The 130,513-nt window shown below is 57.2% G+C and overlaps 6 protein-coding genes, 1 long non-coding RNA gene and 1 pseudogene across 14 annotated transcripts in view; 4 read left to right on the plus strand and 4 right to left on the minus strand.

The window, feature by feature from the left end:
* Nucleotides 1-15,231: 15,231 nt before the first annotated feature.
* Ap3d1 (adaptor related protein complex 3 subunit delta 1) lies at nucleotides 15,232-53,136 on the plus strand. 2 transcript variants are annotated; one of them, XM_052747134.1, is made up of 31 exons: nucleotides 15,232-15,557; nucleotides 23,997-24,092; nucleotides 25,946-26,026; nucleotides 29,305-29,385; nucleotides 31,276-31,383; nucleotides 32,064-32,193; nucleotides 34,462-34,601; nucleotides 34,688-34,761; nucleotides 35,453-35,502; nucleotides 37,498-37,547; nucleotides 37,994-38,042; nucleotides 39,932-40,077; nucleotides 40,330-40,709; nucleotides 41,640-41,871; nucleotides 42,990-43,135; nucleotides 43,507-43,648; nucleotides 44,115-44,186; nucleotides 45,013-45,088; nucleotides 45,174-45,361; nucleotides 45,582-45,655; nucleotides 46,236-46,404; nucleotides 47,367-47,438; nucleotides 47,803-47,904; nucleotides 49,394-49,570; nucleotides 49,743-49,790; nucleotides 50,253-50,442; nucleotides 50,757-50,845; nucleotides 50,987-51,072; nucleotides 51,375-51,496; nucleotides 51,676-51,755; nucleotides 52,057-53,136. In XM_052747134.1, the coding sequence occupies exons 1-31, from the start codon at nucleotides 15,462-15,464 to the stop codon at nucleotides 52,150-52,152; spliced, it is 3,642 nt and encodes a 1,213-aa protein (XP_052603094.1). In that variant the 5' UTR covers nucleotides 15,232-15,461; the 3' UTR covers nucleotides 52,153-53,136. The 2 variants fall into 2 exon arrangements, with proteins under 2 accessions (XP_052603094.1, XP_052603095.1); XM_052747135.1 differs by lacking the exons at nucleotides 15,232-15,557; nucleotides 23,997-24,092; nucleotides 25,946-26,026 and having other exon boundaries at nucleotides 29,303-29,385; nucleotides 31,346-31,383.
* A 1,010-nt stretch (nucleotides 53,137-54,146) lies between these two features.
* LOC128115955 (cleavage and polyadenylation specificity factor subunit 4-like) lies at nucleotides 54,147-56,615 on the minus strand (annotated as a pseudogene).
* Nucleotides 56,616-56,723: 108 nt separating this feature from the next.
* Nucleotides 56,724-59,430, minus strand: Izumo4 (IZUMO family member 4). Of its 3 annotated transcripts, XM_052747153.1 has the most exons (10): nucleotides 59,119-59,428; nucleotides 58,946-59,026; nucleotides 58,792-58,863; nucleotides 58,302-58,328; nucleotides 58,132-58,207; nucleotides 57,968-58,015; nucleotides 57,860-57,874; nucleotides 57,579-57,596; nucleotides 57,386-57,400; nucleotides 56,724-57,033 (listed from the first exon to the last, which is right to left on the minus strand). In XM_052747153.1, exons 1-10 carry the CDS (start codon nucleotides 59,360-59,362, stop codon nucleotides 56,946-56,948), a joined length of 684 nt encoding a protein of 227 aa, XP_052603113.1. In that variant the 5' UTR covers nucleotides 59,363-59,428; the 3' UTR covers nucleotides 56,724-56,945. The 3 variants fall into 3 exon arrangements, with proteins under 3 accessions (XP_052603113.1, XP_052603112.1, XP_052603111.1); XM_052747152.1 differs by having other exon boundaries at nucleotides 57,968-58,176; nucleotides 59,119-59,430; XM_052747151.1 differs by having other exon boundaries at nucleotides 57,579-57,874; nucleotides 57,968-58,176; nucleotides 59,119-59,430.
* A 572-nt stretch (nucleotides 59,431-60,002) lies between these two features.
* On the plus strand, nucleotides 60,003-76,660 carry Mob3a (MOB kinase activator 3A). Of its 2 annotated transcripts, none has more exons than XM_052747158.1 (5): nucleotides 60,003-60,145; nucleotides 66,059-66,160; nucleotides 70,036-70,528; nucleotides 73,017-73,219; nucleotides 74,812-76,660. In XM_052747158.1, exons 3-5 carry the CDS (start codon nucleotides 70,108-70,110, stop codon nucleotides 74,839-74,841), a joined length of 654 nt encoding a protein of 217 aa, XP_052603118.1. In that variant the 5' UTR covers nucleotides 60,003-60,145; nucleotides 66,059-66,160; nucleotides 70,036-70,107; the 3' UTR covers nucleotides 74,842-76,660. The 2 variants fall into 2 exon arrangements, with proteins under 2 accessions (XP_052603118.1, XP_052603117.1); XM_052747157.1 differs by having other exon boundaries at nucleotides 60,004-60,145; nucleotides 66,059-66,149.
* A 10,646-nt stretch (nucleotides 76,661-87,306) lies between these two features.
* Mknk2 (MAPK interacting serine/threonine kinase 2) lies at nucleotides 87,307-97,995 on the plus strand. 2 transcript variants are annotated; one of them, XM_052747141.1, is made up of 14 exons: nucleotides 87,307-87,419; nucleotides 87,560-87,676; nucleotides 91,395-91,482; nucleotides 91,572-91,673; nucleotides 91,753-91,850; nucleotides 93,322-93,401; nucleotides 93,583-93,656; nucleotides 93,807-93,911; nucleotides 93,999-94,054; nucleotides 94,167-94,262; nucleotides 94,487-94,681; nucleotides 95,083-95,247; nucleotides 95,668-95,711; nucleotides 95,987-97,995. In XM_052747141.1, the coding sequence occupies exons 2-14, from the start codon at nucleotides 87,626-87,628 to the stop codon at nucleotides 96,210-96,212; spliced, it is 1,380 nt and encodes a 459-aa protein (XP_052603101.1). In that variant the 5' UTR covers nucleotides 87,307-87,419; nucleotides 87,560-87,625; the 3' UTR covers nucleotides 96,213-97,995. The 2 variants fall into 2 exon arrangements, with proteins under 2 accessions (XP_052603101.1, XP_052603100.1); XM_052747140.1 differs by having other exon boundaries at nucleotides 93,807-94,054.
* A 7,398-nt stretch (nucleotides 97,996-105,393) lies between these two features.
* LOC128115957 (uncharacterized) lies at nucleotides 105,394-108,313 on the minus strand. Its single transcript, XR_008220325.1, has 3 exons — nucleotides 107,854-108,313; nucleotides 107,644-107,778; nucleotides 105,394-105,835 (listed from the first exon to the last, which is right to left on the minus strand). It is a non-coding gene; the product is annotated as an uncharacterized LOC128115957 (long non-coding RNA).
* A 1,145-nt stretch (nucleotides 108,314-109,458) lies between these two features.
* On the plus strand, nucleotides 109,459-124,927 carry Btbd2 (BTB domain containing 2). Its single transcript, XM_052747137.1, has 9 exons — nucleotides 109,459-109,829; nucleotides 120,085-120,204; nucleotides 120,967-121,123; nucleotides 121,596-121,701; nucleotides 122,446-122,643; nucleotides 122,974-123,166; nucleotides 123,309-123,396; nucleotides 123,570-123,716; nucleotides 123,819-124,927. The coding sequence occupies exons 1-9, from the start codon at nucleotides 109,474-109,476 to the stop codon at nucleotides 123,978-123,980; spliced, it is 1,527 nt and encodes a 508-aa protein (XP_052603097.1). The 5' UTR covers nucleotides 109,459-109,473; the 3' UTR covers nucleotides 123,981-124,927.
* A 978-nt stretch (nucleotides 124,928-125,905) lies between these two features.
* Csnk1g2 (casein kinase 1 gamma 2) overlaps nucleotides 125,906-130,513 on the minus strand; it is a 26,467-nt gene continuing 21,859 nt past the window's right edge. For 2 of the 3 annotated variants that reach the window (XM_052747142.1, XM_052747144.1), the window contains 3 exons: nucleotides 127,405-127,485; nucleotides 127,142-127,248; nucleotides 125,906-126,599 (listed from right to left, as the gene is read on the minus strand). In XM_052747142.1, the coding sequence (XP_052603102.1) occupies nucleotides 126,545-126,599; nucleotides 127,142-127,248; nucleotides 127,405-127,485 (243 nt within the window). In that variant the 3' untranslated portion in view covers nucleotides 125,906-126,544. Of the gene's footprint in view, nucleotides 126,600-127,141; nucleotides 127,249-127,404; nucleotides 127,529-130,513 lie in introns of those variants that run through there. The other variant, XR_008220324.1, reaches the window with a different exon arrangement.

A 130,513-nucleotide genomic window follows, 5' to 3' on the forward strand; every position in this document is an offset into this window, starting at 1 on the left:
GTCCTCGGCTGCCCTCGGACGCCCCCGCCAGCCGGAAGCGGGGACCCGGGGAAACCCTGCGGAGGGAAGCGAGAGGGCGATCCGGCGGGGCGCGAGTTCAAATCCCCTCACTTCACGGGCTCGCTTTTTCTTTTCTTTTCTTTTTTTTTTTAATTTGTCTTTTCTTTTTCTTTTTTCCTTTTCTTTTTATGGATTTCTCAAGACACGGTTTCCCTGTGGAGCCCTGTCTGCACTGGAACTCTGTAGACCAGGCTGCCCTCACAGAACTCACAGAAATCCTCCTGTCTCGGCCTCCCATTCTGGGATTAAAGGTGTGTGTCACCATGCCCAGCTTCTTTTTATTCCTTAAAAATATTTGTTCTTACTCTTAATGCAATCTCACACTAACAAAACTATTGAAGAGCCCAGGAATGTGAAAAATGGTGTGCCTATAGGTATGTGCTAGGAAAATCGGAGCTGACAGCTGCCGTGCGTGGACAAGGTTAACCTTCAACAGCTGATTCTGAGGGACCCTCTGCCCCACTTTCCCTTCAGCTCCAGGGGGAAAGCAGCTGTGTTGAGATACCCACAGGCTGTCACAAACATCTTGAACACCCTGTAATCAAAACTTGTGAATCTTGGGGGCTGGAGAGATGGCTCAGTGGTTAAGAACATCGACTGCTCTTCCAGAGGTCCTGAGTTCAATTCCCAGCAACCACATGGTGGCTCACAACCACTTGTAATGAGATCTGGTGCCCTCTTCTGGCCTGCAGGGACACATGCAGGCAGAATACTGTATACATAACAAATAAATAAATCTTAAAAAAAAAAACTTGTGAATCTTGGACTGCACAGTGACCCAAGGCCTAACCCCAAGATTGTAAAAGTTCCTTGGACTCACCACCTGGTGTATGGCTTTTCTTCTCAGTGTCTCCGGGTCAGAAAGCCCGAACTCTGCCTGTGGCCCTGGCCAGCTAGAAGGCCCTGCAGTGTCTGGAATAAAGTTCGCTTCTGGTTAATAGACTTCAGTCGTCTGGCCCCCATTATTCGCCCAACCTCAGGACCCAACACTATAATCCAAGCACTTCGGAGGCTGAGGCAGGGGGAATTACAATTCAGGGCCCACGGAGTAAAATCATTCTTCAAGAACAAAGGCTGGAGAGACGGCTCAGCAGCTAAGAGCACTGGCTGCTCTTCCAGAGGACCTGGGTTCAATTCCCAGCGCCCACCCTGTGGCTCACAACTGCCTGTAACTCCAATTCCAGGGGTTCCAACACCCCTTTCTGGCCTCCATAGGCACCAAGGAAACTTGTGGTGCATAAACATAAATGCGAGCAAAACGTTCTATACACAAAAAAGGAAAATTAGAATCCGCATAAACTAGCCAAGTGTGGGTAGCCCACACCATGAATCCCATCCTCGGTAGGCAGAGGCAGGTGGATCTCTGTGAGTGGAAGACCAGCCTTGGCTAGAGAGGGAGTGTCAGGCCAACCAGGGACGCACAAGAAGACCCTGCCCAAAAATAAATAAATGATTGATCAACTTGGAGCTCTCCAGCTCCTCATCATGCTGCAAAACAAAGCTCTTCCCAAACCTGCTCAGAACAATATGGAAAGAGCTAGAAGCCAAACTGATTTCCCTCACAGCCCAGTTTCAACCTTCCTAATATCAAAGTTCCCCCCTCCAAAACCCTTCTGGAACTAAGTGACCTGCAGGTGACCTGGTGACAGCGCAGCAGCTGTTTCTGGGAAGCTGCTTCTCTCTTCCTGCCTCACTGGGAGGGAATTGGACTAGGCAAGGTGGTTCACACTCCTCACTCTAGCACTTGCTAGTCCCAAAGAGGACGATGGTGAGTAACTAGAAGCCATCCTGAGCAACCAAGGGAATTCCAGGCCAGCCCGGGCAATTTCATGAGACCCCTTCTCAAAAATTTAAAATCATGATAAAAAGGCATGGTCCTGCGATGTGAGCACTTTGAGAAAGTACTCTTGCCAGGCTTGGTGACACAGGCACGCCTTACCCAGTACCCGGGAGGCAGAGGCAGGCGGATCTCTGTGAGTTCGAGGCCAGCCTGGGCTACAGAGCGAGATCCAGGACAGCCAGGGCTGCACAGAGAAACCCTGTCTGGAGGAAAAAAACAAACGACAACAAAATAAATCAGAAACATTCACTTAGATTCCCAAAGGCCGGGCCTGAGCAGAGCTCAGCCCACTTTACCAAACTCTTCCTGCCTGAGTTGATTGGTTATCTCTTGTCTTCTAGGCTTGACTTTGTTTTCTTTTCGTTCTTCTTCTTTTTTTTTTTTCAGAGAGAGAAAGAAGTGCTCACTGTTCACTGTGTAACCCTGGAACTTGCTCTGTGGACCAGGCTGGCTTTAAACTCACAGAGATCAGCCTGGCTCTGCCTCCCGAGTGCTGGGATTAAAGGTGTGCGCCACCACCGCCTGGCCATTTTTTTTTTTTCCGGCCATTCTTTTTATCTGCTCTAATTCCTCACCCCCTCCAGAGGGGAGGTTCAATCCTGTTACTCAGTTTTCTTATTCAACTTGATATTACTCCAGGGGATTCCTATCCAGGGCCCTTCTTCTCACTTCTTGGGTATCAATTTCTACTTTCCCTTGTATTTATTTTCCAGAGTGAAACTCCATCTCTCCCCTATAAGACAGTACCCCACCACTGTGATCCCTAAGCCAATTCAGTGGTTTTGAGAGAATTTCCCAGATCCCCCTTGCTTTGCCAGAGGGAAGGATGGAACCTGATGCCTGCTGGAAGCTAGGCAGGCACTCTATCACCAAACCACGCCCCCAAGCCCCTCACTGGGGATTCTAGGCGGGGCTCCACCCTGACCACGCCCCCAGCCCCTCACTGGGGATTCTAGGCGGGGCTGCACCCCTGACCACGCCCCCAGCCCCTCACTGGGGATTCTAGGCGGGGCTGCACCCTGACCACGCCCCCAGCCCCTCACTGGGGATTCTAGGCGGGGCTCCACCTCTAACCACGCCCCCAAGCCCCTCACTGGGGATTCTAGGCGGGGCTGCACCCCTGACCACGCCCCAACCTTGAATATTTGCGATATAATGTCCTTAAGTTGCCCAAGAACATTTGAATTTGTGATCTTCCTGCCTCAGCTCCCCAAGTGCTGGGATTTGAGGGGATATGTGCTGGAATGTGGGGGTAGAATGTGCTGGGATATGGGGTTATGTGCTAGCATGTGGGGAATGTGGGGGATTATGCACAGAACCTCAAAAGGACACTCCACTGTGTGCAGAGGCCTTTTTACTCTTTGTTATCAACCTCAACCATCTTCTGAAATAAGCAAAGTTCCCTCCGAATGTGGTTCCATAGAGGGAGGTGTCCCCCCCACACACACACATCGCTCCGACCCGACTGTGTGTCCAGAGAGGGAGGTCCCCCCCACTGTGTGTCCAGAGGAAGAGGGAGGTCCCCCCAACTGTGTGTCCAGAGGAAGAGGGAGGTCCCCCCAACTGTATGTCCAGAGGAAGAGGGAGGTCCCCCACAGTGTGTTCAGAGGAAGAGGGAGGTCCCCCCAACTGTGTGTCCAGAGGAAGAGGGAGGTCCCCCCAACTGTGTGTCCAGAGGAAGAGGGAGGTCCCCCCCACTGTGTGTCCAGAGGAAGAGGAAGGTTCCCCACTGTGTGTCCAGAGGAAGAGGAAGGTCCCCCACTGTGTGTCCAGATGGAGAGGGAGGTCCCCCCCACTGTGTGTCCAGAGGAAGAGGGAGGTCCCCCCCACTGTGTGTCCAGAGGAAGAGGGAGGTCCCCCCACTGTGTGTCCAGATGGAGAGGGAGGTCCCCCACTGTGTGTCCAGATGGAGAGGGAGGTCCCCCCCACTGTGTGTCCAGAGGAAGAGGGAGGCCCCCCCACTGTGTGTCCAGAGGAAGAGGGAGGTCCCCCCCACTGTGTGTTCAGATGGAGAGGGAGGTCCCCCCCACTGTGTGTTCAGAGGAAGAGGAAGGTCCCCCACTGTGTGTCCAGAGGAAGAGGGAGGTCCCCCCTACCGTGTGTCCAGATGGAGAGGGAGGTCCCCCCACTGTGTGTCCAGAGGAAGAGGGAGGTCCCCCCTACTGTGTATCCAGAGGAAGAGGGAGGTCCCCCCACTGTGTGTCCAGAAGAAGAGGGAGGTCCCCCCTACTGTGTGTCCAGATGGAGAGGGAGGTCCCCCCACTGTGTGTCCAGAGGAAGAGGGAGGTCCCCCCACTGTGTGTCCAGAAGAAGAGGGAGGTCCCCCCTCATATCCGAAGTTCCTCTGCATTTTCCCATGCTTCTTTGGTCTCAAGGCTGCTGGCTGGCCGTGCTAATTTTGGGCTTAGAGCCCACAGGATTGTGTGAGTCACATCTTAAAATAAACCTCTGTCTCTATATCTGTGCGCACTCGGCTCTATTTCTGGAAGTCTGAGTAATAGCCAAGGAAGACGTGGTTTGCGCCCAGCCAACCCCTCCCAGCCAGCACCTGCCTGTACTCCCCTCACTCCTGAAAGTTCCGGCAAACACCAAACATGGGGCTTAGCGGGTAGAGGGCTGACGTAGCGTGCGGGAAGCCCTGGGTTGCCTCACCAGCAACTGCTAAACTGGGTTTGGTGACGTAGCCTACCATCCCAGCACTGGGAGGTGAACCAAGAGCATTCAGCAGTCCAACGTTACCCTCAGCTACATAGTAAGCTGGAGGTCAGCCTGAGCTAAATGAGACCCTGTCTTTTAAAAAGAGGGGGAGATGGCTGGGTGGCTGTGGAGCACTCGGTAACGAATTCCCCCCAAGTGCCTCCCTTGAGGAGATTTCTACCAGGGTCCAGAACAGATGCTACAAGTGGCTAAGGATACTAATCTGAGGGATATCAAATGAATCTAAACATACTGTGTTCTTTAGTCTGTTCCCTTTATTCTTCTAAGTCAATTCTGTCTACAGAGTTTCAGCCCTGTCCTCACGTTCAGCTCCCCTCTGTGCCCAGCTTTCCTGTCCTCATAGTTTTAGTAAGCTCCCGTGCTTTTGACCTGATCTGCGTCCTCTATCCCTCCGCCCTCCATCTCGCCTTCCTGGCTCCTTACTCCTGGCTCTCAGAAAACTCTACCCAAGATCTGCTTTACCCTCAACAGAACCTCCGTCCTCCTCTGCTCTCTGGCCATGCGGTTCTGTCTCTCCTCTGGAATTCCGCTCCAGTCCTTACTGCACCTGGCTATGCAAAAAGCCCCATTGTCCTCAGTCAATCTCTCCGCCGTGCCCCTAGCCTGAGGGAAGCGGATGGTCTGAGCTTCATTTGCACAAGAAACAAAGCTGTGCATCTACTGCCTGCGTGTCTCCTCGGCTCAGCGGGGGAGTTAGTACCTAGTGGAACAGTGATGAGAAGCTTAGCTGTTGGCCAAATTGTTTGGAAGTATTTGAGCACATAAGAACTTCATAGCAGAAGACAGCCGAAATATTAAAAACTGGATAACACCAAATATTCCATAAGTGGCTTGCCTTTTGACAGACCCTTGGCTGGTCCAAGTAGAGCTTTAATACACAGCTGAATATATTCTTGTGGCCCACAAGAACTCAGGAGGCAGAGCAAGTGGATCTCTGTGAGTTCGAGGCCCGCCTGGTCTACAGCGCGAGATCCAGGACAGGCATCAAAACTACACCGAGAAGACCTGTCTCGAAAAACCAAAAAAAAAAAAAGAGGGGAGATGAGGTGGAGGCGCCATTGAAAAGTCCTTGCCACCGAGTTAGGACCCCAGTGCCCACGTCAGCGCCCCGTGGGCTCGGCAGCTAATCCTAGCACCTAGGGACAGACAGGGCATCGCAGAAGGAGCCGAGTGGCTAGATTCCCTGGAGCCCGGCCACAGCTTCCCCAGAGAGACCGCACTTCCACGTCTAAGGTGAAGGGGATGGGAGAGAGACACTGGACCTTGAGCTAGGGCCTCCACACATACACACCTGCTGTCATACCTCCACACACACACACCTGCTGTCACACTTCCACACACACACCTGCTGTCACACCTCCACACTCACACACCTGCTGTCACACCTACACACACACACCTGCTGTCACACCTCCACACACACACATGCTGTCACACCTCCACACACACACACCTGCTGTCACACCTACACACACACACTCACCTGCTGTCACACCTACACACACACACACACCTGCTGTCACACCTCCACACACACACACCTGCTGTCACACCTCCACATACACTCACCTGCTGTCACACCTCCACACACACACACACACCTGCTGTCACACCTCCACATTCACACACCTGCTGTCACACCTCCACACACACACACCTGCTGTCACACCTCCACACTCACACACCTGCTGTCACACCTACACACACACACTCACCTGCTGTCACACCTACACACACACACACACACCTGCTGTCACACCTCCACACACACACACCTGCTGTCACACCTACACACACACACACACCTGCTGTCACACCTCCACACTCACACACCTGCTGTCACACCTACACACACACACACACCTGCTGTCACACCGCCACACACACACAAACCTGCTGTCACACCTCCACACACACATACCTGCTGTCACACCTCTACACTCACATACACCTGCTGTCACACCTATACACACACACACACCTGCTGTCATACCTACACACACACACACACACACCTGCTGTCACACCTACACACACACACACACACACTCCCCATGCAAACATACACACAAAAAAGAAAAAGGGGGAAGGGAGCTTGGGGGAATGACTCAGTTGGTAAGGACTTCACCTTGCAAAGACCAGGATACAGGTTTGGTACACACACACACACACACACACACACACACACACACACACACACAGTGGTGCCTGCTGACACCTGGAATGCAGGACCTGAGAAAACAGACACAGGAGCTAGCCTGGCCTAATCAGTGAGTTCCAGGCTAGGAGACACTCTGGCTCAAAAGGAGTGGCCTGAGCCCAGCCTTGGTGGCGCACACCTTTGGTCCCAGCACTGGGAGGCAGAGGCAGGTGGATTTCTGTGAGTTTGAGGCCAGCGTGGTCTACAGAGTGAGTTCCAGGACATCCAGGACTACACAGAGAAATCTGTCTTGAAAACAAAACAAAAAAAAAAAAAAAAAAAGGGGGGGGGGGGCTGGAGCGATGGCTCAGAGGTTAAGAGCACTGCTTGTTCTTCCAGAGGTCCTGAGTTCAATTCCCAGCAACCACATGGTGGCTCACAGCCATCTGTAATGAGATCTGGTGCCCTCTTCTGGCCTGCAGTCATACATGCAGGCAGAACACTGTATACATAATAAATAAGTCTTGCAAGGTGGTGGTGGCACACTCCTTTACCGAGCCAGGTGGATCTCTGTGAGTTCAAGGCCAGCCCGGTCTACAGGCACCAAACTACACAGAGAAACCCTGTCTCGAAAAAACAAAAACAAAAAACAAAAAACAAAAAAAAAACCCACATAAAAAACAGCCCAGCAGTGGTGGCGCACGCCTTTAATCCCAGCACTCAGGAGGTAGAGGCAGGCGGATCTCTGAGTTCAAGGCCAGCCTGGTCTAGTTAGTAGTTTCAGGCCAGCCAGAGCTACGAAATGAGAGCCTGTTTGAAAAAAAAAATTTTTTTTGATTAATTTAATTAAATAAATAAATCTTTAAAGTGTTAAAAACTAAAACAAACAAACCAACTAACACAAAGATCTGTGGTGAAACACGTGACCAAAGGCAGCGTGGGGAGGAAAGGGTTTATTTCACTTTACAGCTGTAGTTCATCATCCAGGGAAGAAAGATCGGGAACCAGGAGGCAGGAGCTGGAGCAGAGGCCGTGAGGGGGCCACGGACTGGCTTGCTCTTCACGGTCTGCTCAGCCTACTGGACCTCCTACATCAGTCATCAATCAAGAAAATGTCCCATAGGGCCAATCTGGAGGCGGCATTTTCTCAATTGATGCTGTCTCTTCCCAAATGACTCCAGCTTGTGTCAAGTTGATGTAAAACTAGCCAGTACAAAATCAGCCCACAAGGTTGTGGGGACAGTTCGCAAGCCGGAGTTGGATCTCTGAGACCCACGTGATGGAAGGAGAGAACCGACTTCCTGAAGTGTCCTCTGAACTCCACGTATACACAAGCATACACACCATTAATAAATATATTTCATAAAAAGTTGCTTTTAAATTATTTATTTCTCTGTTTGTTTTGAGACAGGTTTTCACTGTGTAGCTCTGTCTGTCCTGGAACTCACTCTACAGACCAGGCTGGTCTCGAACTCACAGAGATCTGCCTGCCTCTGCCTCCCGAGTGCTGGGATTAAAGGCATGAAACACTCGGTATGCCTGGATTTAAAAAAAAAAAAATTCTTTTTAAAAGTGATCAAATACAGCCGGGGGGTGGTTGGCACACACCTTTAATCACCCCCACTCTCAAGGCAGAGGCAGGCGGATCTCTGTGAGTTTGAGGCCAGCCTGGTCTACAGAGTGAGTTCCAGGTGCAAAGCTACACAGAGAAACCCTGTCTGAAAAAACCAAAAAAAAAAAAAAAAAAAAAAAGTGATCAAAAAAAGGCCAGGGCAGTGGTGGCAGGCAGATCTCTGTGAATTTGATGACAGCCTGGTCTACAGAGCGAGATCCAGGACGGTCAAGGACAAGCTAAGGCTACAATGCAAAGAGAAAATCTGTCTCAAAAAACCAACCAACCAACAAAGTAATAAATAAAAATCAAATCCAGAGGCCTGGGGAGAGTTGGTAAAGCACCTGCCATGCAGACTTGAGGGCCTGAGTTTGGTCCCCAGAACCCACAATAGCCCAGCCATGGAGGTGCACACTTGTGATCCCAGCTCCAGGGTAGCAGAGACAGGAGGATCCCGGGGACTCGCTGGCCAAGTCTGACCTGTGAGACGCTGTCTCAAAAACAAGCTGGACGGACTCTGAGGGCCCACAGCCCGGGCTGGCCTCTGGCCTTCCTTCGTGGGTGCTAAAGCATGGGCACATATGCACAGCAGATCCTGTGTTGTCAATAAGAGTGCTTGGGGAACGGGAATTAGCAAGATGGATGTGGGGGGTGCAGACTCTGGATGCTCCAACCTTGCCATCAAGAGACCAGGGCAGAGGAAATTCAGCACCACGGAAAGCTCCTCAGCTGCCTGCAGAGGGCCAAGTCGTTCTCCTCAAGAGGCCTGAGGAAAGGAGGCATCAAGGGCTGCAAAGACTTTATTATGGGGAGAGTGCTGTGGCCCGACTTACAGTACAGTCAATCTGGTTTTTGTTTTCTTTTTTGTTATTTATTTATTTGTTTGTTTGTTTATTGGTTTTTCTTTTTTTTTTTAAGATTTATTTATTTATTATGTATACAGCATATATGACTGCAGGCCAGAAGAGGGTGCCAGATCTCATTACAGATGGTTGTGAGCCACCATGTGGGTGCTGGGAATTGAACTCAGGACCTCTGGAAGAGCAGTCAGTGCTCTTAACCTCTGAGCCATCTCTCCAGCCCTGTTTATTGGTTTTTCGAGACAGGGTTTCTCTGTGTATATTTGGTGCCTGTCCTGGATTTCGCTCTGTAGACCAGGCTGGCCTCGAACTCACAAAGATCCACCTGGCTCTGCCTCCTGAGTGCTGGGATTAAAGGCGTGCGCCACCACTGCCCGGCTTCTTTTTTTTAATTTTTAAAAATTGTTTTATGTGCAGGTGTTTTGCCTGCATGTATGTCTGTGTGAGGGTATTGGGTCCCCTGGAACTGGAGTTACAGACAGCCTTGAGTGGCCATGTGGGTGTTAGAAATCAAACCTGGGTCCTCTGGAAGAGCAGTCTGCTGTGGAATAATCCTCTTGTACACTGTTAAGATTTGTCACTCAAAATGCTGATTGGCCAGTAGCTGGGCAGTAAGTACAGGTGGGGTGACCAAACTGAGGATGATGGGAAGGAAAAGGGAGGAGTCAGGAGAGATGCAAGCTAGCCGATGGACAAGCAGGACATGTAGAAAATGAGAAAACAAGTCATGAACCATGTGGCAAAGCATAAATAGAATTATGGGTTAATTTAAATCTAAGTGTTAGCTAGTAACAAGACTGAGCTATTGACCAAGCATTTATAATTCATGTTTAGCCTCTGAGTCAGTTATTTGGGACTGGGCAGTCGGGACAGGAAATGTTCATTTACAGTAATCAGTGCTCTTACCTGATGAGTCATCTCTCCAGCCCTCCTCCCTTTTTTTTTAGATTTATTTATTTTATGTGTATGTGTGTTTTGACTGCATGAATGTCTCCTGATGCCCAGGGATCCACAGAGGTCAGAGGATTAGAGATTTCCTGGAACTGGAGTTATAGAAGGTTGTGAACCACCATGTGGGTTCTGGGAATTGAACTGGGATCCTCTGGAAGAGCAGCAAGTGTTTATTCATTCATTTATTTATTTATTTATTACATATACAGTGTTCTGCCTGCATGTATGCCTGCAGGCCAGAAGAGGGCACCAGATCTCATTACAGATGGTTGTGAGCCACCATGTGGGTGCTAGGAATTGAACTCAGGACTTCTGAAACAGCAGCCACTGCTCTTAACCTCTGAGCCATCTCTCCAGCCCCCCACCTATGTCAATTCCATTGTTGTTGTTGTGGCTTTGAGACAGGATTTCTGTGTAGCCCTGGCTGACCAGGAGTATGCTCTGTAGACCATGGAGGCAAAAGCAACTCCATTCCGAGGGCCAGGTGACAGATATACACCAACTGGCCCTGGAGCAAGCCAACGCTTGGGTCCAAAGAGCTAAGTTGAGATTAGACCCATCCATTTCTGGAGGAACTGCAGTATGTGTTTTGGCTACACAGCTTGAGAAGGTGTTTGTTACATAGCATTATTTCAACTCTTGATGACTGGTACACCAGGCATCCAGATCATTACACTGCACGGCAAAAGGGCCTGTGAGCGAATATGCTGGGATGGTGGGTTTGGGGTCAGAGTGGGAGAGCCTGAGTTGTGGGGACGCTGGAGGCTGGGCTAATGGGCTGCTGCTGCTTCCTCCTCCTCTTGTTTTGGTTTTGGTTTTTGGAGACAGGGTTTCTCTGTGTAGCCCCAGCTGTCCTGGATCTCACTCTGTAGACCAGGCTGGCCTTGAACTCACAGAGATTCTCCTGTCTCTGCCTCCTGAGTGCTGGGGTTAAAGGCGTGCGCCACCACCGCTTGGCATCTCTGCTTCTTCTTAAAAATACTTATTTTATTTTCTATGTGTGTGTGTGTGTGTGTGTGTGTGTGTGTGTGTGTGTGTGTGTGTGTGTGTGTGTGTGTGTATCAGTGTGTGTGTGGAAACCACACATGCAGGAGCCCTCAGAGGTCAAAGGACGGCTCATATTCTCTCTGCTTTGGAGAATAAAGTGGACATGGCCCTTCAAGTTGCTTTGCTGTTGCTATGAGAAAACACTGCCCCAAAGCCACACAGGGAACAAAATGGTCCCCTCGGCTTTCTCTCCCAGAGAAAGTCCTTTGCTGAGGGAAAGCAGGGCAGGAGCTTGAAGCCAGCCTGCTGGCCATCCCACACCATGGACCAGGCCTCACTTACCAATTAGTTGTCAAGACAGTCTCTCACAAAGGTGCCCACCGGCCAGGCCAGTCTGGGGTAAGGCGTTCCTCAATTAAGGCAATCCTCTCAGGAGGTCCCTGGGTTATGTCAAGTGGATGGTCAGTGCTAACCAGGACAATGTCCCTCACTTACCATCACAGTATTGACAAGTAGGGCTCACACAGGTACATGTGGTCACTCAGTTAATGCTCATGTAAACCACTGGCTCATCGGGCCCCTACCAGCCCAGGCAGCTCCTCAACACTCCTCCACACAGGCAGGGCTGCTTTTGTTTGTTCATTTTCTGCTTGAGTTTGAACCGAGGGCCTTGTCCATCATGGACAAGCTCCAGGATGAGCTCACGGGTCACAGGCTCCTGAGCCTCTGCTGACCTTCCCTTTGTTCTCACATCAGCCTGCTCTTCCCAGAACTTCCTTCTTACTCTGAGTGTCTCCTCGACTCTGTTCATTGCTAAAGTTGGAATAAAGCAGATTCCAACTATGGTGCTCAGTGATGTGTGTGTGTGTGTGTGTGTGTGTATGGATGGAGGGGTGAATAGGTGGATGGAAGGATGGATGGGTGGATGCAAGGATGAATGGGTGGGTGAATAGATGGATAGAAGGGTGAATGGATGGGTAGATTGATGATTGGGTGGGTGGATTGATGGATGAACAGGTGGATGGATGAATGGATGAATGAATGGATGGATGAATGGATGGATGGATGGATGGATGGATGGATGGATGGATAGGTGGATGGATGGGTGGATGGATGGATGAACAGGTGGATGGATGGATGGATGGGTGGATGGTTGGTGGGTGGATGGAGGGTGGATGGATGGATGAATTTGTGGATGGGTGGATTAGATTGGTGGGTTGGTGAGTGAATGGATAAATGGATGGATGGGTGGATGGATGAGTGGGTGCGTGTGTGGATGGATGGATGGATGAGTGGATGGGTGGATGGATGAGTGGGTGGGTGGATCTGTGGATCACTGGATTGGTGGATGTGTTGATGGATTGATGGTAGATGCATAGGTGGATGGGTGGGTGGATGGATGGTTTGATGGATGGATGGATAGGTGGGTGAGTTGGTGGATGGGTGTGTGGGTGGGTGAATGTGTGGATGGGTGCATGGGTGGATGGATGGATGGGGTGGGTGGGTTGTTGATGGTAGGTAGACAGATTCATAGCTGAAGTGTGATTGATAATAGAGCCCTGAATGTCTTGCCAAGTCCACCTGCTTAGACTACCACCTCTGGGCCTGGCCAGCAGTGCCCCCTGCTGGCCACAGAGGGCTGTGGATCATGTCTAAGCTCCCAGTGATGTGAGATCAGTCTGTCAAGTGGTCTTTCGTGATCATTAACTCAAATTGTTTTCTTTGTGTATTTTGATGTGTCAAAACTGAGTCTCACGGATGCCAGGCTGATCTTCAACTCCTGACCCCCTCCTCCCGTAGAGTGCCGGAGTACCAGGCCCGTGTCTGTGGCGCTTGTGTGGAACCCAGTAATTCCTGCCTGCTGGGCAAACACTTGCGGGGAGCCGCAGCTCCAGACCCCTAGAATTCACTACGTAGACCAGGCTGGGCCAGAACTTACAGAGATCCTCTTTCCTCTGCCTCCCAGGGTTGAGATTAAAGACATTGGTCATCCTGACTGCCTCAATTTTTTTTTTTTTTTTTTTGGTTTTTCGAGACAGGGTTTCTCTGTGTAGCTTTGCGCCTTTCCTGGAACTCGCTTTGGAGACCAGGCTGGCCTCGAACTTACAGAGATCCGCCTGGCTCTGCCTCCCGAGTGCTGGGATTAAAGGCGTGCACCACCACCGCCCGGCAATTTTTTTTTTTTTTTTTTTTTTGAGATAAGGTCTCATGAGCCTTTAATTCAAAAGACACCTGAACTGCTGCCCGCCCTGTGGGATCTCTTGAGTGACGGGATGCCAGGCCTGCAGCATCACACCAGGCTTTCTCTCTGTCTTTGTTTACTCATCTTGTATAATTGCGGAGTCTCTCATCCTGTTGCCTCAGCCTCCTGGGGGTGAGCCACCATGACTGGCTATATTACCTGATTGAGAAGGTGTCTCTCTGTATGACGCTGTGCCCTGAAATTCAATATGTAGTTCAGACTGTCTTGACACTCCTAGTGGTCCTATTGCCTGGCTCAAGGTAAAATACTATTTAAGCCAGGTGGTGGTGGCCTTTCTGAGTTCAAGGCCAGCCTGGTCTACAGAGTGAGATTCAGGACAGCCAGGGCTGCACAGAGAAACCTCAAAAAAAAAAAAAAAAAAAAAAAAACCTTTACAAGTTGCTTTGGTCATAGTGTTTTTCACAGCAACAGAAAAGTGACTAAGTCAAGTGTCTGTGTGTCACTTTTGTGCCTGGTGCCTGCGGAGGCGAGAAGACAACCAATCCCCTGGAAGTTGAGTTACAGAAGATTTTGAATCACCATATGGGTGCTGGGAATTGAACCCAGGTTCTCTGGAAGAGCAGCCAATGCTTTTAACCACCGAGCCATCTCTCCAGTCCCACTTTTATTTATTGTCATTTATTTTTCAGTGTTGGTGATTTAATCTAGGGCTTCATGCATGGGAGACTGAATATTGAGCCATTCACCCTCAGCCCCCAACTGGGGATTCTGGGCGGGGCTCCACCCTGACCACGCCCCAACCCCTCACTGGGGGATTCTGGGCGGGGCTCCACCCTGACCACGCCCCCAGCCCCTCCCTGGGGATTCTAGGCGGGGCTCCACCCTGACCACGCCCCCAGACCCTCACTGGGGGATTCTAGGCGGGGCTCCACCCTGACCACGCCCCCAGCCCCTCCCTGGGTACTAAAGGCAGGGGCATTACTCCTGTGTCAGTCGCCCACCCTTAATGTTTATGTTTGTGTATAGCCACTACAGTATTCAAGGCTGGCACTGAACTGCAGATTCTCCTGCCCCTACCTCCGAGTGCTGGGATGACAGGGAGGTTGATGGGGTGCAGGGACTAGAACCCACTGCTCTACCTCCGGAGCCAGCCCCAAGCCGTGTGTTGGTGCTTTCAGACAGGGTTTCATATAGCCCAGGCTGGCCGGCAACCCCTGATGCTCCATTCTCAGCCTCTGGACTGCCGTTATGACGGCCTCTTGAGACACGGATTCCCGCCGCGTCATCTCTAAGATTTAGAAAAGGCGGAGCTGAGCCAGGCGGTGGCACACGCCTTTAATCCCAGCACTCGAGAGGCAGCGCCAGGCAGATCTCTGCAAGTTCAAGGCCAACCTGGGCTACAGGGCGAGATCCAGGACAGGCACCAAAGCTACACAAAAACCCTGTCTCGAAAAACCAAACAAAAAGAAAAGGCGGAGCTGCGTACTTCACAAGGAACTTGAAGAGTAAGTTCCACGTGGGAGCTCCGCCCTCAATCACCACGCCCACACCAGACCACGCCCCCTGCTGTCATTCAGTGGGGTGGGGAGCCGCTGCCGCCCGCTTTGCCTTAGGGGGCGTGGTTAGAACGTCTGTGGCGTTCCTGCTCACCAATGAGACGGCAGGGCGCTGCACAGGAAGGGGTGGGCCTCCCAGGTATCAAAGGGCGGTGTCCGCTTTTCTATTGGGTGGCGTGCGGTTGTCAAGGAAACCGCAGTGCGGGGGTGGGGCTTTCAGGTGGGGCGGGGCTTCGGGACGCCGAGGCTCTCCGTCAGCTGACCCACCGCCATCTTGGTCGCCATTTGCGAGCGGCCCTAAGCTGGGAAGCGGGGCGTCTGTGGAAGCGGGCCTCACTCGCCGCCCCTCTCCTCGGACTGGTCTCCGGCCGCAGCCGTCGCTCTGGCCTCCACGTCGCCCCTCCCGCGGCGACCGGAAGCTCAGCGCGTCGCGCGCCTGAGGCGCGGTCTCCGGGTCCCCGCGCCTCCCGGGGCCGCGGCGGCGGCGGCGGCGGCGGCGTTCCCCTCGGAGGCCGCAGCCCGCGGGCCGCCGCGATGGCCCTCAAGATGGTCAAGGGCAGCATCGACCGCATGTTCGACAAGAACCTGCAGGACCTGGTCCGCGGCATCCGCAACCACAAGGAGGACGAGGTGAGCGGGCGCCGAGCGGGGCCGCCGGGCTCCCCTGCGCAGCCTGGGGCCTCCGGCCCGCCCTGGAGTCGCCTGCCCGACCCCGTCGCCATTCCCGTCCTGCCAGCTCGAGAGCTGCGGCGGCCCCGCGCGGCGTCCCTTGGCCTCCGTTGAGCCCCGCCGCCCCCGTCGTCCTGAGCAGACCCTGCCCGGACCGGCCCCGGTGTCTCCGCTGTCGTACCCGGGGGCCGCTCCCTGAGTCTGGTGCAGCGAGCCCTGCCCCAGAGGTTCAGGTGTTTGAGGTCTTGCAGTTGAGTGCCACTCCTCGAGCCTCAGTTTACCTGCTTGGAGGGGATCTGGCCTTCCCACGGGCTGGCGCAGACACGTGCTTAGGCAGAGGTTCTTCCGCCAGAGCTTGTTTCTGGTTTATCACATGTTGAGGGGTCGGGACCCTCCCGGGGTCTGCAGGTCTCCCATGGAGGAACCCCCTTGTCAGTCGGGAAAACACAGGTCCAGGGTGCTGTCCGGGGCTTACTTGGGAACCCTGCCAGGTCTCAGTTCCTGTCCCCACATCCCCAGAACTAACAGTGTTTGCAGCCTGAGTCCCCGTAAGCCAGTGAGTGACCCAGGGGTGTCCTGGACTGGGGAAGCCTGGCTTCAAAGCTGGAAGCTCAAAGAAGGCAAAAGTCAGGGTGTAGAAGCGATTTTTCCAGAAGTTAAGCTGTGACCGCGAGCGGCGCTTCCTTTCCTCCCCCCAGCCTGTGACCTAGATTAAGGAAGAAGTGAGATAGTGGCCGCCTGATGCCTGGCTCTGTGGAAGGACACAGGCCTCCACAGGCCTCCTCCTGGGCAGGAAGGCCATCCTGCAAGAGGGCGTCCATGACAGGTACCTGCTGGCCCCGGCTGCTGTTTGGCAGAGCAGGAGGCAGGCCCCTGCCTGGGGCAGTCGTCTGTAGCCCCTTCCCTGCTCCCCCGCCTTGGTCTGGTTTGGACCTTCCCTGCTCCCCTGGCTACTCTTGCCGTGGAAATAGCTGGTTGGCTTGCACTTTGCTGAGAAGCTTGAAATTTCCTCCGTACTCTCTTGTGGCCCTCTCCGCTCTGAGAGAAAGGGATTCCACATTCCTCATGCCTCCTCATTCAGTGAGTGGCCTCTGGGAAGCCTGTTGCATGACCCCGAGGAGAGGTCACACTCTAGTTTTTGTACCTTGAACAGGCTCTAGCTAGGGACATAATCCAGGCTGGCTTGAAGCTCACAATTTTCCTGCCTCAGCCTTCCCAGTGCTGGGGTGACTGATTTTGGGGGAAGTGTGCCCTGTCCTCAGGGAGCCTATGTTGTGTTTTGCTCTTCACGTCCTCCCCCACCGCCAAGGCGCATATCTTCATTGAGAATTGGTGTGGATGGGCTGTGCCTGCCCCGCGGGTGTCCATGGAGGCACTTTTTTTGAATTGGTGCATGTTATATGTAAAACGTCAGGTTTTATTACACTCTCACGCGTGTATACAGTGTGGGAAGTGCTTTCAGTAGTGCAGAGCTAGGCAGGTCGAGAAAGCCCTTCAAGTTTTCACATGGCCTCCGCCGCTGCCTGGCTGGCTGGCTGGCTGGCCATTCTGAGATTTTGGTTGTGAGCCCATCTTTAACTGCTGAGCCATCTCTCCCACCCTGGCTGGTCAGTCACTCCTGCTCGGGGACCATTGTCAAGGCTCTGAGTGTGTTGTCGGGGGCTCACTTCCGACTGCAAGCACTCTCTCCTTTGGGGGTGCTGATGCAGTGCAGTGCCAGCTGGCCAGCTTTGCTGCAGAAGCCATGCAGTCGGTGACCATCACTTGCCCAGCTTTATTTTTGGTTTTCCGAGACAGGGTTTCTCTGTGGAGCCCTGGCTGTCCTGGAACTTGCTCTGTAGACCAGGCTGTCCTTGGAGATCAACTGCCTTTGCCTCCTGAGTGCTGGGATTAGAGGTGTGTGTCACCACTGCCTGGCTCTCTTTTAAAGATTACTTTCCTTTATGTTACATGTGTGTGTCTGTGTGGGTTCCTACAGAGCCAGGTGAGGGCATTGGATCTGCTGGAGCTATAGTTACAAGTGGTAGTGAGCCTCCAATGTGGGTGCTGGGAACCAAACTCAGGTCCTCTGCAAGACCAGCCCTCTTAACTGGTGAGTCACCTCTCTCTTGTCACCTCCCTCCGGGGGAGACTACGGGTACTTGGTAGTGCTCTATGGGTAAGCTACATCCTATGTAACCCTGGCTGGCCTCTAGCTCACTCTGATTTGCCTGCCTCTGCTTCCTGAGTGCTGGCATTAAAGGTGTGCTGCACTTATCCTCGCTTAAAACTTTTTTTTTTTTTTTGGTTTTTCGAGACAGGGTTTCTCTGTGCAGCTTTGCGCCTTTCCTGGGACTCACTTGGTAGCCCAGGCTGGTCTCAAACTCACAGAGATCCGCCTGGCTCTGCCTCCCGAGTGCTGGGATTAAAGGCGTGCGCCACCACCGCCCGACAAAACTTTTATTTTTTTAAAAACACACATTTGGTGTTATTAAATAAAAACAGAAAGCATCCTTCCCAGTCACCTTCTCCGACTCCTTCAGAGCAGCCACTCCATCTTAGGCATGAGGCCCTGGCCTCTATCCCAGGTACCTGCCGAAAGTTAAAAATGAAAGCAAAACAAAAAATCCCTAGAGAGCTTACACTGCAGAGTCCCCCTCCCTGCCAGCTACCCTCTGCACTGCCCCTGGAGTGCGTTTCTCTGCAGTCAGCCAGGTCTCCAAACCCCCAGCTGCGGTTAGCTCAGCTCCTTCTCCTGTAGGTTTCTCTGGGCACTGGCCGGTCTGTGCGGTGCAGTCAGGCCAGCCCGGCTGTTTCTGAGATGCTGATGTAGCTGTCTCATGGGGTTTTAGCTGTTCCCCTCTGATGGGAAGCTCCACAGGTCAGGTGGAGATGTGTCTTTCCTCTGGCAATGTCTGTCAAGCCAGGAGTTACAGATTTCCAGAAGATATTCCTTGCCTGTATTGGTACTGCTCTATTGTCTGCCTCTTGGAAGTTTCTAGGACCTTCCAGAACCGGAAGTGCTACCTGGTGCTTGTGGCACCCCATTAGTGACTGATGGTGGCATCCCAGATGAGTCTCTCAGACCTCCACCCTTGCTCAGGAAGGAGGTGGATTGACTCCACTCATCTGTGCTCTGTGTGCCAAGGCCACTACCATTCTGCTCTAGCTAGTGACCAGGCTTCATTCACCACCATAGCCTGGCCATGTTGGACTTGGCTACCACCATGGCATGTTTCTGTCTAGCCACTCACAGGACTGTGCCACTTAAAACCCAGGTGTGTGCAGTCCTGTCCTTGGTCAGCGGCTGCTCCAGGTCCTGCATTGGACTTTTGCTTGTCATAAATACTAGCGAGGCTCTTTGACAGACTAGGATCTCATGGTTGTTTCTGAGACTTGAGCCCTGAGGTGACCTGTGCCTGAGGCTGTCGGTGTCCTTTGCTCTGCCTTGGCCATTCTTTTCCTGCTCATTCTGTGCCCAGCACAAATGGCTGATGCGCGTGTGTTCTCTCTCTCTCTCTCTCTCTCTCTCTTTTAGACAGTGTTGCTGCGTTGCCCAGGTTGGTGTTTTTGTGGCACTGGCAGTTCGGGGCCAATTCTAGGCTTGTTCTTTACCCCTGAGCCACATTCTTCTAGCCCCTCACTAGGGGATTTTAGGCAGGTGCTCCACCCCTGACCACGCCCCCAGTCCCTCACTGGGGGATTCTAGGCGGGGCTCCACCCTGACCACGCCCCCAGCTCCTCACTGGGGATTCTAGGCGGGGCTCCACCCTGACCACGCCCCCAGCCCCTCACTGGGGGATTCTAGGTGGGGCTCCACCCTGACCACGCCCCCAAGCCCTCACTGGGGGATTCTAGGCGGGGCTCCACCCTGACCACGCCCCCAGCTCCTCACTGGGGATTCTAGGCGGGGCTCCACCCTGACCACGCCCCCAGCCCCTCACTGGGGGATTCCAGGCGGGGCTCCACCCTGACCACGCCCCCAGCCCCTCACTGGGGATTCTAGGCGGGCTCCACCCTGACCACGCCCCCAGCCCCTCACTGAGGGATCCTAGGCGGGGCTCCACCCTGACCACGCCCCCAGTCCCTCACTGGGGGATTCTAGGCGGGGCTCCACCCTGACCACGCCCCCAGACCCTCTGGGGATTGTGGGGGGAGCTCTACCTGAGCCACACTCCCAACCCTCTCTTTACTTTTCACTTTGAGATGGGGTTATGCAGAGTTGCCCAGGCTGGACTTGACCTCAAGATCCTTCTGCCTTAACTTCCTGATTAGCTGAGAGGACAGATACTGGACCCTCTTTGGATTCTGTTCCCTTTGCTCAATTTACTTGTTTGTGCAGAGGCTTGAGCTCCCCCTAGGGCTTCTCTTTGTAAGTTAGACTTCCTATCTGGGTCCCTGTCTGGGTCGCCAGGGCTGGGACTGGCACCATTTAGTCTCCACTTCCCCTTACTTCCCAGGCTCCCCATGCATCTGCATTCCCTTGTCTGTGTTGCAGGTGGAGCTGCTTCTCCATCTCTTGGTTTCTCCACTGTAACCATGGGAGCCACAGCTCCTGGCTCAGTCTTGCTCTGACTTTGGGTGACTTGGGTGCCCTCAGGTGACTTTTGTCCACCAGAGATGCCCATGTACTAATTGTGAGACCTGTGGACATGTGCCCTCCAGTGGCAGAAGGGACTCTGCAGATGGGATCAAACTGAGGACCCTGATCTGGGCATCGTCTTGGATCATCTGGACCCAGTTTCACCGTTGGGTCCTCTGAGGGAGGCAGGAAGGCAGGGGAGAGGGGCAGAGCCTGGGAGACTGCTGCCGGTTCTGGGGGAAGGAAGGAGCCTTGAGCTAAGGATGTGGAACCGCTGAATGCTGGAGCAAGCAGGATGTGGGTGCTCCCTAGAGCCACAGGAGAGCGACAGCCCTGCCACGTCTAGACAGTGTAGCCCAGGGAGGCTCCTATGGCCTATGAGGATATGCCCACATGGACCAATTCCTAGCCTAAAGTATGCCTGGCTCCCAGAACGTGAGCTACATTTCTTACCAGCCCCTCCAGCCAGCTTATGAGCAGGCTGGTACAGTCCTTATTGGACACTTGAGTTTTTCTGTGTTTCTTATGACGGGCGCCCTTGCCAGGCTTACCTAGGGACCCCGGATTTCAGCACTCAACCAGGAAGTACAAGCTGGGCCATTGGTTACTGCCTGGCTTCTCTGGGTTTGGCAGCCCCCTCTTTCACAAAGCCAGCTGGCATGGAGCAGACACCTGGAAGAAGGCCCAGGCAGGCTGTTCCACCTTTAAGGCCAGCCTGGGCTACACAGTGATGAGCAAGCCTTGGGCTTCTTCCCCAGCACCACAAAAAAATCTGGAGAAAGTGTGTCTGCCCTGGTTTTGTTTTGTTTTTCCTTTTATTTTTCTTTCTCTACTTCTACTATGTTGTTTCAAGGGGTCAAACTCAGCGGGTCAAGCTTGGTTTTCATTTCTTTTAGAGACAGGATCTCACACTGTAGCCCAGGCTGGCCTCAAACTTAGAGATCCTCCTGCCTCCATCCACCTTTTAAGTACTGGGATGACAGGATGCACCTGGAGCTGCAGGAGAGACCAGTCCAGGCCACAGTTTCCATGTAGAGGTCGAAGGACAGCTTGCAGAGATGGTTTTCAGGAGCATATCCTTGTTGCTGTTGTTTTTATTTTGTTTTGCTTTGTATTTTAGGATAGGGTATCACTTTGTAGCTCTGGCTGTCCTGGAACTTGTGGACCAAGCTGGCCTTAAACTCACAGAGATCCACCTGCCTCTGAGTGCTGAGGTTAAAAGCGTGTGCCATCCTGCCTAGCAGGAAGGAACATGTCTAAATCTGGCTTCTTTGGGCACATGCAGTGGGGAGACTTGCATAGGCAGGAACTGGCAGAGGCACGGGTATCTCATGATGGTTGGGATAAGGGGGTGCATGTTTGTACGCCATGGGCACATAGTGCCTGCAGAGGCTGGAAGAGGGTATTGGATCCCCTGGAACTGGGATTAGAGACATTGTGAACTACCATGTGAGTGCTGGGATCAGACCCTGGTCCTATGGAAGAGCCCCAGTGCCCTTCACTGCTGAGCACCTCTAGCCCCGTGCTGCTGCTTGAATTGGAAGTTTCTTTTCTTCTTTCCTTTTTTTTCCCCTTATTTTTGTTAGTTTGGTTTTTCGAGACAGGGTCTCATTATGTAGCCCTGGCTGTTCTAGAACTCCCTTTGTAGACTAGGATGGCCTCAAACTCACAGAGATCCTCCTGCCTCTGCCTTCTGAAGTGCTGGGATTAAAGGACTGAAGTGTGAGTTTCTTGTCCCTCACCAGATGCTTGGGGGGAGGGGCTGAGTCGCTGTTTTGAAAACTATTTTCCTTCTTGTGTTCTCTGTTTCTTCTGGATTCATACCCAACAGCCTCAGCTCTAGCTGTAAAAATGCACTCGGTGAATTACTTTACATCAGTCCTCACACTCGTGTCTGAGGCAGTTTCTGTTGTTGCTGTGTGCACAGGTGTGCTCCTGAAGTTTCCGTCTCCACCTCCATCTTGATGTCAGAGCACTGGGACTGCACATGCACTGTTGTGATTGAACTCAGCATGAGCAGGGCTTTACCCACCTAGCTATCCCCCACCTACCCTTTTCTTTTTTTCTTTTTTAAGATTTTTTTTTTTTTAGTGTCTGGGTGCTCTATCTGCATGTACACTTTATGCCAGAAGAGGGCATCAGATCCCACTGTAGATGGTTGTGAGCTACCATGTGGTTGCTGGGAATTGAACTCAGGACCTCTGGAAGAGCAGTCAGGGCTCATAACTGCTGAGCCATCTCTCCAGCCCCTCTTGGTTTCTTTTTTAATTTGGGTTTTTGAGTCAGGGACTTTGCTATGTAGTCCAGCCTAGCCTGGAACTGGAGGTAATCAAGCTCCTGCCTTGGCCTCCCAGGTGCTGTGATTCAGGCTTGCCCCACCAGACCTGGGTTGTGGGGTCACTTTAGGTTGTGTTAGCAGTGGCCTTCCCTCCTGAAAACCAGGAGATTATTACAGGGACTGAGAACATCCAGCTTCTGAGTCCTGCTGGAAGGCTGCTCTTGAGTATTTGGGCAGGCATCCCTTGCCAGCCTGAACTCTGGCACTCGTGGAGTTCCTACTTGGTTTCCTCTTCAAGGCCCACCCTACCTCCAGCTGAGGGTCCATCCCTTCCACAGAGGGCTGGCCTTGAGTTCTTTCTTCCCCTTTTCAGTCAGGCTTTGGAGGGAGAGACAAGGTCATTCCTGCAGCAGGGTGGTCCGAGGATCCCTGAGTGGCATTTAGTTACTTGAGGCGGGCTGTGGTGACACTTGTTCCATTGGACTCAGTCTAGATCATAAAATATTCAGGGAAGTACTCGGATTAGCCAGGCATGGTAGCCCATGCCTGCCATTCCATGGGGATCAGGAGTTCAGTGCCAGCCTCAACTGCATTTCATGTAACTGGGTTACAGGAAACCCTGTCTTGAAACATACAAACCCAAGAGAACAAAATAAATAAATCTTGTTGAGAGGGTGCTGAACACCTATGGTTCTTCCTGTGGCCCATGCTAGGGACAGGATGCCCTGGGCAGTGGTGGTCTCACAGCAGTCTGTTAGGTTCGCTTCACAGGGCGTTGGGATGGAACCTGCTACCCACACATGCCCACGGGGGTGAGGTGGGGGTTCTGGGGTTTGACAGCTCTGGAGTGTGTCAGCGGGGGCGGGGGGGGGGGGGCAGCCCTGGTGGCGGCTGCTGGTTCCACTGTCAGGTGACAGCCAGGTTCCTGGGCAGATGTGGTGGTCCTCCATACCCTGCTATGGCCACACCTCAGCACTTCCCCCAGCTCCTGCTGTCCCGGGGACTCCATTTGTGCTTGTCTCGGAGTGGGGTAGGAGGCACTCCCAGGGCCCACATCTGACCGTCTCTGGACTTCGTGCCTCAGTTCTCTTGGGTTGAACCGTCTGGCCCAAGAAGTTGTTTTAGATTTGCTGAGCTTGTGCCGGGCGAGTGGGGAGGCCAAGGGCGAATGCCAGTGAGTGGGGCTGTGCAGAGCAGCCCGTAGGAGGGAAAGGGGTTCAGTGGGCCCTGTAGCAAGGGTGGGTCAGAGAGGTGGTCCAGAATAGTCTACCTTCCCCAGTTGAAACCCTGTCTCCTAGAGCAGTCCCAAGCCTCTCCCAGTTCCATTGTCTACTTCCTACCTCTAGGTTCTCCTGTTGTGGATAAACAGTGCCCAGTTGGCCTTTGACACACAGCTCAGGACTGTGCGCTTGCCTGAGGAACAGCAGCCCTGGTTCAGGGCTCTGCAACCAGGCTGGCTCCACCTCTCCCTCCGTCCCCTGCCCACCTCCCTGAGCACCTGTGACAACCTCTCACTGGCCACACTCAGTGTCCCACCATCACATTACTGTCTCCCACCCAGGCCAAGTACATCTCTCAGTGCATCGACGAGATCAAGCAGGAGCTGAAGCAGGACAACATCGCTGTGAAGGCCAACGCTGTATGCAAGCTCACCTACGTGAGTGCCTCCCCCGTGGTCCTGCCTGCCTGTCCATCTGTCCACCACACATTGCTGCTGTGTGCAGTACAAGGTTCATGCAGAGTCCTGCCTGGTGTTCCTGTGGCTGGTGCAGGCTGAGTGCGTGGCAAGTGCTGAGGAGCCTGGCTTCTCTGGGTTTGGCAGGTGTAGGTGGATATGGCTGCCCTCTGCCCCTTTCCACCTCAGGTTGGGAGGCGAGGTACCATGCTGATTGTCAGTACTGGAGTGTGCCACAAGGCTGTCAAAAGGTAGTTCACCAGCCATTGTAGGAGAGCGTGCCCTTTTCTGTTGTACTTATTTTCTGAGACAGGGTTTTTCTGTATTGTAGCCCTCCCTGGCTGTCCTGGATCTCACTCTGTACTTGGCCTCGAACTCACAGAGGTCCACCTGCCTCTGCCTCCTGCGTCCTGAGATTAATGGCATGGGCCATCATTCTAGCTCTTTTTTAATTTTTAGAATTACACATTCCTTTCCTTTCTTTTCTTTGTGTGTGCAAGTGTGGCATGGTGCTTGTATAAGGGTCGACTTGCAGGGCCTGGCTTTCAGTTATTTGAATGGCGGGACTCAAACTCAGGACATGGGGCTTGGCAGCAGGAGTTTTTACCTGCTGAGCCTTCTTGTTAGTCCTCTTGCTTTTAGAACAGTGTTTGGATTGAATTCAGGGTCTGATAACCTTGAGGCAAGTGCTCTAGTAGGCAGCTACAACTTACTTTGTTGTTGTTGTTTTGTTTTTTGTTTTGTTTTCTGAGACAGGGTTTCTCTGTGTAGCCCTGGCTGTCCTGGAACTCACTCTGTAGACCAGGCTGGCCTCGAACTCACAGAGATCCTCCTGCCTCTGCCTCCCAAATCCTGGGATTAGCAGTGTGAATTACTATGCCTGGTTATTTATTTATTTAATTATTTTTGTTTTGTTTTGTTTCGAGACAGGGTTTCTCTTAAGTTTTGGTGCCTGTCCTGGAACTTACTCTGTAGACCAGGCTGGCCTCGAACTCAGAGATCTGCCTGCCTCTGCCTCCTGAGTGCTGGGATTACTGGGATTAAAGGCATGCGCCACTGCCACCCGGCTACTTATTTACTTTTTTTTTTTTTTTTTTTTTTTTTTTTTTTGGTTTTTCGAGACAGGGTTTCTCTGTGTAGCTTTGCGCCTTTCCTGGAACTCACTTGGTAGCCCAGGCTGGCCTCGAACTCACAGAGATCCACCGGCCTCTGCCTCCCGAGTGCTGGGATTAAAGGCGTGCGCCACCACCGCCCGGCACTTATTTACTTTTTAAAAGGATTTGTTTTAATGTTTATTGCTCTATAGCTTGTGTATTTTTACACTGTGTGTCTGGAGTTGGCTTGACTCTCCAATCCTTCTACCTCAGCTTTCCAAGTGCTGGGTCACAGATGACCGTAGCTGCATGTGCCCTGCTGTGGGGACTTCACTCAGTAACACCATGTTCTCTGCTGTGAGTGGTCATGCTCTTCAGTGCTGTATGAACTTGTTTCCTTAGACTTTGATATGCCATCTTTCTCCTTGTTAATTGTTTAAAGTGCTGGGTTGGAAACCCAGTCTCTCATGTTCCAGGCAGGGACTCTTCTGCTGAGCCACCCCTAACCCCTCACTGGGGGATTCTAGGCAGCCCCCCCCCCCCCCCAAGCACGTCCAGCCTTGTCAGAGTCATTTGTTAGAAAGAGAATATAAAATCCACAAGGGTGTGCGATGGATGCCGTTTTCATGTTCACACTGAATGCGCTTGTTCTTCCACCTGTGCTGTGCGTGCTCCGATTGTGGCTGAGACCGTTGCCCGGTGTCCCCTGAGTACAAACCACTGTGGTTGCCCTCTTAACAGTTACAGATGCTCGGGTACGACATCAGCTGGGCTGCCTTCAACATCATCGAAGTCATGAGTGCCTCCAAGTTCACATTCAAGGTGAGGACCCAGAGCACCTGGCAGGCAGGTGTGCTGTGTGTGGAATTCCTGAGGGAGGAGGGCTCCTCCAGCAGGGGTGTCCTTGAGGGGGTGTCCTGTGGCCAGTGCTTCTGCTGTTGAAGGGAGACAGCCTTCCTTCTGCCAGTGGGGAGGGTCTGAGAGAGATGGGTGTCCGTGGCTTCCGCCTGGAGGACAGGTGGGGTGCCAACTGCCCTGCACGCTGCCCTCTGTGCCTGCCGTCCTTCCAGCTGGCCGCCGCACGGTACGGCCGGCGCAGTGCCGAAGGGCTGCCTAGTTACAGTGGCTCCTGCTGTCCTCGTCCTTGCAGACACCAGCCCCTCCATCAACACTTCCATAAGCAAGGGAGCTGCTGTTGCAGAAGACAAAAAAAAGCAAAATGCTGGGTGTGGCAGCATGCTCCTGTAATTCTAGCACATGGAGGGCTGAGACGGGAGGATTACTGTGAGTTCTACCCAGTTTGTTACCGTATCTTAAACAACAGCAGCAGAAGAGAACACCAGCATGACAAGCCTGCTGAAGGGTCACCCTGTTCTCTCAAGCATTTGTCGGCCATATCGAGCCCCAGGATGCCCAGCTGTAATCCCAGCGCTGGGGAGACTGAGGCAGGAGGATTGCATATTGCAGGCCAGCCTGGGCTACAGAACATAAAGCAGGCACTTCCGTGGGTTTCGATGTACCAGCCTCTGGGCAGCTCAGGGCTCAGAGCGAGTCCATGGCACTAGCGAAGCTTAGACTTTTTCTGTCTGAGGGGGTTAGGAAAAGACAGTGACACTGACTGATCGTTTCCTTCTGTATTTATCAGCCTCTTCTGATGGACTGACTGGGCTGCACTCAGCTGGCTCCAAGCCTGTGCGAACAGCCGTGCAAAGGCATAGTTATAGATTGTTACATAAACATAAAGTAGTTCCTCATACCAAGGTCCCTAACCTTAACTTATTTACATGTCACAGGCCTCCATGGCCCTAGCCCTTCGCTATGCATTGTGTGCAATACACAAGAATACAAGACCCAGGTGTGCCTGAGCTGTCCTGTGACCAAAGTCATGGGATGACCACAAGGCCCCCTCAGTGAAACATCATTGTTCTCCATAAGGATTCTTTAAGGTCAAAGTACTTTTAAAAAACCATCCGTTCATTCAACTCTGTATATCCCATACAGTCACTTTGGTAAATTCCTACGGAGTGCAGTTAACATGTTGTTCATCTCCCTTACATGATTAAAAATAAAGTCATCCCAATACCCCATATAGATTTACAGCTAGGAAACTTACTGCAGATCCACAGAGCATGAGCAGACAAGAAGTATATTTTCACAGACAACTCCCTTGCAGCAGGGCATATACCAGGCTACCAAACAAGCATTCCTACTGTCTGTCTGGAAAGTTAATCTTACCAGGGATCCTAAAGGAATCACAAACCTAAACTATGTACATAAAAGATAGATCCTTAGGGTGTGTACCCACTTATCCCTGCTTCCCTTTTTTGTTGTTTTTTTAAGATTTATTTATCACATATACAGTGTTCTGCCTGCATGTGTCCCTGCAGGCCAGAAGAGGGCGCCAGATCTCATTACAGATGGTTGAGAGCCACCATGTGGGTGCTGAGAATTGAACTCAGGACCTCTGGAAGAGCAGGCAGTGCTCTTAACCTCTGAGCCATCTCTCCAGCCCCTCATCACTGGTTTCTTGTATCTGGAATGGAGGGCTGGAATGGGTACAAGGACACAGACCTGTGCCTGTCTTTTAAGCATTAATGAGTTAGGGCCAGCCTGGCTGCCGCAGAATTCAGTTGGTCTTTAATCGTTAAACTGAGCTCTCATCTAAAGCAGCTTCTAAGGTGGAGCTCAGAGGTCTTAGCTGAAAAACGTGTCTTTGTACGGACTTTTATTCATCAAGGCTCTGTATAAGATAACGTTACTGTTATCAATTAGAAGGTAAAACTATCCAGTAGTAGGGGATGTTTCCAGTGAGAGAAACACATTACCTTACCTGCGGTGGGGAATTTCCCCACACCCAATTCACCACACAAAGCCACGTCAGGAGCCCACGGGTGGTTGCCTCCTGGTGGGCTAACACCAGAACCTCAGTTGTCACCTGCTGCCCCCCCCCCCCCCCCCCCAGCTACCGGCAATTCACACTTTGTGGGTTTTTTGTTGTTGTTGTTGTTTTGTTTTTCAAGACAGGGTTTCTCTGTATGGCCCTGGCTGTCTTGGAACTTGTTCTGTGGACTCAGATCCTCCTGCCTCTGCCTCCCCAGTGCTGAGGTTAAAGGTGTGCGCCACCACTGCCAGGCTTGACTCTGGTTAGTAGGGATGGCTGTGGCTTTTTATACTGTGGACTGGCTTCTTCGAACCCCCTGTAGCTAAGATTGTTCTTGAACAATAGTCTTCTGCCTCTGCCTCCTGAGTGTTGCCATGACAGAGTGTGCCACCCTGTGCCACAGTAGCTGACCAGCACTGCTGTCCCAGGGGCTGCGATACCTAGTTGTGGGGTCACTGTCATGGCGAGTCATTTCCTGCCTAGCCTCTGCTGGACACAGTTGGGCTAGACACTGGTCCCTTTTGACTTTTTCCCGTTACCTGTTTAATTTCATGCATGAATGCGCACCCAGCCTCCAAGCAAGTCCCTAAAGAGGGACAAAGTGGTACATCATCAGAGTGAGAGCCAGGGGTCTGCCTGCGTGTGCAGCAGTGTGTGTGGACCTGTCTGTACGTGCTGGAAGGGGCATTAGGGAGGATGCCTTGGAGCTCTGTCCCAATGCCTGTCCCCCTCAGTAGGAGCTCCTGGAGATCCAGGTGCCCCCCTGCTGGCACCCTGTGTCTACACGGTTTGCTGGGTGCTCCTGGTGGGGCTGCAGTGGCCCCACGGGCTCCTGGTGGGGCTGCAGTGGCGCCGTGGGCTCCGGGTGGGGCTGCAGTGGCCCCGTGGGCTCCGGGTGGGGCTGCAGGGGCCCCGTGGGCTCCGGGTGGTGGGTCTGCAGTGGCCCCGTGGGCTCCGGGTGGGGCTGCAGGGGCCCCGTGGGCTCCGGGTGGTGGGGCTGCAGGGGCCCCGTGGGCTCCGGGTGGTGGGGCTGCAGGGGCCCCGTGGGCTCCGGGGGGTGGGGCTGCAGGGGCCCCGTGGGCTCCGGGTGGTGGGGCTGCAGGGGCCCCGTGGGCTCCGGGGGGTGGGGCTGCAGTGGCCCCGTGGGCTCCGGGTGGTGGGGCTGCAGTGGCCCCGTGGGCTCCGGGTGGCTCTGACTCTGTGGCTCTTGATTCTGCAGCGTGTTGGCTACCTTGCCGCCTCCCAGTGCTTCCATGAAGGCACCGATGTCATTATGCTGACCACCAACCAGATCCGAAAGGTAGGCCCTGATGCTTTCCTGCCACTCAAGTGAGCCACAGAAGGCAACCGCTGAGGGCTGTGTCAGTGGTGCCTCCTCTGCCTAGGGCAGCTTTTCAAGGCCGTGTTACTGCTCATACCCTGTGTCTCAGCAGGCATGAGCTATCACACTCGGGCAGGCTTGAGGCTGGAGCTTTGCACATGCCGCTTCCCCACTCCCTGCTTAGTGCTGCTTAGTACTGCAGGGCAGCCTCCTGTACCTCCACCTCCACATTGGGTTCCTCCAGGCTGACCTGGCTCTTAGGAGGCTCCCAGTGCCTGTGGATGTCCTTGACCACGCCCCACCCCTTCCTGCAGGGTGATGCTGCCCCCTCAGTGTGTGGCCAGCCCATTTATAATATCTGTCATAGGGCACACCCCTGTGTTCACAAATGCTGGAGTAAGGACAGGACCCCTGCAGCGTGAGCTGGGGGCTGGGACTGGGGTTTTAGGAGTGTTTGTGGGCAGGTGTCAGGTGGGGTGAATAGGTGGGAGCCACAGCAGCATAGGCGGGTTCATGGTGCTAATGAGGAGGCAGCCTGGCTGAGGGTGGGGCTGGAGGTGCAGGGCTTTGTGGTGCCATGGCTGCAGCCACGGGGGTAGTGTGTCTGGGTTATGGAGTCCAGCAGGAGGCCTGGGTGAGCCAGAGTACTTGGAGGAGCAGATCCTGGGCTGGCCAGACATTTTGAGAGGAGCAAGGGTCTATGTGACTAGGTTCTCTTGGGAGCAGCAGGGGCCCAAGTGGGTGGGGCCTTCTAAAGGAACAAGGTCCTGGATGGGTGGGCCTTGTGGGAAGAAGCCGAATCTGAGAGGGCTCTGAGAGGGAACTGGGCTCTAGGAGGAAGGGAAGTGGGCTGCATAGGTGATTGGGGTTGGCTTGGGGCTGACACCGGCTCTGGCTACATCAGCATCTAGCTGTCTGTGCGCCTCCAGTGTGTGAGGCCTGGGGCTAGGCCTCTCTCTTGAAGAGAAGGTTGGAGTTACTGCTGTCCTCAGCATTTGCTGATGTCCTGGCAGGGACCCGGTGTCTCTGCAGCAGGGACTTGTGTGCCGACTGAACACAGGCACAGATCCCAGGCCTCCGCAGTCCCTGTGCGGCTTTAAAACAGCCTGGATCCTGGGGCTAGGACTCTCAAGGCCGAGCTCCAGGCCCTTCCGGCTCCTCTCCCTGTCTTCCTGATGCCTTTCCTATTAGGAGGAGGGCGGTACTCTTGCTGCTCACTGCTGCTCCCCTGTCCCTGTGGGAGTGACACTGAAGTCTGGCCTCTGAGGACAGGGCTGAGCCTAGCTTCTGAAGCTGTTTGAGCCCACTGCACAGGGAAAGGCCTTAAAGGTTACAGTGTTGTGTTAATATCACTCAGTGTGCCCGGTGTATCCTCGACATACACAGCTGGGAGCCCTTAGAAAGTGGGTGTGGCCCCCACAGGATGAGCCCTAGTGTCAGGTGCCCTGCTTTAGTGAGAGCGGGGGTCAGGGCACCAGAAGTTGAGGGGTGGGGACAGCTACCGCCTGGGTCTTCTGCCTCAGGTCCCCTGCTCATTAGAAGGATGAACTCAGCATCGGTCCAGAATGTCCCTAGTATCTTCAGGGAGTGGCTGAGTAGAAGCAGGTCCCTACAGCGTTGCTGGGAGCTGGGCAGTCCTTGCCTAGGAGTTGAGACTTACAAAGTAGCCTCTGTCCCCAAGGAGCCCAGAGACCTGTTGGCTTCCATGCAGAGCTTTCTGGTCCTCTGCCTCCGACCTGTGTCCCAGTTCCTGTTGATGACAGCAGAGGAGCTGTGAAATGCCCCCTCATGCTGGGATGCAGGTGGCTGGGATGCAGACATCAGATAGTCCCAAGGGACTGCACTGACACTCTTGCCGTCCCCTTGCAGGACCTGAGCAGCCCCAGCCAGTACGACACTGGAGTGGCACTGACTGGTCTGTCCTGTTTTGTCACCCCAGATCTTGCCAGAGACCTGGCAAATGACATCATGACCCTGGTGAGTTTGTGTGTGCCCGCACCACCCCTTACCTTCATCTGGTGATACCCAGAGTTGAGCCCTCGCTCTGAGGAGACAGAAACAGGCCCTTGAAGTGGCTGTGTGTAGCTGGGGTGGATGGGACCGAGCAAAAGTCAGCCTTGGGTTTGTCCCCTGAATCCTGCCTGGTGGTCTCAAAGTCCATCAGTAAGGAGGGGGGAGCCCGCTGTCCCATCCAAATCTCGCAGATACCTGTTGCAAACAGTAAACAGCTCCCCTGGGACCCACCATGCCCATCTGCCCCTTTCTGTGGTGACTGCAGAAGTGTGGCTTGTGAGGCTTTTCAGATAGTTGCCAGCCCTGTGGACTAGAGAGCATGCAGGGCCTGCCTGGAGCCTGATGAGATAAGGGTACCCCTGCCAGTTCAAGTTCCGAGACTGACCTGGAGGAGGCTGGAGTGAGGGCAGCCTGGAGACAGGGCCACACGTTATAACCAGACCGGCTTACAAGAGCCTTGCATCCCTCCGTGGGTCCAGGACATCTAATGTAGGAGGGAGGCCGGCCTGAGCCAGGCTAACATGGAAGCTGGGGGCAGCAGGACCTGCTTTAGGTTGGTTGGAGGGAGTGAGGTGTGAAAGAGTCAGAGGTGCTGGGTGACTCCCCGGGCAGGTGAGTTGCCGACCACCCCAGTGTACCCACAGATGTCTCACACGAAGCCGTACATCAGGAAGAAGGCGGTGCTGATCATGTACAAGGTGTTCCTCAAGTACCCCGAGTCCCTGCGTCCTGCCTTCCCCCGGCTCAAGGAGAAGCTGGAGGACCCAGACCCAGGTTGGTGATGGGAAGTTCTGCCTAGCCAGCTCCTGGGAGGATGGGAGGGTGGGGGAGGATGGGAGCCATGTGGGTCCCCACTGCAAATCTCCTTTGATCCACAAGCCACAGTACACTGAGTGAGTTGAGACTCCCATGGCTCCCAGGGCCCGAGTGGATTGTCAGGTGCAGGGCAGCAGCTTGCTATGAGACCAGTAGAGCCCAGGGCCCTGGGAGCTATGCAGCTGTGGCGAGTGAGCGAGCGAGTCAGTCCTGCCATCCTCCACCTCTGCAGAGATGACTGAGAAATACACGGTGCTATAGACCTTAGAGCTATCCCAGGAGCCTTGAGGGCCTGGTGAGCATGTGGAGGCTTTAAATGCCATTTGATTAAAGTTGTGGTCATTTAGGATTTGAGCCCAGGAACATCGCTCACGATGACACACACAGGTGAGTGGCCACTGTGTCCCTCACAGGCTTGTCCTGGGAAACCAGAACACATGGAGGCCTCCTAAGAGGAGCACACTTGGCAGTGGAGCAGGTCCTATGGCCCGGGACCACGTTTTGCAGTGACCACACAGGCCCTTGGAGCAAAGTGTGCCAGGAGATCCCTAAGACTGGCATACAAGGGACTCACTTGGCATTTTGTACATGGGGCAGATGAGTGTGCAGGTTCTGGGTGTGTTCACAGCAGGGGCTCAGCCTCCCAGCTTGTGGCTGCTGGCTGGCAGCCTGTGGAGCCAGGTCCCTCCCCGCCTCGAACGGAAGAGAGAAGGCCAGAGCACCACTCAGCTCTGCAGTGAGCTTGCCCACATGAACCAGGCGCTCGGGTCATTTCCGTCGTGGTGGCTCCTGGTTACCTAAGGAACTTACTTGGCAGGCCAAGGCAGGAGAATTCTAATGGCAGCCTGGGCTGTAGGCTGAGACCAGAGGCTGGGGCTCCCTCAGCACATGCTAAAGCCTGGATCCCATCCCCAGCTCCACATAGAGCAGGTATGGTGGCACATGCCTGGCAGTGGAGGCAGAGGGTCAAGAGTTCAAGGCCAGCCTGCCTCCGTGAGACCCTGTGTCAGAAAAAGTGAGCTGCTGAGCTGCCAAGCACTCCTTCCGTCTCAGGGACGCGGCTCTTGCTGCGACTCCACTAGACAGGACAGATTCTCCACTCCTGTGTGTGCACGTGGGTATCCGTGTGTGCGTCTGTGAGCGTGCGTGACTGTTCGAAGGCAGGGTGTTGTTTAGCCCAGGGCTGTGTGAACCTTTCCCGCCATCCTACCCCAGCCCTGCCGCCAGACTGGGCAGCAGTGACAATCCAAAGAAGCAGTCCCACAGGTCTGCTCGCGTCAGCACGGGCAGCTTGTGGGTGTAGACCACTGTGGAGTCGCCCTCCCACATCAGTACCCAATCTCAAGAGAGCAAAGGGCCAGGCGGTGGTGGCGCACACCTTTAGTCCCAGCACTCAGGAGGCAGAGGCAGGAGGATCTCTGTGAGTCCGAGGCCAGCCTGGTCTACAGAGTGAGTTCCAGGACAGCCGGGGATACACAGAGAAACCCTGTCTCAAAAACAAAACAAGGGACTGGCAAGGTGGTTCAGCAGTTAAGAGCACTGGCTGCTCTTCCAAAGATCCTGAGTTCAGTTCTCGTGGTGACTCACAACCATCTCTATAATGGGATCTGAAGCTCTCTCTGGCATGCATGCAGACAGACCACTCAGCACTCATACCTAAAACAAAACAAACAAAACTCAGAAAGCAAGAGGATGATGTACAGTTGGAGAGAGGGCTTGGCTGTCAAGGGCACTGTCCCCTCCTGCAGATGACCCAGGTTCAGTCCTCAGCACCCACACTGCAGCTCACAGCCTCCTGGAACTCTGCATCCTTCTGGTGTGCACCCCTGTATACCTGTGGTGCACAGGCTTACATGCAGCGAACACTCATAACAAATAAGTGTTACTTAAAGGGGTGGGAGTGTAGATAAACCATTTCTGTCCTGAGCAGAAGCAGTGTGTCCTTAGAGCAGTGCAGGAGCCATTCACTGTACCACATGCTGTGTGCATGGTGACAGTCACCAGTGTGTCCCCAGGCTTTCCAGTGAGCCCTGTACCACAGGTTCTTATTGTTCAGGGTATCCCTGTAGCTGGGGAATCCTCCTTTGCTATGGTGGGGATGTCCGGCTCTTTGGTTACTGATGGGGACATTCCCTGTAAACAGGGATGCCCTTGTTGACAGAGATATCACCTTGGTAGCAGAACATCCCACTCCTTGCTGATGTGGACCCATCTCCCGGTCCTTAGGGGTGCAGTCTGCGGCTGTGAATGTCATCTGCGAGCTAGCACGTCGCAACCCTAAGAACTACCTGTCCCTGGCCCCGCTGTTTTTCAAGCTCATGACATCCTCTACCAACAACTGGGTCCTCATCAAAATCATCAAGCTGGTAAGTGCAGAAGGGTGGGGTGTGTGCTGGGCCTAGATCCGCAGTCTGTGGGTATCCCAGTGACCACAGCACCCCTGTCCCTGTAGTTTGGCGCCCTGACTCCTCTGGAGCCCAGGCTGGGCAAGAAGCTGATTGAGCCGCTCACCAACCTTATTCACAGGTAGGTACTCCTTGACCACCATCCCTGGGCACCCTCTACCGAGGCAGTCTATTTAGTCTGTTTTTTTTTGTTGTTTTGTTTTTTGTTTTTTGTGACAGGGTTTCTCTGTGTAGTTTTGTGCCTGTCCTGGAACTCACTCTGTAGACCAGGCTGGCCTCGAACTCACAGAGATCCGCCTGCCTCTGCCTCCCGAGTGCTGGGATTAAAGGTGTGTGCCACCATTGCCAACAGGCCTGTTTGGGTTTTTTTGAGGCACATTTCCCTCTATAGCCCAGTCTTGCCTGAAATTCACAACAGTTCTCCTGCCTCCTGCTGGTTGTACGTGCACACCTCTACACTTAGCTCAGTCACCTTTCACTTGTACTCCACACACCCAGCAGTGCGTTCGTGTCGCCCTTTGCTCTCCTGGGGCCCCAGCGCCATGTCATGTCCCCCTGGACTGACCCTCTGGAAGGGTGGCCTAGGAGGAGCTGCAGGCCATCATTACATGCAGGGCAGGGGTGGGGTGGGCTGGGGCTCAGGAAAAGTTAAAAGTCTTGGGCTGCATTCCCTGCCTGAGAGGACCATAGTAATCACCATGATGTCCCAGGGCTTTAAAGGGACAGCAGTAGTGCTGTTCCCATGGAGCCCAGCAGTGACCTTGTGTGTGTGACACTGTCTGGGCTGGTCCTCACACTCTCCTCTCTCTCAGCACCTCTGCCATGTCCCTGCTCTACGAGTGTGTGAATACCGTGATTGCAGGTGAGTGCTGACCGTAGCCTGCCAGGAGGGTGCTGGTATGGGGGCGGGGATCAGCCGTCCTCTTGAGCTGCTATCAGGCTAGGAGAGGATGCAGGCCCTCTTGCTGGAAGGAGCTGAGAGGCCTGAGCTGCCTAGGACCCAGAGCATCTGGATGAGGTGGCTGCCTCCTGCCCAGGTCCTCTTCCCTGGTGCTGGTGCAAACTCAGGTCTCTGCATGGCTCATCTCCCAGCTCTTCCTCAGGCCTCTTTGCAAATCTGAGAGGTTAGTCTCCCCGGTGGGGACAGAGCCCAAAACCAGCACATGTCTACCTGGGAGGCAGCGTCCCACTTTTCCAGGCTTCCTCCAGGCCCCTGCAGCAGAACTGAGCTGAGATAGTCCTGTCACCCAGAGATCACGTAGGAGCAGGGCTTTACAGGCACAGGGGATGGAGCGCAGTCCGCAGCACTGGAAGGCTTTACAGGCACAGGGGATTGAGCGCAGTCCACGGCACTGCAAGGCAGAGACAGGCAGACCCCTGGAGCGCAGTCCGCGGCACTGGAAGGCAGAGACAGACAGAGCCCTGGAGCGCAGTCCGCGGCACTGGAAGGCAGAGACAGGCAGAGCCCTGGAGCGCAGTCCGCGGCACTGGAAGGCAGAGACAGACAGGCAGAGCCCTGGAGCGCAGTCCGCGGCACTGGAAGGCAGACAGACAGGCAGAGCCCTGGAGCGCAGTCCGCGGCACTGGAAGGCAGAGACAGGCAGAGCCCTGGAGCGCAGTCCGCGGCACTGGAAGGCAGACAGGCAGAGCCCTGGAGCGCAGTCCGCAGCACTGGAAGGCAGAGACAGGCAGAGCCCTGGAGCGCAGTCCGCGGCACTGGAAGGCAGAGACAGGCAGAGCCCTGGAGCGCAGTCCGCGGCACTGGAAGGCAGAGACAGGCAGAGCCCTGGAGCGCAGTCCGCGGCACTGGAAGGCAGAGACAGGCAGACAGAGCCCTGGAGCGTAGTCCGCGGCACTGGAAGGCAGACAGGCAGAGCCCTGGAGCGCAGTCCACGGCACTGGAAGGCAGAGACAGGCAGAGCCCTGGAGCGCAGTCCGCGGCACTGGAAGGCAGAGACAGACAGGCAGAGCCCTGGAGCGCAGTCCGCGGCACTGGAAGGCAGACAGACAGGCAGAGCCCTGGAGCGCAGTCCGCGACACTGGAGGGCAGAGACAGGCAGAGCCCTGGAGCGCAGTCCGCGGCACTGGAAGGCAGAGACAGACAGAGCCCTGGAGCTTGCTGGCAGGCACTTGAGTCAGTCAGCGCACTCCAGGGCCAGTGAGAGACCCTGTCCCCAAAAACCGGGTAGGAAGGATTTCAGAAGATGCCTGCCGTCCACCTTTGTCTGCACACACTGCACACAACATACCAGAAATTGAGACTTAGGACTTGGGCCCAGCGCCCTTGGGCTTGTGATTGAGCATGGCTATCCTGCGTGGGTGGAGGGAGCAGAGGAGGAAAGGTGACATGAAGGTGTGAGCCCCCAGGTGAGGTCTCAAGGCCACAGTGATCACAGGAGAGTCCTCAGGACTCACACAGCCACCTTTTCGTGACAGGACCTAGCTGTCAGCCACAGGAAGAGCAGGCAGGGCTTCTAGAACTCTCCCTGGGAGTCAGGTCATGCTGTGTCTTCAGCCACAGGCTGGTGATGTGTGGATTGTCATCATCCAAGAGCTCCCCAAATCCATGAGGTCTTGGGGGCTGCTCTGCAGCATAGGTCTGCACTCCAGAAGTCCGAGAGGAACAGGGACTGTGTGTGAGCCTGTCTTCGGTACCAGTGTTTCAGGCCCAAAAGTTGCTCCTGTTTGGGAGGGTGGGGGACCCAGGCTGGCTCCCCAAGGCCCAGGCGGTACAGCTGCCTTCTGAACACACGGGCCTCCTGTGAGCCAGCCAGCCAGGCCCCTGTTGGTGGGGATGGGTCAGTAGGGTGGCAGTGTCTGACCCAAGGGCACTAACCTCATCCTCCATGTGCCCCAGTGCTCATCTCGCTGTCTTCCGGCATGCCCAACCACAGCGCCAGCATCCAGGTGCGTCTCTGCAAAGAAGGGGCCATGCAGATCAGTAGAACTAGGTCTTAGGGGTGGCCAGGCCCCAAGGCTCCTCAGCCAGTCGGTTAACGGTTGTGGTGATCACCTCCAAGTTAGTTTTTCTCCGTTGAGGTATAAAGGAAGTCCTTTACACAGGCACCTCCTTTCCCACCGCACCTCCACCTGCCCTGTTGGAACCAAATTCAGTCTGCCAGGGCAGCTGCTGCGGACACGGGACGCCCCCACTTGCCCTCACTGGCACCTGCAGATCCACTCTGTCATACTGAGCAGGGTCTCCAGTGAGAAGGCTGCAGTCACCTCCCCTTTCTGTACCCAAATGCATGCCATCAGTCAGGACTGGGAGCAGGCCCCAGGCCACGGTGTGGGGTAGAGACCAGCTGGAGCCCTGCCTGGGAAAGCCTGACCAGTGTGACGTTCCTCCTCAGCTCTGCGTTCAGAAGTTGAGGATACTGATAGAAGACTCAGACCAGAACTGTAAGTGACCGCCCCCTGCCAGGGACTAGGCCTGAATGCCATGCCTGGGGTTCAGAACCCACCTGGGCCCTGCCCTCGGCTGTCCTCGTGCGCTCCAGCACGCTGACTGTGGGTTGAGCAGTGGAGTCACCATGGGGGACACTGGGTTGCAGCACAGCAGCACCCTGAGAGGTGGAGGCCGTCCTGAGTGTAGTGTAGACAGCAGACACGAGGACGGTCGGGGCTGGACTCAAGCCTAGTGGTTCGAGCTCACGAGTGAGTGTGTCAGATCTTAGGATCCAGACCTACCTGTGCCTCAGAAACCAGGTCTGGGCCACAGGCTTCAAGGTCATGTTTGGCTACCTAACGAGTTCAAGGCTAGCCTGGGCTGCGTAAACCTTGTCTCAGAAATAAATACTGTAAGGTCTGCGGAGCCGGAGGCTGCTGCAGGAGAGTTGGGAGTTTAGGGCCAGCATGGTTCCACACTAGACGGCCTGTCTCAAAGCAGAACAAGGGGCTGGTGAGACGGCTCCGTAGACAAAGTGGCTTGCCACCGCACCTATGCCCTGATTCCTTTCCCGGACCCCTGTGGTGGGAAGAGAAATGACTTTTACAAATGGTCCTCTGACCTTGGTGTACACCCCCACACAAATAAAACTGGGATTGTTTTTCATTTGAAGGAGAGGGAGGCTGGTGTGCAGGTACACACCTGTTAGGGTAGCACTTGGGAGGTGGAGGCAGAGCCAGGGTTCAGGTGCAGAGGCCTCAGGCCAGCATCTGCCTGGTCCTCCGGAAGTATATGGTGACCTGCTATTGCCTTCCTTGTGTCTCACACTGCTCCAGAATGGGGTCGTCTACTGACCCAGACCAAGTGGCAGGCTGAGCCACCGTAGGGTCCCAGCAGCTCTCGTGTCCATGCATTCAGGAAGCATCTCTGGGCCATCTGTTGATGAGCGGCCACCTCAGAACCTGTCACAGATTGAGGCTTCTGGGTACAGAGCTGTCGTCTGTGGCCCTGCTTAGTCTCCCTCCCTTTTCCATGAGGCCCATACTGGGTTAGCAGTGACCTTTAGAGCGTGTGGGTGTGGTCCTTAGACCACCATCACGGCTGTTCTCTGTTTGGGTTTTTGTTTTGTTTTATTTTTTTGAGACAGGGTCTCTCTATGAAGCCCAGGCTGTCCTAGAACTTGCTCTGTAGAGCCGCCTGCCTCTGCCTCCAGAGTGCTGGGATTAAAGGCGTGCACTACCACCATCACCCGGCTGGTTCTTTTTTTTTTTTGGTTTTTTGTTTTGTTTTGTTTTTTGAGACAGAGTTTCTCTGTGTAGCTTTGTGCCTTTCCTGGATCTCGCTCTGTAGACCAGGCTGGCCTCGAACTCACAAAGATCCACCTGCCTCTGCCTCCCGAGTGCTGGGATTAAAGGCGTGCGCCACCACCGCCCGGCTCTTTTTTTTTAATACACGTATTTTTAAGTTCTTTGTAAGTTTTTGCCATTTGTAATTAGGTGTTCATGTGTGGGTCTGTGCTCGGAAATCCCAGTGCCTATGGAGACTGGAGGCACCTAATGCCCTGGAGCTGGAGTTACAGTCAGAGCTCCCGATGTGTGCTGGGAACCAGACTCGGGTCTTCTGGAGGAGCAGCACACACTCTGCTGCTCAGGCAACGCATAGTACACATGGGGTTCTTACCCTGACGGGTCCTGATACCTGCTGCCCCAGTGTCCAGAAGGCCGTGCCTGTGGACCAGGCTGTGATAGGTTGGGGAGGGGGCATCACAAAAGTGCCCATCACCTTCAGGCAGCACCAGCTGGGGCCACAGTGGCCAGAAGTGGTGACACACTCCTCCATTGCACCCATTGGCCATGGTATTCCGCTCGGTGTCTGTAAACTAATGGCCACTTGGTCTCCACAGTAAAGTACCTGGGGCTGCTGGCCATGTCTAAAATCCTGAAGACGCACCCCAAGTCCGTGCAGTCCCACAAGGACCTGATCCTGCAGTGCCTGGATGACAAGGATGAGTCCATCCGCCTGCGCGCACTCGACCTGCTCTATGGAATGGTGTGTGTCCCTGTGCCCAGGACGGGGAGCCCCTGCAGCTTCAGCACCTGGGTCAGCGGGTGGCACCTGTCCAGGCTGTAGGGAACGGGGCCTCAGTCAGCCTCCCTTAGTCAGACACATGCTGACTCCTGCCCAGAGTGACTGCTGTCTGGGGAAGAAGCCAGCCCTCCTGGGTTCATGAACTCAGTCTCAGCTGTCACCTCACAGCTGGTCACGTCCACCTGTGCTGACCAGCAGGCTCTTCTCCCGCAGGTGTCCAAGAAGAACCTGATGGAGATCGTGAAGAAGCTAATGACCCACGTGGACAAGGCCGAGGGCACCACCTATCGCGATGAGCTGCTCACCAAGATCATTGACATCTGCAGCCAGTCCAACTACCAGCACATCACCAACTTCGAGTGGTACATCAGCATCCTCGTGGAGCTGACGCGGCTGGAGGGCACCCGCCACGGCCACCTCATCGCCGCCCAGATGCTAGATGTGGCCATCCGAGTCAAGGCCATTCGCAAGTTCGCTGTGTCTCAGATGTCTGCACTGCTTGACAGCGCCCACCTTGTGACCAGTAGCACCCAGCGCAATGGCATCTGTGAGGTGCTCTACGCGGCTGCCTGGATCTGCGGGGAGTTCTCGGAGTGAGTTGGTGTGGCCCTCGGTGGCCCAGTGTGGCCTGGTGGAGGGACATATGGGTAGACCCTCTGCCTGAAAGATGGTCACTCCTGGACTGCCCTGCCCAAATCACTGTTTGTCTCCCTCCATAGAGTGGCTTGGCCACGTGGGTCACACTGGCTGTGGAGAGCGTGCCCTCTAGTTCATAGACATCCAAAGATCTGTTCTGTTTCAAGGGTCTTCCTAGCTGGGCAAGCTGCCACCCTCAGAGCCAGGCCTCACCGTACAGTGGTGATAGGCCTGTCCCACCAACCCTGAGATTGCCCTGCTAGAGCTCCACACGGCAGCTGCTGTGCCCTCTTGCCATACTCCAAGAGCATGTGGGTGGGTAGGCCAGGGTGACTAGTACTACATGCCACCTCAGATACCTGGCTCAAAGGACACATGACAGCTGTGACCCAGAGCAGGTGTAGATTTGTTGTTAAATATCTGACTTGTCCCAGAAGTCTACTGGAGAGCACATTTCTCCGGAAGAGTCACAGAATTTACTTAGCACCTCCCAGTGCCCCAGGACTCAGCCCATGGCAGCCACATATCAGTGCCCCTTTGAGGACCCAGTGGGGGTCTCCTCTCTGAACCCACAGGGCAGCCACAGAGTGCACGTGGATGTCAGAAGTGCGTTGAGGAGTGTTTGGGTTTGTGGTGCTGAGAACTGAAGCCAGGCATATTTGTCCTCTGTGCCTGCTGGTGATAGTCTCATCTGTGCCATAGTTTTTCAAACCGTGTCCCTTTTTGTGGAGTTCATGGTTCTTAGTTTCCCACTTGTGCTTAGTGAAAGCGAGTGCCCCAAGTTTGCACTTTAGCTGAGACGTCAGACCCCACATCCCTGGCCTGGCTTCCTTGTGACATGGGCCTGTGAGTGTGCTCAGTAGCCTCATGCAGCCCCTGTCCCCCAGGCACCTACAGGCGCCCCAGCAAACCCTGGAGGCCATGCTGCGGCCCAAGGTCACCACACTGCCCGGCCACATCCAGGCTGTGTATGTGCAGAACGTGGTGAAGCTGTACGCGTCGATCCTGCAGCAGAAAGAGCAGGCCGCCGACACCGAGGCTGCGCAGGAGGTCACCCAGCTGCTGGGGGAGCGGCTGCCACAGTTTGTGCAGAGTGCCGACCTGGAGGTGCAGGAGCGGGTAAGGCCTGCAAGCTGGGGACTCTGCTGCCCGTGGTTGAGACTAACCCTGACAGGGGCAGCTTCAGAGGGGACGGCTGGCCACAGCTCCAGCCCTGTGAGCACATCCAGGGCTGGCGTGGTGTCAGTCAGGAGTGGGGGCTGTCTGCTCACACCTCACCTATCGGGTAGCAGAGCCTCCAGCAGGGCTGCCTCCTAAAGATCCCACAGTTCCTGCCCCCCAACACACCTCTAGCTGGGATGCTGTGTGAACATGTGTACCCACATAGCTAGGTCTGGACTCACAGGGCGGGTAGCGTTACCAGGGACCCCCATGTCTAGAGACGCTCTTGGTCTCCTTCTAGGTCCTTGTCCTGGACAGAGCCAGTAGATGGAAGGGATTTTCTCCCATTTCTAAAGTGAATTGTTGAAGTCTCTCCTAGCTCTGCCCATCTGAGGCTTGGGGTCCGTGAGCAGGGACTGTGGTGTGGATGGGCCTGAGAACCAGCCTAGGAGGTGGGCAGGCCCTGCTGCTGTTGTGGGAGCTGGTTTGGGATCCTCTCTGTTTGTTTGTTGTGGGACAGGGCTTGAACCTGGAGTCTGTGTGTCTCAGGCATGTGCAGTGTCTTCATGCCCAGCCTGGGACAGCCTGGCCAAGGTCGCGGGCTGACACGGGCATTGGGGCCCAGTGGCCAAGGCTGCTCCCGGCACCTCATGGTAACGTAGGTTCCCACTGAACCAGGTGCCATGAGGCTTCTGCTTGGTCTCTGGGGACCCGTTGAAGAGGTCAGGTGTGGGTGCTGACCCATCCGTGGTTGAGGAGCTCCCCCAGGCTGAGCCCTGTGGGTGTGGGAGGAGGAGCCCACACCGAGCCACACCTTGACTTGGTTGGGGTTGGTTGTGCAGCATGGTAGCAAGGGCTGCCGAGTACAGCTGTGTCTTGAGAATTTGAGCCAGCACAGGACTGAGGGGCTCCAGGGGCCCCCAGAGATGACATTAGCTGAGCTCCCTCCTGTTCTGACCCTGGTGGGGCTTGTCTCCCTGTCTGAGACATGACGAGATCTGGGGCTGAGCGAATGGGGAGCACAGGCCCCAGCACCATATCCTCAGGCACCCCACTCTTGACCTCTGCTCCCCTAGGCGTCCTGCATCCTGCAGCTGGTCAAGCACGTGCAGAAGCTACAGGCAAAAGGTGTGCCGGTGGCCGAGGAAGTGAGCGCCTTGTTCGCTGGTGAACTGAACCCCGTGGCCCCCAAGGCCCAGAAGAAGGTCCCAGTTCCTGAAGGGTGAGGATTGGGGATGTGGGGAGTGATGGGGCTGCAGCCACTCAAGTGGTCCCTGATTAGGAAATTAGGTAGGGGCTCCCATGCCCCAGGACCCGCCACCAGCCAAGGGAACAAGAGGCGACCACTCTGTCCTGGTGCTGCTGCACCCTGTTCTCTGACCTTCTGGGAGTATCCTTGCCTGTCATGGTCCTCCCAGATTCCATGGTCCCTGTCCTGGTCTGCTGTTTCCTCCCAGGCTTCCTGCCTTCCCATCTCTGTGTCTTCTCTCCGGGTCTATGGCATCCTGCCTTGCCTGGTCCCTGTGATGCTGATGTTGAGAGATGTCACAGGCGCATGGTGGGCCACCATGTGACCTCCTCTGTACATCCCAGCCTAGACCTGGATGCCTGGATCAATGAGCCACCTTCGGACAGTGAGTCTGAGGATGAGAAACCCAAGGCCATCTTCCACGAAGAGGAGCCCAGGCATGCACGGCGCCGGCAGGCTGAGGAGGACGAGGAGGAGTTAGCCCGGGTGAGCACGCCATTTCAGGAGCACCCAGCACAGGGCGGCAACCAAGTTTGGGGTCTACCTACAAAGAGTAGCTGATGGTCAGGCCTAGGGGCACCTGAGGCTCTGCCATACAACCAGACACGGCCTGTGACCCAGGCCAGAGGACCCTTAGGTTCCACCTGGCCCTCCTGGTGGAGCAGCCCCTCCCATGAGCCCCCTTTCCTGGACCCTCAGCAGGAACACCAGAGTGGGCTTCTGAGTCTGCAGGAGTAAGAAAGGCAGGCAGAAGCTGTGGCTCAGGGTGGGCAGACCCAGGCCAGTTCTGCTCCCGGAGGCCAGACCTCAGGTGGTCTGCCCATTCATGAGATCTGCCCCTGGAGGTGGTCCTCATGTTTCCTACTGTGACCCCTCCCTGCCCACCTGGGTCTTGGGAGATGGACAGGCACTTTTCTGACACACATCCTCACATAGAGTCCTGTCCCCACAGCGGCGAGAGGCCCGGAAGCAGGAGCAAGCCAACAACCCTTTCTACATCAAGAGCTCCCCGTCCCCACAGAAGGCAAGTGGTGTCCTTGAGAGTCCTCCCACCAGCTGCCATACTGAACCCTCCAAGAGGGTAACATACTTAGGGCCCTGCCTTGGGGGAGGGAGCTGTGCATGTGTAGTCCCAGCTACAGCTGAGCAGAGCTGGGCTGCGTCCAGTTCTTGGTAGAGAGCCTGGCTGTTCTAGATGGAGCCCATCTATTCTGCCTTGAGGTGCATGCTCTGCCCAGCTGGCCCATTGGACCTACAAGAAGTGCTGGCATCTCAGCTCTTAGCAGTTCCTCAGGGCCCTAAGGGGTTTCAGGCAGATCCTGCAGTGGTATCAGAGTCACTGGTGAACACTGTGGCCAAGGAGGAGAGTTCACAGCACCCCAGGGTGCAAAGGACACCTGCTCTGGGGTTAAATGTGTCCTGCTGTCTCATTTTGGACAAAGCAGGGATTATTGGTACTAGCACCAGGGTTCTGTGGGCAGAGCCCTTGCCCAGCATGTGTGAGCTTTGGGTTTCATCCCCAGCACCACACAAACCAGGTGTGGTCACCTAGGATTCAGGAGACAGACAGGAGAAGCAGAAATCTAAGGTCACCCCTTGGCTACATAGTGAGGTTGAGGCCAGCCTCTAGTCCCTGATTCCAAAAAAGTGACAATCATGTTTAGATTTAGGTGTAAATAGCCTATGACACACTTTCCAGGGCTGTGGTCCCAGGTCCCCACCTGTCTATGGAACCTGAAGCATATGAGTAATGCTCCCATGCTGCAATGGGGGCCACCAGTCTCTGGCACACTGGGTTCCCCTCTCCTGAGTCCCTGAGGCACATTGACACCCTGTGGTCCCTCTTTCAGCGATACCAGGATGCACCAGGTGTGGAGCACATTCCTGTGGTGCAGATCGACCTCTCAGTGCCTCTGAAAGTTCCAGGCAAGTGTCTCCTCTTCAGTTCACGTGTGGGACGTGACAGAGTTCCGGGCGTCCGTGAGCTCTGGCCATCCTCATGTCCCCACAGGCATGCCCATGTCGGACCAGTATGTAAAGCTGGAGGAGCAGCGGCGGCACCGGCAGCGGCTGGAGAAGGACAAGAAAAGGAAGAAGAAGGAGAAGGGCAAGCGTCGCCACAGCTCCCTGCCCACAGAGAGCGACGAGGACATCGCCCCTGCCCAGCGCGTGGACATAGTCACCGAGGAGATGCCCGAGGTCAGTCCCTGCCCAGCCCTGTCACACAGGCCCTCCATGATGGACATGGTTTTACTCCAGTCTGTGAGCTGGCAGCCATAGCCCGTTACCTTGGGCATCTGGCACATGGGTGGTGTGGGTATGACTGTCCAGGCAGTCCTGTGATTTGGGGCAGAAGTGAGCCTCCACCAGGACAACATGGTTGCTAGTTGACTGAGCCCTGACCTCTCCATCCCCTCAGAATGCTCTGCCTAGTGATGAGGATGACAAAGACCCCAATGACCCCTACAGGGCGCTGGACATTGACCTGGATAAGTAAGTGATGGATGAGAAACAGACCGAAGACTGGGTGGGGTTGCTCTTCGGGTGGTGAGATCCCCATTCCCGGGGTGCTGAGAAAATCCTTGGCCGTGGTGGGGCTCTGTGTTGGTGGCTCGGCATAGTGCCTGTGGTGTGAGCGTGAAGGCCCGAGCTCCTCCTCCAGCACTCATTAAAAGCCAGGCCTAGCCCCCAAGGCACAGAGACAGCAGAACCCAGGAGCCCACTGGCAGCCAGCCTGGCTGAGTGAGGGAGCTCCAGGTTCAGTAAGAGACAGACCCTGCCTAAAGGTACAGTGGAGAGTAACAGGAAAACGAGGGGCACTGACCTCTGCCCTCCACGTGACTGGACACGTGTGCACCTGGACACAGACATCCACGTCCCATATGGGCATGGGCATGCACTGTTCACATCCAAAAAGGTGGGAGGAAAGACTGGATGCTTAGTTGTGCAGGGAATGGGGTCAGTGTTCCCAGAACTGTAGCTGTCTGGGGAGCCTCAGGATTTGTAGGGCCAGCGGCCCCGAGGGGTGGGCCACAGCTCAGCCTGGTGATCCCACCTCCCCTCCTCCCCCAAGGCCCTTGGCTGACAGCGAGAAGCTGCCTGTCCAGAAACACAGGAATGCTGAGACTGTGAAGTCCCCCGAGAAGGAGGGCGTCCCCACGGTAGAGAAGAAGAGCAAGAAGCCCAGAAAGAAGGAGAAGAAGCCCAAAGAGAGAGAGAGGGAGAAGAAGAAGGACAAGAAGGTGTGTGAGCCCCAGGGCTCCGGCCGAGTGCAGAGCTAGGGCTGCAGAGAGTGGAACCGTGCAAGCCCAGCCAGGGCCATGCCCAGGGAGCCGCTGTTGTAGGCTAGGCTTCTACAACCGAACTGAGGGCTGGGGCCCAGGGCTGTGCACATGCTAGGGGGTGCTCACCCTGCCGCATCCCCAGGCTGCTTCGGTTTGGTTTGGTTTTCAGTTTTTGGTTTTTTTGAGACAGTCTCACTTTGTAGCTCTGGTCATCCTGGAACTCACTCTGTAGATCAGGCTAGACTCGAACCCACAGAGATCCATCTGCCTCTTTCGCCCAAGTGCTGAAATTAAAGATGTGCGCCACAATACTCGACTCACAGGATACTTTTTACATTGCATTTTGAACTAGATCTCACTGAGTTGTCCAGGCTGGCCTTGAATTTGCAATCCTCCTGCCTCAGCCTCTTGAGTAGCTGAGATAACAGGCCTGGCTAAAAATAGATGTTATTTGTTGAGGGCTGGGATCAAGCCCAGGGTCCCACCGATCGATGCAGGGCAGCCTCTGAGGTGTGGCTTGGTGTGGTGGCATTTTGGAGACTGCCTATCAGTCTCCTGCCCAGGTTGCACCACCAGCCAGCTCACAGACAGGATGGATCCCAGCACTCAGGAGACTGGGGGAAAAGGATTGCCATGACTTCTAGGCCAGCCTGAGCCACAGTGTGAGAACCTGCTGCTTGGCTGTAACACCGCTCCAGTCACCACTTAGCCCAGCTGTCTTCCCGAATGACTGGTGGCTGTTGCTGCCATCTTGGCTGAGCACCTGTGGGGTCCAGTCAGAGCACAACCAGGCCTTGCGCTACACAGCAGTCAGGCTGGTCTGGGGCAGGGAGGCAAGAATGGCCAGCTGCTGGAGACCAGCCCTTGCCCTTGGCACTCACTCCCTGCCTTTGTCACAAGTGTTCTTCCTGTGGCTTCAGGGTGAGGACTTAGACTTCTGGCTGTCCACCACCCCGCCACCTGCTGTTGTCCCTGCTCCTGCCCCATCCGCAGTAAGTACCTGCCCCGTGTGTCCCCAGAGGTATCGCCTGTACATTTCCACAGCAGCCAGCGGGTGCCAGGCTTCTCCCTGCAGGCCAGCCCGCCGGGATGGCCTGGTCAGGCCTGTGTCTGCTGTCCTGTGGGACTCTGCTTAGCAAGGCTCAGGGAGGCAGAGGGGTGGTGGCCAGCAGGACCTTTGTCCACAGGTGTCCTTTGGAGACTATCCTCAGCCCTCAGGTGGGGACGGCACTGGTTCGGTGGGACTCAGAGTTCCCTATTGCTTCTCAAGCTGGAACCCTCTGAGCAGTCAGGGGAAGAGCACCCCATCCTCCACCCCACCCCTGAAAAAGCACCCCGACCTTCCCGGCTTTGCAGGAAGAGCTTGCTGTGAGCACTGTCACCCCAGCTAAGGACGAGGGTGAGGAGCTCAAGAGAGAGGAGCCAGAGGACGAGGGTGTGGACGATGATCAGGAAAGGGTGAGGCACACAGCACCAACCACTTCCCTGAAGTGCCTGCAGCCCTCATGCTTCCCCACCATCTCATTCCAGAACCTTCCATCACCCCAGTAGGAAGCCTCACTCATGAGCAGTCTGCCACACTGCTTCCTGAACCCTGTCACCCTTGAATCCCCTTGCTGTCTCTGGATTCGCCTGCTCTGCATATCGGCTGTCATCGAGTCCCACACTAGGTGGCCTCTCTTGTCTGGCTCTCTCATGAGACACACACCCCCCCCTTTTTTTTTTTCAAAGATTATTTTAACACTGGGTGGCAGTGTCGCACGCCTTTAATCCTAGCACTTGAGAGGCAGAGGCAGGCAGATCTCTGTGAGTTTGAGGCCAGCCTGGGCTACAGAGTGAGTTCCAGGGAAGGCTCCAAAGCTACACAGAGAAACCCTGTCTCAAAAACCAAAAAAAAGAAAAAACAACAAAAAGATTATTTTAAGCCTGGTGTGGTGGCTCATGACTAAGAAACCCTGTCTCACCCCCCATAAAAAAGATGATTTTAGTTGTGTGTGTGAATGTTACTCCATGGGTCCTGGGATCTGAACTGAGCTTCTTCATGATTGAGCAGCAAGCACTCTTAACCACCACGCCATCAACCCAGCCCCAAGCCCCATGGTTTGGTTTTGGGTGTTTTGGTTTGGTTTGGTTTTGGGTGTGTTGTGTGTGTGTGTGGTGGGGGGTCTTTTTATTTTATTTGCATTGGTGTTTTGCTACATGTATGATTGTGTAAGGATGTCAGATCTTGAGTAACAGACAGTTGTGAGCTGTCGTGTGGGTGCTGGACTTGAACCTGGTCCTCTGGAAGAGCAGTCAGTGCTCTTAACCACTGAGCCATCTCTCCCATGTGTGGCTGAGCCTCATGTGTGGTTTTTCAAGACAGGGTTTCTCTGTGTAGCCCTGACTGTCCTGGAAATCACTCTGTAGCCCAGGCTGGCCTCCAACTCAGAGATTCTCTTACCTCTGCCTCCCAAGTGCTGAGATTATAGACGTGCGCCACCACCTCCTGGCCACTCCATGTTCTTGAAGTCCCTCCATGCTGCGGTGTCTGGGAGCCTTGCTCCTGTCAGTGGCTCTGTGGTGCTCCAGTGTGTGACTGGTCTTCATGTCTGTCATCCATCCATAGACACTGGGCCGTTTGCCCCCGTGGATGGAGCATAGGCTTACCTCTGTGAGCGCTCCTCCTCGGTGATGTGGCCAGGAGAGCTGTGGTCCCATGCAGTGACAGTCTCACTGATCTGTGCTCTTAACCCCTGCCTCCGAGCGGCTCCTGCCCTGCCCTGTCAGCCCCCCCCAAGGTTCTAGTGTCGCAGTCCTGGCCTCCAGCCCCAGGGACCTGTGGGGTCCTGGCTCTGCTGTCCCCCCTGTCCCTTCCCTGTGGCCCCCACCATGTGACGTGTGAGGGGAGGATGTTGACCAGGGCCTCTTGCTGGAACAAGGGGCCTGAGCCCAGACTCTGCTTCAGAAATCTTCCCGGCCCAAGAAGAAGAAGCACAGGAAGGAGAAGGAGGAGCGGCCACGGGACAAAAAGAAAGCCAAGAGGAAGCAGGTGGCGGCGCTGGAGAATGGGGCGACGGCGGCGGCGGCGGCGGCGGCGGCGGCCGCGGAGGAGGAGGAGGAGGAGGAGGAGGAGCCCATCCCGGTGAGCACGCTCGCCACCCTGCCAACTCAACCTTGAAACACGGCTTCCGTTCAGAGAGAACCCAGAGCCTCGTGGTGGCTCTCGCTCCTTGTGAGCCTGTCCCTGTCCCATGAGATATCTGTGAACAGCCAAGGCCCTGTCACCCACGCTGACGCTGTCTCTCCTTCCCCAGCCCATGTCCAGCTACTGCCTTCTGGCTGAGAACTCCTACATTAAAGTGGTAAGTGGCACTGGGCTGCCGCAGGGAGGGCTGGTGCTGGGGGGCAAACCACCACGAGAAGCCTTGCAGGGCTGGCGGCAGTGGCCAAGCCCAAACCCGGCCGAGACATTGCCACCAGTGTGGGACCACTGTGGCCAGCAGCCCAGCCACAGCTGTAGAGCCCAGTGTGGCCAGGCCACGTGAGGACAGCATTGTTAACGGGACAAAGCGGCCATGGCAGCATGCACATTGGGGCAGAGGCGGGAGGATTCCAAGTTCAAGACCAACCAGGACTATATTGCAAGACTTTGTCTCAAAGAATCAAAAAGACAAGGACTGGTGTAGCTTCGTGAAGAGTGTGGAGGGCGAGGTCCTGAGGGCCCACAGGCAGCTCTCACAGAGGAGCCACTATCCTTGATCTTGGCCGGGAGCTCACTCCCCTCAGCTGGTCCCTGGTTCTTGACCCTGCCCTTACTCATGCAGACTTACGACATCCAAGCCAGCCTACAGAAGGACAGCCAAGTGACAGTGTCGGTCATCCTGGAGAACCAGAGCAGCAGCTTCCTGAAGAACATGGAGCTCAACGTGCTGGACTCGCTCAACACCAAGATGGCCCGGCCGGAGGGCTCATCGGTGCATGACGGTGTGCCCGTGCCTTTCCAGCTGCCCCCTGGTGAGCTCACCCCTTGGCCCTAGCATTCCCAAGGCCAGCTCTGCTCCTTACTCCTTTGTTACCTGGGCTCCTGCACAAGGAACTTAGCTAGAGCTTCCGGGGACAGCTGAAGCCCCAGGCCCCAGGCCCCAGGCCACTCACTCATGTGGTGAAGCCCCATATGCTGGGCTTTCCCCGGGACAAGGCTGGGGTCTAGGGCCAGCAGAAGGAACTCACTGTTTCTGTGACTCTCCAGCATCCCAGCCAGCTGTGACGCCCTAGAGTCAGTGCTGGCTTAGACCCCGGGCCCGGCTGAGTGCCGTGTCTCCCACCAGGTGTCTCCAATGAGGCCCAGTTTGTGTTCACCATTCAGAGCATCGTCATGGCTCAGAAGCTCAAAGGCACGCTGTCCTTCATTGCCAAGGTATGCACTGGGGCCAGCGGCCATGGCCAGTGCTGAGAGCCCACTCTCCACTGGGCTCCAGCCCCTTTGCCCTGCCCCAGGGGATGTCGGGCACCCCAGGAGAGGGAAGCCACCCCACAGCTGCAGCTTCCCTTCTCACAGGACGACGAAGGGGCCACCCACGAGAAGTTGGACTTCCGGCTGCATTTCAGCTGTAGTTCCTACCTGATCACCACGCCCTGCTACAGGTGTGTGTGCCTCCACCCCAGAGACCCTCCCAGGGTGGGGGCGCGGGCAGCAGCTTGGTGAGGTGGGGTGTGAGGTGAGGTGGAGGTAATGCAAGACTCCTTGAGATGTCATCCCAGGCGCCTTCAGCTCCTGACAGTCTGCTGCTTTCTCCTGAGGCCACCTCTTCCCCTGCTCTGTCCCCAGGACCGCCCTGGGTGCCTTGGAACCCGAAGTAGTCCTCTGGCCTCAGCATTCCGGGGCAGGGCTGGGGTGACAGGCCTGCACCCAGGCCCCGCCATCACCCCCGTTCTCTCCTCCACAGCGATGCCTTTGCCAAGTTGCTGGAGTCAGGAGACCTAAGCATGAACTCTATCAAAGTCGATGGCATTAGTATGTCTTTCCAGAACCTCCTGGCAAAGATCTGTTTCCACCACCATTTTTCCGGTGAGCAATGTCGCAGTGATAGCGGTTTCATCTCACAAGTGTCACAGAAGCCACCCCTGCTCCCCAGTCAGTCCCTTCCTACCCAGGGCCTTGGCCCTCAGCCCCCAAGTGCCATCTCCCATGGGCCCCAGCCCTTGGCAGCCCGGGAAGTGTGGGCCTGACCCCCCCATCTGTTGCAGTTGTGGAGCGTGTAGACTCTTGTGCCTCCATGTACAGCCGCTCCATCCAGGGCCACCATGTCTGCCTGCTGGTGAAGAAGGTGAGCTCACAGCACGCCCGTCCCCCGTCCCCCGTCCCCGTTAGCTGTACCAGGCCCCCACTGGGGGAGCCAGGGCCTGAGGAGGGCAGGGGCGGCCTCAGCGTGTCTCAGGCCCGTGGCTGGGCGCGGTGCGCACGGCTGCCTGCCGAGCCCTCCAGAGACTGAAGCAGAATTACTGAGTTCCAGGCCAGTTGGGGCATTTGGGTTCAGAAACTAAAGTGAGGCCTAGGCCCCAGATGAGGGGAGGAGGGTGGCCCTCCCACCACAGGCCTGGGCAGTATGTGCGTGTGGCTGTCCCCAGGGTGAGAGCTCCGTGTCGGTCGATGGGAAGTGCAGTGACGCCATGCTGCTCAGCAGCCTGCTGGAGGAGATGAAGACCACGCTGGCCCAGTGCTGAAGGACGGAGTGCAGGTGCAGCAGACCACAGACAGACATGACAGGCCTTGCCTCTCCTCTCCTCGTCCTGTGTACTGTGCCCACACCCAGCATTAATTTAACGCCCCGGCCTCCACTGTGTGACTCCGAGGCCCTGTGGGGCATCAACTTTTTTGTTACCCTTCTTTGTTCTGCCCTTGCACTCCCTTGGCAAGGAAGGCCGTTCCAACCCTAGCCAGCACGGGGCTCCTAGCTCCGCTCCCCGTTCTTGGAGGCAGCTGTGGGGACTCCAGGCGGTGGGGCCTCCAGGTTTCCAGCAAACAGTGGGGCTAGTGTGGCCCCACTCTTCTGCCCCCATGCCGCCTCTGGAGGAACTCTTCCAGCTGCTGCTGTCCCCAGACTTCCTGACTGGTGGTGTCTGTGGAGAGGTGACCAGGCCAGCTGTTACCACACTTCTCCCCAGAGTCTGCGCGGCCAGATGGATGGAGTGTACTTGTGGGTCAGCTTGGCTGCTGACAGCAGGGACAGCCCTTTGATTTTCTTGTGTTCAACAGAATTCTGGTGGGGTTCTGTTTGGGGGGTCTGTGGAGGGGCGCAGTCCATGCCCCTCAGTTTGTCACTACACATCATGGGTTGTCCCTGCACTGTGCCACAGCTGTGGAGGGCTGAGTGCCTTGCAGTGGAGACCCTGCATCCTGAGAGCATTCAGTGCTCACCCAGCCATTCCGGGGCAAGGTGAGTGGAGCCCAGCCTGGACTCTCCCTTTAGCTGGGTAGCTGGCCACAAGCTGAGCCTTCCTCAGAGGCGATGGTGGTCTACAGACATCTGGCTGTCCTTGAGGACTGCTGTCACTTTAGCATGTAGAGAACTCTGTTACCGACCCCACGTGACCTCCAGCTCTATGATGTTCCATGATTGATTTGCTGTCGACATTCCCATGTGAAGAGAGATATATCACGCTGCTGACGATCGGTGTCACAATGACCCAATAAAGAGTCGCAAAACATGTTTGCCTGTTGTGTCCTCACAGAACTGCAGAGCAGTCCTCAATGTGCCCATCAGGCTCCTAGGGCCCAGGTGGGACAGCGAGTTTCCCCAGCTTTAAATGCTGTCACCCTCATTGAAGGACTTCTGTGTGAGCATGAGTGCAGCTCCAGAGGCCAGGCTGCGCTGCGCCATCGCTTTCCACGCACACAATGCTGCATTGAAACCTGGTCCTTAGGCATGGGCAGCAGACGCTAGTGCTCACTCAACTATCTTGCCATTTCTCCTTTTTAAAAAAAGATTTAAAATTATATCATGTCGCCAGGCAGTGGTGGTACACACCCTTAATATCAGCACTCAGGAGGCAGAGGCAGGGGACAGCCAGGGCTACACAGAAAACCCTGTCTCAAAACAAATACACAAAGATTACCAACATGTCTGTCTACCATGTGTGCATCTTGTGCCAGGAGAGGGCGCTAGCTTCCCTGGAACCGCAGCTCCCGGTGGTGGTGGATGATCCCTCAGCACTGAAAACCTGGAGGCGTGCTGCAAGAGCCCAGACTGCTGAGCCACTTCAACCCCAAGCCCCTTTCCTTTTCCTTTCCCTTTTTTTTTCCCTTCGTCTTTCAAAAGACAGGGTTTCTCTGTGCAGCCCTGGCTGTCCTGGATCTCGCTCTGTAGACCAGGCTAGTCTCGAACTCACAAAGATCCGCCTGCCTCTGCCTCCCGAGTGCTGGGATTAAAGGCGTGCGCCACCATCGCCCGGCTCTTTTTCCTTTTTTTTTTTTTCCCTTTGTCTTTGAAAAGACAGGGTTTCTCTGTGTTGTTTTCGTACCTGTCCTGGATCTTGCTCTGTAGACCAGGCTGGTCTTGAACTCACAGAGATCTGCCTGGTTCTGCTTCCAGAGTGCTGGGATTAAAGGTGTGCACCACTGCTACCCAGCCTTCTTTTTTTTTTCTTTTTTTTGGTTGAGACAGGGTTTCTCCATGTAGCCTTGGCTGTCCTAGAACCCCTTTAAAAGAGTAAAAAATAAAATAAGCTTTTTAATCAACTTCATAAAAAGTATTCTTGTAACTGAACTTAGATAGGCCCACTTGCCCAGCAGGTTGCAGGTGATGTATTCACATTTTCTTGGCTCAAGGATGGGTGGCCTCTGCATGCCACAGGGTCTGAGTGACAGCACAGAGCTCGCTTGGCAGGAGGTAGGCGCAGATCAGGTGGGTCAGCTATTTAAGGTGGTCTGCAGCACTGGCTGAAGGTGTACCCGAAGCACGGTCAGGTAGGGACTCCCCGAGAAAGCAAGCCCAGAAAAGCAGCTCCGCCTGGGAGCCTGACACCTCAATGCGCCGGGGCCAGCCAGGCAGTGGATGCTCCAGGTCTGTCAGGAAGGGCTCCCTGTTCAAGTCACAGGCACAGCTTGAGGCTTCAGCTGGACATGGAGCAAGCAGGCTGACCTGGCCACAGCCCCACGTGATTCGCCCATCCTCTCCAGGTGCTGGTGTTTAATGAGGCCCTGAGGGGACTGCTGGCCATCTTCCACACACAGGGCAGTGTGCAGGGAGTCAAAACAAAAAAAAAGAGGCACTGACGTCCAAGCAGACTGGCTCGGGGGACCCAACTGAAGCACACGTTCCTTCTTAAAAGATTACAGCAAAATGATAGGACAGATATGGCCCCTCGAATGTGCCCTGGCAAGTGTGCCTGCAGCTCTAGATAAAGTCCTGCCAGCACTCCATTCAGCAGCCAAGTGCTTGTTCCCAACGGCAGGGCTCTCGGGCTGCTACAGATTCCAGCTGCTGTCACTGTCCACTGAGAAGGGCCAGATGTCCTTTGGTGCATCTGCTGGCGTGTCCTTTTTCACCACACTTGTAGCGAGTGACCTGCTCCAAGGCCGGCGTCCACGGCTGCCTGCACTGCTGCGTTGACTCTGCATGACCCCAGTGACCTGCGGGCCTCTTTGTTGGAGGCTGTGTCGGCTGGGGTAGTGGGGCTGCTCGGTAGTTCCCATGGGCAGTTCAAACCGAGGGTGCATGAATTTACACGAGGGGCCCTCAGGGCAGAATCCCACGAGGTAATTCACACAAACGACTGAGTGTGCCGGTGCCTGCACAGGGGACCATGCTTACAGAAGCCGCGGTCATACCAAGGGCAGTCCTTGATCTTGGACTCAGTCGATATTCAGGAAGGGGCACTCCTTGTTGCTGCATCCCCCGAACTCACGCATCTTGGTCTTGTCGTCTCATGCAAGAACTCACACTGGTCCCCTTTCTTGCACAGTCCTCTCAGCCAGTGTTTGCACACAACTGTCTTCTCACCACTAATGTGGCGGAATGGACGCATGCCCCCTTTGCCACAGGCAGCTTTCAAGAAGAATTCACAGACAGCAGCCCCCGACTTATCCATGCCAGGGAAGGGCAGCGGCCGCGCCCCGAGCTGCTGCTCCATGGCGATCTCCAAGTTGAACTTGATGTGGTCCATGCTGGCGATGATTTCCTGCATGGCAAGGGATGCCAGGCCTAGGACCCCCTTTCTTACTAACTGCTCTTGAGGCTGTGAGGGGAAACAGGGTCTTGGGTTGGAAAAGGCACTTGCTCCATGTCGGCTGCTCACTGCCACCGTGTGGGGACAAGGGAAGGAGTCACTTGTCAGTCAGCAGACACTGAGCCCTGTCAACTGCAACTTCCAAAATGCTGCTGTGCCCCAGGCCCCAGCCAGTGCTCCTGGGGCCATGCCTCTGAAGTGCAGTCAGCACCCTGTCCCACTGCTCTGCCCTGGCCGGGACCTGGAGAAGGCATCCTGTCAGCAGTCGGTGCAGAGCGATCCTTGCTGTGGTTTGTGACTGGCCGCTGACTGCAGCTTGAGCTCCCGACACCCCCCGCTGGCCCTGCTCTACACCCCAGTCCCTTTGGAGGAAAGGGACTTTAGACGCTACCACTCTTCCTAACCTGCAGCTGCGCTTATGAGCAGTAACTGTAGGGACATCCACGGAGGCATGCACCCGTCAGTGGGGCCAGGGACACCAGGTGGAGGCAGAAGTCCCTGGGTCTCCTGCATCAGCCACCTCCCAACCCAGACAGCCAGCCCGGCTCTGGTCACTGGCTGCCAGGTGCTCTGTGTGGTGTGGCCCACCTGTCTCTTCTGACCAGGAAACCCCAAACACACTAACCTGGCCCACCTTTCACCCCACTGCAGCGTCCACCCTGAGGCAGAGGTAAGAGGTCAAGGCCAGTCTAGGCTATAGAGCTGAGAACTTTACCTCAGAGGTGGGGAGGGGCGGGACGGGGCTCCATTGTTAACACCAAAGCCAGGTGGTACACCTGTTATCCCAGCACTAAGGAAATGAGGCGGACAGAGTTCAAGAGCTTCTGCTACCTGGCATGCCCCAGGCCATGTTGAAATACAAGAGATCCCGCCTCAACAAGAACAAACCTTCTCATAGGCACTCAGGAGTACTGGGATAAAGTGATAGCCCGGCTGTTTGGTCCCTCCCTCTGTGGGTAGGAGATGGGGACTCCTCCACACCCACACATGTTCAGTAAAAGCCCATACCTCCAGCTACGGCAAATACCCAGCCGGATCTCCTGGCAGAAAAGAATTGTTCTTCCTGAGAAATGTGAGAGCACTTTAATCAAATTATCTCTGGGGGCCCTGCCTGGGGGCCCTGCTATCTATACACAAGCCCATCTCCCTGCCCTCCCCTGCCCCGGCCCAGCCTGGGCTCCGTAGGGGTGACCCCAGGCAGGCAGCGGCTAGCCTCTTCCAGAGGAACAGGCTACGACAGTGCAGTTGAGTCCTTGGCCCCCGTCCAGGCTGGGGGCCAGCAGCCACGGTCAGTGCTGGGTCAAACACTCAGAGGCGTTTTCCAAGGTCAGGTTAGCCAGGTGCGGTGGTTCCAGACACTTTATGGTCGGTGAAAGGCTTTGGGGGGAGGGGAGGGGGTGCCTTGAGCCTGTTGTCTGCTCACGAGCTCCCGCCTCCCTTCCCAGGCTGCCTTCGTGACCTATTACTATAGCCCAGGCTGGTCCTCTAACTGAGATCTTCCTGCCTCAGAGGCCTCCTTGACGGCTGGGATTATATGTATGCATTACTAAACCCAGTCCCTGCATGTTCTTAAGTCCTAAAGAGTGCTAGGGGTCATCCACCCTCCCCAACACCCACAATGACAGGCTTTAATAGGGTACGGCAGGGTCTATAGCAAAGAGGTCACTTGACTTTGGAGTTCTGTGCTCCCCCCAGGCCACCCGAGAGCGTTATTCCCCAGGTCACTCACAAGGCGGGGATGGTTCTGCACATCCAAGGCAAGGCCATAGAGGAGGAAGCACGGTTCATGCGGTGGCCACACAGGGGGATGTGATTACAGACGTCCAGTGTGCCCGCAGGCACAGCCCTGCCCGGCATGCCCTCCCCAAGACCTCACCCCCATCCCTCAACTCCCCCACCCCCCCATGGAAGGCCCGTCTTACCTCCTGCCTACATCCTGACTGAAATAGAATGGGGCCCCAGTCAGACCCTCCAGGTCTGCCACCAACTCAGGGTAGCCCTGGGCTTTAAGAAGACCCTTCAGCCAGAATGGTCTGCCCCCTTCCTCCAGCTGAGCTTGGAGACCCTTGACGGGGCAGGGAGCAAGGTCCTCCTGGGCCTCTGTAAGCTTCGAAACCTCACCGTAAGGTGCGCGCGCGCACGCACACACACACACACACACTGTCTCCGATAAAACTGGAGATGGATTCGAGCAGGAACTTACTGGTGCCAGGCATGTCTACAACGACAATTTGTTTGGAGTCAGGGGACCAAGTGGCCTCTCTTTGTGTCCCCCTCTCTGAGTCCTGGTGCCCAATAAACCCCGGCTCACATGTAACTCAGAAGACCCTGTACAGCTGACTGCCACTGTGCCGATGACCTGGGGGAACACAGGGCTTGCTTGCCGGTGGGGTATCGCCGAGGCCCAGAACCCCTTGCTGCCCGGGTGACGATCCCAGGACCCCAGGGGCAGTGGGCTAGGTGGCTCAGCCATACTTGCAGTAATAGCCAAAGCAGATGACGTGTGAGTCTGTGCAGTTGCTGCAGGAGATGGTCTCATATTGGAAGATGCCTGCAACACACGAGAGGCAGCCACAGACTTCCCTGGGCCCCCCAGCCTGGGCCCCTGCCACTGTGGCCCTCAGCCTGGACCATGGTTCACTTACCACAGTGACGCTGACAGTCGATGCGGCCTGGGGGGGAGGGGGGGACACAACAGGACAGTGTCTTCTGACAAGGCCCGGAGCTCAAGACCTGTCCCTCAGCCCCACTTCTGTTTCTGTAGCCCAGGCTAGCCCGGCATGGAGAAGGTAGGCCAAGCTGACTTGGAACTTGTGGCAATCAATCCTCTTGCCTCATTCCCTCATTCCGGAGTGCTACGATTACAGGCATGTGCCACATGTGTTTCATGAAAGTGAGAAGGGGGCCTCGGCCCCCAGTGCAAGATAGAGCTAACCTAGGGGAAGGATGGTTACAATGCTCACGGTGTTACCGGGAGACTAGTATGATAGATGTGAGGGGTGATGGGTGTGCTGGTGACCACTCATGCAAAAGGGCCTCCTGCAGAGTCACTCCCTGAACCCTGTTTCCAGCGCCCCCAGCCCTTCAGTGCCTGCGGTTCTGGGCACTGTGCCCCCTCTGGAGCCCACTGCTCACTCTCTATGATGGCGTTCTGGATGAGGCGCACTTGCTCCCGGAAGATGGCCCGCAGCTCATTGGGGAAATACCCTGATGTGGGAGTCACAGCAGAATGGTCAAGCTCAGGTGCCTGGTGGCCCCCACCGGCCCTGCCTCAGTTTCCCTTCTTTACCTGGGAAGTACATCTTCCCCTGGTACAGCTGGTCCATCCTCTGGTACACGGCTCCTGCCACTTGCTCCAGCTTCTCTCGGGCTGAGGGCGGGAGGGAGAGGAAGCAGATGAGCTGCACAGCCCGGGGTCCCTGTTGCTCGTCTCCTGACCCTGGGATGGGCTCCGCCGCTCACTGATCTCGGCGGGGATGGCCAGGTGTAGCTCCTTCATCGTGTTCTGGCTCCACTCGGTGAGCAGCACTCCCGACACGGGGATGTCACCCACCCACCAGGACTTAAGGTTCACGTGGTGGCGGTAGAAGGAGAACTTCTCCGAGAATTTGGGGTCACAGTGCAGGCAGCCCCGGGCCAGCGCCGCTGTCATGCCCAGGCACAGCAGCAAGGCCATGGCCTGGCCCGGCCCGCAGTGCCCATCCATCGGCGCCGCCAGCGCCGCGCCCTCCAGCCGCGCACCAACCAACGGCGCCGCCCGCGCCACCGCCCCGTCACGCCGCACCAACCAACGGCGCGCGCTCTGGACCCGGGCCGCGCCATCCCCGCCCCCGGCCAGGCCTTGCCTCCAGCTCTGGCCCCGCCCCACCCCAGATATGGCTCCGCCCACGATCCTGGGTGTGTCCGATGGATGGCTCCGCCCCCGCCTGGCCCCGTCCCTATTAGACGTCGGTCCCAGGCCTGGTCCCGCCCACAGGCCTGGTCCCGCCCTACGGATGGCTCCGCCTCCTGCCTGCGCTGTGCCAATTAGACTCAGGCCCCAGGGCTGGCTCCGCCCCCGGGTCTGTGGCTCCTCCCTAGTTCCGTCCCCGCCCCTGTTACAATTGGCAATTGGTAATGCCAGTCTGCCGCCAGGCTCCTCGCCCGTATTGGCTCCGCCTCACCGACAGCACCTAACGCATGCGCCGAGGACGGGCGCCAGTTCCTGAGCCGGAGCCCGCGGGCTCGACCCCGCCCCTCAACCGCCGGGCTCCAGCCAATGAGCAGCGCCTGTCCTAGTCTCCGGGGGACCTGAGTGCCCGCCTTCCATACGGGACCTCGGGAGCCGCGCCTCCATCCGGGCCCTGTCCCTTTAAGGGAAGTGAATCCGGACCGCGGGCGCGGCCGGCGTGCGGCGTGTCCCTCCGCGGGCGTGTCCCTCTGCGGGCGCGGCTCGAGGCTCGGCGAGGCGGGAGGCGGCTGCAGCCCGTGGCGGTCCTGAGGCGGCCAGGTGGGTCCTCGGAGCGCGAAGGCGGGCGGCGGGACCCCGTCCCTCGGGATGACAGTGGCCAGGGTCGGCCCCCTGACCCAGGGGCCAAGGCGGAGGTGGGGACCTGCCTGTCAAAAGGCGCACCCGCGGGTCGCCAGGACCCTGCCGTCAGCACGGGGGACGTGAGCGCCGTGGGTCGCAGCCCCACTTTCAATATCTGAGGTCTCAGGTAGCACAGGCTGGCCGTCAGCCGCTGGGTCGGGTCCTCCCTGTCACCTCCCGCCTGACCCGTTTCTTTGAAACGGTCACGTTTCTGACTGCAATTCATGGGAGGTCTGGGGCTCTTTGCTCGGGGATGAAGCGTTTGCCTTGTGTCTGTAAAGCCCTGGTTCCATCCCCACTACCATCCCCTTACCACTCCCCCGCCAAAAAAAGGATGGGCAGGGGAGATTCAAAAACAGATCACAGGAAGTTAACTTCGGTGGCAGTTTCCTCTTTTTTTTATTTTTTTGAGACAGGGTCTCACTATTCAGCCCAGGCTGTCCTGGAACTCACAGAGATCGGCTTGCCTCTGCCTCCTGAATACCGGGATTAAGGCGTACGCCAATACCTTTTCCTTTCCGCTACCTTTCTCCCCTCCTCCCCCTCCCCCCTTCCCTAGACCTACATTCAAAGCAAAGGGTTGATGTAGTGTGAGGCGTGGCAAAGGCCCTTTCTACATATTCCAGAGCCCACCTGGATCCTTGTATTTTTTTGGTTTCTGATTTAGGATCAGGGCACTGGACAGTGGCTTGCCCAGTCTCAGGTTCCTTCCACACCTTTTCCAGTCTTTCCTGGAGATCATAAAATCGTAGAGGCTCCTAGTAGCCCTGTTCCTAGGCATCCTGAGGGCTGGAGCCTCCCCTCCCCCATGCAGCCCGGGGACAGTAAGAACTCTCCTCTCAAGTCCACGCTTCCTTCAGCATGGAGGCACCCATGAGTAGTTTTGGAAGTGAGAGAGTTCAGAGAGGTGACAGCTGGGGACAGCAGGATGTAAAAGAGACCATAGACTGAACTATTGACAAGGGCAGGAGCAGAGAAGCCGAGAGACACCACTCTGAGGACTTCCCAGGTCCTTTCCGGGGCACCTTATTAGAACTCATTGACCAACCTCCTGATTATAGAGCAGTGACGAGGCCTGAGACTTCCGCCCCAGGCTCCTTGACGTCTGTCGTTTTTTCCACCTTGATGCACAACAGTTTCATTTAAGATCAAGGACAGCCTGGTCAACTTAGTAAAACCTCATTTCAAAAAGAGCAAAAAGAGCCAGGGTGGGGGTGCACGGTTTAATCCCAGCACTAGGAAGGCAGAGGCAGGTGGATCTCTGAGTTGGAGGCCAGCCTGGGCTACAACAGCCAGGGCTACACAAAGAAACCATCTCAAAAAACTGGGGCGGGGTTAGGCCTAGAATCCCCCAGTGAGGGCTGGGGGCGTGGTCAGGGTGGAGCCCCGCCTAGAATCCCCCAGTGAGGGCTGGGGGCGTGGTCAGGGTGGAGCCCCGCCTAGAATCCCCCAGTGAGAGGCTGGGGGCGTGGTCAGGATGGAGCCCCGCCTAGAATCCCCCAGTGAGGGGCTGGGGGCGTGGTCAGGGTGGAGCCCCGCCTAGAATCCCCCAGTGAGGGGCTGGGGGCGTGGTCAGGGTGCAGCCCCGCCTAGAATCCCCAGTGAGGGGCTGGGGGCATGGTCAGGGTGGAGCCCCGCCTAGAATCCCCATGAGGGGCTGGGGGCGTGGTCAGGGTGCAGCCCCGCCTAGAATCCCCAGTGAGGGGCTGGGGGCGTGGTCAGGGTGGAGCCCCGCCTAGAATCCCCATGAGGGGCTGGGGGCGTGGTCAGGGTGCAGCCCCGCCTAGAATCCCCATGAGGGGCTGGGGGCATGGTCAGGGTGGAGCCCCGCCTAGAATCCCCGTGAGGGGCTGGGGGCGTGGTCAGGGTGGAGCCCCGCCTAGAATCCCCATGAGGGGCTGGGGGCATGGTCAGGGTGGAGCCCCGCCTAGAATCCCCGTGAGGGGCTGGGGGCGTGGTCAGGGTGGAGCCCCGCACAGAATCCCCATGAGGGGCTGGGGGCATGGTCAGGGTGGAGCCCCGCCTAGAATCCCCGTGAGGGGCTGGGGGCTAGGCTCAGCAGCAGAACATTAATTTAGGGTATCCAAGGGCCTGGCTTCATCCCCAGTATTGGATGGAAAAAAAGATGAGCCCAGCCCCAAGGTAGAATTAATTTTTCAATGTTAGGATGGTGTGAAAGTGATACAAACATGATTTGAACCTCATCTGTCCGGGACCGGTGACATGTGGAATAGGTAGATGCCACCAGTCAGATCTCATGTCAGACTGAAACCAGGATGACACTGTAGGGCACCATGTGGCTGTTGGGATGTTCTTTGGGTTCTGTGGGTGACACGCCTTTTGACATAGGAGATATACATATGTATATGGTGTAGTGTGTGTGTGTGTGTGTGTGTGTGTGTGCACCACCTACCGACAAGAGCCCCAGGAAGTCAGAAGGGGCGTCGGGTGCCCTGGAACTTGAGTCCCAGCAGTTGTGAGCTGCCATGTGAGTGCAGGGAACCGAACCCCAGCCCTCTGCAAGATCAGTAAGTGCTCTTCAGTGGGGCGCCATCGCTTCAGCTTTTTTATCTTTTAATTTCATTTATGTTGAGTAGGACTTGTGTACACACTCCAGCTGGCTTGCTGTTCCCTTGGTTGCCCAGGCCAGTGTCAAACTCAGCAGTTCCCCTGCCTCAGTCTCCCAAGAGTTAGAACCGCAGTGTGGGTGGATATCTCCAGTCTTAGTGGGTTTATTGGGGCAGAATCACACTGTAAATCAGAACATCTGAGTGTTATTGTACATTCCATCCCTCTTGCTTTTTCTCTCTCTTTTATAAGACAACCAGAAAGTTTGAAACTACGTATTTGGCTCTCATGGAGTTCTAGAGGTCTCCGTGACATTTATTCCACCAGCAAAGGTGTGATGAATAGCTTCTTTTGGGGGGTGGGTTGTGACAGGGTCTCCCTGTGTAGTCCAGGCTGGCCTTGAACTCACAGATCTGCCTGCCTCTGCCTCCCAGTGCTGGCCTGGGCATGTAATCATGGTTTTTAAAGCGACGGCGTATTGCTGTGTGGCCTGGCTTGGCCCAGAGCTCTGATTCAAGCAGTCCTCCCTCCTGCCTCAACCTCCTGAGTAGCTGGGAACAAAAGCTGCGCACTAGAACGCAGGCATGATGGAGTTCACTGACTGGAGCAGGGCCTCTCGCCAAGTGACTGTGAGTGGCCAGGAGCTCACTCTGTGGCCCGGGCTGACCTGAGCTCCCAATCCTCCTGCCTCAGCTTTGCTGCCGTCAAAGCAGCATTTTAGGTTCATGGTGTAACTGACTTGAGTGTGAGGGGCTTGCTTGGTTCCACAGTGAGCTCTGTGTGTCTGTGGCCTCACTGGGGAGGGCCCCCCAGCGCTGGGGTCTGTGGCTTGAGGAGTTTAATCATGCCTCTCCCCCAGTGCAGCAATGGGGAGGGCCTTGTCTGAACCGTAACGAAATTTGCATTTCTCCATCGATTTATTTATTTAATTTGGTGGGAAGAGGTTAGAGGAGGGAGGAGTCTGGCCTCTCCTTCCACCGTGTGTGTTCCTGTGGACTGACTCAGTTTCTCAGGCTGTGGTGGCGTCTTCACCCACAGAGCCAGCTCACTGGCCCTGCTTGAGTTTTCTCCCCTGCTCCATGTTGCAACCCAGACACGCTGTTACATCTCTCAGGAAGCTGGCAAACTGCCCTTCAGAGGCCAGGCCTGGTGGGACAAGCCTGTCAGCCTAGCACGGGAGGTCGAGGCACGAAGGTCAGGTTCACGGCCAGCCTGGGCTACAACCCAGGAGTGCCAGGTCTTTACCAGGTGGGATGGCCCAGCTCACTGCAGACTTTCTGCGTGACCCCCATGCCCCGAAAGTCCCTGTGGTCATCTCTCCAGTCAGCGTCCCCTGCTCTGGAAATCCCCTCCACTCAGAAAGCGGGGTTTCAGCGACGGAAGTTCCCAGAAATCCCCGCAGTTGGGAATAGATCTGGCTTTCCCAGAATGCCGGACTTGAAGTTTCTTAACCAGAAAGGGCAAAACCTGTCACAACAGGAGGATTCTATGCAGCGTATCCGCCGAGGGTGTGCTGCCCGTTGCTGAGGATCGTCCTCCAGCCGGCTCCTCCTCCTTTTCCCTTTTACCCCAGTGGAACTGGGGTGAGGAACCCATGAACACTTGCCAGCCAAACACTTACCCCTGACCACTCCCGCCCCTCCCTGGGGATTCTGGGCGGGGCTCCACCTGACCACGCCCCCAGCCCCTCACTGGGGGGATTCTAGGCGGGGCTCCACCCTGACCACGCCCCCAGCTCCTCACTGGGGGATTCTAGGCGGGGCTCCACCCTGACCACGCCCCCAGCCCCTCCCTGGGGATTCTAGGCGGGGCTCCACTCTGACCACGCCCCCAGCCCCTCACTGGGGATTATAGGCGGGGCTCCACCCTGACCACGCCCCCAGCCCCTCACTGGGGGTTCTGGGCGGGGCTCCACCCTGACCACGCCCCCATGCCCCTCACTGGGGGATTCTGGGCGGGGCTCCACCCTAACCACGCCCCCAGCCCCTCACTGGGGGATTCTAGGCGGGGCTCCACCCTGACCACGCCCCCAGCCCCTCACTGGGGATTCTGGGCGGGGCTCCACCCTGACCACGCCCCCAGCCCCTCACTGGGGGATTCTGGGCGGGGCTCCACCCCTGAACCGAGTCCCCAGCCCTGGTTTACCTTTTGATTATTTGAAGATACATTTTTTTTCTTTCTGTGTTTAGATCAGAAAACCGAAGTGTACACAATTATAAACAATCCTAAATAAACACTAGGAAAAATAATAAATTCTGGCCTAGCCTGGGCTACACTTTGAGATCTCATCTCAAAAACAAAAGAGAGTTGACCCTAGTTTCTCCATCTGCGAAATCGTCCTGCGCCTGCTGCCCTGCTGGAAGTGGTCATTTTGATAGAGGTCTCCTCTAGGGCCAGCATGTGTCAGGTGCAGCACCCAAAACCTGAAAATTAAGAGTTCTGAATCAGGGTGTTGAGGCAGGGGCATCAAAGCAACTTGTGCTTTATAGAGCAAGACTCTGAAGGAAGGGAGATGTGGACTGGCCTGGTGGAGAGCACGGCCTCCCTCCATGGACTCCACCCCAGCCCCCCATTACCCAGCACTCAGAAGTGGGGGTAGGAGGGTCAGGAGTTTCACGTCACCTTTGGTTAAACAGTGAGCTCGAGGCCAGCCTGGGCTACGTGAGACCTTGTGTTAAAAAAAAAAAGGAAGAAAAAGGAAAAAAGGAATTGTTTGGAGACTGGGGGGATGGCCGGCAGTTATGGGGTGCGTGCTCTGCCGCCAGCGTGCTGGCTCTGTGGTCCCCTCACAGTGAGGTTTGGAAAGGTGTCATAGTGAGTAGAATCAAAACACAAGGTGGAGGGCAGAGGCCTCACTTCCGGTTTGTTTTGTCTGTTGGGGTGCTGGGTATGAACCCTGAGACTCAGGCACTGCCCACCAAGCTGCATGCCTAACCCTGAAGTGACCCTTTCTGGGTGGAGGCGGCCTTGAGACCCTGCCAGAGGCCAGCGCTGCACACTGAGCAAGCACATGCAACCAGCTCAGGCCCTGTCCCCAAGGCGATGGCAGGATGTGGAAACCTCCGGAAGGAAGTGGGTGACCCAGGGCTCCTGAGCCCTGCGCCCTGCCCTGGGAGGGGTCAGAGCCTTGGTGCCTAGTGCTCTGTTTTCTTGTTTTCAGAAAGGGAGGAAGAGGAGCCTGTGGGTGCTGGGGTAGGAGAGCAGCCTTATCTACCTCGCGTCCTTCTAGAAGGTTCTGACTGTCTGTCATGTCTTGTTCATCAGTGGGACGGACGACCTGGAGAAGAAGACCCTGAGGTGCTGGTGTCCAGTTCTGAGCAGCTGTTGGAAGTCCACTAAGAGGACCAGAGAGGAGGTGCCCAGACGGTGACTGGAACTGTGTGGGGAGGAGGGTGATGGCCAGCTTAGGTCTCTGTGCCAGAGAAAGTCTGTTTATGACAGAAAGGACTCTATTCATCCCCAGATTTTCTAGAAAACATTTGCTTCTCCCTTAAAAAACAAACAAACAAACAAAAAAAAAACGCTTTTTAAGAGGACGCAGACATGTGACGGGGGACTATGAAAGGCCTCTGCCACTTCAGTTTCTAGAACAACCTTGTGGGAGTGCGGTAGACACACAGAAAATGTAGAAAAGGACCACAGCAGACTGGCATGATAGTATCAGCCCAGCCAGTGGGAGGCTGGAGAGAGGGTGGAGATTTCAGGGTCACCCTGAGCTACTCCATGAGTTCAAAGCCAGCCCAGGCAACTTAATGACCATGTTTCAGAATAAAATCTAAGAACCAGACAAGTGGGAGAAGCTTTCAGAGCCTTGTTGGTCTAGGCCTCCGGAAGGATCGTCCCCTTCGAGGTGGAGAGACCTTCCTGAGAGGGTTGTCCCTTCCCAAAGTCCCTTTAGGCCAAGCCCAGAGCTGGTGTCACTCAGAGGCAGGCAGAGTGGGGAGGCCCCAGAGGACCCTTCATGCCTCCCCACGGTGGCCCCTGCTCCTGCTTGCCCCAGCTTGGTGACAGCATTGGAGGGAAGCCCCAGAATTGTCCCAAGGAAAACCCTGAGGCAGACAGACAGACAGCCACCGGCAGGTGGTAGCCGGCCCAGCTCCCCTCAGCACAACCAGAGGCAAGGTATGACCTAGGGGCCTGCTCGGTCAGGGGAGCCAGCCCGGTCCCAGGTGCAGCCACTGTACCTGCCACGTCTGGTAAACTGAGGCTTGTCCAGTGAGCATGTGCAATGAGTTTAGACGGCAGACTGTCCGGATGTGGGCAGGCAGCCTGAGGGGGTTGCTGAGCAGGTAACAGTCACCGTGGAGGGATGTGGGCACCCCTGCCTTCCTCACTGCAGTGGGAATGGGCCCTATGTGTCAGGGAGGCAGGTGGAGGCAGATGACCAGGAACTCAAGGCCAGCCTGGGCTGCGCAATGCCCTGACTCAAACAGAAAACAAAGAGCTGGCAGCTTCTCTTAATTGCCGGCCTTCTGGGGAGGCCCCAGGCTGGTCTGCCTAAGAGAGAGGGGGCCTGAGCTAGGAGTGGGGAGAAACCCAGCCCTGGAGGCCAGTAGATTCCTTAAGTGTGTGCATGCTCAAGGCTTCTGACACCTCAGCCTGGCCCACAGTCAGGACAAATCTCTCTCACCCGCCAGTCCCACAGCTGCTCAGACCCGACCAAGTAAACACAGAGACTTATATTGGTTACAAACTGTATGGCTGTGGCAGGCTTCTTGTTAACTGTTCTTATAACTTAAATTAATCCATTTCTATTAATCTATACCTTGCCACATGGCTCGTGGCTTACCGGCATCTTCACATGTGGCTTGTCATCATGGCGGCTGGCAGTGTCTCTCTGACTCAGCCTTCCACTTCCCAGCTTTATTCTCCTCCTTGTCCCGCCTACACTTCCTGCCTGGCCACTGACCAATCAGTGATTTATTTATTGACCAATCAGCAACACACTTGACATACAGACCATCCCACAGCCCCCTCAGTCCACTGTCACTGTCCCCCAGGGCTCCTCCCACAGACTGTGTGGTGCTGAACAAGCCAGCTTCCCACCTCCCCCAGGGTCGGGGGCAGGGGGTTGCTGCCTCCAGGGGGATGGGGGGGGGAGACGGGGGACGGGGACGGACAGATGAGTGGTTTTCCCCAGCTGGGTAGCACCCAGGGTACAGTGGGGGAGGTACCAAGGACACTTCCTCTGCCTCTGCCATGATGCCCCACAGAGAAGCACGGCCCAGTGGCCACTGTGCCATGAGAGCCTCAGGGGAACTGTGCAGTGGAGGTGGCATTTCCTCAGAAGGCTGTGAGTGCACAGTGCCTAGTCAGGTGTGAACCAGCAAGTTCCCACACAGAGGTGGGGGTGGGGACACGGGGAACAGGTGCTTTGGGGGAGTTGGGACCTATCCAGCATCCACAGACTCCTGCCTCCGGGGTACCACAGCCTCCGGGGTACCACAGCCTCCAAGGTACCACATTCTCCGGGGTGCCACAGCCTCTGGGTGTCCCTGGTGACTCCCACATGGGCTCACCATGGGATAAATCATCAACCTCTACTTGGTTTTTATTTATTTATTTTGAGTGGTCTCACTATGTAGACCAGGCTGGCCTGTAGCTGAGGATGACCTTGAATTCCTGATTCTCCTGCCTCCACCTCCTATGTGCTGGGATCATGGCCATGAACCACCACGCTCGGCTTATAACCTCTTAATCTCTTATTTTCTAGATTTTTCCATAGCCATGTTGCCTATAAAGTCCTGTTCTGAATGGTGCAGTTGCCCCAGCTGAGCCCCAGGGAACTAATCTTGGCTTCTTCCTTTCTGGTGTCTAGAGCACTGAGTGGTGGGTGCGGTTTTGTTGACGTCCTAATTCGTGTGTCCTGTGACTCAGTCACCGGTTTAAGGCACAGAAAGCAGGGTTAAGTACAAGCTTAGTTGTACAGTCACCACCTCTAATTCCAGAACATTCCATCACCCTCTGAACTATGATGTCCCTTTCCCTGTCCTCACACATCCACTGCTGTCTGTAAATTGGCCTAACGAGGACATTTCCCCTCATGGAGTCCCACACTGTGGCCCTTTTGTCTGGTCCCACCACACTTAGGTATGTGTCAGCATCATCTTCCTGTGCATGGGTCCGCAGTGCTCCAGTGTGCATCCACCAGCTCTGTGTCTGTCGCCCACCTGTGGGCCCCGGGCTGTTTGGGCTCCTGAAGGTCGTGCTGTGTAGCCATGAGTGTCATAGCTCTGCACAGTGTAGGCGTGACTTCAGTTCTGTGCGCTCTCCTTGAGGAGGGGCCCTGCGGGTCCACATGCTGGTTACAGGCCGTGAAAAGGAAGGACTGAGGACTGATTATTGCTGAGTGTTGAATTACTCAGTCTGGCACCTGGCGCCCAGCTCTCAGGAAGTGGAGGCAGAAGGACCAGTGACTCGAGGTCAGCCTCGGCTACATAGTGAGTTGGTGGCCAGCCTGGGCTACATGAGACCCTGTCTCCAAAAAAAACCACACAAGTTATTTAACTGTGAATGAGGTGGGGCTGCCTGTCTGGGGTGGGGCCAGCCCACACCCCACGCCACTCCCCCACCCCACAACTTCCCCTTTTGTCTGTAGATGTTTCTCCAGTTCCCAAGCACCCTTGTTTCATTTCATGACCGCACCCCAAAGTCCAGGTTATCGTTCCCGAACAGCCTCACCTATCTCAGACAGTGGGGTGCAGTGGGTCGTCCTTGGCACAGGCTGAGAACAAGGCTCCAGACTTGTGGGAAGAAAAGATTTGATCGTTGGCTGCCCAGCCATTCCTCACATCTATACAGAACCTTCACAAGTCACATCCCAAGGTCCTGGGGACCCGATGTCTCCACCTGGAGGCCGCACCACCTGTCTCTGTCACTTCCACAGGGTCCCAAGCCAGGGAAGAGCACATGTGCCTCTGAGGAACCCGCCCCTTTGGTGAACCTGTTTCCTGCTGAATGTCCGCAAGCCCCACCTTCTAGAGCAGACATTTCAGAAAAGTCTCTTTGATTACACGGGTCCTAGGTCCTCGCCCTGCAGCCCAGGCTGGTCTGGAACTTGGGGCAATCCTCCTGCCTCAGCCTCCTGGGCCCTTGGATTATAAGTGTGTGCTACTCCTGGCCATTTTTATTCTGTGTGGCCCAGACTGGTGTAAAGCTGTGATGCTCCCGCCAACCTCCTGAGTGCTGGGATGGCAGGCCGGTCTGGGACCCAGCCCTAATAGTGTCCGCTCCTGTTCCAGGCCTCTGGGTGACCACACCATCCCGCTGTGGTCTCTGCTGCGCGTTCTGAGGCAGACACAGGTGCCACCAAGATGTCAAACCCATTCCTCAAGCAAGTGTTCAACAAGGACAAAACTTTCCGGCCCAAGCGCAAGTTCGAGCCCGGCACGCAGCGCTTCGAGCTCCACAAGCGCGCGCAGGCGTCCCTGAACGCGGGGCTGGACCTGCGGCTGGCCGTGCAGCTGCCACCGGGCGAGGACCTCAACGACTGGGTGGCCGTGCACGTGGTGGACTTCTTCAACCGTGTCAACCTCATCTACGGCACCATCAGCGACGGCTGCACCGAGCAGTCGTGCCCGGTCATGTCCGGGGGCCCCAGGTACGAGTACCGCTGGCAGGACGAGCAGCGCTTCCGGAAGCCCACGGCGCTCTCCGCGCCCCGCTACATGGACCTGCTCATGGACTGGATCGAGGTGCAGATTAACAACGAGGATATCTTCCCCACCAACGTCGGTGAGTCAGGGCCAGGGCCGCGTGTCTGCTCACACCGGGGAGGGGCCCAGCCACGCCAGGGCCCCCGTGTCTGCTCACACCCGGGAGGGGCCCAGCCACGCCAGGGCCCCCGTGTCTGCTCACACCCGGGAGGGGCCCAGCCACGCCAGGGCCCCCGTGTCTGCTCACACCCGGGAGGGACCCAGCCACGCCAGGGCCCCCGTGTCTGCTCACACCGGGGAAGGGCCCAGCCACACCAGGGCAGCTGTGTCTGCTCACACCCGGGAGGGGCCCAGCCACGCCAGGGCCGCTGTGTCTGCTGGGTCCACAATACTGGTGTGTGTGAATGAACACTTATTATCTTGTGTGCATGCGGATGGGTCCCACATACTTGGCAAGAGCCTGTGGGGGTTAGCAAAGGCATTTGATCTCCTGCAACTGGAGTTAGAGGTGGTTCTGAGTGGCCATTGTGGTGCTGAGAACTGGGCCTGGCCCTCTGCGTGTGCTTTTAACCACTGGGCCTCTCTCTACGCTAGCATGATGAGTTAGTTATTTTTGAGTTTTTGAGACAGGCTTTCTCTGTGTAGCCCAGGCTTCCTGGAACCCTCTCTGTAGCCCAGGCTGGCCTGGGCTACAGAGATCCTCCTGCCTCCCGAGTGTTGGGACTAAAGGCGTGCGCCACCACCACCTGACCACACCTGGCTTTTTATTCACGTTTTATCAATCCTTTGGGGTTTTACTTTTTTTTATTATTATTTATTTATTTTATAAGGTATGGTCTCCCTGGTTGGCTCCAAACTCCCAGAGATCACTGTGCCCCTCGTTCACCCAGAGTGCTGTGGTTAAAGGCGTGTGCCACCACACTGGCTTTTATTCACACTTTAAAGGGTATAGTTTAGACTGGGTCTGGGCTGACAGCATGGCAGCGGGTTCTCTGGAGGGACGGAACTGATGGAGAGTCTCTGTCGATTTAGAAAGGGGTTTACTCAGATGGCTCACAGGCTGTGTCCGGCTAGTCCACCAGTGACTGTCTCCTGGAAGAAAAGCCAAGAATCTAGTAGTTGTTCAGCTGGTCTCAGTCTGCACTGGGATCCGGGGAAGTGGGCTCTCACACCAGTGAAGGAAGCCTCAGCCGCAGGGCGGAGGAGCCTGCCAGCCAGAGCGGGCAAGCAGGCGGAGAGCAAACGCGGCCTCCTCATGTGGGCTGCCGCCGGAAGGTGTGGCCTGCCGCCGGAAGGTGTGGCCGGGTAAGGGTCCCGTCAGGAGAGCCCCCACAGAGCCAGGTGTGGTGGCGCACACCTTCAATGCCAGCACTTGGGAGGCAGAGGCAGGAGGATCTCTGTGAGTTCCAGGCCAGCCTGGTCTACAGAGAGGGTTTTAGGACAGCCTGGTCTACAGAGAGGGTTCTAGGCCAGCCTGGTCTACAGAGAGAAACCCTGTCTTAAAGCAGAGGGCTGGCGTGGTGGCCCCGAGCACCAGGCTTCTCACCTGCTCAGTGTGTCTCCCAGTGCTGTGACTGTGGCTCTAACCACGTGCTGGCCACAAGTGAAGTGCTGACCTGTGGTCCCCACAGGGGCAGGAGGATCAGGAGTAACCCTTGAACTCCTGTGCCTCCAGTTCGAGGCAGCCCAGGCCCAGGCTCCCGAGAAAACAACAGTAGCAGAAAAATGATAGACGTAGTAAAGGAAAGGTGCACATGTCCCTTCGGGTCCTCACTCAGCTCCTGGGCCAGCAGTAGTCCAGGTGTGTCGGGGTGCGTCCCTGCTCTGTCCTGGGAGCACACACCCCGCCTGTCCCAGCGTGGAAAGGCCTTATGTCCTTCGGCTCCAGGTCCCTCCTCCGTCCTCAGAGCTGGCAGCATCTCTCAATCCTCCCACCTCGCTCTGAGGACACTAAGCCCCAGATGACCCAAGACGACCCCAGCCTAAGGTCCTCAGCTTAAGCCTCACCTAAGGACTCCCTTCTGCCGCTTGTGGGGACCTCTCCGAACTTTGTGGACCAGGACATAGTCCTCTGTGGAGCCTCGTTCAGTGACCCCGGGCCGGGGCAAGTGCTGCCCTCTGCTCATGTTCTCACTTCTTAGGGCGCTGGCCCTGGGACACTGGGGACACTGGCTGGCTTGACTGGCCCTGCGTCCTGGGACACCCATAACGTCATACATTCACATGCTGTGCGGCTGGTGTTCTCAGGACGGCATAGAGCCCGTGGAGTGAGGTGGTCAGAAGGGACCAGGCCCCATCATAGGGAAGGCTCCCTAGGCATAGACCAGGCAGTTCCCCATGGAAGCTGACACTTGGCTCGGCGGGAAACTGGTCCCTGGGATGGGGATGTTGGCTGTGTGACCTCAGGCACACACCTTGACTTCTCTGAGCCTCATCCATCCTCACCTCTGCGGCTCAAGGTGGAGCTCACCTCAGGCTAGGCTGCCTGGACTGAGGTCCGTCGGGGTGGGGTCCCAGGCTAGCTGGTCCTGAGTGGTCTCCTTCCTGGTCCCTCTGCCCACCTCCAGGCACACCGTTCCCCAAGAACTTCCTGCAGGCGGTGCGCAAGATCCTGTCGCGGCTGTTCCGCGTGTTTGTGCACGTGTACATCCATCACTTCGACCGCATAGCGCAGATGGGCTCCGAGGCGCACGTGAATACCTGCTACAAGCATTTCTACTACTTCGTCACCGAGTTCGGCCTCATCGACCCCAAGGAGCTGGAGCCCCTGGTGAGCCCTGGGGGCGGGCACCCATGCTTCCCGCCTGGGAGGGGTCAGGCCACCTCCTGGCCTCTGCTGCACTTTGTTCTGGGGTGCCAGCCAGAGGGCGTTGTGAGTGTTGGGGTCACACACCAGGCAAGGAGACAGTGTCATGGCTTTACTTGATGGCCGTACTTGTGTGGGGACCTCAGGGCCTAGTACCCACAGGACCTCTGCTGCCCACGCTGGCAGAGCTCTTACACTGGATGCCCTCAGCAGAGGTCTCCCTGGTAGCCTGCCCCATGTGCCTGCCCCCAGAACAGAAAGCCCCAGATTTTCTAGCTCACCACACCACGGAGGGTGTCATGGTCATCCCACCCCACATGGCTCACAGTGGGGTCTAGAACAGACCTTGGTGGGGAGGCTCCTGCCCACAGCTCCCAGAGCATCCCTGGAATTTTCAAGCAGCAGCTCCCCAGGACGATCGGCCTGTGCTCCCACCTGTTAAGAGTCCAAGGCATGGTTATTTATTTATTTATTTATTTATTTATTTTTCGAGACAGGGTTTCTCTGTGTAGCTTTGCGCCTTTCCTGGAACTCACTTTGTAGTCCAGGCTGGCCTCGAACTCACAGAGATCCGCCTGCCTCTGCCTCCCAAGTGCTGGGATTAAAGGCGTGCGCCACCACCGCCCGGCCCTGGCATGGTTATTTATTGATCGACTGATTTTATTTTGGTTTGCTTTTTGGTGTTTTGGTTTTTCTGTGTAGCCCCGGCTGTCCTGGAACTCACTCTGTAGACCAGGCTGGCCTAGAACTCACAGAGATCCGCTGCTCTGCTTCCTGAGTGCTGGGATTAAAGGCGTGTGCCACCACCGCCCGGCCGATTTTGCTTTTTATATTTGTCTTTTTTTATTACTTATTTTTTTATTTTAAGTGCATTAATGTTTTGCCTGCACATATGTGTATGTGAGGGTGTCAGAGCTTCAAGTTACAGATAGCTGTGAGCCGCCATGTTGGTGCTGGGAACTGAACTGGGTCCTCTGAAGAAGCAGCCGGTGCTCCTGACTGTTAAGCCATCTCTCCCGCCCCACGCTTTTTTTTTAATTGTATTTCATTTTGTTTATCTGGGTTGTGTATGTTTGTGTGTTCACGTGGCTGCCGTGACATGCACGTGAAGGTCACGGGACAGGCTGTGGCGTCTGTTCTCGCCCTCCGCCATGTGGGGCCCGGGCTCAATCCCAGGTCGTCCAGCTGGACCTCAGCGCTGCTGTCGCCTGAACCATCTTTTGTAGTTGTTTGTTTTGAGAATATCACGTAGCCTAGGCTAGCCTGATCCTTCGATCCTCCTGCCTCCACCTCCCGAGTGCTGGGGTGACAGACGGTCCCTTCCCACTGCCGACCTTTCTATTAAGTTGTAGTGGCCCGTGGCCTCTTGCCAGGTTTCAGGTGGACTTGGATCACAGCCCGTGTCCACGTGGCCCCAAATCAGAGGCACAAGCTCTCTGTCTGCCACAGGGGCCGCCCCCACCCCGCATGCTGTCCAGGCCTTGCACCCTGTTCCCATGTTCCCCGATGTGTACCCCACGTGCCTCTGTCTTTTGACATCTGCCTGGTCTCCACAGAAGGAGATGACCTCACGGATGTGTCACTGAGGGCCAGCTGGGAAGTCCACGTCAGCTTTGTACAGCCTGTGTCTCCGGAGCGTCGCCCCAGATGCCATCAGAAGAGCAGAGGGACCCTGGTTCCCCGTCCGTGGTGACTGTGAACCCTCCAGCTGACCTGTCCCCTTGCAGGGGCCTGAACTTGAATTCTGTGACACAGTGTGCTCTCAGCCCCCGGGTTCACACTGTGTTTGTGCCAGAGCCTCCGGCAGGAGGCACGATCTGGAGCCAGTGCCAACCACCCCTGACCCTCTCCATGTCTGTCCAGCCTTGCAGCCATGGCCTTGGTATGTGTGGCCTCAACTCTGTCCCCCTCTTTCCACATGGGCAGCTGTCGTACTCTGAAGATGTACTAACGTGCCATGCCCTCCTCTACCCAGACCTGCCTTCTGGGTGCACTCTGGTCATCAGGCATCGCCAGAACTTTCCACTCACTCTGCCTAGCACTTGTGAATGCGCCTCTCCACACCCCCAGGCAGGACGCCCAGGATTGAGTATGTCTGAGGTGTCTGCAGGGTCAGGGTACAGATGCATCATGCCTGTGATCCTAGAGCTCTGGAGGCAGGTGCAGAGGGATTGCTGCAAGTTCAAGGCCACTCTGGCCCTGCACTGAGAGTCGGGCCAGCCAGGGTCTCCTAACGAGACTGTCTTTTAAAAAAAAATGTAAAAGAAGCTGGACAGTGGTGATGCACACCTTTAATCCCAGCACTCGGGAGGCAGAGGCAGGCGGATCTCTGAGTTGGAGGCTAGCCTGGTCTACAGAGCGAGATCCAGGACAGCCAGGGCTGCACAGAGAAACCCTGTCTCGGAAAACAAAAGCAAACCAAACATCATAAGGGATGGCTGAGGTGGTGAAGTGCTGCTGCAGAAGCGTGAGGACGCAGGGTGATGCTGGCACCCAGGGGAAGCCAGGTGTGGGGGCGTTGGTCACCCCAGCCTCAGAGACCCTCTGTCTGAAGTACTCAGATTAAAGATGTAAGGCACAACACCCACTCCATTCAGAAATAGTTTTGTTTTATTTTCTGAGACAGGGTCTCACTCTATCCCTGGCTGACCTAGGACTTGTTCTGTAGACCAGGCTGGCCTCGAACTCACAGAGATCCTCCTGCCTCTGCCTTCCGGGTGCTGGGATTAAAGGTGTGCGCCACCATGCCCAGCCCTTCTGGAGATTTTAGAGAAAAAATTGAACCAGTTTCTAGTGGCTGCCCTCTTGGGCACAGTGTCCAGACCAACCCAGGATCCAGGAAGGGATTCTCACATGGTTTCCAACACCCGCTGGGATCTGCGGTTCCCTAGGGGGTGGCACGAGGACCCTCCCTTCCTTCAGTGGCAGCTGCTGCGTAGCCAGACTTTTTGTGTGTGGCCCCTAGGCCACAAGACCGAACTCCCACGGACCCCTCTCTACCATGCATGGTGGGCGTCACAGGGTGTGACTGTCCCCAGCTCCTGTCTTTGACCCTCTTGGACCTTCCCTTGAGACCTGCGCACTGTGAAGACCCCAGGGAATTCTGGTTGTTTTCCCAGATCTGGGAGTCTGCCACTGAACTAAAGTAGTACAGTTGACAGGATCTCCATGCCTGAGCCCGAAGCCTGCGAGCCTCCTGGGTCCTTCCAGAAGCCACCATGCCTTGCGCCCCAGCCCTGGAAGGACCCAGGGACCAGCCCTCAAGGCTTGACTGAATGTATCTCCACCTGCAAGACTTGGCACTGTGCCCAATCGGAGCAGCCCCCACACCAGCCCAGGGAGGGATCCACACCGCCTCATCCATCCCACCTCAATACAAGCCTAAGAATAAAGCGGTTGTCTTGATGCTGGGAGTGGGATGTCGTCATTTGTGTGGCTCCTACCCTGCGGGGGTGGGTGACAGCTTTGGTAACGGCCTGTTTGACCCTAAAGGGACCCCGGGGTAATGTGAAGCCGCATTTTATTTTTTTCTTTTGAGATGGGGTTTTCCTGTTGTGTGAATGTGAGTGTGTGTGTGTGTGTGTGTGTGTGTGTGTGTGTGTGTGTGTGTGTTATGTGCCGCTGTGCATGTGGAGTCAGGACAACTGGAGTCTGTTCTGTCCTGCCCCATCACACCCCCAACCATCACTGGGGGGTTCTAGGCAGGACTCCACCCCTTTAGGTTTTTTTGCTGGGAGAGGGTTGTTGGTTTTTCGAGACAGGGTTTCTCTGTATAGCCCAGGCTGTCCTGGAACTCACTCTGTAGACCAGGCTGGCCTCGAACTCACAGATCTGCCTGGCTCTGCCTCCCGAGTACCACTGCCAGGCCTCCCTCCCTCTTTTTTATGTGAAAAGTATGCAGTTTTGATAACCATCTGAGAATGTTTCTGTGTGTGTATTGTGGTTGTAAATGCCATAGAGCAGTTTTGTTGAGAGAAGTCTCCCTGTGTAGCCCCTCCGGGTGGTCTGAAACAAGATTCCTAACTTCCAGTTCATGACGCTCCTCCTGCTTCCATCCTCCCAAGCAGTGGGATGACAGGCTTGCACTGTGCCGGAGCCACACTTCTGAAGTCCCTCCAGGTCTGTGTCTTCCTGGTGTGGTTGGTTGCCCTGGCGCCCCAGGCGTTGGTGCAATGCCGCTTCTCGTCCATAGAGGGCACTGTGGGCTAAGGCAGGAGAGCGGCCACCGGGTCCAGTGAGGCCGCTGGGATGTTCCTCCGCTTTCTCCTGCCTTTCTCGGTCACGCTTCCTGAGGCGTGCTGCTTCTGCCGAGGTCCCAGGTTCTGTAGACCTTCATCTGCAGAGCTGGAGTCGGCACGTGTTCCGCCAGCGAGGTTCCATGCCAGAAGACACAGGTGACCTGGGCAAGGGGCGTGGCCACCACAGAGTGTCCCCCCAGTGGATGGCCCCTCGAGTCTGGATTTGCCTGGGCATTCCCCCTGTGGACTCCTGCGCTGTGTGACCTTTTCACTGTCCCTCTGTGCTCTGGAGTAATACCCAGACCCGGCCAGGGCACGGCTGGAATGCTGGCCTTGGCACACACTTTGTGTCCTGTGCAGATGTTTTAGGTGGCCCTTCTGGTGGCCCAGTGGCCACCGTGGGTACATGGCCCATGTTCCTAGATATTTCTTTGGCCACTACCCCTTTCACACCTTCACGTAGACACTGTCCCCAGCAAGTCTCCAGAGAAGACAAGATCATTGGAACACCAACTTCCAGCCTTCCCCAGCACCCCACTGCCTACCTGAGGACACAGCATCTGGGTCACCTTCACACCACACATACACACACACACGCACACACACAGTCCCCACACTCTAGTGTCCTCTAACTACCAGTGCCTGAGTAGTCTTGGTCCCAGTATGTGACACTGGCTAGGTCACTCAGGCAGCTGACCTAGATCCCCAGAGATGTCCTGCTATGCTTGGCTCTCTGTACCTCCCGAGCCACAGCTGGTGTGAGGCTTGCTCGGCAGGTCACTGTAATCCTGGGAGGCCGGGGACCGTGTCCAGGGCTAGCCAGGTCACTGTAATCCTGGGAGGCTAAGGACTGTGTCCAGGGCTAGCCAGGTCACTGTAATCCTGGGAGGCTGGGGACAGTGTCCAAGGCTAGCCAGGTCACTGTAATCTGGGAGGCTGGGGACGGTGTCCAGGGCTAGCCAGGTCACTGTAATCACTGTTTCGGTGAATGTTGCTTTGTCCTGTTGCCTTGGGACACCAAGACACCAGCCACAATGGCTGCCTGCTAAAGCAAGTAAGGTAGACAAGGACCAATCCCCTGGGCCTCTAAGGGGACACATTGGTGCCTTCCACCACGTCACCTGTCGCCTGTGGAGACAGCCGCCTCCGAAGGGCTGCAGGTGCAACAGGTCACTGAAGGTTACAATGGAGGGGCTGCAGCTCCTCCACCCGCCTCCAGAACTTTCCGTCTCCTCTCACTGAAACTGTGCTCATCTGTGCTCATCTGACAGTCCCTCCGTCCCTCCGGTGCTGTGTGTCCTTCTGTGTCTGGGGCGTGCCAATGAGCATTGCCTTCTGGAGGTCCCTCCACGTCTGCGGAGGGGTCAGCTGACCTTAAGTTTTTTGGTTTTTGTTTTCATACTCAGTGGGTCTACTTTTTGTATTGATTACTTGGGAATTTCACAACATGCACCTCAGTCCTCACCCCTCATCTGTGACCCCCCCACCTACAAGAAAAAAGGAAGAATAGCAAGAGAATGAAAAAAACGTTCATTTTGTGTTGTCCATATACACACTGGAGCAGAGTCCAACTCTTGGTGACCAGCCCCCCAAGGAAAGGTGGGACTTCTCCTCTTGTACCCACCCACAACCCCTAGAAGCCATCAAATGTGGAGACCCCCACAGGGACAGCCCTTCCCTACGCCCATGCCCTGCCGTTGAGGGCCAGGGCCAGCTCAGGAGGGCCCATGGACGTCAGCACGGCTTTAGTCGAAGCCTAGACCACAAACATCCAAATGGCCTTCTGGGGTGACACCGGCCATAGACCCCAACACAGCCCCTGACCATATCAGGATGCACTCATGGTCCTCAGGGCTGCAAAGGCCACTGTCACATCAACATGACCTGGGGTGGCTACACATGCCACTCATGCCCAGAAGGCCACCTTGAGCCCAGTGGTGGTGGCCCACATCTTTGATACCAGCACTCAGGAGGCAGAAGCAGGCAGATCTCTGTGAGTTCGAGGCCAGCCTGGTCTACAGAGTGAGTTCAGGACAGGCAGGGCTACAGAGAGAAACCTTGTCTTGCAAAACCAAAAGTAAAAACACAAACAACAAACAAAATAAAACAAACAAGAAACAGAATGCCCCCGAGGCTACAAAGCCGGAGGACACCACCAAGGTCTCAGTCAGTGGCACAGCCACATGTCCGCCGGGGGCTCAGTCTTCATCTCTTCATCGTGGTCAGGGGCAACAGCATGGACCATGGACACCAACATGACCTCCTGTGGTAGCACTGACCACACTGGTCCTTCAAAGAGGTCCAGTCCAGAACATGACTCTTTCCTCCTCCGGGCCTTTGTAGTTCCCCGGAGTCAGGCAGCACATGCAGAGGCTGAGTCTGTCTGCATGATCCCCAGGCTGCTGCAAACCTGCCCCTGACGACATTGTTCTCTACTTTTCCCTTTTCCTCTCTCTCCATCATGTATCTGTTCATCGTAGTGGAGGGGAAGTGGCCTCTACTTTAAATTTCTAAAAAAGATTTATTTATTATGCTGGGAGTTGGTGGCACATGCTTTTAATCCCAGCACTCAGGAGGCAAAAAAAAAATTATATGTGTTTTGCGTACATGATGTCTGTGTAGCACGTGAGTGCCTGGTGCCTTTGGAGGCCATAAGACAGTGTTGATCTAGGACCAGAGTTACAGGCGGTTGGTTGGGAGTCACCTTGTGGGTCTAGGAGTCAAACCCAGGTCCTCTGCGGGAGTAACCAGTGCTCTTAACAGTTGAACCAACTCTTGAGCTCCAGAGCTCATGCCTTGAAATCTATCATTTTGTATGCTAATTTAAAATTTTAACTGAAGGGTTGGAGAAGGGACTCGTTGGTTAAGGTCACTGGTTTGACTCTCAGTATAACAGGGCTCCAGACCACAGCACAGCCGACTCCATTCAGGTCATAAAATCCAGCATGTAGACAGCACCGCCTGCCAGAATGGAGAGACCTATCCGCCAAAGCCCACGGTTCTGGGAAGTCCCTAACGCACGAGCCTTGCTTTTTGGCGTGCTGGCTTCTGTAGTTCCGCTTCCGGCTAACTGTTCTCGCTAACTGAAGCATGTCAATCCAGGATGTGGTTTGTGCTGAAGAACTCACCCTGAGAACAGCTCAGGACTACGCTGTGTAGACACAGACTGGGACTAGTGTGGTTACCTGCTGGCTAATAAAGACTTCCTATTGGCTAAAACCCGCATTTGACCCTACATCACCAGAACCCATATGGTAGCTCACAACCACCTGTAACCCTGATGCCCTCTCCTGCTTCTGTGGACACCAGGTAAACTTGGGTTGCACAGATATACATTCAGGAAAACACAGATACACTTTTTTTTAAATGTTACTGAAAAGAAAATGCATACTTGGGGGGTGGGGCCGTTTGGTTCACAGTTCCTGCATGCTAAGCTCCAGCCACACATGGCCTGGCCCAGAGGATCCGCTGCCACTGTCCCCCACAATCATCTGCACTCACACACGATTTAAAAATAGATCTACGCCAGGTGGTGACAGTGCACGCCTTTAATCCCAGCACTCGGGAGGCAGAGGCAGGCGGATCTCAGTGAGTTCGAGGCCAGCCTGGTCTACAGAGCGAGATCCAGGGCAGCCAGGGCTGCACAGAGAGAACCCTGTCTCACCACCATCCCCCGCCACATAATAATAATTAAATAAATGAAAAGGACAGAAAAAAATCTAAGACAAATTTTTAAAATTTAAGTGCTCAGTGGTTAAGAGCACTTGCTGATCTTGCAGAGGACCTGAATTTGGTTTTCAGCACGCATATCTGCCAGTGCACAGTCACTTGTAACTCCAGCTCCAGGGGCTCTGACCCCCTCTTCTATTTTCTACACACATGTGGGATACACTCACACACGCACACACACACACTCACACACACACACAGCCATAAATAAAAATAAAAAATTAACTAATAGCTGGGTGTTGTGATGTACCCCTACAGTCCCAGTACTAGGGAGGTGGAGGCAGGCTGATCTCTGTGCATTCAAGGCCAGCCTGGGCTACAGAGCGAGTTCCAGGACAGCCAGGGATTCAACCAAAAACAAACAAAAATCCAAAAAGAAGAGAAATTGAGCCGGGCAGTGGTGGCACATGCATTTAATCCCAGCGCTCGGGAGGCAGAGGCAGGCGGATCTCTGTGAGTTCGAGGCCAGCCTGGGCTACAGAGTGAGTTCCAGGAAAGGCTCCAAAGCTACACAGAGAAACCCTGTCTCAAAAAAACAAAGACAAAAAAAAAGAAAAAAAAAGAAAAAGAAAGAAAGAAAAGAGAAATTGAGGCATGGGAGACCCAGGCTTAGGCCAGGCAGAGGACGACGTGGGTTTAACCTGCCCTGCTGGCCCCCAAGCTCACACCCTGGTCCTCAGGCAGGCCTGGGGCCCTCAGCCTAGAGTCCGTCCGCGACTCCTGCGGTCCCTTTAAGAGCGACTCGCCACGCTCAATAACAACAACCTCATTGGCTAAAGTTGGCTCTGGTCACGCCCCCCTCTCTAAGCCTCTAGAATCCTATTGGTCCGACGGCTGGGGCCAGCCTTGGCACCTGGGGGGGGGGTTGGCTGACGCTCACCTGTTGCCTGGCAACCGCTGGCTTCTTGGCGCTGCCGGGGCTGCGGACGGGCTGTGGACCCGCGTGGCAGGACACACGTCCGCGCCTCCCGAGGGCCTGTTACAGTCGGGGGACGCGGACCTGAGCCCGAGCCACCTCCTGCTGCTGCCGGGGCCTGCCTCAGTTTCCCGCACAGCCGGGCCCGGTGTGGCCAGGCTGACTGCGAGTTTGGGAGCCCAAAGGTCCCGCCCGGGCCGGAGCGACGCTCGGCCGCTGAGGCTCGCGTTGTCATCCCACGCGGGCCGGGATCGCGAGAGGCCCGGCTGTCTCTCCTGCGGCTCTGGCGCTTGTCCCGGTGTGTGGCGGCCACCAATCCCTCGGCCGCCGCCCTTTCCTCCCCCTGCCAATCGCCACACACAGCCTCCTGGCCTCCCTATGAGGAGGACCTCACAGTGGCCCTGGACATTCAGTAATCGATGGTGGCCGGGCGGGGGGGGGGGGGGCGCTCAGAGGCAGAGGCAGGAGGATCTCTGTGAGTTCGAGGCCAGCCTGGACTACAGAGCGAGATCCAGGACCCTGTCTCCAAAAAAAAAAACAAACTATGATGGTCCCCAGCTCTAGCTTTTATCTTGTGTGTTTTGCTTAGCTTCCGATTCCCCTGTGCCCCAGGAGGTGACGAGACACACCCCTCCCCTGCATTCTGAACATTAAAGTCCCCACGCAAACTCCAGGTTCTAGTACGTGACACCCTAGGTCCCTGTCACCAGCAAATGCCAGGTGACAGGATCTAGACTTCCCTCAGAGGATTCTCCCAGGGGAGGAGCAGAGCGGCCCGGCCAGCGGTTGCTTCACCGGCCACTGTCAGAGTGTGGCTTTGATCCAGCTGCTGAGCCAGCGCTTCCCAGCCACTCTGCACAGCCCCTGTCACTCCCTTAGGGACCCCAAGCGGGGTGGGACTTGTGTGGCGTGACCTGGTCAGGAGGACAGCCGGGGCCCAAGCTGCCAGGGCACTCGCAGCCTGGTCAGACCTGGCAGACACAGCTGCCCGGCCACACCCACGGCTGGCAGGATGCTCCCTGCTCCCGGCGTGGGACACCCCCGGGCCCTGGCTCCGTCCTGCTCAGCCGCCTACGGGAAGGGCTGCTTACAGCCAATTGCATCAGACCAGCTCAGCGGCCAGTTTACTTGCATGGGTGCCTGTCTCTCCACTGGGGTACCTGCACTGAGCTGTCTGAGGGCAGAGTGGGGTGAGCGCCACGCCTGGAGACTCGGAATACCCTTCACCAAATCCAGCTACCTCAGCCCTAGGTGCTCGTTCTGACCCTGGAGCGCTAAGGCCCTTTCAGACCCCGCTCGGTGTTGAGGGCCCTGTATGGAGTCCCCTGAGCCTGGAGTGCCAGCTTTGAGCGGGTTAGGAAGGATCTCCCCTCCCCAAAGGTCCCAGCACAGGCTGCACGGTCCCGGGCCACAAGCCCTGCACTTGCTCACACTTATGTGTGTGGACAGAATGTCTGCTGAAACCAGGGGAAGAGAAAATGGGTACACATGGAGGTCGCTGAGGGGACGGAAGCAGAGGACAGTGGCAGATATCTGAGGCTGGGAGAACGGGATGACCCACTGTTACCCCCAAAAGGCATGGCTGAGGCTACAGAAAGCTTGGAACTAGCCTGAGCTACAGAGGGAGTCTCTGTATCAAAACAAACAGGGGCTGGGGACGTGGTCAGGGCGGAGCCCCGCCCAGAATCCCCCAGTGAGGGGCTGGGGGCGTGGTCAGGGTGGAGCCCCGCTTAGAATCCCCCAGTGAGGGGCTGGGGGCGTGGTCAGGGCGGAGCCCCGCCCAGAATCCCCAGTGAGGGCTGGGGGCGTGGTCAGGGTGGAGCCCCGCCTAGAATCCCCCAGTGAGGGCTGGGGGCGTGGTCAGGGTGGAGCCCCGCCCAGAATCCCCCAGTGAGGGGCTGGGGGCGTGGTCAGTGTGGAGCCCCGCCCAGAATCCCCAGTGAGGGGCTGGGGGCGTGGTCAGTGTGGAGCCCCGCCCAGAATCCCCAGTGAGGGCTGGGGGCGTGGTCAGGGTGGAGCCCCGCCCAGAATCCCCAGAGAGGGGGCTGGGGGCGTGGTCAGGGCGGAGCCCCGCCCAGAATCCCCAGTGAGGGGCTGGGGGCGTGGTCAGGGTGGAGCCCCGCCTAGAATCCACAGTGAGGGTCTGGGGGCGTGGTCAGGGTGGAGCCCCGCCCAGAACCCCCCGTGAGGGGCTGGGGGCGGGGTTCAGCAGTGAGTGCTCTCCTAGCAGGTGGAAAGGTCTGGGTCCCTTTCCTAACCTGGTGGCAAGGAAGGAAAGGAAGCCAAGAAGCCAGGCTGTTGGGAATCGTGCCAGCTGATGCAGGAAGCTGAGGCCGGCCGTGTGCCCGGGGCCCCACCTCATTTCCTGTTTGTCCTCCCTTTGTACCTCAGAGTCTGCTCAGACCTAGTGCTCAGGAGGCCCCTTCAAGGCCAGCCACCTCCGTTGGAACCCTGGGCAGGGGGGAGTAAGCCTAGGACCTTCCTCACCCTTCTGGTCTGTCTTTCCTTGCTCAGGCTAGACCCAGCCATCACCTGGCCAGCCACCCCCTGTCCGGAAGGACAGAGGGAACAGGGTCTCTGGCAGGCTTCCTGCAGGCATTCTTTCGCTGGGGTGATATCTCCCTGGGGCAGAAGCTGAGCCAGTAGGGGAAGTCAGGCCCTCCAGTCACCCCAGCTCCCAAGCCGGAGGCCTCTGAGTGTCCCAACCACTGGAAGCCTCCCTCGTAAACAGGAGGCTGGAGGTAGACTTGACAGCAAGCTGGAGGCTTGCCCGGGCAGGGCAGGGCAGGGCAGAGTGAACAGCTCCCAGGCCCTGCCTGGTGCCTACAGGGTGGTACACCCCTTCCTGTTTCTACTGGCGGCCATTTCCAGAGAAAAGCATGAAGGGTGGTCCTTGTCCGTAACCCTGTGGACCCCAGGTCTGAAGATATACTTGGCTGTCATACCCTGCAAGGTCCACAAACCCCTCCTACTGAGGTTTACCCTAGTGCCCCCAGGACTCCGGAAAGAACCCAGCCTCAAGGCCCGGCTTCTCATCTCCAAGCGTCCTCAGTTTCCCCATTTACAACATGGGGCTCCTGGAGGGCATCTCAGGACCAGGCTGGGGTAGGGAAGGCATCGGCTCTGGATCAGAAAACAGAATTACCACCTCAAGCCGGGCTCTGCAATTTGGCTTTTCTCCCCAGCGTCTAAAGTGCATGGAACAAAAACCCCGGTTTAGGGTTATTTCCTGTGTGGTCAGTGTGAGCAGCTGGCCAGGTGAGCCACACTTGAGTGTGGACGCCAACCTCCTGTCCCAGGAGGGCATCTGGGGCCGCACGCCAGGAGTTTTCCTATCATCTCTTTTAGCGGCTTAGTTTGGGATAGGGACTGGCTCAGTAGCTCCAAGCCACGGAGACAGGCTGGCCTCGAACCTGAAGCAGTCCTCCTCTGCCTCCTGAGGGCTAGCTGTGTGTGTGTGTGCGCGCGCGCGCGCGCGCGCGTCTACAGGAGCCACGGCACACACCGGGAGGTGAGTCGTGGCCACTCGTACGTGGGTCCCAGGAATGAACTCAGGTTGTCCCACTTGTTGGCAAGCTCCTGTAAGGGCTGACTGAGGCTGTTTATGTCTGCCAGGAAATTATTCCTCCGACTGCCCCGGCTGAGTTCTGTCCTCTACCCAAGTCTATCCAGGTAATGACCTTCGTGCGGGCCTGAGGATTTGATCTGGAGATAAAAACCTCTGCAGATGCAGTTACAAGTCGAAGCTTGGGAGCTAGACAGATGGCTCGGAGGTTAAGCGCGTTACTCTTGCGGAGGACCCAGGGTTCAGTGGCAGCACCCACACAGGCGGTTCACACGGCCTGTGACTCCACCCCTGACCGGGCCCTTCAGGCACCTGCATGCCCGCGGTACACGTTACTCACGCAGCACGCGTGTGCATGCACACACACAAATAAATAACTCATGATAGCGTCAGGGGGCTCCTCTCCTTGTGTCTTCCCAATTCCCTAGGCATGGCCAAGTCCTCGTTCAGCAACTAGACATGCTCCAGCCTCAGGAGGGGAAGGTGTTGGGGTGGGAGCTCCACCCCAGCCCCTGGCACCCTGGCATCCCTATACCCGGAGTCGGGAATGTTTGGAGGGAGTCTGATCCTCCTCGGCTCCCTTCCCCGTCTCTTTCCCTAAACCCGCCCCTTCAAACAAACATTCCGGACTCTTTGGGTATAGAGATGCCAGGGTGCCAGGGCTTGGGGTGGAGCTGCCACCCCAACAGAAGGTGGTGAAAACTTCCAAACTAAGGGGGGGTGGGTGAACCTCATTGTGCACACAAGCAGCAGAGGTCCCGGCTGCTCCTTTCCCAGCTACCCCACCGAGGGACCCGAGGAGCCAGGAGGTCCAAAGGGAGCCACGGCTGGCTGAAGAGCAGGGCCCAGGCCAAGGGCATCCGTACTCCGGTTTCCAGGGCAACAGACGGCGGCCCCAGGCTCAAGATCGGGGCTCAGAACCTCCAGCAGCGCAAGTCAGGGCAACGACCGTCCGGGACGAGGCCGAGGCCGCCCCGCCAACCAGACTGAAGCCTCGCGTGCCTTCTGCGCAGGCGCGCGCGCGCCCGGGAGGCCCTCCACAGACCTCTCCACTCGGGGTGGGGGACCCACGGGGGGACCCGCCCGGCCCCGCCCCCCCCCCCCGTATCGCGCAGCCGCACTCGGCGCCGCCGGCGATGCCTTTTCCACGCTCGGCGCCACACGGGGAACGCGCAGCCGCACTCGGCGCCTCCTCGATGCTCCGCGGGCCACTTCCCTCGGAGTCCACCCCCCCCCAAAGAACGAGTGCGCAGCCGCGCTCGGCGTCCCCCACGCGCTCTTTGCGCAGCTGCGCCGGGCGCCCCGCTAAGCCCCGCCCCTCACGCTGGAGGCGTGCCGCCGCAGTCTGCATCCCCGGCGTGCGGCCCTCGCGCCCCTGGAAGCCCCGCCTCCTCTCTTCTCTGAGGAGGGCGGGGCCTGTGCGAGGGGGCGGGTCCACTCCGGGACCGCGCCTATAAAAGCGGCCGCCGCGGCCGCGCGCGCGGCTCCTCTCGGCGGCGGCGGCCCAGCGGAGGGGTCCGTGGTGGCGGTGGCGGCGGTGGCGGCGGCGGCGGCGGCGGCGGTGGCGGTGGTGGTGGCGGCGGTGGTGGCGGTGGAGGAGGAGGCGGCGGCGGCGGCGGTGGCGGCGGCGCTGTTCCCCGCGCAGTCCTCGGAGCGGGGTCCGGGCTGTGCGAGGTCGGGTGACGGCGCTGCGACCCCGGCCGGTGTCCGACCCCGGTGAGCGCGGCGCCAAGGGCGATATTCCCCGAGGGCGGAGGGAAGCCCGAGCCAAGCGCGGGAGCTCCGCCGAGCCCCGGCCGCCCCCGCCCGGCCGAGCACCCCGCTCAGCGCCGGCCCTTTGTCTCTTCTGCCCGCAGGGTCGCCTCCCAGGCCGCCCCCCGGGCCCCGCGTCCCCTCCCCCGCTGGCGGGGCCCGGACTAAAGATGGTGCAGAAGAGAACAGCCGAACTTCAGGGCTTCCACCGTTCGTTCAAGGTGAGGGGTCCTGTCCGGGGGGGTCCCACTGCGGTAGCGGGTGCGACGGAGGGGCGAAGCTCACCCGGGAGGCCGGTGCAGGGCCTGGGAGGGGTTCTTGCTCTGGACTTCAGCGCTGGAGGCAGCGGGGGTCAGCAGCAGGCCGCAGCCCTGTCCCCTGCCGCCTAGGAGCTCTCTCTGCCAGGACTCCCCCGTCTCCCCACGCCGCAGGCTTGTGGCTCCATGTCCCTTGCGGTACAGCTTGGTCGCAGTTCGATCTTCTGCTGTGTGTGTGATCCTAAGCAAACCTAGCGTTCCTGTTCCTGCAACTTCCAAGCCTGCCTTGTGCCGGTTGGGAGAGTCTGCACGCTGCAGCCCCGGCTCCCGGGCTCCAGCTGTGTGCTCATTCTCCCTTCACGAACTGCCCCCCCCCCCCCCCCAGGCTCCCGTGATCCCGCAGCCCGGTCTGTCTCTTACTTCTGTGTGTGGTCCCAGGTGAGCCCCACATCTGTCCCTTGCGATGTGTGTGCTTGTTGCGGGCCACAGCCATGTCCCCAGCTGCCTAGGAGCTGCTCTTCTAAGACCCACTGCCTGGCATGTGACTGGTGGCTCCATGCCCCTTGCAAACAGCCGGGTCTCAGTCCTGGGCCCCCCACCCCACTTTCTGGGTGTGATCCCACTTGCTCTTGCTGGGAGGGCGTCAGCTGCTGTTATCTCTTTCGTGGACTCCTCCAGGTTGGCTTGTGATCGGTGGCTCCCTTGCAATCTCTCAGCCTGGCCTCTCCCTCCTCCCGTGTCTAGTCCCAGGGGAACCCTGTGTCTGTCCCCTGCAGTCTCCAAGCTGGCTGCAGTCTGGTGGGGAAACCCTTGGGCCCATGGTGTGCTTTGCCCGACTGCAAACCCCCCCACACACACACACACACCTGGCAGTGGCCTGTGGACTGCCTTCCCTCAAGACACCCCAGAGTGTTATTTCCTGTCCGAACAGGAAGTTTCTGGAGTGTTGTTAATGGTGGCTGGCTGAATCTTCATCTTAGATGAGTGAATCTGGGGGTGACCAAGGTGGGCAGGTGCTGGGCAGAGCCCCCCACGGGGCCTGGCCTAAAGGACACAGTGATGTCACCCTGCCCACCGCACCCGGAAGGCTGGATTATGTAATGGCTTCCTGGGGCAGGGACCTGTTGCCCTGTAGAGAAGGCGGGGTGTGTGTACATGCCTGCACTCCTGTGGGAGGAGCATGCAGATGGGGAAGAATTCCCAGGCCTGTCTAGCCGGTGCCCCTGGCCAGCAGCCCCACCCCTGCCCCAATGCCTGTTCTCCCTGGTCAGCTGCTGTGGGGATGAGGAGGAGAGATGGATCTGAGAATGTCACCCACGGTGCCTCTTGGCCCTCCTGGGGCTTTGTCTGAGCCTAGATGGGGTCAGCACATGGGGCCAACAAGGCCGCCAAAGCAAACCCCAGCTTTCTGGATGGTTCTAGCCACCTCCTGCCAGGCCTGCTGACTCAAGGCCCTTGGCCAGACCCAGGGGAGGCTGGCTGGACCAGGCTGGACCGCCCACACCGCACTGAGGACTGCAGGCTGCTCTCTGCACGGCCTCTGTGCGGCTCTGCGCAGAGCCGGGACTTTGGGGAGGCCTGGCTGGTAGGTGGTCCTTCAGGTAGCCGGAGACTGGTCTGGTCCCTTGAGGACTCGCCTTCTGGAACCTTCCCCACGTAGCTGCTCCCTTGGAGCCAGGCCAGTGTTCCTCAAGTGTCCTCAGTCTGCAGCTGGCCAGAGAGGCACAGCTGCCGGTCCTACCGGGTTTACTTGTCTGTGTTCTGTTGTTTTTCTTTCTGGGGTTTAAGAGGCGCTGGGGATGGAGCCTGGGGCCTCATGCTTGCTAGACAAGTGTTCTACAAACGAACCTACAGCCCCAGCCCTGTTTTCCTCTCCTGCGTGTCCACATTGGGAGGCTCTAAGGTAGCCAGCCCCTGGGGGTCTCCCTGAGGGAGTGTGCCTTAGCCAGCTGATCCTCCCTGTGCGGGGGTTCTGGTATTTCCCAGTCTTTTCGGTTGAAGGCTGGGACAAGTGAGTGGAGACAGTGACCAGATAATGTCAGAGACTCATACTGGGCCCCTTTCACCCTTGTAAGGTCCCCAGAGCTGGGGACAGCTGGCCGCCTCCTGTCTCACCATGACAGCCTGCCCAGAGGAAGGTCACCAGGCTGAGGTCATGCAGCAGGTGCCCTGCTTAGCCTTCGGTCTTACACCTGGTGCGTCCTCCCTGCCAGCTGCTCGCCAGCCCCCACCTCGTGTGGTGCAGGTGGCTGCCATGGGTCTTGCGGGTACCCAGGCTTATCAGAGCACGGTGTGTGTGCCCTCTTCCCCGTGGCCTGCTAGGGTGCCCCTTTTCTGCCAGGCTCCTAGTGACTGCTGGGGCAGGTCAGCTTGCAAGGCTTCTCCATTGCTGTCCGTCTGCCTCTGATCTCCAGGTGTCTGTCTGGCTCCTGCCGTAGCCCTTTGGTCTCCCTCTTGTCAGTCCTTCCTACTGAGGACATCCAGAGAGGGCCGGTGACTTAGCCCAGGCTCCCCACACCCATTCACATCTGTGCCTTGATCTCTGAGGGGGTCGTTCACTCTGAAACTGGGGTTTGCCTCAGTGTCTCGGCTTGCAGACCACCACGCAGGTGACAGCAGCACCATCGTGAAGAAGCATTTTACGTAAGCATGCTTCTGTTCAGACCAGGAGTTGGCTGTGACCTGCAGCTCTCACATTCTCTGGTCAATCTCAAGACCTTCCACCCAGCTAGCAGCTGGGTCCTCTGGTGTCCTCTTTGAACCCTAGCCACACTAAGAAGGCTTCTTGGACATTGCAGGCTGTGGACTGGGCAGAGCCCTGGACACTCATACCACCGGGCACCTTGCCTGTGGCCCCCGTCACTGACTGTATGAAACTGGTGACCCATGGGGTTGGCAGTCCTCGGGTCGTAGACGGCTTTGGATGTATGTAGCAAATTGAGAGGGTGTTATGGCACACAGAAGTGCCTCTACCTGTGACCTCCAGAGCCCCCCCGGAAGTCAGGCATTCACATTCACGGGAGAGAGAGCACACAGTGTAGGGAGGAGAGGCGCTGCTGTGCCGAGCCACAAGGAAACTGAGGCCTAAAAGCCGAAGGTGTAGCCCTGAGAAAACCTGGGAGGCCGTGGGAAAACAGATTGTCAGTCCCGCCCAAGGCCTCCCGCTCCTGCCCCTACCTCTGATCCCACGCCTGTCCCTGAGGTCAGCCCTCAGTCAGCTGGCTGGACAGGCGTCCCCATTCTACCCATGAGCAGGCAAGGCAGGCCATGTGGCTTAGACTTCCTGTCGCTCAGCCCCAGGCTGGGAGAGGAAGGTCACGTTCCCCACAGTCAGGCAACAGGGAGGGTCCCTCAGTGTGGTGGACATGGGGCTGGGCCATTCTCTGGCCCAGCCTCCCGCCCCATACCAGGAACAGGAGCAGGTGACAACCACGTGGTAAAACCCCCGAGTTGAGAGCCTGTGGACCCCAAGGGATTCTGCCTCGCACAGTTCTCTGCCACTGAGACCCTGAGACACTTCTCATGTGAAAGCCCGTGTGCTGAGTAAGGAGCACAGAGAATCGGCCACAGAAGTGTCCTACCCTGCATGCTCATTGGGCGTCAGAGGGCTCAGCACTCTGATGGAGAGATCGTTGGGGCGTCCTGGGAGAACCACCCTGAACATGCTCCCTCCCCCCAACAGGGGCAGAATCCTTTTGAGCTGGCCTTCTCCTTGGACCCTGCCCAGCACGGGGACGCTGACTTCACCCCACAGTGTGAGGTCCGACCTGGTGAGTACCCACGGAGTGGGTGGGGGTGGGGGGCTCTGTGGGAGCCAGGCCACACCAGGCCACACACGGTCTGTGTCTGTCCTCTGCAGACATGCCCTCCAGCCAGCCCATCGACATCCCGGATGCCAAGAAGAGAGGCCGGAAAAAGAAGCGCTGTCGGGCTACTGACAGCTTCTCAGGCAGGTTCGAAGGTGAGTGGGCAGTGGGCTCAGGGTCTGCCAAGGAGGGGACACTGGGCTACTGCCCCTCACCTGCCCATTTGCATCCCAGATGTCTACCAGCTGCAGGAGGATGTGCTGGGGGAAGGGGCCCATGCCCGTGTGCAGACCTGTGTCAATCTGATCACCAACCAGGAGTATGCTGTCAAGGTAAGCTGGGGCTTGCCCCAGGGGCCCGTGGCGTTTAAACCCCCAGATCACAGCCATGGAAAACCAGTATCTAAAAATGGCCCCAGGGCTTGTGACTCGGCCACCCTAGCAATCCAGGTCAGCCCTAGTCACACAGGCACGGTGACAGCTGGCCTTTGCTCACTCCATGTTCCGAAGGCAGCGAGCCCTAGTGTGGTTACTGAGAACGGGAAACTTCTGTCGGAGGCCGTGCTGGCCTGCCCATCCCTAAGGCTGGTCCTCCGCCTCAGACGATGACTGGCCTGGAGGAGGATAATGCATTGAAAAGCTGTGCTGTAGCCCTGGAGTAGGGAGGGCTCTGTGTTTGGAAAAGTCAGTACAGGTCCTCAGGAGAGTCCAGTGTGCCCTTCCCTCCCGTGTGTACCTGGAGCTCTGACAGGCCTGGTATAGCCTTATGACCTTGTAGGGCCAGCCAGTCAGCTTCATGTCCAGAGAGGTCCTGTGACCTGACTAGGTGGGGCTGCTGGCCTGGCCAGTGGCTCCTGTGTCAGAGGGTAGCAGGAGAAGGAAAAGGAAGAGTCGTATTTTGGAAGTTGGGGTATCAGAGCTGTGGTCCCTGGGAGTTCCCAGGCAGGTACTTAGCTGACCGCTCTCCTGCTGGTGACCCTGCAGGGCAGCCTTGTCACTTTCCATGGACAGATAAGGAAGCCGAGGCCCACGGGGGCGGGGAGCTCGAACTGAATTAGCTACATGGTGGCTTGTCACTGCTGTGAACCAGAGTGACGGGTGCTGGGACCTGAGTGAGGGGGTCAGGGTACCAGCCTGCGGAGAACTGGGGTCCTAGGAACCCCTCTTGTCCAAGACCAAAGATTATATAGTGCCTTCTAGGCCTTCCATTACTGGGTGCAGAGGTGCTGGCTTCCTGAAGTTTGGGTCCACTGCTGGCCTAAGCCAGACGAGGCCCTTGGGGCCAGTTGCCCAGTCTGGACTAGAGTGGAGGAGGCTGGACTTGGTGCGGCACTGGCTGGACTGGACTTGGTGTGGCACTGGCTGGGCTGGAGTTGGTGTGGCACTGGCTGGGCTGGACTTGGTGCGGCACTGGCTGGGCTGGCAGCCAGGTGACTTGTTGCCTTGTTGCATGGGTCACGTGGGAGCTTCTGGGGCAGGGGTGGCAGCCACCTAGTGAAGGGGCTCCTGTAGGCCCAGCCTCAGGCAATCCTGTGAGGCCATTGGGTCAGGGTGGAGACTGCTGGTCCCTCCCTCCTTGCCTGAACTTCCCTGAGCAATGGGGTGCCCTGCCTGGGCTGACACTACAGTCAGTCTGAGTTCTAGTAAGTTCTGGGCCCTCAGGCCAACCGTGTTCTCCAGAGCTGAGGACCCGGCTCTGGCCGCCAAGTTTAGACAGGGTCCAGGCGGGCCTGCTGGAGACTAGCCGACTCCTCAGGCTGCGTCTGGGCACCTTCTCCACGTGCCGTGTCTCCCTGCACTGCAGATCATCGAGAAGCAGCTGGGCCACATCCGCAGCAGGGTGTTCCGGGAGGTGGAGATGCTGTACCAGTGCCAGGGACATAGGTAAGGTGGCCGGCCTGGGCCATCTCTCCAGAGCCCAGCACCTCAGCAGGGCATGGGCTGGGCTCAGCCGGAAAAACAGGCTTTCCATGGAGCACGTGGCACCATGAGGGCGTCGCCTCCCAGGCTGGGCTGCAGGTGCTGAGGGCCTCAGTTTCTTTTCTGCCTCTTCCTCCCAACTCAGGAATGTCCTAGAGCTGATCGAGTTCTTTGAGGAAGAGGACCGCTTCTACCTGGTGTTTGAGAAGATGCGTGGAGGTGGGTGCTGGTGGAGGTGGGTGCTGGTGGAGGACTTGGAATGGGGCCTGGGCCCAGAGAAGCCCTGGGGTATCCGTGATGGAGTGGAGGCGGGACTGGGAGCTGGCTGGTCTATGGAGGTGACCAAGCTGTCCCTGGCCTGCACCGCAGGGTCCATCCTGAGCCACATCCACAGAAGGCGCCACTTTAACGAGCTGGAGGCCAGCGTGGTGGTGCAGGACGTGGCCAGTGCCCTGGACTTCCTGCATAACAAAGGTGTGGCGGGGGGTTGTGGAGTCCGCCCCCAGGTCCTGGTCGCTTTAGAGGCATCCCCCCCCCCAACTCCCTGCTCTATCTCCCTAGGCATCGCCCACAGGGACCTAAAGCCAGAGAACATTCTGTGTGAGCACCCCAACCAGGTGAGGCGCCTGACTAGCCCTACCTGGGCTCTGGCACTGCCCTTCCCCTGGGAGGCTAGAGCGGTGGGGAGCTTGCAGGCCAGGGTTCCCACCGTGCTCGTCACACCCCCAGGTCTCGCCGGTGAAGATCTGCGACTTTGACCTGGGCAGTGGCATCAAACTCAACGGCGACTGCTCTCCCATCTCCACGCCTGAGCTGCTCACCCCGGTGAGGGCGGGCGGGAGGGCGGGGCGGGCGCTGGCCTCAGGTGCCAGGCTGGCTCTGCAGCTTTCCCCTGCCAGCGTGGCCCTCTGCTTAGCAACAGCCGCTGGTTAGTTGGCGGGTTGGGGGTGGAGTCGGCCGCATCACCTGCCCGTGTGGGGATACATTTGCGGCCTTTGATTGGCCGGACCTCAGGTATCCCTCCTGACGCATGCCTGCCCCACCCGCAGTGTGGGTCAGCTGAGTACATGGCCCCAGAGGTGGTGGAGGCCTTCAGTGAGGAGGCCAGCATCTATGACAAGCGCTGCGACCTGTGGAGCCTGGGCGTCATCCTCTACATCCTGCTCAGCGGCTACCCGCCCTTCGTGGGCCACTGTGGCAGTGACTGTGGCTGGGATCGAGGAGAGGCCTGCCCAGCCTGCCAGGTGCGCCTGCCAGAGTCCCCTCCCAACCCAGGCTCCCTGGAACGAGGAGTGAGGTGCCGTAGCTGTCCCCAGGCACCAGGACCTCACAGTGAACCCCTGGGGCTCCCCCATTTCTTTTCCTTTTTTTATTTGTGTGTGTGTGTGTGTGTGTGTGTGTGTGTGTGTGTGTGTGTGTGTGTGTTCTAGCTGCATGTACGTATGTGTGCCATACGAATGCCTGGTGCCTGTAGAGGTTGAAAGAAGTCCTGCATTCCCTGGGCCTGGAGTTAGAGTCGTGTGTGGACACTGAGAACAAACTTGGTCCTCTGTGAGAGCAGTCGATGCTCTAACCACTGAGCGGTCCTGATGTCAGTCTGTCTCAGGACCCTCTCCAGCGTTGTTCACACTCCCCTCCCCCACAGAACATGCTGTTTGAGAGCATCCAGGAGGGCAAGTATGAGTTCCCCGACAAGGACTGGGCCCATATCTCCTTCGCCGCCAAAGACCTCATCTCCAAGCTGCTGGTCCGAGACGCCAAGCAGAGGCTGAGCGCTGCCCAAGTCCTGCAGCACCCGTGGGTGCAGGGGGTGAGCCATGGGGTCTGTGGAGGGGTGCCCGAGCCCCAGCTCCATCACAGCAAGCATACAGAAAGGGTCCAGCATTGTGTCTGGTTCCCAGCAAGCACCCTCCCTGCCCAGCTGGACACCACGCACACACACCACCCCCCACCCCCACCCCCCCCCCCCCCCCACCCCCCGTGAGGCCCAGCCCTGCAGGCCCCGAGCTGTCTTGATGCTGAAGCTGGTGTCCCTGAGAGTCCCAGGCCAGTGTGGCTCACGCCCCTTCTGGGGACAGACAAGGGGGCGGGGTGAGCTAGGAACTGTGCAGAGGTTTACTTGGACACAGATTGTGGATCTGTGGGTGGGCTCTGGCAGTGGTGAGCATGGGCTAACGTTAGCCAGGCCCTTCAAGTGCCCTCTGACCCCGACTGCCCTGCCCTCTTGCAGTGCGCCCCAGAGAACACCCTACCAACACCCTTGGTTCTGCAGAGGTGAGCCCCAGGATCTTGGGATGTGAGTGTGTTTGGGATTTTTTTTTCTGGGGTGCTAGGGGCACCTAAGCCAGAGCCCTGCAAATGTTCAGTAGGTACCTTAGCGATGGGATGTCAGGGCCACAGGGGCCCGAGTGCTGTGGTGCGGGAGGTGTCTCGGGAGCTCCTGTTTAGGGGCTTGGTACCTGGAAGGAAGGGCACTGGAATTGGGGTGGGCATCTCCACAGGGCTGTAGCGAAGGCACGTTCTTGTGACAGTCCCCCATCCTGTTCCAGGAACAGCTGTGCCAAAGACCTCACGTCCTTCGCGGCTGAGGCCATTGCCATGAACCGGCAGCTGGCCCAGTGTGAGGAGGACGCTGGGCAGGACCAGCCTGTGGTCATCCGAGCTACCTCACGCTGCCTGCAGCTGTCCCCACCCTCCCAGTCCAAGCTGGCCCAGCGGCGCCAGAGGGCAAGCCTGTCCGGCACCCGCGTGGTCCTTGTGGGGGACCGTGCGTGACCCCCACCAGCCCCTTGTACATATGCCCCTGCCCTGCAGGGCCTGAAGGCTAGGGACCTGGGTGCCCCGCCCCTTGCCCTCCCAGGCACCAGCTCACCTGGGTCCTGCTGGGGGGTGTAGGGTTGGTTCTGTTGGGAGGTGTTCTCCTTTTCTCCTGTCCTCAGCCCCCCGTCCTGCCTGTTTGGCTTTGTTTTGTTTTGTTTCCCTTTTACCACTGTTGAAAGCAAGTGCCCAGGAGGAGGGCGGAGGGTTCGGGCCACTCGGCCTGCACCCCGCGATGCTCGCCTGTCAACTGTGAAGGCCCTGCCGCCTGCGCCCCCACCTCCACTCCGGCTACTCCGCTGTCTTCCAGGGCTGGGGACCCCGCAGGGTCAGCACCCCACACTCTCCCTGTCCCTCAGTATTGTCAGGGACAGGCTGTCCTGGTGAGCACAGCTGCCCTTTGTCTGTCCAGCGGAGCACCCTTGGATCTGGGGCATGGAATTCCACTGTCCTGGATGGAGACCTCTGGGGGGGCGCGGGTGGATGGGGACAATGCACCTGATTGACCCCCAGTCCCCATCCCCTACCTGCCCTGTCCCTTGGAGGGTTGACAATCAGAATCTCCTCCAGGCTGCGTAGCTCTTGCTCCCAATCCACCTGCCAGGGGCAGACGTGGAGGAGGACCCTGCATCCAGCTAGCTCCACCGAGGCAGGAGAGGTGCTGGACAAGGCCCACATCAGCAGACATGGGGTCCCCACGTGTCTCCCCACCCAGGGCACCTGAGTGCCCCTTCTCAGGGCTCAGCCTGACCACGGCCATGTCCTGCCCTATGCTGCCCCTGGGTCTGGAGTTCATGAGCTCTCCCGGCTGCTTCTGTTACCCAGAGCTGCGGTCACACCCAGAGGTCCCTCACCTTCCCTCTGCCCCCAAGGGCAGTGACTTGGGTGTGCCTACCTTCAGGAAAGGGGCTAACGCTGCCTTGGCCTCCCTTGGGCATCCAAGAGAGGCTGGGAAGGCACTGGGGTGGCGCTGCAGTGCCCCAGGCCTGGGGGCTGTTTCTAGCCACGAGCTACTATGCAATATGAGTTCCCATTTTCTCCGTGGCCCTGCTGGACGGGGGCGGCTTTGGGGGCCAGGCCACCCCGCCCTGCAACTCTGCTCAGGTGTCTCCAGGGCAGCCCCTGGCCTCAAAACTCCTTGGTCAAGATTGTTCGTCAAGTTTAGTTTAGGCTCTTTTTTTTTTTTTTTAAAGACATAATTTGACTTGCTTCCCTGTTATTGAAGAGTACTTGAATGTCGGGGGTCTGGTGGGTGGGGGCTTGGGACACCCACTGCCCAGCACCCTCCTCCCTAGTCTCATAGGGTCGTCACAGTGTGGGGGTGACATGCCTTCAGTCCTGCCTGCCTCTGGACACACTTCCAAAGACCCCCTGGAGGGTGGGGGGGCCCCTGGGCACCCCAGTTCTCACCCATCAGCCTGATTCAGCTGTTGGGTACACGAGGACTCGCCCTGCAGGTTCTAGAAGCAACCCGACTGGATGGTGAGCAGTGTTGGTCCCTCCATGCCAGACCTGGAAGACGGGTCAGACCCCTTAACTGTGAATGAGAGACGATCCTGGGGTGGCTTGGCCACAAACCATGCTGAACTCTGTAAAAAGAGCGTGTTTTAGAGTGGGACAGGCAAGCACTTTCAACTCCACCCCACCGGGGAAGGACTGCTACAGACCCCTCCCCACCAACTGTCAACGCCAGGATTTTGTATTCTGTTTTGTAAGGATTTAATAAAAATTGAAAACTCTCTGCAGTGACGGCAGCAGAGGTCGGCTGCCCGCAGGTCCTGAGTCACTGGTTCCCTGGGCCCCCTCCCGCACACCCCTCTGGATGGGTCCCAGGGAGGTGACGTCACCAGAGGGAAGCACAAGCCTCAGCGGTGCGGGACCCAGCGGGCGGGGCCGCGTGCCCCGCGCGGGCTCTGGGGCGGGGCTTGCGCGGGGCGTGGCTTCTGGGTGGCCTGGGGTCTGCTCAGCCGGGGCCGTGGAGGGCTGGGGTGACGGGTGCATCACCACGCTCGGTTTGTGCCCCTGTGTTCTCTTGGCCGAGGAGACCAGCCTCGATCCAGCATGTGGGAGCCTCCCACAAGGCGGGGACCCTCGCGGGTTAGCGGCCCCTGTGCCTCCCGCGGCGGGCTCGGCTGGCAGCGCCGCCACACTGCCTGCAGCTGCGCACCGCTCCCGGTGTCTCCCACGCCAGGATCTCCCTGCTGCTCCGCAGACAGACGTGGAAGAGGGCGGGCCCCGCCGGCTTTGAGAAAACCACAAAAATAAATTCTAGCGCAACCTCTGCTAGAACGAGCTGTTCCTGGCAGGAGGCAGAGGGCAGGGAGCGGTCACCGCCCAAGCTGGCAGGGCCGGCGGGGCGCGGTGCCACCTGGGAGGGCTAGAGGCTTGGCATGTGGCCCCTGGGTGGGGCTGGGCACAGGCCAGCTGGTGGCTCGGCGGGCAGAGAGAAGCCCTCGGGTGTGCCCCCCAGCGCACACACTTGGAAGCAGTGGCCCAGCCTCTCCCGAGGTAGAGGCCGGAGGACCCGAAGTTCAAGGTCATCCTCTGCCTAGTAGGGACTTTGAGCCCAGCCTGAGCTAAGTGAGATCCTGTCTGTGAAAAGCAACCAGAAGTGGGCTGTCCGCTCGCCACCACTCCCGACCACCCCAGTTTGATTCCCTGGCCCCATACAGCGCAGGGAGAGGTCTGACTTCTGACCTCCACACCCAGTCACCCGCAGCATGGAGTAAAGGACAAATTTTAAAACAGCATTGAGGAGGCTGATAACAGGATTATCAGCAGGAAGCCAGCCTGAGCTACCTGAGAACCTGTCTCAAAAACTTTAAAAAAACGATTCAGTTGCCCGGGGGTGGTGGCCTTTAGTCCCAGCACTGGGAGGCAGAGGCAGGCGGATCTCTGTGAGTTCGAGGCCAGCCTGGGCTACAGAGTGAGATCCAGGACAGCCAGGGCTACACAGAGAGACAAAAAAAGAAAACGAAAAAAGTTCAGTGAGTAAATAAATCACTTGTGAGAGTGTGCAGAGGGGAGGGGGGCCCCCGGCATCCATGTGGAGCCAAACAGAATATGTCTAGAATGCCCATACTTCAAGGCTCCACAGGAAGCACAACCCCAGAAGCTTGCCGATCAGCCAGGCTGACACACTCAAGATCAAAAGACAAAGAGAACACCACCCAAGGTCGCTCTCTGAGGTCCACATGTGAGCCCCCGCCTTCCTGTCTCTCCTCACCCCACCCACCCTCTCTCTCTCTCTGTCTCTCTGTCTCTCTCTGTCTCTCTGTCTCTCTGTCTCTCTGTCTCTCTCTCTCTCTCTCTCTCTCTCTCTCTCTCTCACACACACACACACACACACACACACACACACGTGCACATACTTGCACTGATCAGTACATGGATAAATGTCACAAGGTAGACCAAAGAAACACTTGGTGCTGTCAGTGAGATGAACTGACATTTCAGGAAGGGTGACAAGCAGTCCTGACTGGTGACGTGGTGCTCACAGAGGCCCTCCCAAAGGAAGAGGCTCCTCTGGGAAAGTGCTCCAAAGATGGGGGCTATGCAGCCAGAGTGGAACGAGGAAAGAGCTGTGCAAGAGAGACACTCAGGGCACCTGCAGGCGAGTGGAGGCTGGGGTCTGGCATGAGAAGTGAAACCCAGGGTGGTCGCCACTACAAGACACAGCTTGTAGACCCAGCACCATGCCCGCCTCCAGGCTGTGGGCAGTGGGCAGTCATGGGAGGTGGTAGAGAGGAACGTAATCCATCTTAAGTCACCAGAGGGAAACCGGGGTCCTGGTAATGGGGATGACAGGCATCCAAAGGGTGTGAGAGGGAAGGTAGATGGGGGAGAAGACTACCTCCATTGTACAGAATGGAGGCCTGCCTCCTGACAGGCCAGAGCAGCTGCTGGGGTGAAGGAGCCAGTGGGAAGGAGATGCGGGGAGCCTGGCAGTAGCTACCCAGCTCTGTCTCTGAGGTACCCCCGATTAAGCAGGTATCTGGGGCTTGAAGAGTGGCTCAATGGTTAAGAGCATCGACCTGGGTTTGATTCCTGCACCCACATGGCGGCTCACTACCATCTGTGACTCCAGCTCCAGGGGATCTGATGCCCTCTTCTGGCACCTGTAGGTACTGCACACATGTGCACAGACATATACACAGGAAAACACCCACACACATAAAATAAATTTTAATTTATCTCTGTTTTTTTTGTTTGTTTGTTTTTTTTTTTTGGTTTTTCGAGACAGGGTTTCTCTGTGTAGCTCTGGCTGTCCTGGATCTCACTCTGTAGCCCAGGCTGGCCTCGAACTCCCAAAGATCCACCTGCCTCTGCCTCCTGAGTGCTGGGATTAAAGGTGTGCGCCACCATCACCCTGCTAAATTTTATTTTTTGAGCACTTACTGTGTATGCAGACTTTAAATTCTGTTTCAGTGTTTATGTGATGCAATCTACCTTTTTGAGGCTGGCAGTTTTGTGTGTGTGTGTGTGTGTGTGTGTGTGTGTGTGTGTGTGTGTGTGTGAATGGTCACATACATGCTTGGGAAGGCCACAGGTTGGCAGTTGTGTGTGTGTGTGTGTGTGTGTGTGTGTGTGTGAATGGTCACATACATGCATGTGAAGCCCAGAGGCTGGCAGTAGGTGTCTCACAACACCTCATTTTTTTGAGGCAGGGTTTCTCACTGAACCTGGAGCTCACAGATTACCTAGGATCCTCCTGTCTCTGCCTCCCCAGTGCTGGGACTGAGCGCACATTCCACTGCACCCCGAATTTCACATGGGGTTCGGGGGTACAACTCAGGTCCTTACGTTTGCAGGGTGAGCTTTGCTCTGCCCGAGGCCTCTCGGTCACCCTCCCTTTGCTCTTGAGAAAGGGTCTTTCTTACCCAAGTGTGATCTCAAACCTGCCATCTTCCTGCGTACGTCTCCCAGGTGCTGAGAGGACAGCTAACAGCACCACATCCAGCTACCATATCTGGTTTGTTTATTTTACCTTTTTTTTTTTTTTTTTTGGTTTTTCAAGACAGGGTTTCTCTGTGTAGCTTTGCGCCTCTCCTGGAACTCACTTGGTAGCCCAGGCTGGCCTCGAACTCACAGAGATCCGCCTGCCTCTGCCTCCCGAGTGCTGGGATTTAAGACCTGTGCCACCTCTGCCTGGTCTTTCTGTTCAGTCCTGGCTGTCTTGGAACTCACATAGAACCACCTGCCCCTGTCTGCTAAGTGCTGGGAATCAAGGGGTGAGCCGCCATGCCTGACTTTTGTGAATTTATTTATTTTAAAAACTTTATGTATAGATGTTTTCCCTGTGTTTGTCTGTGTGCAGTGCTCAAAGCGGCCAGAAGAGGGCGCCAGATCCCCTGAGACAGCTGTGAGCGGCCACGTGCGTGCTGGGAATCAAACCCAGGTCCTCTGGATAAACCCGCCCCACACTGGACAGAAACGGGACACAGAATCCTCATAGCCTTGGTCCTGGTGTAGTCAACAAATCTCTCTTCTGTTTCCTCTGCAGAGACAGAAAAGCGGCCGGCCACCCACACCGCCCGGCGGCACAGGTTCATTATATCACCTACTTAGGTGAAGCAGGAAAGATTTGAGTCTGAGGCCAGCCTGAGCTACAGAGGGAGTTTAAGTCTAGCCTGGGCAACTTATTGAGACCCTGTTTCAAACTAAAAACTAAGAAGAGTTAATTAGCTGCCAGATGGTGGTCGCCAGGTTCCCTGAGAGACTTTGCCTCAAAAACTAAGGTGGGAGGGGGCAGGAGGGAAGGCTAAGCCGTTAGGGGCAGTCTTCCAGGGCACTGAGACCTGCTTCCCAACACCCACAGCGGGCAGCTCACGAAGGCCTATCACCCCATCTCCAGGGACCCCTCAGGCACCCTGACATACACACATACATAATAAATCTTTAAAAGTAAATAAATAAATCAGTGGAGGGGGGCCAGCAAGATGGCTCTGTGGGAAAAGGAGCTTGCAGCAATGTTCACATCCCAAGTTCAAGTCTTAGACTCCACATGGTGGAGAGGAGGGACTCACACACATCGTCCTTTTGTTTCACTCTCACATCGGTGACATTTCACGTGCCTGCGCGCGCACACACGCACACATGCACGCACGCACGCACACACACACACACACACACACACACGCGCGCGCGCGCGCACACACGCACACACACGCACACATGCACGCACGCACGCGCACACACACACATGCACGCGCGCGCACACACACATGCACACGCGCGCACACACACACACACACGCGCGTGTGCACACACACACACATTAAAGATAAATCTTTTTAGTTGGGCGGTGGTGGCACACACCTTTAATCCCAGTACTCGGGAGGCAGAGGCAGCAGATCTCTGAGTTGAAGGCCAGCCTGGGCTACAGAGTGAGATCCAGGACAGCCGGGGCTGCACAGAGAAACTATCTCCAGTAGATCTTTTTAAAAGAAAACAAGAATCTCAATCCTATAAAGACATTTCTAGGGTCGACATCCCCCTCTCCCCTGGTGAGATGACAGGGAGGCTTGCTGGGTCAGGAAGAGACATCTCTATTCTTTTTTATTCAAGTACCAACACTTGTCTCATTGAAAGGAGTCCTGACAGCCTTGGTGGTGCTTCTGGAATGTTCTGGAATATTCCAATGTCTGGGAGGCATGAGTGGCTTATCCAACTGGGCAGTTTCCTGGCATGCAGTGGGTGGAGACCAGCAATAATATTGATCACCTGACGGCCCGGGCCCAGACCCAACCCAGTGTTCACAGGGCATGAATGGTGCCCTGTAGGAGTTGTGGGGAACGGAACCGTAAAAAGGAAATGAAGCTCTTGGAATGGAGGGCCAGTGGCTCCTTCAGAGTCTTTCAGCTTGCATTCCTCAGGGGAGATCGGTCTCAAACTTGCCATGCTCCTGCCTCAGCCTCCAGAGTGCTAAGGTTACAGATATGCATCACCATGCCTGGCTCGGAAAAAAAAAAATTCCTTTTCCATCTTAAGTCCAATTCTTGGGGTCCTGTGAGTTAAGCCAGCAACAGACAGGGAAACACATACTTTGTTTCTTTTGTGAATTTTTGTTAGACTCCAAATCCAGAGTCCATGTCTGACAAAGACTCTACCTCTGAGCCACATGCCCAAGTCTTCATTTACGTCTTCACGTTAGTGTTTTTAAAACCACTGGTTTTTACTCCCTAATTTCACGGTCTTGGACCTTTGCCCTGCACTATGTCTGTGAACGACAACCATGGCTGATCCAGAGGCGTCCAGGGAAGATGTGGGGTCCCCTGGAACTGGAGTTACAGACGATGCTGGGAAGTGACCCAGGTCCTGTGGCACAGCAGCTGTGCACTAACCACCGGGGCGTCGGGCCAGCCTCTCTTCATTATTATTGCTTTTTAGACAGAGTCTAATGTAGCCCAGGCTGGCCTCAAGTTTGCTCTGCAGCTGAGGTTTACTTTTAACTGATTCTTCTGCCTCCAACTTGCGAGTACTGAGATGCCAGGGGTCCCCCGCATGCCTGGTCTATTTGATGGAGACGGGATGGGACTCCCCGTATGTTAGGCTAACGCTTCCTCTCTGAGCACTGCGACAGAGCTGCCTGAACTCTAACAGTGGAGTTTTTACTTTTAAATTTGCACACGGGGGCAAAGCAGAAGGAGGAACTGCCAAAGGGGTGACTGAAACGGAGGGTTGAGATTCCGTATTAGTTGGTAACAGGGCTGGAGACAGAGGCTGCTTGTGGGGAGAGAATCGTCTACAGAATGAGTGCAGCCCGAGGGTGGGAGACTCGGAGTCCCGTGTTTGCGTGGGGCCTGGCTTGTCTCGGAATTCATGATTAGCCTGTTCATCACAGCACAGCTGACTGTCCCCAAGGCCCGCCTTCACCCACAGCAGCCGTGTCTGGAGTCCAAAGCCTTCAGGTCAAAATAATCCACTAGCAAACCAACGTATTTGGGCTAGCACATTGTTCACTCTGACTGGGTTTGTGTGCTGGTTTTAATATATATTTTGAGATATGGTCTCACTCTGTAGATCAGATTGGCCTAGAACTCACAGAGATCCACCTGCCTCTGCCTCCCGAGTGCTGGGATTAAAGCGTGCGCCAACACCGCCCGGCTATAAAGTTTATTTATAAAAAAGCAAAAATAGATCGGGCGGTGTTGGTGCACGCCTTTAATCCCAGCATTGAGAGGCAGAGGCAGGTGGATCTCTGTGAGTTCGAGGCCAGCCTGATCTACAGAGCGAGATCCAGGACAGGCTCCAAAGCTATGCAGAGAAACCCTGTCTCAAAAAAAAAAAAAAACCTAAACCAAACCAAACCAAAAACAGGAAAGCAGAGAGCATGATGGTGTAGGGCGCCCTCTAGAGGCCAGGGATAGGCCTGATTACAAGACAGACGAGAAGACACTACAATTTAACAAAAGCCCTTTAAGGAGGTTGTCACTGAAGCCTGATGTGTGGCCCGTCGGCCCGTCCTGAAATCCTGCCACCTGGAAGGAGAAAGTGATAGGATTGCTCAGAACCCAATGCCAGCCAGGGACACATAGACACTTGCCTCAAAAATGAGCAGGGGGATTACTGCAATGATAAATGGTGTAGCTAGGGATGGAGTGCTGCCTGGACCCCCTAGTGAGGAGCTGGGGGCGTGGTCAGGTGGAGCCCCGCCTAGAATCCCCAGTGAGGGTCTGGGGGCGTGGTCAGGGTGGAGCCCCGCCTAGAATCCCCAGAGAGGGGCTGGGGGCGTGGTCAGGTGGAGCCCCGCCTAGAATCCCCAGTGAGGGGCTGGGGGCGTGGTCGGGTGCAGCCCCGCCTAGAATCCCCCAGTGAGGGGCTGGGGGCGTGGTCAGGTGGAGCCCCGCCTAGAATCCCCCAGTGAGGGGCTGGGGGCGTGGTCAGGGTGGAGCCCCGCCTAGAATCCCCGGTGAGGGGCTGGGGGCGTGGTCAGGGTGGAGCCCCGCCCAGAATCCCCCAGTGAGGGGGCGTGGTCAGGGTGGAGCCCCGCCTAGAATCCCCAGTGAGGGGCTGGGGCGTGGTCAGGGTGGAGCGCACCCTAAAAGAAGAAACAGCAGCAAAAGCTCTTTATTTTTTTTTTTAATTTATTTTTTGTTTTGGTTTTCCAGACAGGGTTTCTCTGTGTAGTGTTGTGCCTTTCCTGGAACTCACTTTGTAGTCCAGGCTGGCCTCGAACTCACAGAGATCCTCCTGGCTCTGCCTCCCGAGTGCTGGGATTAAAGGCGTGTGCCACCACCGCCCGCAAAAGCTCTTTAAAAGGAAGGTGAGGGCATGAAGGAATGCTCAGGGATCACTAGATCGGGCTATTGTTGGAAGTCAGCTCTCACATCACGGAGACACTCCCCCAGGAGAGTTGGGCCACCCGCCCCATGCGTCCCCCATGCGTCCCGTGCCTTCCCCTGTGGTCCGCTGCGGCTGTCTTCAGAAGGTGGCTTGTCCTAATGTCAGGTGTACCCCACTAGGTGTCCAGTGTCAGTGTGTTCTGTGACGACCTGAGTCCAGGTGTCCAGAGCTGTCCTCCGGGGTCGCGGGACCTTCAGGACCATCCTGGGTCATCCATGGTCCAGGGATACCAGAGTCTAAGAACAAGGTAGGATGGGGAGAGACAGACAGACAGAGACAGGGGACACAGGGGCCGCTGACAATGGCCCAGGCCACCCCACTTGTACTTTAGCTCAGGAAGGCCCTTGTCTGACGCCTTCCCAGAATTTAGAATAAACTGCAGTGTTAGGATTATGTCTGTGGGCGTGCGGCAGACCTGAGTGGATGGGGTGCGCAGGAAGCCCTGGGCTCCAGCCCTAGCAAGGCGACTGTGCCACCTCAGCACCCAGGAGCTGGAGGCAGGAGCATCAGGAGTTCAAGGTCATCCTTAGCTACACAGCCTGGGCTCTGTGAGAGTGCCTTTATGTTTATTTATTTTGGTTTTTTGAGACAGGGTTTCTCTGTGTAGCCCTGGCTGTCCTGGAACTCGCTCTGTAGACCCAGGGTAACTGGAACTCACAGAGATCCGCCTGCCTCCGCCTCCCGAGTGCTGGAATTATTCAAGGCATGTGCCACCACATGGGCAGAATGGACAAATGTGTCTAATGGTCTACGCAGTAGACCACTATGCATCAGGCCATTGAGTTCACAACCCCTTCCTTGTCATCTGCTTGCTGTCTGTGACACCCCTGAGCTAACGAACCGCCATCAGGCTGCCCTCATAGGAAGGGGCTCTTCACAAGCAAGTCCCTAAGGGCAGGTGTTCAAAGATGGCCACCGTGGAGCGCGGCCTCTGTTCCCAGCTTTTGGCTGCAAAGATCGGAACACTGGCCAGACTTGCCCAGAACAGTATAGACATTTATTAGCTGTCGGGACAAGGGCCCCAAGTGGCTAGCCTGCAGGCTAGGTGTGATCCAGGTTGTTCAGACCCTGGGGCTGGGATTTCTTCTTATCTGGGTAGGGGTGGGGGTAGGTAGGCAGCTTGCCTGCCTACCCCCACCCCTCTGCAGAACCTGTTTCTGGATTAAATGTCATGAGACTCAGGACTGAGCCTATCAGCTGATGTTGATCCACTCATCTCCTTCCTCCTCCCCCTCCCTTTCCTCCTCCTGTTTTTAAATGTTATTTATTTTTAAAATTTTAAGACGGAGGCAGGGTCTCTCTACGCAGCCCTACTTCACCTTTGAACCTGTGATCCTCCTGCCTCAGCCTCTCGAGGGCTAGGACGACAGGTGCTGCCCACCATGCCCAGATATGGAGGAGTCTTTGGCAGACACTTCCAGGGGCCACCCCCGCGGCTGTTACTGGCCACGGCAAGTAGACAGACCCAGGCAGAGACAATGGGGGTGATCCGTAAGACGAACTGCTGAGTAGTCTTATAACTAGAAACCCAGAGCCAGATATTGGGGCGCAAGCTGAGAAATCAGAGGGGTAAACTAGCCACAGCCACAAGTTCTTACCGCTGGGAAATCCTCGACCCGAGGGAGTGAGCTCCTGCTTTCTCAGACTGAAAACCAAAAGCGTGTCGCTGAACTGCCTAAAAAGCCTCCAGTCCCGGTCCTCACGCCTTACGTGCCTTTCTGCTTCCCGCCATCCCTCCCTGGGATTAAAGGCGTGTGTGCTTCCCAAGCAAAGGCAGGAGACCTCAAGTGCTGGGATTAAAGGTGTGTGCCACCACTGCCTGGCTCTGTCTCCAGGGTGGCCTTGAACTCACAGAGATCCAGATGGCTCTCTGCCTCCCAGTGATAGGATTAAGGGTGTGTGTGCCACCACTGTCTGTCCTCTATGTCTAATCTAGTGGCTGGCTGTTTCTGATCCCCAGATAAGTTTATTAGGGTACACAACATATTGGGGGACACAGTATATCACCACAGTGATCCACACAGGGACTGACCAGGGTGCCCACCTTCAAAGCCCATGCCAACTCCGTCCGCCTGAGCCTGCCGAGGAACTGCAGGGGCTCCTGCATGCACCAGCACGCCTTCCTCCGGGAAGCTGGACCTCAGCCTGCTCTTGGAGGCACAGTGCTCCACGCTTGTGCCTGTGGGGGGAATCGTCACTTTATGTCCCCACTGGCCCCCACAGGTCTGGGGGCAGCTAATGCACATCTACTGACCTTTGTTCCGGTCTCCTTTGTTTTACAGACAAGGTCTCTTTGATGTAGTCCTGACTGTCCTGGAACCACAGAGGTCCCCTGCCTCTGCCTCTCCAGTGCTGGGATTAAAGCGTGCACCACCAAACTCCATCCAGTTTTGAGTGTATGGTACACCCCTACCCTGCCCCCAGCTGCTTTCCCCGGCCTCAGTTTCCCTTTCTAGGCTGTGAGGCCCACTCCATTGGGCAGGCAGGTAAACTGGCCCTGGGGTTTAGAGGTTGGGGTCTGGAGATGAGAACCGGAACATGGGAGCCGGACTTACAGTCTGGGGAGTGTTGCCCTCACATAGACCCGGGCTTCACAATCGGGGTCTGGGAGGCTCTGGGCACAGCTGGAGCAGCCCCCGGGCCCCTTACACTCGTCCAGCTGCCCCGCCCCTGCCCATCTCCCAGGTCCCACTCTGCGCGTCACCACACCGGCTCCCCTGTCCCTCCTCCCCCTGCTCTTCTTCCTACCTCACCCCACTTCTTTCCCTCGTCTCCCTTTCTGGGATCGCAGTCAGTTTTGGGCTCTCGTCTCCCACAGCCTGGGCATGAGCTGGGTCGTCTAGGGGCTCAGGAGCCGGTGTGTGGGTGGGATCGAGGCTCAGAGCAGGGGTCCTGAGCCCTCCTCATCCTCAGCTCCGCTGCCCCAGCTTCCCCACCCACCTCTTCATCACCCCCCCTTTCCTCCACCCCTTCCTTCCACCTTCCAGGGCGGACCCACTTCCCTGCGGCCCCGCCCCTCTCGTAACCCCGCCCCTCGCCTGGCTTGCTCATACAAACCCCGCCCCTCCACCTCTTCCCCCCTCCTCCCTGCCTTCTTACCCCCCACCATTCCTCCCTCCTCCACCAGCCCCTCTCTACCTGTGCACTACCCCCTAGGCCCCTCCCCTTCCTCCCTTTCCCCTCCGTCCCCCCTCGCCTCCCCTCTGGACTCACCTCGTCCCTCCCTCCATCTCTCCTCTCCAGACCCCTCCCCTGCCTCTCACCTCTGCCCCTCCCCCTTCCCTCCACCCCCCTTCCCCTTCCGCTTTTCATGCCTCTGCTCTGTCTGCCTTTCTTCACCTCTGCACGCCTCGCCTGCCCCCCCTTCCCAGCCCTGCCCTTGCTCCAATCCGGGGCCTGCACCTCCGCAGCCTCGCCCTCCTCCCCGCCTCCTGGCTGTGCTCCTCCCTGTATTACCCCACCCTCTCAGCCAACCCCTCCCGTTTCCTCTTCTCTGCCCGGGGATCCATCCCCCCGCCCCCGCCCTCCCCATTCCCTTTCGCCCTTGTCCTTTCCCTCCTCCCTGGCTGGCTTCAGGCCCCTCCTCTTCCTCGTCTGACCTAGACGTGCCACGCCCCTCCTCCCTCCCCTCCTCCCCAGCCCCCTCTGCATGCCCCACCCCTTCCTAGCCTCGCCCGTTCTCCCTCCTCTCTGCCTGCCCTTCCGCTTCTCCCTCTCCCCCTCCTCCCCTGGCTCCTCTCAGGCCCCGCCTTCCCGGAGCCCCGCCCCCCAGCCCTCGCCTCCTCCCCTCGCTCTTCTCAGGCCCCGCCTCCCGGAGGCCCCGCCCCCGCTGGCCCCGCCCTCCGCGGCCCCGCCCCCGCGCCGCAGCGACAAGATGGCGGCGGGCGGCAGCGGGCGCGCGTCGTGCCCGCCGGGGGTCGGGCCTGGCGCGGGCGGCCTGGGGCCCAGCGCCAACGCCGCTGCGGCCCCCGGCAACGCCGCCGCCTGCGCCCCGGGGCCGCCGCCCCCTCCATCCCCGCCGCCCGGGCCCGTGCCGGACGCGCAGGCCGTGGGCGACGAGCGCGACGACGCGGGCCCGGGCGCGCTGCTGCGCGAGCCCGTGTACAACTGGCAGGCCACCAAACCCACGGTGCAGGAGCGCTTCGCCTTCCTCTTCAACAACGAGGTGCTGTGCGACGTGCACTTCCTGGTGGGCAAGGGGCTCAGCTCGCAGCGCGTCCCCGCGCACAGGTGGGACGCCGGGACGCGCCCGGACCCTGCAACCCCAGACCCTGCACCCCTGGACCCTGAACCCCACCCGGACCCTGCACCCCAGGAACCAGCACCCTGGAACCCTGCACCCTACCCAAGACCGTGCATCACAAACCCTGCACGCCACCTTGACCCTGCACTCCAAACCCTGTAGCCTACCCAGGCCCTGCACCCTCCCGTCCTGTTCCCCTCCCGGATTCTGCACCTCACCTGGATCCTGCATCCTATGAACCAACACCCAGAACCCTGCACCGAGACCTTGAACTCCTACCTCGGATGTGCACCTCAGACCCTGCACCCCGACCCAGACCCTGCATCCTGGGTCCTGCACCCCAAACCCTGCAGTCAAACCTTGGACCCTGCAACCCACCCCTAATCTCCAGACACCGGACTGCACCCACACCCTTTATGCCTAGATTCTGCACCCCAGACCTTGTACCCTAGAACCCTGCACCCCAAGAACCCGCAATCCACCCAGGACCACGTACCTCAGACTCTCCACCCCACCCAGACCTTGTGCCACCTAAGACCCTGAATCTGGAGCTTCAGGCTTTGTACCTTGGCATTCCTGCCACTTCGCCTGAACCTGGTTCTCAGATACTCCTCCATCACAGTCCAGTTCCTGAACATGGGGAACCTGCACCCCTAGACTCCTGTATTGAATCCTGCTCCTTTGAACCCGGTCCTCAGGCCCTGCTCCTGACCCTCCATCCAGGGCCCTTCCTGGTTCCTGGATCCACCAGCCACCCCCACCACTCCAGCTTGTCCAGTTCTAGGACCCCCCATCCCATCCCTACCCATGACCCACCCCCATCCCATCCTCACCCCCCCATCTTCACACCCCGCGTTCTTCCCCGAGAATCCTGCCTGTCTTCCCTGTGTACCCCTAGTTTTGCTCTTGCGCCTCTGGTTCTTCCTTCAGCCCTGCGTTCCCAGCCTGTCTGAGCTGGTCCCCCAGACCTCATCAGAGACATCTAACCCCACGGCCCCGCCGAGCTCTTGGGAGTGGTCAGGACTTCACGTTCGAGAAGTAATATGCACTGCCATCCTGGGCACGTCTGAGTACATATGATAGACAGTTCGTTGGCTTGGGGAACATAGAAGTGGGTGTCCAGACCCCGGGGAAGGAGAGAAGCGATCTCTTGCTGTTCAGAGTGCTGGGGGTGGTCCAGAGGCCAGAGGACTTGACTGTGTGGAAAGACTGAGGGGTGCTGTGTCTCCCATGGAGCTTGCAGAGACTGAGGGGGCTTGGCAGGTGGTAGGGTGGGCAGTGGAGGCTTTCAGGGTTTCTTAGTGGGCCCCTTGGCAGGTGGCTGAGGTCGGTGGTCTGATTTGTTGAATAGCATCAGAAAGGCCTCTTCATCTTGAGCTCTCTGGACTTCAGTTCCCATACCTGCGTACCAGACTCAGATAACCTCATCTGGGGCTGCTGGGGTGTGGTGACTCCATATTGTGCTTGTAACAGTCCCTCATGGTTTGACAGAGACTGGAGTCCACTGTTGCTTGGGGAGGGGATATCCCTGGGCCTGACTCCCACCCACCAACAATGTAGCTTAGGGTTGGCTGACAATATAAGGTAGGAAAGCAGTATGTGTGGTGATGCAGGCCATGAGCTCAGCTACCTCTTGCCTGAGGCAAGAGGACTGCAAATTCCAGATCTACTCTGGCAACCTAGGAGATTCTGTCAGAAAAAGTAAAAAGAGCCGGGTGTGGTGGTGCTCCCCTTTAGTCCCAGCACTTGGGAAGCAGAGGCAGGTGGATCTCTCTGAATCCAAAGTCAACATCAAGTTCCAGAACAGCCAGGGCTACTTAGTGAGAGTCTGCCTAAAAAAAAAAAAAAAAAAAAGAAGCAGCAGCAGCAAAAAGAATGATCAAAAAGGAAAAACAGGTACATTGAGGTCTGGGGGTGTTGCTCAGGAGTGGCCAGCTGTCTCCCTGGACTCCAAGGAGGGGCTGGGGTTGCAGCACACCTGCCTACCCTGGTTCATTGTCCAGCACTGAAAAAGTGAAGGAGATCGGAAAGATAGCTCAGCGCTTAAGAGTACATGTGCTCTTGCCGAGCACCGGTGGGCTCACTTCCCAGGGGCCACCTTTGTGCCTGGAAACAGCTTCTAGCTCTAGTTCCTGGGGTTCCGAAGGCTCTGATGTCTGAAGGCACTTGTATTCATGTGCCTGTAACTTCATGGAAAGGGAAAAGATTAAAGAGCAGCCCCTCCCAACCTGGGAGAGGTAGGAGGACCTCCCAGGCACCTTACATGGCCTGCGCAGACCTGGGTTCCAGAATGTGGCCTTCAGGACCCTGTACCATTTTGTTCCTTCCTTCACTTTGGGGTCCCGAGGAAGAATCCTAGGCTCTGTGTATAGTAGACAAACGCTCCACTGAAGTGTACCCTGAACCCGAGTTCCTGTGGTTTCTCTCTGGGACCACAGAACAGATAGACCTACTGTAGTGAGGGAAAGCTGACTGAGATCAGAGGCAGTACCTGGAAAGCCTCCGGGAAGGCCACAAGTGACAAGGAGTGTTCGGGAAATCTGTCAGCCTGGAGGAGCACCAGGGTCTCATGCTGGCTGGGGTTCTGTTTGGGCACCTGGACTGGCATTAGAGGAAAGCTGTGTGATACCTGAGGCCACCCAGAGGAGCAGAGTGGCCAGCTGAGTGGTGCATGCCTGTTCCTCAGCACCCTGGGGTGAGGCAGGAGGATCAGGAGTTCAAGGTCATCTTTGGCTACATAGTAAGTTTTAGGCCAGCCTGGGCTACCTGCTGCGGGCTGCAGGAATATATCATAGGAACTCAGCTGGTTATGGCAAAATCACTACCTGGAGGGATCAGGGAATTCCTCCAGAGGAAGCCAAATTCCAAGGAGTTTTTGGTGTTACTTGGCTTGTTATATATCAACTGTATTCTGTTATGAAAATCATGTGTGCCTTCATAGTTTTCCGAATTGACTTTTCCCTAAGAAGGACTGACAGTGTGGACTGATCACTCTCTGGACATACACATTCCAGGCATTTGGAGAACAGCCTCAGGAGCGGCTTTCTCTGGAATCAGATAGCTCCCTTAGCCACTTTCAAGAACTAACAGTGATTACAGCCCAAACCGCCTAGGTCAGGTGGACGTTAAATAATAGCTTTACACAGTTCAGCTTGGACCCTCCTTTCCTATACAACCTTACTAATAGACCCCTAACTTCCTACCTAACCACTTCTAGGAATGTGAACTGAGCATGCAGATCCCCTTTTGATATACTAACCGGTCATTAGCACTCAGTTGACATCCTCTTTTACCACTCCCATTTTGGATTGTTAAAGAAAGTCTGGCAGGGGCGATGGTGGCGCACGCCTTTAGTCCCAGCACTCGGGAGGCAGAGGCAGGCGGATCTCTGTGAGTTCGAGACCAGCCTGGGCTACAGAGTGAGTTCCAGGAAAGGCGCAAAGCTACACAGGGAAACCCTGTCTCGAAAAAACCAAAAAAAAAAAAAAAAAAAAAAAAAAAAGATAGAAAAAGAAAAAAAGAAAGCCTGGTGGTCATTGCCTGGGGAAAACTCTTACCTGCCTTTATGATCCTGTAGAATTCAAGCCTGGTGACCTTGCTCGACCAGGGCCTTGATATAACTGGATTCCGGGGAGACTTAGGTAGGACGTGGAGAGCTGAGGATGGAGAAGAGAAAAGAGAATGGAAGAACTAGATGGGTAAGAACTGAGAGGAACAAACTGAGATGGGGAAGAACTAGATTGAAGGGCTAGAAGAGAGGACTAGAGGAACGAGATGGAAGATGAGGATGAGCCAGATGGGGAAGAACAAGATGAGGAAGACCCAGATGAGAGAGAAGGAGATGGGAGAGGAGCTGATAGGGAAAGAACCAGATGGATGAGAACCTAGAAGGGGCAGAACTAGATGGAGGAATTAAGATAGAACCTGGGGGGGGGGGACCACAGATAAATGTAGAGAGAAATTGGGCAAGAAAGGGGCTAAAACTGAGAGCAGAGTATACGCTTGTAGAGGGAGAACTGACAGAGTAATAAGGTGTATGGACCAAGGAATTTCGTGTACACAGATTCATTTCTTCTTTTTTTTTAAAGATTGATTTGTTTGTTTGTTTGTTTATTTATTATGTGCACAGAGAGGGCACCAGATCTCATTACAGATGGCTGTGAGCCACCATGTGGGTGCGGGGAATTGAACTCAGGACCTCTGGAAGAGCAGCCAGAGGTCCTGAGTTCAACCTCTGAGCCATCTCTCCAGCCCCCCTGATTAATTTCTTTTCATCAAAGGTTAATGATCAGCTGGTTGTAGATTCTTCCCGGACCCTGGGAGGAGACTATTGAGGGTCTGGACCCCCATAGACCCCGATAGCTACCTGAGACCTTACCTACAAAATAAAGCAGGAATTGGGGAGAGAGTTCAGTGGATAAAGTGTTTGCATCCACATAAAAGCCAGACAGACAGCTGTGAAGTTAGAGGATCCTTGGAGCAGCCTGACTAGCTAGAGCCTGGAATTGGTGAGTTTGGGGTTCAGTGAGAGACCCTGTCTCAGTAGAGTGTCGTGGTAGATGCCCAGCGTTGACCCGGCCAGCAATTCATTGAAAGGGCCAGACGTCAAGGGCTTTCAGCTGGTGTTGGCCGTAACACATGGTAGAGCACCTTACCCAGCATGTGCAGAACCCTGCGTTCAAGTCCCAGTCAGGAAAAAAGAAATGTTTTGGCCAGCTATATTGGCTCCATAGCAACTGTTCAACTTGGCTGTAGCCATAGGCAGGAGGAGCTTCAAGGTTGAGTGCAGCCTCTGTGTGTGTGTGTGTGTGTGTGTGTACGTGTGTGCATTTAGGTTTTTTGTTGTTGTTTTGTTTTTCGAGACAGGGTTTCTCTGTGTAGCCCTGGCTGTCCTGGAACTCACTCTGTAGACCAGGCTGGCCTCGAACTCACAGAAATTGCTTGCCTCTGCCTCCCGAGCGCTGGGATGAAAGGTGTGCACCACCACTGCCTCGCTTTATCATTTTTTGTGTGTGTACAGATGTTTGCCTGCATGTATGTCTGTGGATCATGTGTATATAATGCTCCTGGAGACCAAAAGAGGATGTTAGATCCCCTGGAACTGGAGTCACAACTGGTTGTGAGCAGATGTGTGGGTGCTCGGAACTGAACCCGGGTCCTCTGGAAGAGCAGCCAGTGCACTAACCATTCAGCCATCTCTCCAGTCCCTTGTTTTTGTCTTGACAGGGTCTCATGTAGCCCAGGCTGACCTTGAACTCCTTATCCTTCTCCCACCGCCCCGGCTGGGATGATAGACTGCTCTACCATTCCCGGTTTGTGTCGTGCTGAGGATGGGACCAGGGCTCAGTCTGTGAGCACTGGGCCTGGGTCCCAGCATTCGAGTGCCTGTCGTAATGTTTCTTCTTGTTGTTTTTTAGACAGGCTGGCCTGGAACTCCACAGTAGCCCAGGCTGTCCTGAAATTGTTGTGGTCCTCCAGCCTTGACCTCCTAAGTGCTGGGATGCCAGGCCTGGGCCTCTATGCCCTGCGGCTTTGGTGGTTACAGAGGGGCCGTCCACAGATTTCACACCAGCTTGCCACGGGGCTTCTGAAGCCACCGGGATCGGCTTGGGGACCAGTGGGCAGAACCTCTGCCTAGGACGCTTGTCCTCGGGGTGCGTGGATCCTCCGGAGCCGTCTGCTGCCCTCCTCCTGTGGGCGATTTCACGCTGTGGACAGGCTGTCCTGCTTTGGTGTGTGTGTGTCTCTGGTCCTTTCTGGCCCTGCTGACGATGGAGCTCAGGGCCTCGAGCCTACGCCAGCTCACCCAGCCCACATCCCATCGCCTTAGTGTGCTTTTGTTTTGGTTTGTTCTTTTTTTTTTTTTTTTTTTTTTTTTTTTTAAACTGTACTTTTTTTTTTTTTTTTTTTAAAGATTTATTTATTATGTATACAGTGTTCTGCCTACATGCATGCTTGCAGGCCAGAAGAGGGCACCAGATCTCACTACAGATGGTTGTGAGCCACCATGTGGTTGCTGGGAATTGAACTCAGGACCTCTGGAAGAACAACCAGTGCTCTTAACCACTGAGCCACCTCTCCAGCCCCCGGTTTGTTCTTTTGAGACTGCGTCTCGCTGTGTAGCTCAGGCTCACCGCAGTTCTCCAGCCTCAGGCTCCTGGGACCTGGGATGATAGGTGTGTCGCCATGCCTGGCCTGTTTATTAACTAACTTAATATTTATTTGTTTTATGCACACTGGTGTTTCGCCTGCATGCACGTCTGTGTGAGGGTACCAGGGCCCCTGGAACTGGGGTTACAGACAGGTGTGAGCTGCCATGTGGGTGCTGGGAATTGAACCTGGGTCCCCTACAGGAGCTCCTAACCCCTGAGCCGTCTCTCCAGACCCACCTGACCTATTTATCTTTCTTAGCAGTCCATTCACGTAAGTTGTGAAAATGTTGTTTATTGTATTCTCCTAAAATTCTCTTCATCACTGGGTGGCTGTGGCGCCCGCCTTTAATCCCAGCACTCGGGAGGCAGAGATGGGCAGATCTGTGAGTTCGAGGCCAGCCTGGTCTACAGAGTGAGTTCCAGGACAGCCAGGGCTGCACAGAGAAACCCTGTCTCAAAAAATTAAAAATAAATAAGTAAATAAAAATTCTCTTCATAGTTGAGTGTGGTAGCGCACGCTTTTTGACCCAGCACTTAGAAGGCAGAGGCAGGAGGATCTCTGTGAGTTCTAGGCCAGCCTGGTCTACGTAGCAAATTCCTAGCTAACCAGGTTTTTGGTTTGGTTTTCGAGACAGGGTTTCTCTGTAGCCCTGACTGTCCTGGAACTTGCTCTGTAGCCCAGGCTGGCCTCGAACTCAGCAGTGAGACTTTTTAAAAATAAAGAATACATTCCCTCCATTGTCTACACCTGTCACTTTAACTCTCAGGAAGCTCAGTTGGGATGTCGGGGGTTTGAGTTTAGCCCGAGCTGCATAAGTTTTGTCTAAAGGAAAACATTTTTGTTTGTTTTCTTGAGACAGAGTCTCACTCTGTAGCCCAGGCTGCCCTGGACCCACAGAGACCCGCCTGCCTCTGCCTCCGAGTGCTGGGATTAAAGGCGTGCGATTCCTTGCCCATACCTGGCTTTTTACATGTGTGATAGGATTTGAACTCACACCCTCTTCACCCCTGGACCCGCTCCCAGCTCCAGCTCTCGGTCTTTTGTGTCCGTCAGCTGCCCTGTGCACACTGGTAATCACTCTGTGCTCCTGGCCAGGGGCGTCTGAGATCACAGTGAGCTGGTCCCTTCTGCAAGGCTCCTGGCCGTGTGGTGTGTGTAGTGGTGCAGGCTCAGGGCTGAGGCAGGAGGAAGTTCAAGGCTAGCCCAGGCCATGCGGTCAGACCCCATCTGAAACAAACAGCAGCAAAAGATTTGTTTACTTGTGTGTGCGCATGAGTGTTCATGTGTGTGTTATGTGTTCATGCGTGTGTTCATATGCATGTGTGTTTATACGTGTGCACGTACACGTGCTCGTGTGTGTATGCCTGTGTGTGCGTTCCCATGTGTACCTGTCTGCAGAGTCCAGTTACCCTGGGTGCTGGGAGCTGACCTTGGGCTCTTTGCAGGAGTGGCCTGTGGTCTTAACCACCCCGAGCCATCTCTCCAGTCCCCAGTTCACCATTTTAATTGCACCTAAGCGGGGATCGCTGAGACGGTGCCCACGGACACCCCTGTCCGACGGCTGCCGTCTCCCCAGCACTAGCTCGGCCTCCGCCCCGTCCCCTGTTCGCTTCACTGAGCACGGTATCTCCATTTCCCGTGCGGGACACGTGTCGCCTTGTTCCTGTTCACGGCTTCGAGGTGTGTAGAGGGAACAGTGATCACACTCCTCCGAGTGTGTTCTGGCATGCGTGTCCATAGTGGGCCCCAGCAGTGTCCAGGGAAAGGAGGGGATGGCTGCAGAGTGGCGGTGGGGACCAGCAGGGTCCCTGGGACGGGTCGCCGGTCGCCGCCGTGAGTCAGGGCCAGGTGTGAGCATCCGCGTCAGGTGGCCGCGGCAATGCCCGTGCAGCTGGTGCCTGAGTTTCTGATTTTGGCTTTTGCGTGGTCGGTGGAGGCTTCCCTGTGGGGACACAGGATGCTTCTTAAACAGAAGAGGCGCAGGCAGGGAGGTTATTTCTGGATTCCTGCTGCGTGGGCCCTGGGCCTGCGAGCCGCTGTGCTGTGAGGAGCAGTTTTCCAGCCTCCACCCGGGCCAGGATGGGGACAGGAGCTGAAAGGCTGCAGGGCCGTGACTGAGACCCTGGTCTGGGCAGCTGCCCTCTTCCCGAGGCCCCGGGGGTCCTTTCTGACCCGCGGCCAGGCTCCAGTGTTTGCCTCAGTTTTTCCTCAGCCATCTCCACTCTGATTTTAAAGTGATGGGTGTGATGTCTATAGGAATGCTAGATGGATGCTGTGTTGCTGAGCAACGCCCCAGACCCTCACTGGGGATTCTGGGCGGGGCTCCACCCTGACCACGCCCCCAGCCCCTCACTGGGGGATTCTGGGCGGGGCTCCACCCTGACCACGCCCCCAGACCCTCACTGGGGATTCTAGGCGGGGCTCCACCCTGACCACGCCCCCGGCCCCTCACTGGGGATTCTGGGCGGGGCTCCACCCTGACCACGCCCCCAGCCCCTCACTGGGGGATTCTAGGCGGGGCTCCACCCTGACCACGCCCCCAGCCCGTCACTGGGGATTCTGGGCGGGGCTCCACCCTGACCACGCCCCCAGCCCCTCACTGGGGATTCTGGGCGGGGCTCCACCCTGACCACGCCCCCAGCCCCTCACTGGGGGATTCTAGGCGGGGCTCCACCCTGAGCCATTAGTCTCCCTTTTTATTTATTTATTTATTTTTTAAAGATTTATTTATTATGTAATCGGAAGAGGGCGCCAGACTACATGTGGGTGCTGGGAATTGAACTCAGGACCTCTGGAAGAGCAGTCGATGTTCTTAACCTCTGAGCCATCTCTCCAGCCCCCCTTTTTATTTTTTGAGACAAGGTCTTACCGAGTTACCCAGGTTGCCCTGAACTCCCGTCGTGCTGTGGTCCCGCATAGCTGAGGTGACAGGCCATGTCCAGCCAGCAGCTGTCAGCCCTGTCTCTGAGACTGCTCCTGTTTTACTCCTCTTTGATTAGTGGCGGTTCGTTCCACGGGGGAGGGCCGGTTTCCGGGAGGCTCGGGCGCACTTGGTCGCTCCCTGGAGAATGGTGGTGCCTGGTCTGATCGAGTGACAGCCCACAGTGGCCAGACGCTGGGCAGCAGGGAGCTTCGTTATCGTAGGGCCGGTGAGGGTGCCCCCGCCAGGGCGATGGGTCCTCGTCCAGCCTTAGCAGTGGTTCTCTTGTGGCTGCTGGCGCTGGCCTACTCAGGGCACGTGGACCTGTGTAGATGTCCAGAGAGTCTGCTCAGAGCCACCTTGTCACTGTGGGGCCCCGGGTCCTTGTCTCCACCCAGAGCATGAGCTGTGTTCCAAGCCAAGTCACTCCGGCTCTTGAGCCTGGCCACCATGCCCTCCATCCTGCCCTGGCCACCGTGCCCTCCATCCTGCCCTGGCCACCGTGCCCTCCATCCTGCCCTGGCCACCGTGCCCTCCATCCTGCCCTGGCCACCGTGCCCTCCATCCTGCCCTGGCCACCGTGCCCTCCATCCTGCCCTGGCCACCGTGCCCTCCATCCTGCCCTGGCCACCCACGCTGCACCAGCTGGAGCGGTCCTGGCAGCCCATAACCTCTTTGCTTCTCCCTCCCTCCCTCCCTCCCTCCCTCCCTCCCTCCCTCCCTCCCTCCCTCCCTCCCCCACGGCTTCCTAAGGCTCTCCCCTGGCCCTGCTGTTCCCCGAGCACTACCACACTTCCCGAGCCTGAGGTCCCTGACCAAGGAAGCCCCCCCCCCCCAATCTGGTGTGCTTTCCCTTGTGAGGGTCAGGTTCCCGTGCCTGTTACCAAGGTCTGGAGAATTGAGGGAATGGGGGAGGAGGGAATGAATGAAGGAATGAATGAGGGAATGTGTGGGAGGAAGAGTGAGTGAGCATACGCATAAAGGAATGTGGTAGTGCCCTCATGCTACCCCTCTACAGCCTACCCCTTCCAGTTCCTTCCTTCTAGAAGGATCTGAGGCCTGGAAAGGCCTCTACAGGGTTGCGAGCAGTCTCTGCAGCAGGTGTGACGGGACTCAGCCTGGCCTGGGCCAGCCGGACTCACGGACAGACACCCTCTCTCCTGGCTCAGGTTTGTGCTGGCCGTGGGCAGCGCTGTCTTTGACGCCATGTTCAATGGCGGGATGGCTACCACCTCCACCGAGATCGAGCTGCCCGACGTGGAGCCTTCTGCCTTCCTCGCTCTGCTGAAGTAAGTTTCCAGATTCTTCTGACCGTGGTGGGGTGCTAGGATATGGGGGAGAGTGTGGAAAGGCAGGAGACAGATCCCTGCACATCTGCTACAGAGCCCACCGTCCAGCAGAGCGTTCTAGAACACACCGGAGAAGAGACAACTTTCCAGAATGTTTTAGGGGCTGGAAAGATGGCTCGGCACCCTCAGAAGCCCGGTCAGGTAGTTGCCAGCTCCAGGTGGTCTGACGCCCTGCGGCCTCTTCAGGGCCCCACTCACATGGCTCACATGAACACAATTCTTTTTTTAATCTTTTAAAGGAAGACTTTTAATTTTGTTATAGTTTTGAAACAGTCTCTCTCCAGGAATGGGCAGTGCCGTGTGCCACGCCTGCTCTGGGTCTGGGATGGGACCCGTGGCCTCGCATCTGCTAGGTGGACACTGCCCACACATCAGTGTGTGCGAGCACTCATACTGCCCTCCCTGGCCGGTGCCTGAGGTCAGCGTGGTTGTCTGTCATCTACCCATGATGGCCTAAGCTTGGCCACGGGGTCTCTGGCCCCTCTGGGAGCTGCGTCCCAGGTGCATGCCCAGGGTGACCTGCGCATGGACACATCTCATGGTGACAGCCTGGTCTTCCTGAGCGATGTCCCTAGGTCAGGAGATGCTGACAGGTGAACCCCGGAGGTGTCTGAGCAGCCCTCTGCAGACGGGCGGGGATTGGCCGCCTCGGGTGGTTGTGGTCACTTGGCGTTCTCAGAGCTGTGCGTGTCTCCTGCTCAGGTTCCTGTACTCCGATGAAGTGCAGATCGGGCCTGAGACGGTGATGACCACGCTGTACACCGCCAAGAAGTACGCAGTGCCTGCGCTGGAGGCGCACTGCGTGGAGTTCCTGAAGAAGCACCTGCGGGCCGACAACGCCTTCATGCTGCTCACGCAGGTGGGTGTGCTCACGTGGGGCGCGGTGCTGCTGGGGTCTGCGTGTGGTGCCTGTGCACCACCGGGGAAGCAGGCGTCCTCAGCCGCCGCCCACTTTCTTTTTTGTAGGTGTTTTGTTTTTGATGGGTGGGTATTGTTTTTGTTTTTGGAGATGAGGTCTCACTGTGTAGCCCAGGCTGTGCTGGAACTCACTACATAGACCAGGCTGGTCTGAATTAACAGAGATCCTCCTGCCTCTGCCTCCCCAGTGCTAGGATTAAAGGTGTGCGCCACCGCCGCCTGGCTTCTTTCGTGTCTTTCTCCTCTGGGACAGCCTGGCTCAGTAGCTAGGCGGCTCTGCACTCCTGACCCTTCCGTCTCAGCCTTCGCCAGCGCACCCGCTCCTCCGCTTCAGCTTTCATTTTGTGTATCCACGGGGGTGCACAGTGTGCGGGCGTGGCCTGCTGTGACGGTCCGACCTTCCCCGTCTCTAGGCCCGGCTCTTCGATGAGCCGCAGCTGGCCAGCTTGTGCCTGGAGAGCATAGACAAGAACACAGCCGATGCCCTCGCCGCCGAGGGCTTCACCGACATCGATCTGGGTGAGTCAGGGTCGGCAGGTCTTCAGTTCGAGGACCGTGCTGGGTTTGGGTCAGGTTGGAGACACTGATTGGAAGAAGACAGCATACCCACCTCCTGGGTGACGTGACGGCCCTGGGTGGAACAGATACAGAGGGGCTAGGTAGCCGGGCTTGGCCTGTGTGCAAGAACTTGGCCTTCCGTTCTGGGGTCAATGTTATCCCTGCGTAGGGAGACTGCCAGCCCCTACAGGGTCATCTGCAGATGCCTTGGAAGGGTCCGGAGGTCAGAGCCAGAGGAAATAGTCGCGGGGTGTGGGATGCATTCCTATGAACTCAGCTCTCAGGAGGCTGAGGCAGAGGGATTGCTGTAAGTTCCAAACCTGCCTAGACTGTAGAAGGAGACTCTGTCTCAAAAGGTAAGCGGGCTGGGCCTCAGCTGAGGTAGTAGACTTCTTCCCTAGCACTTGCCGGCCTGTCACCCCAGCACTCAAGAGGTGGGGACAGGAGGGCCAGGGGTTCAAGGCTAGCCTCAGCTACATGGTGATTTCAGGGCCAATCTGGACTACATGAGACTGTGTGGAAGGAAGGAAGAAAGGCAGTGCTTAGGGAGGGCTGTGTGTCAATAAAACTTTATTGCTAAACATGGACAGAGGGCCACAGTCGCCAAGCCCTGGCTATGAGTTGGTTCCTATATGGGGCGGGTCTACACTTAGCCCACGTGGCCCCTTACAGGGCCCCGGGACTCACAGCCTCTCTCTGCCGCAGACACGCTGGTGGCGGTACTGGAGCGGGACACTCTGGGCATCCGCGAGGTTCGGCTCTTCAATGCCGTAGTGCGCTGGTCTGAGGCTGAGTGCCAGCGACAACAGCTTCAGGTGACGCCTGAGAACAAGCGGAAGGCGCTCGGCAAGGCCCTGGGCCTCATCCGGTTCCCCCTGATGACCATCGAAGAGTTCGCCGCAGGTAACTAACGGGCTTGCATGGCTGCTCCTGCGCCCCTCCAGCCCACGTCCGTCAGGCTGTGACTTGAGGACGCTGCCCGGGACCCTGGGGCTTCCAGTCATGGGGTCGTGTCCTGTCAGCCACTCCGGATTCAGCTTTGGGCTGGGCCCAGATGGTAGATGAGTCGCCTGGCGTGCAGGGCCTGGCGTGGCTTCTGGACGCTGCACTGGTGAAGCGCGGCTGGGAGGTGACGCTGTGTGCAGACGGCGGGCCAGCCCGGGCTGCAAGCCCCGCATGTCAGGCAGGACCCCGGGTCCCAGGAGGCCTGAGTCCCCGGCCCTCTGCCCGCAGGCCCGGCGCAGTCCGGCATCCTGGTGGACCGCGAGGTGGTGAGCCTCTTCCTGCACTTCACTGTGAACCCCAAGCCGCGCGTGGAGTTCATCGACAGGCCCCGGTGCTGCCTGCGGGGCAAGGAGTGCAGCATTAACCGGTTCCAGCAGGTGGAGAGCCGCTGGGGCTACAGTGGCACCAGTGACCGAATCAGGTGGGGCCTGCGCCCCGTGGGCGTGTTCCCGAGCGGGCGGTGTGCCCTCCAGCTCCGGGCTGTGGGCTCTCCCACGGCCGGTCCAGTTGCTCCCCCAGGGGCCCAGGGCGTTGACCCGTCCGCCACTCACTTCCTCCTGCAGGTTCTCCGTCAACAAGCGCATCTTTGTGGTGGGGTTTGGGCTCTACGGATCCATCCACGGGCCCACTGACTATCAAGTGAACATCCAGGTAAGCCCCCAGCCCCGCCCGTTCCATCACCACCACCCCGGCCTTCCGGACCCCACAGCTAGGCCCTGAGTCCCCATCCCACCCTCCTGGAGGCCAGCCCACCCCCTGGAGGCCACGCCCACACCCCCCATCAGGACCCTCCGGTCCGCCCGCTGAGCAGCCTCTGTCCCCAGATCATCCACACGGACAGCAACACGGTCCTCGGCCAGAACGACACCGGGTTCAGCTGTGACGGCTCGGCCAGTACCTTCCGGGTCATGTTCAAGGAGCCCGTGGAGGTCCTGCCCAATGTCAACTACACCGCCTGCGCCACACTCAAGGTGGGCCCCCCGCCCCCGTCCCCGCGGGCTGCGGGCGCCCCTCTTCCCCCACAGTCTTGGGGGCTGACTTCCTGACCTCACTGTGCCTCCCACTCCCCCCAGGGCCCGGACTCTCACTATGGCACCAAAGGCCTGCGCAAGGTGACCCACGAGTCGCCCACCACGGGGGCTAAGACCTGCTTCACCTTCTGTTACGCGGCAGGGAACAACAACGGTACCTCGGTGGAAGATGGGCAGATCCCCGAAGTCATCTTCTACACCTAGGCCCTTCTCCACCCAGGCCACCTCCCGGCTGCCGGCCTCCCTCCCGGCCCCTCCCTCGTCATCATGGAAGGGGCCGCCGTGTGACCACAGTGACAAGTGTGACCACGGTCCCAAGGCACGGGGGAGGTGGTCGGGCCGTGGGCTGGGCCTGTCAAGACAATCCCTCAGTGTTGAGGGGCAGATGGGCCTGGACCCGGATGGACAGCTGTTGGGGCTGAGGGCCGTGGTTTGGGAGTCTGGGTTCCCACTCCGGTCCCTGCAGCTCAGGGCAGCAGGCCAGCTCCGTGGCCAGGGCCTGCGGCGGCCGCTGCCCTCTTCAACTGCACACTGCAATGCATTCGAGCCCACCCTCGGCTGGAGCCCGTGCGGGCCTGTCTTCCAGCCAGTGGTTTGGGTTTCATGTTCCTGTTCTCCGCTGCTCCCTGGGGATTCCAGGGCCCGACCTGAAGCCCTGGCCTCCTGGGCATGAGCATGTGCAGGGCCTGGGTCAGTTCTGAGGAGCCTTGGGTGGGGCTGGTGGGCTTCGCTGGAAGGTCCGCCCCAGTGTGGGTGACATGTGGGCCACTGTCCCTGCGAGGCCATCACTGGCCAGCCTCTGGACCAGCTCCTCCCCTGTGGCCAGCAGAGCTCAGCCCTGAGCCAGGGCAGCAGCAGCAGGTCAGGCCCTATCAAGATGCACTGGGCCTCCAGCTGGCCTGCTGTGGCACCCAGGGTCCCACAGAACACCCCTGTGCAGACCACAGCCCTGGCCCCCGAAGGCTACCAGGCACCCCGTCCAGTGATGCCCTAGGAGGCACCGTCCCCTGTCTGGGGTCCCTCCCCTCATGTCTGCGTACCTGTGACTCCTGCCCGGAACCCATGTCCTCCCCAAAGCCATGGGAGGTGAGCCCTCCACACTGTGTCCCCAGATTTTTTTTTTAAATAAAGGAAAGAAGCGTCCGCCTTGAGCCACTGAGTGCCGCATCCTCTGAGCGCTGCGTCTGTGAGGTGGGCGCCCTAGCAGCCCACGCCGCTCCCTAAGAACACTTTCACAGTGTCCCCGAAAAGCAAGAGCCAAGACCCTGAGAGGGACCAGAGGCTGGAGGTCTGCAATCCTGGGCTAGCCTGGGATACATGACACCCTGTTTCAAAACAAAAGAGGGGCACTGGGGAGATGGTTCCGTGATTAAGAGCGCCTGCTGCTCTTGCAGAGGCCCTGGGTTCCCAGCACCCGTGCTGGGTGTGAGCCACCTGAGCTCAGCTGCTCCGGCGAGTCTGGACTCAGCACTGTGTGCGCGCGCGCACACACACACAAATGCACGATTTAAGATAATAAAAACTAATCTTTCCTGAGCAGTGGTGGCGACACCTTTAATCTCTGAGTTCAAACATGAAGCCCTGGGATCCAGCCCCAGTAATGCCAGGGGAAATGTCCCAGCAGGGAGCACGCTCACCTCACATTCCCCAGCTTCCCAGGCGCAGCAGCGCTCCCAGCCTTCGGTTCTGCAACAGGGCAGCTGTGGACTCCTGACCCGAGGTGGGCTTTGAGTCTGCAGGGCCCTTTGCACACCCCTGCCCTGTCCGCCTTTTGGGGGGCTGCTGGGTCCCTCAGGTTTGGGAGCAGCAGCCTTCCCGCCCCGCCCAGGTCACCACAACCTCTTCCACCCTGATCAGAGTGCTCAGCTCCTCGAGGATCCCAGTGAGCCAGCTGGGCCCCTAGATCCAAATCTCTTTTCTTTTTTAGATTTATTATGTACACAGTGAGTGTTGGACCTGCTGCAGGCCAGAAGAGGGCACCAGACCTCATTGTAGATGGTTGTCACCGTGCGGGTGCTGGGAATTGAACTCATGACCTCTGGAAGAGCAGCCAGTGTTCTTAACCTCTGAGCCATCTCTCCAGCTCCAAGACCCGAATATCTTAAGGATTGCAAAGACCAGGCCCCCGCTCGATGGTTTCGTTTTCTTTTATTTTTTTTTTAAAAAAAGCCCCTAAACTCTATGGCTTCAAGGAAGCGCTGGAGAAACATAAGTTCATTTCTGTACACGTTGTAAAGCAAGAACTCGGCTCCCGCGACCGCGGCCGGGCCCTCCCGTGGGGACCGCCTCTCTGCTGCCCCGGGCCGGGCATTAAGGCGATTCTGTCCCGCGGGCCCAGCACGAAGGGACACGGGTCACGGCGGGCCTGGCTCCGCGGGGCCCAGACCAGTCCCTGTGCGGTGACCGTCCCGTCCCCCGGCTTTGGTGCAGCATCGTGGCAGCGCACGCACCCCCCCTTCGGTGGCCTCCCGTGACACCCACGCCCCGGGCCTGCCCCCCTCGAGAAAACGGCCTTTGGATCGAGGGGACAAGCTGGACTTTATGAGCTAACGGGGGGCCGGCGGGACGCTTCTCTCCCGGTGTTAAATAGTTAGTGCTCTCCAAGGGGACGCCACGGGGGCGCAGACATTTCCGCCAAAGTCCTGTGTGAAGGAAGGGACCCCGAGTCCCCGAGGACGCCGCCTCACGTCGGGCCAAGGAGCCCATGGCGCCCGGGACACCGCGGCCTCCTGGACGCGGCCGGGGCTCCGGGGGACGGCCGCTCCGCCTCACTTGTGCCGCTGCAGCGATTTTCTCTTCCTCCTCTTGAAGAAGCAGCAGCACCTGGGGGACGCGGGGGACACGGGAGTGACGCGGGGGACGCGGGAGTGACGCGGGGGACACGGGGGACACGGGAGTGACGCGGGGGACACGGGAGTGACGCGGGGGACACGGGAGTGACGCGGGGGACACGGGGGATACGGGAGTGACGCGGGGGACACGGGAGTGACGCGGGGGACACGGGGGATACGGGAGTGACGCGGGGGACACGGGGGATACGGGAGTGACGCGGGGGACACGGGAGTGACGCGGGGGACACGGGAGTGACGCGGGGGACACGGGATTGACACGGGGGACACGGGATTGACACGGGGGACACGGGAGTGACGCGGGGGACACGGGAGTGACACGGGGGACACGGGAGTGACGCGGGGGACACGGGAGTGACGCGGGGGACACGGGAGTGACGCGGGGGACACGGGAGTGACACGGGGCACAGGGGGCGGTGACACGGGTTAACGGGGGATGGTGACAGGAGTGGCGATGGGGTCAAAGGTGACAAGGGCAGAGGCCAGGTGACCCGGCCCTCGGAGCCCGGGGCTTACTTGGTTTCATCCGCCACCTCGACCTCGGCGGGGGCCGCGATGGGGGCGTTGGAGTGGCCCGCGGTGGGGTCGTCGGCGTTCAGCTCTCCATTGGTGGAGTTCAGCGCCTGCGACGGGGGCGGCCCTGGTCAGACTCGGCCCCGCTCGGCCCCGCTCGGCCCCGCTCGGCCCCGCTCGGCCCCGCTCGGCCCTGCTCACCCCTGCTCGGCCCCGCTCACCCCTGCTGGCCCGCGCCCACCCGCGGCAGGGCGAGCCGGCCTCACCTGGTTCTTGTGGGGCTGGGCTTTGTCGCGATGCGGTGGCTGGGAGGGGACGTCAGTGTGGACGGTGCCGATGGGTGTCGGCTGCGAGAGCAGATGTCAGGGCCGGATGGAGCCGCAGGCTCCGCTGCAGCCCCAGGACAGTTCCTGACCCGAGCCCGCCAGAGCTCCGCCCACGCCCCAACCCGGGGGTGGGGGTCCCCTGCACCCCACTGTGGGATCTCCCCTGCACCCCTCACTGTGGGATCTCCCCTGCACCCCTCCTCTGTGGGATCTCCCCTGCACCCCACTGTGGGATCTCCCCCTGCACCCCTCCTCTGTGGGATCTCCCCTGCACCCCTCACTGTGGGATCTCCCCTGCACCCCACTGTGGGATCTCCCCTGCACCCCTCACTGTGGGATCTCCCCTGCACCCCTCACTGTGGGATCTCCCCTGCACCCCTCCTCTGTGGGATCTCCCCTGCACCCCTCACTGTGGGATCTCCCCTGCACCCCTCACTGTGGGATCTCCCCTGCACCCCTCCTCTGTGGGATCTCCCCTGCACCCCACTGTGGGATCTCCCCCTGCACCCCTCCTCTGTGGGATCTCCCCTGCACCCCTCACTGTGGGATCTCCCCTGCACCCCACTGTGGGATCTCCCCTGCACCCCTCACTGTGGGATCTCCCCTGCACCCCTCCTCTGTGGGATCTCCCCCTGCACCCCACTGTGGGATCTCCCCCTGCACCCCTCACTGTGGGATCTCCCCCTGCACCCCTCACTGTGGGATCTCCCCTGCACCCCTCACTGTGGGATCTCCCCCTGCACCCCTCACTGTGGGATCTCCCCTGCACCCCTCACTGTGGGATCTCCCCCTGCACCCCTCACTGTGGGATCTCCCCCTGCACCCCTCACTGTGGGATCTCCCCCTGCACCCCTCACTGTGGGATCTCCCCCCTGCACCCCTCACTGTGGGATCTCCCCCTGCAACCCTCACTGTGGGATCTCCCCTGCACCCCTCACTGTGGGATCTCCCCCTGCACCCCTCCTCTGTGGGATCTCCCCCTGCACCCCTCCTCTGTGGGATCTCCCCCTGCACCCCACTGTGGGATCTCCCCCTGCACCCCTCACTGTGGATCTCCCCCTGCACCCCTCACTGTGGGATCTCCCCTGCACCCCTCCTCTGTGGGATCTCCCCTGCCCCCTCCTCTGTGGGATCTCCCTGCACCCATCACTGTGGGGATCTCTCCCTGCACCCCTCACTGTGGGATCTCTCCCTGCACCCCTCACTGTGGGATCTCCCTGCACCCCTCACTGTGGGATCTCCCCTGCACCCCCTCACTGTGGGATCTTCCCCTGCACCCCTCACTGTGGGATCTCCCCCTGCACCCCTCACTGTGGGATCTCCCCTGCACCCCTCACTGTGGGATCTCCCCTGCACCCCTCACTGTGGGATCTCTCCCTGCACCCCTCACTGTGGGATCTCCCCCTGCACCTCACTGTGGAGATCTCCCCTGCACCCCTCACTGTGGGATCTCCCCTGCACCCCTCCTCTGTGGGATCTCCCCTGCAACCCCTCACTGTGGGATCTCCCCCTGCACCCCTCACTGTGGGATCTCCCCCTGCACCACTCACTGTGGGATCTCCCCCTGCACCCCTCACTGTGGGATCTCCCCTGCACCCCTCACTGTGGGATCTCCCCTGCACCCCTCACTGTGGGATCTCCCCCTGCACCCCTCACTGTGGGATCTCCCCTGCACCCCTCACTGTGGGATCTCCCCTGCACCCCTCACTGTGGGATCTCCCCTGCACCCCTCACTGTGGGATCTCCCCCTGCACCCCTCACTGTGGGATCTCCCTGCACCCCTCACTGTGGGATCTCCCCCTGCACCCCTCCTCTGTGGGATCTCCCCCTGCACCCCTCACTGTGGGATCTCCCCCTGCACCCCTCACTGTGGGATCTCCCCCTGCACCCCTCACTGTGGGATCTCCCCCTGCACCCCTCACTGTGGGATCTCCCCCTGCAACCCTCACTGTGGGATCTCCCCTGCACCCCTCACTGTGGGATCTCCCCCTGCACCCCTCCTCTGTGGGATCTCCCCTGCACCCCTCCTCTGTGGGATCTCCCCCTGCACCCCACTGTGGGATCTCCCCCTGCACCCCTCACTGTGGGATCTCCCCCTGCACCCCTCACTGTGGGATCTCCCCTGCACCCCTCCTCTGTGGGATCTCCCCTGCACCCCTCCTCTGTGGGATCTCCCTGCACCCCTCACTGTGGGATCTCTCCCTGCACCCCTCACTGTGGGATCTCTCCCTGCACCCCTCACTGTGGGATCTCCCTGCACCCCTCACTGTGGGATCTCCCCTGCACCCCTCACTGTGGGATCTTCCCCTGCACCCCTCACTGTGGGATCTCCCCCTGCACCCCTCACTGTGGGATCTCCCCTGCACCCCTCACTGTGGGATCTCCCCTGCACCCCTCACTGTGGGATCTCTCCCTGCACCCCTCACTGTGGGATCTCCCCCTGCACCTCACTGTGGAGATCTCCCCTGCACCCCTCACTGTGGGATCTCCCCTGCACCCCTCCTCTGTGGGATCTCCCCTGCACCCCTCACTGTGGGATCTCCCCCTGCACCCCTCACTGTGGGATCTCCCCCTGCACCACTCACTGTGGGATCTCCCCCTGCACCCCTCACTGTGGGATCTCCCCTGCACCCCTCACTGTGGGATCTCCCCTGCACCCCTCACTGTGGGATCTCCCCCTGCACCCCTCACTGTGGGATCTCCCCTGCACCCCTCACTGTGGGATCTCCCCTGCACCCCTCACTGTGGGATCTCCCCTGCACCCCTCACTGTGGGATCTCCCCTGCACCCCTCACTGTGGGATCTCCCCTGCACCCCTCACTGTGGGATCTCCCCCTGCACCCCTCCTCTGTGGGATCTCCCCCTGCACCCCTCACTGTGGGATCTCCCCCTGCACCCCTCACTGTGGGATCTCCCCCTGCACCCCACTGTGGGATCTCCCCCTGCACCCCTCCTCTGTGGGATCTCCCCTGCACCCCTCACTGTGGGATCTCTCCCTGCACCCCTCACTGTGGGATCTCCCCCTGCACCCCTCACTGTGGGATCTCCC

Source organism: Peromyscus californicus, unplaced genomic scaffold (assembly GCF_007827085.1).
Source record: "Peromyscus californicus insignis strain IS unplaced genomic scaffold, ASM782708v3 Scaffold_1__1_contigs__length_55948999, whole genome shotgun sequence".
Lineage (NCBI taxonomy): Eukaryota > Metazoa > Chordata > Mammalia > Rodentia > Cricetidae > Peromyscus > Peromyscus californicus.

Coding starts and splice junctions, on each gene's coding strand:
- Ap3d1 (XM_052747134.1), top strand. CDS start 15,462: ATGGCCCTCAAGATGGTCAAGGGCAGCATCGACCGCATGTTCGACAAG. Junction 45,089..45,173: donor AGTGCCTCTGAAAGTTCCAG/GCAAGTGTCTCC, acceptor ATGTCCCCACAG/GCATGCCCATGTCGGACCAG. Junction 50,846..50,986: donor CGCTGTCCTTCATTGCCAAG/GTATGCACTGGG, acceptor CCCTTCTCACAG/GACGACGAAGGGGCCACCCA.
- Izumo4 (XM_052747151.1), bottom strand. CDS start 59,362: ATGGATGGGCACTGCGGGCCGGGCCAGGCCATGGCCTTGCTGCTGTGC. Junction 58,864..58,945: donor GGGGAAGATGTACTTCCCAG/GTAAAGAAGGGA, acceptor CTCCCACATCAG/GGTATTTCCCCAATGAGCTG. Junction 58,329..58,791: donor CCAGAACGCCATCATAGAGA/GTGAGCAGTGGG, acceptor CCTCCCCCCCAG/GCCGCATCGACTGTCAGCGT.
- Mob3a (XM_052747158.1), top strand. CDS start 70,108: ATGTCAAACCCATTCCTCAAGCAAGTGTTCAACAAGGACAAAACTTTC. Junction 70,529..73,016: donor TATCTTCCCCACCAACGTCG/GTGAGTCAGGGC, acceptor GCCCACCTCCAG/GCACACCGTTCCCCAAGAAC. Junction 73,220..74,811: donor CCAAGGAGCTGGAGCCCCTG/GTGAGCCCTGGG, acceptor TGGTCTCCACAG/AAGGAGATGACCTCACGGAT.
- Mknk2 (XM_052747140.1), top strand. CDS start 87,626: ATGGTGCAGAAGAGAACAGCCGAACTTCAGGGCTTCCACCGTTCGTTC. Junction 94,055..94,166: donor TGTGTGAGCACCCCAACCAG/GTGAGGCGCCTG, acceptor TCACACCCCCAG/GTCTCGCCGGTGAAGATCTG. Junction 94,263..94,486: donor CGCCTGAGCTGCTCACCCCG/GTGAGGGCGGGC, acceptor CCCCACCCGCAG/TGTGGGTCAGCTGAGTACAT.
- Btbd2 (XM_052747137.1), top strand. CDS start 109,474: ATGGCGGCGGGCGGCAGCGGGCGCGCGTCGTGCCCGCCGGGGGTCGGG. Junction 123,397..123,569: donor ACTATCAAGTGAACATCCAG/GTAAGCCCCCAG, acceptor CTCTGTCCCCAG/ATCATCCACACGGACAGCAA. Junction 123,717..123,818: donor CCGCCTGCGCCACACTCAAG/GTGGGCCCCCCG, acceptor CACTCCCCCCAG/GGCCCGGACTCTCACTATGG.